Source organism: Camelus ferus, chromosome 19 (assembly GCF_009834535.1).
Source record: "Camelus ferus isolate YT-003-E chromosome 19, BCGSAC_Cfer_1.0, whole genome shotgun sequence".
In the NCBI taxonomy this organism is placed as follows: Eukaryota; Metazoa; Chordata; class Mammalia; order Artiodactyla; family Camelidae; genus Camelus; species Camelus ferus.
Window position 1 is genome coordinate 9,287,030 of NC_045714.1, and position 140,057 is coordinate 9,427,086.

Below are 140,057 nucleotides of genomic sequence, written 5' to 3' on the forward strand. Positions count from 1 at the left end.
AACGATAAATGGAGTAGCAATGTACAGTCTTCTGCATCAGCACTTCTCAAATCACTCTATTTCATCCATTCTTATTGCCCCTGGTTTATTGTAAACTCTTATCACTTCTATTGTGATCCTAGCAGGTTGCCTTGCCTGCAATCTTACCCCACAGTCATTTACTCTCCGCATGGCAGAGAGATTTCGCTAAGTCATCATGGGTCAGGTTATTCTTTTCATTAACTCTCTTTGGTTGCCTTTGGGGGAAAATGTTCAAACTCTCTGAACTAGAGAGTGCATCGTAATTCCCCACTTCTCTCCAGATGCAGATAAACCTCCTCAAGAAAGGGGCCTGCAAACTTCAGCGTGGTCAGGTTTCTGTCAACATCTCCACATGCAGGGGACACGTCACTCTTTACCCCTCACATTCTGGGCCCTGGCCTGCCTTTTGTGTTGTGTCCTTCTGCGTTCAGATTATTCCACTTCACACAGTGTCCTCCAGGTCCATCCATGTGGTCATATATGGCAGAACTTCCTTTTTTTAAGGCTGAGTAATGTTACATTGTATGTATATACCACATTTTCTTTATCCATTCATCTATCAGTGGACATTTAGGTTGTGTCCATATCTTGGAAATTGTGAACAAAGCTGCAATGAACATGGGAGTGTGTCTATTTCCTATAGATCCTTATTTCAGTGCATTTGGATATATATACCCAGAAGAACGATGGCTGGATCATATGGTAATTCTATTTTTTTTTAAGTTTTTGAGGCATCTCCATACTGTTTTCCATAGTGGCTGCACCATTTCACATTCCCACCAACAGTGTACGAGAGTTCCAATTTCTCCGCAACCTCATCAGCGTGTTTTGCTTTGTTTTGCTTCGAAAGTAGACATTTTAACAGGCATGAGGTGATACCTCATTGCGGTTTTGGTTTGTGTTTCTCTGATGATCAGTGATGTTGAGCACCGTTTCTTGTACCAGTTGGGCCATTTGTATTTCTTTTTTGACTGTACACGTCCTTTCCCCATTTTTAACAATAGTCTGTACGTTGCCTTTTTGCTCTGCGGACTGTCTTCTTTGCTGTGCAGGAGGCTTTCAGTGTGATGTAGTCCCATTTGTCTCGTTTTGACTTTGTTGCTTGTGCTTTTGTTACTAGATTGATTGGCAGCTGCTTAATGATGCTGCTAATTAAAAGCCAAATAAGAAAGCAATATGAACAGTCAGTCTCTGACATGAAAAAAAATCACACTGAGTCCAGAAATCAGAATAGAAAGCATATTATTTACCTTTGGTTTTGATTTTTATTTTTAAGTATCAGAAATTGGGCTTTTAATTGCTTGCTTACAAACGCGTAACCACGAGCTGATAAAATATATCTGGTAGCTGTGGCCTCAGGAGTCCATTTAAAGGTGTGAAATACACACAGCTTGAAATATTTGGTGTCAAGGCAGCATTTAAATCCTCAGACCAATTAAGTCAAATTATTGAGTGAATAGTAATACTTTTCTTCAACAATGTGAACGTTAAATTAAAATTTGTTTTCCAATTAGAAGTAACACCTACTACCTGTCAGTCAGTCAAATGTTTATTTGAGGATCTGGTAAGGGAAAAAAAACAGAGATTAAAAATACTAACTTAAAGTCAAGCCTTTCTTACATTCTGAGCATTATACTTAGATCTTAGGAAAATCTTGCTTTTTAAAGCAATTCTGTGGCAAACCTAAAACAGACCTTTCTGAAAGTCTAGTAAAGGTTTCTGAGCATATGCAAATTTAAGGTAGCTGATGGGCTTGGAATGCCAGAAACACACCACCAGTTGTTGTCAACTGGCAACAAATCTCATCGTTCCCTGTAGCTATATTAAAAATATTAAAAATACATAATATTTCTCCTGTTTGATGTGAGCTTTGGTGGACAGCCATAAAAGGCAAGTAGATAAGCACCTGGCTCCAGAGATTAGTGCAGGGGAAAGAACCTTACACTGGCAGTCAGCAAAGAAACCCACCTTGTTGGGTATAAAAGTCACTGAGTAAACACCCACAGGGGACAGTATGTAAAGGCTATTCCAGGCTTCATCCAGTGTGCTGCAGAAATGCATATACTGAGCTAAAATTTTGCTCACTGGGGTATGGGTAACACGAGTGATGCTATGCAGCACAGGAACAAAGAACATGAGATATGGCCAACGTTAACCACGTTTTCTGGTGATCAATAAATATGGAGTAGGCTCAGTTCTATACTCAATTATAGTTTTAATAAAGTCATGCAACAAAGTATAAAGAACAACAAGTACTTACGGACCTACCGTCTTTCTTCATTGCCCACCTGAATAAATCGGCCTGGGTTGTCCTCTCTGATCACACCTTGCTCTTCTTAAGATTCAACATAGTGTTTCCAGGGTTCATTGATGTGAATACATGCAGCTTTAATTTAAACAACCTATGACTTTAAGAAAAAGAATCATCACTGTGTCTGCACCCCCATCAATATACCCATCCCTGTGCTAAGCCCTTTTACTTTTTCTAGTGTATATAGACTTACAATAAACTTAAGAAATCGATGTTATCGTTCCTATTTTCTTTTCTTTTCTTGCATATTTGGGGAAAATGAGTCTTAGAGAATATAAGCAACTGGCGAGGATCGTACTCTGTAATGCCAAGCAAAAATTCAAGTGCAAATATTCGAGAATATACTCAATTTAAAGGATAAGTGTGTGCTGTTTTATTAGGTATAAAATGCACTATATAAATGTTTCTATTTTTCAGCTATGATTGTATTCCCATCAATATCCCCCTTTATCTCTGTTAGTAATTCTTGTATGTACTTAGGTGCTCCTATATTGGGTGCATATATATTAACGAGTGTAATATCCTCATCTTGTATCACTCCTTTAATCATTATAAAATGTCCTTCTTTATCTTTCTTTATGGCCTTTGTTTTAAAGTCTATTTTGTCTGAAATCAGTACTGCAACACCTGCTTTTTTGGCTTTTCCATTTGCATGGAATATCCTTTTCCATCCTTTCACTCTCAATCTATATGTGTCCTTCTCCCTAAAGTGGGTCTCTTGTATGCAGCATATTGAAGGTTCTTGCTTTATTATCCAGTCTGCCACTCTATGTCTTTTGACTGGAGCATTTAGTCCATTAACATTTACAGTAATTAATGATAGATGTGTGTTTATTGCCATTTTGAACTTATCTTTGCAGTTGAATTGGTATATCCTCTTTGTTCCTTTCTTCTTCCTTTTGTGGTTTGGTATAGAAGCACTATTTACAATAGCCAAAACATGGAAACAGCCTAAATGTCCATCAACAGGTGACTGGATAAAGAAGATGTGGTATATTTATACAATGGAATACTACTCAGCCATAAAAACCAACAACATAATGCCATTTGCAGCAACATGGATGCTCCTGGAGAATGTCATTCTAAGTGAAGTAAGCCAGAAAGAGAAAGAAAAATACCATATGAGATCGCTCATATGTGGAATCTAAAAAACAAAAACAAAAACAAACAAACAAAAACAAAGCGTAAATACAGGACAGAAATAGACTCACAGACAGAGAATACAGACTTGTGGTTACCGGGGGGTGGAGGGTGGGAAGGGATAGACTGGGATTTCAAAATTGTAGAATAGATAAACAAGATTACACTGTATAGCACAGGGAAATATACACAAAATGTTATGATAACTCACAGAGAAAAAAATGTGACAATGAGTGTGTATATGTCCATGAATGACTGAAAAATTGTGCTGAACACTGGAATTTGACACATTGTAAAATGATTATAAATCAATAAAAAATGTTAAAAAAAATAAATGTTTCTATTTTTCTATGAAACAGAATTGATTTAATGTGGCTGAGTAGTAGAGATTCCCATTGCACACACTGAAGTTTTTAGATTTAAAAAATCAGAAAGCCCCTGTTGTTGTAGATGGCATGTAAGAACTCCATCCCAGCAATTTTACTACACAAAGTGGGAAATGGAGAATATTACTCGACTATTTCAATCTATGAAATGTTCAAATTGGCTGTATATATGTAATTTTATGAATTCTATATTTTCAAGCCCATAATTTAGTGGAATCATTAACCATTTAAAAATTTCTTTTGTTTAACACAAATAACATACTATAGAACTCCTCCCGTCCCCAACAATAGCCCATTATTAAATTTTGATGGTAACCTCCTATGTTTATAGCAATCCCCTTTTAACAATTTCCATACATCTAAATGGTATACGATGAAATGTTTTAAAATTATTAAAACCAATTTAAGAAACTACCACTTGTGACAGCAAAGTAAACAAAACTGATTAATTTCTCAAAGGCATGTATTTGAGAGATTGTATTAAAATTTTGTTTTCGTGTGTTAATGTTTTTTTTCCTACCCTTTCCCAATCCTTTCCCCACCAAAAAAGAATTCTCAGGGTGATGTTTGGGTACAGATGTCTACCAAGCTATATGTGAAATAAATGATTCACTCCTGGCACCAAATCTGTGTTCATAAGATATATATATATATATATATATATATATATATATACACACACACATATACACACATACATACACACACACACATACAGTTAGATGGCCACTTGTATAATTTTTCACCATGTCTTCTGTAAATTATTCATTCCCTTTCTAGGTCAAACAAAATATATTTTCAAAGTATATATGAAATAATTCACTTTTCTTCATAAAAGAAAGGAATTTGAAGCATTGATTTTTTTTTTTTTTTCCAACCTGCAGGTCAATACTTGCTCCTTTTCTGAAGGAAATTTTTTTTGAGTCACAGCAATAGAAGAAAGAGGACTTAAGTTTGTTTTATTGTAATGAGACTTTACTTAGCCCACCTCAGTCCTCCAACCACAGCCCCATGTCAGGGTCACAATCTGGAGAATTAACATAAATCCAATGATGAATACTCAGATAACTGGAGTTCTCGTGAATTCCTCTGCCCACTCTCCACCCCTCATTTATTCTTTGGTGCCTGAAATTCTGTCATTTGATATTCATGTTTTCAATTCAAACGTAGGTTCTAACTGGCAGCCTCTGGACTTCAAAAGGTTGATAAAGGTAGTAATGAGAAATAGAGTTCTTAGCAAAATAACTAAAAATATTAAAGCTTCTCCACAGTAAGACTACGTTATCAGTGTATTTGTTTGACTAGAAGTGTTTTGTCTCAGAGTAGAGCCATGCTCTTCCGCCTTGGCCCTACAGACATTCGGGACCAGATAGTTTTTTATCTTGGGGGGTGGGGTATTCTCCTGTGTATTAGAGGAGGTCCCCAGCATCCCTGGCCTCTACTCACCAGACACCAGTGGCACCCCTCCTTCCCACCTCTAGCAAGTTGTGATGACAGAAAATCTCTCCAGACATTCCCTCATGGCCACTGAGGACAGATTGCCCTAGAAAGCAAATCACTCCATTAGAGAATCACTGAAGCGGGCTTGATAAGAAACATGGGCTGGAAACACATCTGCTTGGTGCCTCTGTTTAGAACATAAGCATCTTGTGGGCAAGGAGTTTGTCTCGTTCAGACCACATGCCTGACTCCTAGAGCAGTGCCTGCCATGTAGCAAGTACTCGGTCACTATTTGTGAACCTGATGAATGACTGAAATGTCCAACACAAATGATGCTCTATATGCAAAATAGAATATTATCCAGCTGTGTAAAAACAAGGAGTTTAATGTGTTTTTTAATATGGTTAGGTGCTCATGAACTAGTAAGTGAAAAAAGCCAATTACAAAAAGTATGTCTAATTTATTCCTTCTCTGTGGTAAGAAACAATATACATCTTGAAGAATATGCAAAAATTGTGGCTATACTTGGTGGCAGGATTGCAGACTTTTTATTTTCTTATATTTAATTATACTTTATTATGTGGAATATTTTTATTATGGAAAATTTGGTTGTTAGTTTACAGAAGACGTACTGAAGAGCAGAGTAGGCCAAACACACCAGAGAAAGTACTTTCATAATTCTAAATTCTGCACAACAAGGAGCTCTAAACACACTCGATTTCTGACCTGAGGGGAATTAACTGTGTTCTGAGAAAACTGCTCTAGATAATGCCCCTGTTTCTAAAAGTCACTATGTGCCCAGTATTGTCCTGGGTACCACGGAGATCTAGGAAAAAGTTCAGAATCGCACTGCTTGCAAGTTTAAAATCTAAATGGGAAAATGAGACCTATATACAGGGCACTGTCAAAACAAAATGAAACACTGTATATAATGAGATGTTAAACTGTGTGCCATGGACCATAATTTAGGAGTTCGTGGAGGAGACAGATCAAAGAATTAGTTCACTGGAGAAGATGAGACTTAAGTCATCAAGGATAAAATAAAGGCTCAGAGAAAAGGAGAATGGGAAAGGGCATCCCAAAGCGGGGAGAAAAGGCAAATACTGTGAATAAAGGCACAAAAGGAGAAGCTGAGCACAGGTCGGAGGCATCAAAGATGCTGATCACATTGGAATAGAGAGATATAAGGACCACCTCCCAACAGAGATACAGCTGGCATCCTGGGAGGGACAATTCTTCGTTAAGTAGAAATGTTCCAGACATTAACAGAACTTTTCGTACCTTTGGCCCCCAACCCCAGGTGGCAGAAGCACCCATTCTCAGCAAGGGCAGTTGTACACAGGCCATAGACCCTTTCAAGACACTGGTGCTAGTGATTTTTATCTGTTTATTCTGTTTCTCCATGACCCTGAATAACACCCAGCCATTACAACTAGGAACTGCCCATATGCTCCCAGGTGCTCCCTAGAGTGACAGCACCCCAGCTGAGAGCTGCCAAGACCCTACAATGTATTTTCTGATGTTTGGAAGCTGAATGTGTGTTGTTGTCTCCACTTCCTTCCCAATTTCATGTGACTGCAAAAAAAAACTGTGAACCCCACTGTGGAAGAGCCAACTCTTCATGCAGACAGACCGCATTCGAAGGTAGGCTGCCCCATTTGCTGGGTGTATAATTTTAGGCAAGCTACTCTAATTCTCAGCTTCCTCATCTGCGAGGTAGGGCTGTTAGTGAATGAGTGTGTTCTGGGCTGACTGTGCTCCTCTCAAAAGATACGTTGAAGTCCCAACCCTCTGAAGAGGTGACTTGTGAGCTGTGCTTAAGATCCGGAGGCCAAGTGTCCCAGGCAGGGGAACAGCCGTTGCCAGGAAGAAAAGGAGCCTGGCACCTGGGAGGACAGACAGGGGCCACTGTGACTTCAGTCCAGGAAGCAGCCGGCAGAGCAGCACGTGATCCGCTCAGCGCTAGCGAGGATTGTGAAAGGCCCAGGAGGTCGTCTGACACAGGCTTCTTCATGCAGTGAAGAGGAATTTGGATGGTTTGGGGTGAACAAAAGGAGAAAAAGAGCCTAAGGGGTGGGAAAAAAAATCAAAATTCCAAGAAGATGCCCTTCTAGGGAGACTTAAGCTTATAAATTCTTATAAATTAAGTATTTTCAAACAATTCAGTTGCCTGCATGTCTCTAACATACATTATTTGTGAAGGTGGCAAAGAGGCCAGCCCCTGGCCCCCAGGAGCAGGTGCTAACCTCGCCTCTGCCCTGACAGGGAGCACGGCCTTGGGCAAGGTGCCTACACTTCAGCTGCAGGTTCCCCGTCTCTAAGATGAGGTTTTACTCTTCAGTCTCTTACCTGTAAAATGGGAAGGAGAATGTATATTCTCCAAGTTTATTGTTAAGATTAAGTGACATAGCACTGGTAGAGTGTTTTCAGCCCAGTGCCTAGCACGTAGTAAGCGTTCATCATTCTTACTGTTGTCAGTTGGATGCGTTTTTACTTCCTTAACCACCACCAAGTGCTGTTTTATGATTTTCATTTTCTTTTGTGTGGCTTAGCTATTTCCATTGTGTGTCTTTTTGGTTTGGGGGGTTTTGTTTTTTTAAAACTTGAGATGAGATATTTATAACACCCCTTATTTGACATTCATCCTGATGATCCTCAGCTCTTGAATTTTTTATTGTATAAAAATTTAAATATTTTCTTTTATTTGATCTAGTTATCTTTTCTTTCGTATTTCTTCTGTAGTGTCAGATCTGAGAAACATATTATCATCCCTCTTCCGAAGACCTGTTTGGTTTTCTGCTAATTTTTAAATGATTTAACAGCTACTTAACGTAACTCTATTTTGGGACTTGATTTTACGCATTGATGTGTTTATTTTACACATTGTCTTGCTTCCTCTTTCCTGTCCACAGAGTTACCTAGTTATCCCAATACCATTTAAAAATAATCGTCCCTTTTTCATTAATTAATTAATTATTAATTAAAATGAGGCTTTACTAAATCATTACTTCGGAGCCCCAAACCTAACAAACACGTTAAACGTTAGTAATTTTTATAATAGCACCACGACCACCATCATCACCCTGATGGAATCTACCGCATCAGAGAGTCTGCACATAGTACTTGCAAGATCTAAGTTATTTTGAGGGTAGCAGGGACCATTTGTAACCTTTCACAACTGTCTTTCTCAATGCTGGGCCAAGATTTTTGCACATAATTGGGAATCAATACATATTTGTTAAATTAATATAAGGAAGAAAGCAGGTGCTCAGTAAGTGTTTGATGAATTACTTAGCTGAACCATTTACCTTCTGATTTCCAGTGACCTGTGGTTCGTGGATGGTATGGCCTTTCTTATGTATTCTCAGTTAGGTGACAGTCTCTTCAAGGCCCCTTCCAATTAAATCATGATTTTTTTTTTTTTTTTTGCATTTTATGAATGAGAAGCCTCAGGGCGAAAGGGAGGCTGTAGCTTGTCATGTGTAGATTTTGTATCTATCTGAGTGAGACTGTGTTTTTGATAGAATGCGTCTACTTATAAACAGGGCCACAGCTGAGTTGTATAAAATACCCACACATATTTCATGTTATGTAAGCCAAGGCTTAGAGGTGAAAAATGAAGATTGCACTGTCAACCTCAGAATTGGGGCAGACATTTTGATACAAAATCTGTCGACACAGAGAATGAATGTGCCCAGAGTGAAGGAGACACAGCAACAGCTCAAAGACACCTTCAGAAAGAAAGTCCGTAACTCAGCAGTGTCTTGCACACGGTAGGGAGCCTTTGAAGTTGGCTGAGTAATCCTGACTACGGACCTCAGCAGTCGAGAGATGCAAAGGATTTTGGCGACAAAGATAAGAAAGGGCAATATTATGTACCGTTAAAACAAGTATGCTTTAACTCAGCTTCGCACTGTGCCATTTCCAAGTAATGTTTCCTTGAGAAGATGCTTATTCTCCCTGAGTGAAGTATCAGGGTTCACATCTCCACTAAAAGTTAAGCCCTTTGTGGGGCTCTTAACATTGCATTAGAGAATGAGTGTAAGCGCATAGTAAGAATTCCATGGACGTTACTTGTTGGTTCTGCTATTGTTGTTATTATTAAATATTTACTAGTTCAATCAGAACATTATATGTCCACGCAGAACAGAAGAGTAGGTAAAGGACTTCCAGTTCAACTGTAACAGAATGATGGGTAACATATATCAGACCTCCCCCCAAAACTGAACAGAGCCATAAAACTGGGTAAAATATGTGATGCTGTCAATTCAGTTCAGCTCGTTACAGAAGAAGGGAAAGTTATATAATCATCACACTAGATGAAGAAAAGCATTTAACAAAGTCAGAGACTTCCTCAATCTGTAAGATTTCATGATAGAAATCTACGAAAAACACACAGGTACCTTAATATCTAGTTGTGAAAGATGGAACAAGTTTCCCTTAAGATTGGGAATGCTGCAGAAGTATCTGTTCTCAGCCCTTTTATTCAACGTTGTACTGGAGGCACCGGCCAAAATAAATAAATACATATGCAAATACTTAGAAAATAAGGAAATAAGATTTAAAAATAAAAGCTATAAAAATTAGAAATAGGTAAGTAAAAAGTCTTCATTTGTAGGTGAAATTGTTTATATAGGTATTTCTAAGACTGTTAAATCTAATAAGAAAATTGAATAAGATTGTAAGATCCAATGTCAGTATATGAAAAGAAATTGTATTTCTCTATACTTTGCAAAAATTGAAAGATATTTTTAAAATACTAATTACAGTAGCATCAACATACATGAAATAACTTTATGAAAGGTGTGCAGGAGCCACATGCTGAAAACTACAAAGTTTTGCTGAGAAAAAATTAAGAGGAACTAAATAAATTAAGAAATATAATTCTCTATGTATGTTTGGTAAGATTCCATATTGTTAATTGTTAAATGCATCGACAGAATCAATGCAATCCTAATTTTAATCCCAATGAGTGTTATTTGTTATTCTTGTTAACTTGACAGATTCTAAAATTTATATAGAAATGAAAAAGGTCTAGACTTTGCCCTATTTTAAAAGAATATTTTTTTAAAATATTGAGAACAGTATTCTTTCTTAAAAATAGCAAGAAACTTTCCCCTATCTGATTTTAAGACTTGCCATAATTTTACACTTATCAAGCTAGTGTGGCATTGGCACAAAATTAGGCAAATGAATCAATGGATCTGAATAGAGAATTCAAATACAGACACATATGTGTCTACGGTCAATTGATCTTTTTTGGCAAAGATACCAAAACATTTCAGTGGGGAGAGGAAAGTCTATTGAACAAATAATGCTGGGACAATTGGATGTATGTATGAGACACAAGATGAACCTCGATGTCTACTTCATTTGCAATGTGAAATTTAAATCAAGATAAACATAGACTTAAACATAGGAGCTAAAACTAAAACGTTTTTAAAATAAAGCATTAGAAAAGATCTATGTGACTTTGGGTTAGCCAAGATTTCTTAGGACACAGAAACACTAACTACAAGAGCAAAAATTTGATAAATTTGACTTCTGTTCCTTAGACATTATTAAGAAAATTAACATGCATGCCATGACTAGGAGACTATATCCAGAGGAAATGAAGAAGTCCTACAACAATGTAAAGAGGCAAACAAACCAGTAATAAATGCAACCAGGTTGCATTTGTATTTCAGAAAGGAAGATATGAAAAATGGCCAATATACACATGAAAAACATGCTCAATATCATTAACCATCAGGGAAATGCAAATAAAAGCCACAGTGAGACGTCACTGCATATAAAGGAGAATGACTAAAATAAATAAACAAACTGCCTAACCACCACTAGATGCTGGCAAGAATACAAAACAGCTGACCCTTTCACACATTACTGGCGGGAGTGTAAAATTGTGCAGCTACTTTGAAAACAGATGGCATTTTCTTCTGAAGTAAACCATACACCAATTCTGTGACCCTGCAACTTCTCTCTCAAGAATGTTCATAATAACTTTACTCATACACCCAAATTAGGAATAATCCATTTAGCTATCATCATAAGAATGACATTTTTAATGTGGTATATCCACAACATAGATATGTCTCAAAAATATCCTGTACCTTGCTTTGTGTATCTCCTCCATCTGGAAGCTCCCAGATTATATGCTTTTATAGTAAATTGGTAATCTAGTGAGTAAAATGTTACTCCGAGTTCTATGAGCCACTCAAACAAATTAATCAAACCCAAGGCAAGAGGGGGGTGTTGTTGGAATCTCCTACCTATAGCTCATCCATCAGAAGTGCCTGGACTTGTTACTGGCATCTGAAGCGGGGGTGGTAGAGGGCAGTCTTGTAGAGCTGAGCCCTGACCCGGGGTGGGGGGTGGGGGGAATCTGATGCTATCCCCTGGTAGATAGTGTTAGAACTGAGTTGAATTGTAGCTGGTGTCTGGAGAATTTTTGAAGGTAGAAGGGAAGAGCTCCCCACACCCATATGCTGGAATTGAGTTCAGAACCCCTTAGAATTATAAACTTAAGATTTGTGTGCTCTACTCTGTGTAAATGTGCACCTAAAAATAGTCGAGAAAGTGTCATACTTAAGACATTATTATTTAACCCCCAAAAGACATTTTATAGACTATCCTGAAATTCAGTAGTGTTGTCCACAGAGAGGATGGCAGTTAGATTTACGTTTTATAGTTAATCCTGGCTTTCAGATGGCTTTAGAATTCAGGTATTCTGTTAAAAGGGCAAACTTTACACCTAAGTTTAGTTATTATTCGCATTTGTTTTTGCCATGAAAATACAGGACAACCTTCTGTGGGAGTTCGTTCCATTGATCCTGTGCCACTATGTTCTCTAAGAAAAACTAAATTCAAATACTTCCAGTGTGATGGACTTCATAGAAATACTAACAGACACACCTTAACAAATATTTTAAATATTTACCCAGAAATACTATATACAGTAAGAGTTCTTTTATCTAAATTAATTTTCCATGATAACATAAAGTTTACTGTTAAATGTGCCCAAATATGCTTTTATTAACTTGTATTTATAAGCGCCAGGCAATACTCTTGGTGTTTCATTGGCTAATAGTCCTGTGAATCTGCACTATTACCTCCCCTCCTCCCATTTCGCAGATGAGGAAACAGAGGCCCTTAACCCCTAGGCTGTGTAGAGACTGAATTCATGACTTAGAGCTGGTCCTCAGTACCTGCTTTTATTTTCTGAGTGGTTCTGACTGCAGGCTAAATGAGCTGGTCCAATTTAGGAGTATTTTAAGGATACGTAGATTGTTGTTGCCCAAGGCCTGTCTGCGTGGAAGGAGAGGTGTGTTCTTGACTCTCTGAAAAGCAGAGAGTTAGAGTCATAAATTCAGAAGGGCCCGCGCTTCCACTCTCTGAGTGTTGTTAACATTGTTGACATTGTTAACAAATGTCATATCGTTGTGGCCAAAACTTCCTTACAATGCCAGGTTCCTTTGTTTCACCCTCTTGTACCTTGAATAGATGGGTACATTTAAGCACTCAACATCAATGGGAAGATGTTACATAAAAGTTCCTTAGTGCTTTTCCCCTCCCTTCTTATTAAAATGTTAACGCCTAAGTCTAACCTTGGGGAAGGTATTGTTTGCTGGATGAATAATCTTAGCCACTGAGTTGTCCTCTCCCTTATGCCTCCCTCCTTCAGAAAGAGGATTAAGCCATTGTTCCCTATGACTTCAGCATCCGAAGTGATAAAAATGATGCTTTCCTTTCTAAAGCCAAACAATTACAAAAGTTTACTAGTTTTCTGGGTTCAAATTATGACCCTAAACAGCCCTTTACAGCATTCCTGAGAGGGTAAACACCTGTTTTCTTTTTCCCAAATGATGATAGGAAAATTCTTTTGAAATAACAGAAAAAGCAGAATGAGTAAAATATTGGTAACACTGGAAATGAAGGAAGGAAGAAAGAAAAAAAAGAGAGGAAGAAAGAAGAAAGTAAAGAGAGAAAGAAAAAGGAAAGGAAAGGAAAAGAAAGAGAGGGTGGGAGGAAGGGAAGGGGAGGGAAGGGAAGAGGAAGGGGAAGGGAAGGGGAAAAAACCCACAAACAATCATTAATCATCAGGCATTTTGCAAACACTACCTGATTCATCCTTGCACTGGTACTGGGAGTGTTACCATTATCACAGATACTTGTGGCTCAGTGAGGTGATATTATCTGCACAAAATGACTCAGATGCTAAGAGGTGAAACTGGGCTTTGAACTTGGTCGTTTTGACCCTGTATCCCTTGTGTGTGCACATTCAGCTGTTTGAAGTATTTCATCAAAACTCACTTGATGGCTCGTTTGCTCATAAGCTTAAGAATGACTGGACATCAACCTGTTAGCCTTCTACTCTTCCTCATAGAATATTATTCTTAATCAGGGAAAGGAGAATGAAATGTGCCCCTGGGAGCCAACGTTGTTAGGTCTGCTTCCCCCCTACCATGTTTTACTCCCCAGCTTTGTCTACTCAGCTTCCATCCCATGAGTTGAAAAATCCTGCTGTTAAAGTAGAAGCTGTTAATAACAGACCTTGCCATCACACTTTAACTGGATCGTTGAACATCAAGATCCCCACCTAGTCCCTAGCTTCCCCCTCGATCTGCTTTTCCTGGCTGATCTCATGCATGTCCATGGGCTGAATTATTCCGTTCATGCTGCTTGCTTTCAAGTCTCACTCCCCAGCCTGAACGTCTTCATTGTGCCCCAGATCCTCAAGTCCAACTGTTTCTTCTTCATTTAGAAATTTCAGCGGCGTCTTGAATTCAACAAGTCCAAAACTGAACTCAGTCACCTCTCTGCAAAATAGACATTATAAATGAGATGAAGAAGGAATAAAAAGGAAATTGGATGGAAGGAGGGGAGGAGGGAAGGAAGCTCCACTTTCACATTCCGTGTTCCACTTTTCACTGGAGGGCCCCACCAGCCGTCCGGCGGCCACCCGGACTCCAGAGCCCCACCTCTGACTGCTGCTCAGTCCGTGCAGCTGATCAGCCGCCAGGACTCACTTGACTGTACATTCTATGTAGTTCTCAAATAGTCGTCCTTTTCCCCACTACTCTTGCTGCTAATGTTGCTCCGTCTCTGGCATCTGTTCTCAGGAAGCAACCCACTGGCTTTCTAAAGGGGGTTTCTGTTTCTTTTCTTGTCCACTCCTTCGATCCAAGCTCCGTGCTGTAATAGGAGGCGAGCATTCAAAAATGAAAATGTGAACCCCGTTCCTGATGTGGTGCTACGTGATTTAAAGCCTGCCTGGGGGGCTTGATCCTGGCTCTGTCGTTTACGACATTGGGAAATTACTTAGCTTCTCTATGCATCAATTTTCTTTTTTGTAAAATAAGGACGCTAATAGTAATAACCTTATGGGGTGATTAGGAGAGTAACTGCATGAAAAGCATGCTGTAGAATTGCTATGTAAGTGTTAGTTGGTTTAAGGTTTGTTTGTTTTTGTTTTTTTTTTTCTCATTATTGCTTAAACATTTCAGTAAAGCCGAAACCCCAGTTCAGGGCTGACCAGGTTCTTTGGTCTAATGTGCTTCACTGGTCTAATTCCTCAAAGCTTCCCAACCTCTCTGCATAAGCTCTGGCTGTAAATTTCTTTTATTTCTCCCAGTGTATCATGCTTTCTTTTATCTCTGGCTCGTCCTTATGTCTAGAATACGTTTTCATTACCATCCATCTCCCTTTCTTCTTTAAAGCCTCAGGGTAGATATTTCTTCCCCCTGGAAGTGTTGAGTGAGCCCCTAACATGGCCTGGGCGCCCCACCTCAGTGATGCTGCGACATCCCATAACTGCTCCATCTCACACGTCCCTTATTTCTACAGAACATCGCCACTGACCATGTACAAGTCTGTCTTCACCACGAAGTGTGTAAACACCATGAGCGGGCACCCTGTCTTCCTTGTATTCTTGGACACAGTACCTTGTACAAAGTACGTTCTTAGTAAATACTTGCTAAATTTGTTAAATGAATGGACTTTGTGCATTTTGTTGATGCACAAAAGTTCACAGTCTAATCTGCTCCCTTCCATGCCCAGTTTCTGGAGGAAAATATAAAGAAAATAAATAAATTCCTTAAGAGTAAAGTTGGGGGATTTGGATCTGGAGGAGAAAGGCTCTCTGCCCCCCAACAACTTGCTACTTTTTGCTACAGTTCCTAGACTCGTCAGTGACAATTAACGACAGTAATAATTTTGATTTGATTTTTCTCTTATTGTCATTGGCTCATCACTTTATTGATTTCCCCAAAATTAATAAAATTACTGTATTTCATAACCATTATGGTGTAGATCATCACAGTGTCAGACTCAAAGTTTCCTGAAGAAGTACAATATGAAGAACTATGATTTATTAGTTATGGCTGTTTTATTTAAATAAATAAGAGAAACCTGTAAGAGTCCTCTTAAATTCATTTACAATTCCAAAGAGATTTCCAGTTATGTGTGAAGAATTAAGCTTCTCATGTATTGAAACCACTTTTAATGTTTGCTTGAATCATCGTTTTCTTCTTGAATTGCCAGTGGTGATACAAACACAGCACCACATTGTATTTGAAAGTGCAGGAAGAATTCTCCAATAATCCCAAAGTTTGTGAATTAAACTACTAAAAAAGTGCGATAAGTAATAACAAAAGTACAATGAGTAATATGTTATAGCAACATTTTCTGAGTTAATTTTCAAGATAATAAGTTGCTACAAATATTTTTCAATGAAACAAAAGGAAATAAAAAGAATAGAACTGAATAGAAACTTCACAAAATATGATTTAGTCACCAATGGAAAATTTTTAAATGCAAAAAGATTGCCCCACAGTCTCCACACTGCCTGGAAAGATAAGTGGTGAGGGCAGATGATACTAACTTTTCTGGTCCCATCTCCTGGTTTTCTGTCAATTGAATGAACAAATTCTAAAATACAAACCTGAAATAACAAGCTAGCTTCTCCTTTCTTCTCTACTGTCCCTGAGACCAGTTTAATCCTTTACATGCTAAAAAGTCCCACAAATAGGTTAAGAATTTTCCAAAGAGAAATCTTATTTCAGTTTTGTTCATTCAGTGTCTACCTCCTCCCTGTCATCTGAATTCTAATTCTACAAAATTCCATTATGTATTTCCTTATGACAATACACTGGTGATTTAATAACTTTCTTCCCTCCCTCCCTCCCTTCCTCCTTCCTCCCTATCTTCCTCCCTCCCTCCCTCCTTTCCTTCCTTCTTCGAATCTTCAGCATAACCTAGTACTATGCTACCAATTTGTTCATGACCCTTAATTTCCCCCTTAACAACTCACGGTTCACACCAGGAGAGCCTAGGTGGGGTGATGTTTCTCTCCATCTGTTGTTTGTCATGTTAAATTTAGATATCTCTGGCAGTGCCCAGATTCGATAATGATAGGTGAGGGCGTGTTATATATGTGCTAACAGAAAGGTATTTTATAATTCCTGCTTGCAATGAGTAATTTTCATCCCACTGCAATCTTGCTTGCTTGCAGTAAACCTTGACTACAAAATGCTCAGTTGGAATTACTAACAAAATAACCTTTTCAAGTGGTGCCGCTTTTTTCCTGGTACCATTTGAAACATGATGCCCAGTGAGGTAGAACTTTTAATTTCTAAGTATGCATGTATATATTTAAATAAGGGAGCTTGCGCATCAAAATCGCTTACTTGCTTCTATTTCTAGAGAGAGTGCTGTCCATTTATCTTAGGGTAAAGTTTCTTTTTTTTCCCCCACCTTATAGTTTGCTGTGAAAGTGGACATATTTGCATTTGGAGTCTAGATACTTGTTGGAAATGAAAGGATAATGATCCAGACTCCTTTGGGTTGAGTTTCCATGTTTTTAAAACATGTCTGAAGGACCTGGAGCTATGACTGGGACCTGTGAATCTCTAAAGGGAGACAGCTGTAATGGAAAGAGGAATTAGACGCAACACCAGCCTACAATTCTTATGTCAGATTGTAGGACAGGTGAGTTACACTTGCTCCCTTCCTGGCCCGCTTACTCAGGCACCGTGGGTGTGGTTGGGAGAAGGTCCCCTGTACGATCTTTTTTACGTCTTAAACTGCTGGCCCTCCTGACTAGGAACGGTGACACCCAGAGGCAGTAGCAGCAGCAATGGAGAATGAAGTCTCACCTTCCTTTCTGTGATGACCTTCAGCACATCAAAGCCAGCAGATCTTGGGAGCGAGACTTGGAAAAACAAAGAGCAGACTTAGTGGGATGAGGGGTGCAAGGCATTTAATCTGAGTATAAAAGTAAACTGTGCCCCGACTGCATAACTTCAGCTAGAGAACTGACACCGTCTGGTGATACAATTTATATGGACTTTAATAGTTATTCTAATTGAGTGATCTGAGCATAGATCAGATATTTTTGAGGTTGGAGGAAACAAAACAGATTTATGTTAAAGGAAACGTATGCCTTATCTCAAGTTGATGTACATGTTTGAACTTCCTGGAAATTCTCCAGTACAAAAATTAGGCTGTGGATGCCTGTGTTGGCTTTGTATGTGCTGAGACGGCCAGGCTGGACCACGCCTCCCAGAATCCCTTTCTTTGCAGGTGTGTGGTCAGGGAGGGCCACAGACATTCTTGTGTGAGATTTGGAGGCTGACACACATTGTCACCACTCATCTGCCTGAGCCCGCAGCTGGGTCAGCTCATGATCCACTTTCCCTGGTGTCTGTTCAGCTCCTTCATGAAGGGTCCAGCTTCTGTAGGACTCCTTACTCATTATGGTCAGAGCTGAAAGCGGGTTCCTGTCCATCCTTGTAGGTTCCAGCTTGTTCTCACTTCTACCCACTTTACATGAGTTTTCCTCCCCCAAACCCAACTTCCAGTTACATACAGGCAACTTTGTAATAAATCCACATCCATCCATCTAGAGTTCTGCTTCTCTGACTGAATCCTTACCGATTCGCTCTCACCTGGCCCCTGGATTTAAGACTGTGGTGGTTACCTGGGCACCCCTGGCAATATTACCTTTCAGTGAGGCTTTTAAAGATATATTTCCCTCACTCTTCAGATTTGAAGAGACCATTTTAACAAAGGTAAAACTCATTCTTCTGACAAACGTGTTCCCAATTCTACTTCCTCACTCCCCTTTTAAGGCACTATCTCTTTCCATCTTTTCCCACCTTTGTTAGATTAAAAAAAAAATCGGGACAAAAGATTTGAATCTAAAGTTCTAGAAAGCTAAAACTTACTTGTTTCTCAAAAGATTCGACATGGAGCTCTTATATTCAGGTGGCTGCTTCCTTAATAAATCCCTAATGCAAGTTCAAGGACAACTTGAGCTGGGGAATTCTTTGTTGCTGCACAGGATTTTAAATTTCAAAGACACCAGCGCATGGAAACCATGTGCACGTTGCTTTAGTACCACCTTCATCAGGAAGTTGGCATGAAAAAAAAGAATGTGTTTAAGAAAGTAAGAGTGAAAATAGAGCTTGATTGAGGACTTAAAAATTATCAGTACACATAAGGTCTGAGCTTTTTTTGGCTTAGAACCTCCTCTCTTTCCATCTTGTAAAACTACTCTTAATCATTAAATTTCTCCAAATGAACAAAATCCATGACCATATTTCAAGCACATGTAGAAAATTAATTCATAGGAAAAAAGTAAAAATGCCCCATTAAGGTATTTAATCCCTAGTAAAGTTCTCATTAATGACATGTTGAGTCAGGGGTAGTAATAATTTATTACAAGTTGAGTAAAGCAATGTGCTACCTGATGTTGGGAAGCTGAGCACAAACAGAGGTTCCTGAGATAGCCTTTGATAGGATCATTCCAACCACAAGAAGCTTGATGACGAATCTGTGTATGTATACGTGCGACTGGAACATGGTGCTGTGCACCAGAAATGGACAAGTTGTAACCGATGGTACTTCAATTAAAAAAAAAAAAAGTAAATAAATAAATAAAGTTAAAAAAGAACCCTCAATGAAATTAAATGCCCAAAATATCATATATGCTATGATATCAAATATAAATATATATTTGGCATTTGGGGCACTTAATTTAGTATACGTATGCAAATATATACAATAGATAATTTAATATAGATGCAAAACAACTTCTTAGTTCTTTATACGTTTTAGAAATATATTTTTGAAAATAGTAACTAGCAACTGTAATGAAAATGAGACGTGCCCATAAAGTTGGACACGTAAGTGCATTTCTGATCTAAGGGGAGTCGAGACCTTCCCCTCAACCGCAAAGAGGCCTCAGGAAACAACAGAGTCTACGGATGAGGAAACCGTCAGTCAAGGCCGGAGAGGCTGCAGTGGTCACTGCAGGTCAGGGGTCCAGGGTTGCCTGGCTTCTACTCCAAAATGCCGACGGACTGGTGGTTACCAGCAGGGGTGGGGGTCATGGGAGAGGCAAGATGGGTGAGCGGATTGAGAGGCACAGTCTACTAGGTCTAAAATAAATGAGATCCAAGGATGTAATGTACAGCACAGAGAACAAAGCCAGTATTTTATCATAACTTTATATGGGGTGTCATCTATAAAAAAAATCATGATGTGGTATTCCTGGAACTCACAGAGTACTGTAAGTCAACTCTACTTCAATTAAAACAATAGAAGTATCAATGAACGCTGACTCTCCACTAGGGCCCCTCTGTAGGGAGCAGCTGGCCCTTGGGTAAAACAAAAGAGATGTGTTCCAATGCCATGATCACTGCAGCTCCAGTTGCAAATAAAGCGCCCATCCCCCACCCTTAACTTAAGAGACAAAATCCACACGCTAAGAATATGCCTGTTGTTGGTGTGAAGGGAGCGACTGCACATTTCACAGGATGACGCAGACTCACACACACGCCGCTGGTGTCGGCTCCCTGCAGGCCCGGGCGGCTCCCCAAAGTCCAAATCCAGCTGCAGTGTCTCACTTTTTAGCTCGTACAGCCATCGTCCACTAACAAAACTCACACTTATTCCTTTGACTTTTTGAAGTTATAATGTGTGTGAAAACTCAGAGATTAAAGCAGATGTGGAGAGAGCCACACAGACAGTGGACACAGCTCGTCACTGCACTCAGGCCCGGGCTGGGAGTTAAACGAGTTACTGTTTCACTTTTAGAGTTGATGTAAAATATAGCAAGCGAAAAACAGTGAGACTCTGGGCGCACGTCTCTGGATTTAATGTTTTAAAAGTCACTTAAATAACTCATATGGGGCCTTTTACCAGTCATTGGGCACCCCTAACCCAGATCCAACGCTTACCAGCTTGGCCCTATTGACTTCTCTGTGCCTCAATTTCCTAATATTTAAAATTGAAATGTAATAATATCTACCTCATGGAGTTATATTAAGGGTTAAATAAGAAAATATATTAAAATGCCAGCAGATGTCTAGTTATTACAAGCAATATTTTAGCCACTATTTCATTAATATGCGCTAATCATGCCCACATTTAAACCTCAAAACCTCTGCAGTAGTATGAATGAAAGAAGAATAAAAGCCCCCACATTTTAAATAAATTGTCTTTAGTTACAGATCTGATAAATAGCAGGGACTGTTCAACATCATGATTAAATGCTTGGACTCTGTAACCAAATAGTCTCGAATCAAATCCCAGCACTGCTATTTATTGTCTTTGCGACTTTGGGCAAGTTCTGAACCTCTCCATGCCTGGGTTCCCTCATCTGTAAAGTGGGGTTCCTAAGGTTACTATGAGAAGTAGGTGCAGTGTATGCTTGCGGAGTGCTGGGAACAGTACGTGACACACAATGAGCTCTAAGTGTTGCCTGTCATTGTTGAACCCAGGTCTGGCCCCTGAGTTCATTTTATTCCGGTTTAATCGTGTAGTCCTATGACTTGCCCAGTCCCGAGAGTCACCTGGGAGTGCCTGCTGAAAACAGGCGTCCTCAGGGCCTTGCCTCAGAAGCTGTGATCCAGGGAGTCTAGGCAGGGCGATAGGAGTGCATATCTTTAATGATTCTCATGCTTCTCTCTCCAATCAACCAGGTATTTTTATGATGCAGCAAGTGTGGAAACTCTACACCAGAGGTCCTCAAGCTTAGGTGCTTGTGTGGAATCATCCAGAGAGTTCTGGAAAGTCCACATGCCTACGCCCCACCTATGGAAGGGATAATGTAGTGAAGGGTGGGACCCAGGCACCTGCCATTTTTTTCACATTCAGTTATCCCGACTGGCTTTGCCAGTTGGAGAACATGTCATTAAAGCCACCTGGTAGCATTCAGTACGTGCAACCTTCAGTCTGACTCGCAGGACCTGGGTTCCAGAGTCATAGCTGACTGTCAGAAAATAATGCCAAGGTTAATCCAACTATATTCAGCACTTGACGAGGTAGAGATTATCTGCATCATGCAAATCAGCAAGAGGGCCATGTGGCGGCAGAACCGAACAGTCCACCTGTAGACTGATCTGCCTGTCAGAATCCTGGAAACGTCCCTTCCACGGTGGGCAAACTTGAGTGAAAACCTTGACCTTCTTTCCATCCTTTCTGTTCTGCCTCCTCTCCAAACTACTGTGAATCTTGAAAGAGAATAAGATCGAAAGGGCTATGAAGATTCGGGCAATGGTTACTTTCTCCGTGACGTTCCAGCCTCAGTGATGTGCTCGCCAAACACCAGCACGGGTGACCAAGCAGACCTCTGTGCTAGGGAGCTTAAGACCCTTTCACTCTGTAGTTGTGAACCTTAGCTTCTAGGGAAAAAAACTTGCTGAAAAATGTTAGGATATTTTATTTTTCACAGGATGACACTCCCACCCCAGGCTGTGGAAATCAGCTGAAAACCCAGGCTGTCTTATGATGGTTTCAAAATATCCATAATAGGAACCCATTTCAAACAAACTACACACACACACACACACACACACACACACACACACACACACACACAAGCTTACATAGCTGGGGAGTCCAGAAGTTGGATCCGGAAACTCAGGGCATGTTGCCGTGTCTCTTCCGTATCCCCCCCCCCCCACACCCAGAGCGCCTACGCGATGTCTTCAGTGTAGTAAGAGCTCAGTGAACAATCGCTGAGTGACAGCCTAGTCTACTCTGCATGTCTCCTGACATATTTTCTAAAGAGCATGAATATTTCAAATTCTGGATAAGACGTCAATCTAGATTTTTTTTTATACTTTACAAAATGACTTCTCTTTCTTTTGTTAAAATACATTCTGTTAAGCCCTGGGAACTTATTCTTCATTGGAGAAGTACCGAACAAAATAAAAAATACATTCTCAGCCTTTTCGATCAGATGCTTTGGACATCCTGGCCTCATTTTAAAAGTGAGAACATTGAAGTTTCTCAGAACTTTTAAGTCATGGTATTTTTGTATGCCTGAACTCTAAGGTATCTAAAAGGTGCATTTTCACTGCATTCTTTCTCCTTCAGGAGAGGGTTGTATACCACTCATGGGCAATAATTTGAGGAAAAATAAGGGGCAGCATTTGCCATAAAATTTGTCTCAAAATGTCCAACATTTTGAGTTCTTAATTGACCAAAATTATAACCACAGACAATGATTTCTTCAAGTTAAACACTGCCTCTTCATTTCAGCCCCATCTTCTTTCATTTATCTGTTTATTCATTCCTTTCTTCATTCAACAGCATATGCACTGAGCATGAGATTAGGTACTAGAGATGTAGAGTTGAATGAAACCAATGCAGAGAGGACATCAGATCCCAAGCATGCTGGTGCCAACTGGATTAATTCAACAAATATTTATTAAGCCTCTGCTAATTATCAAGTATCCTGTTATGGTCTGGAGATAGTGCTGCAAAAAAGAAAGACAGAAATGCTGTCCTTACAGAACTTAAAGGATAGTGAGTCAGCCACCGAACACCTGAATAGACAAGTAAATAAATACAATAGATCAATAATTTCTATGAGGGCCATGCATGGAGTAATGTGATAGAAAGCAGTTGGTGGTGATTTTTAGCAGACAGGATAGTTAGAGAAGACCTCTGAAAAGGTAACATGTCACCTGAGAACAGAAGGAACTGGAAGATGGGGACAAGATGTATGAAAAGACAGGGAAAAGAATATTGCAGGCTAAGGAACAGTATGTGCAAAGGTCCTGTTACATGAAGAATGGTTTGGAAAGGAGACAAGGGTGGGTGAAGGGTAATGAAGCAAAATGGGAAGTAAGGAAAGGGGGCGAGATGACGTGTGCCTTAAGACATGGTAGCAGATTTGATAAATTCCCTTTGATTAAAACTAGTATTAATGGCTGATTATAATATATCCAATAACTATGTGTTGTATAATGGATTAGAAGAACAGGAGATAATAGAAATCTTATAGGAAACCATATGGGATACAGAAGCAATTTCAAATTTACAGAAAAGTTGAAAGAATAGTGCATTGAACTCCCCTATATCCTTTGCCTAGAGGCGTCTTTCATGTTTCTCTAATTTTCCCGCTGATGTCCTTTGAAGTAAAAGGATGCCGTCCAGGATTGCATGGCACCAGCTGTCAGCACTCTGGTCTCCTCTAGTCTGGGACAGGATCCTAATCGTCCCCTGACATTCATTTTCAAAGCTTACAAACCAGTTATTTCATGGAATGGGGTTTCTCTAGTATTTCTTCATAATTTGACGAAGGTATGCTTTGCTGCTTTTTTGACCAGATTATCACATACGTGACTTTTGTTCCTCTACCCGCACGCATCCCACAGCTTGTGTTTCACTGCTGGTGGTGCTGACCCTGACCACTTGATTAAAGTGGTGTCTGCTGGTACTAGCTCCCCTGCAAATAGCTCTCCTCCCCTTGGTAATTAGTAATATTTTATAGAGAGATAATTTGACAGTACTTAAAATTTCATTCTTCCCCCCTTTCCACTGATTTTTGGCACCACTGGTATGCCTTGCCTGAATTAATTATTAGTATCATTATTACAGTGAAGTGGAGATCTTCTAAGTACATCATTTCTAGTATGTTATCAGTTTGCATTTTGTATGGAAAAACATCCTCCCTTTTATTAATACTTCTGTTTGTTTATATTAGTATGAACTTGTAGATTCAGTTTAATTTAGTGAGTTGTAATCTCTTACTATCTTTTAATTTTTAGGCTCAAATTTTCCCTGATTTTAACCAGTGGGAGCCCCTGCAAGCTGTCTGTGCATCCTTTTGACACGTCCTCATCATTTTTTTTTTTTTTTGAGAATTTTCTTTCTTTCTGGTAAAACAAAGTGCTCCAGGCTATCTTGTTGTCTTCCAGACCCAGACCTGGGAATCTGCCATTTCTCTGATGAGCCCTGCTTCCTTGCAATAGAGAAATGGTATTTAGAAACCAAGATCTGGACACTAGTTGTGTTGATGGCCACTAGGGTGTCAGTGATCTTAGGATCTCAGGGTGGAGAAGTCACATCAGTATCTCCAAGTCTGACCCAACAATAAAAAACTCATTCCAGCTTTTCTCCTTTCCATCTTTGCCTCCCTTCTCTAAAAGTGAGAAACCTCACTGGACTATCATCTTATTCCACTTCAGCACCCTCCTCAGATGGACCACAACAGCCACCAGACTGAGTGAAAAAAAAAAAAAAAAAAAAAAAAAAAGAAAGGAAGAAAAGGAGGAATGTAGGCATTAAGGTTGGTTGGTTGGTTGGTTTTTAATTAATGGATTTAGTGATCCCACAGTGAAATCGTTCTGCTGAATGTATTTTATTTCAGGATCATTTCATTTACAACCACATCCAGCCTCTTTTAATTGAAAATCGTTGGTCAGCCCAGTGTCCCTCTTCGGGCCTTTTGGAGACCAGCGTCACTCTTGTGCCATTCTCACCTAGCCCGTGACTACAGGGACCTTCTGTTTAGGGGCTTCTGTGCTAAGCATGTTGTCTGGGAAAAGGCGCAAGAAAGTGAAGGGGTTGTAAAAATATATGTTACAGTTATTTAACCAAAAACATGAAGGACTGTACTCAAGCAAAAAAGCTAATAAGTCAATGACTGTATCTCAGGAAAGACTATGATAAATGTCATCAGAAGAAAAAACTGCATCAAAGGTGTGAAGGGGGAAAATTGATGTCTAGAAACAGAAACTGTTCTTACCAGGGCTTAGTTTGTATTCTACCTCAGTCTGACTTGGAGAACAAATAAATACCTAAGAAAAGATAAAACTGCTAGATTTAATAGAATTTGCAGAAGACCTTAAACTAAACACATCTAACAACAAAAATCGATGATGGAAATGTCAATTTCCTTAACAGCCTACTCTATTTTATTTTCTGATGCCAGATACAAATTCCCTCTAAATTCTGTCATGGGGATTTAGATGCACGTAGCTGAGACATGTCAAGTTGCTCAGTAGTGGATTTTAAAAGACTGTCGGTTTGCGGGAATGCCTGATGGAGGAAATGCATGATTCATGGGGAAGAAGTGTGCCTCTCTGACTCATCTCCTAGGCTTTGTTTATCAACAAAGGCAAACATTTGACCCTGAAGTCCCCACCATAAATGTGTCCTATCCAGTGCTAAGTCCTGCTGCGTTATTTTTATCTTTGCACAAAGAAGTCAGTCATTCATCCATTCATTCATTCAGTCGACAAACACCAATAATTCTTTTCTATCCCATCAGCAAGAGTAAAAAGATGATAATTCAGAGATTCATATATTTATTCACAGTTCTTTACTGAGTAGTTACTATGTGATAGGAATTATTCTTGGTGCTGGGGAATGACACTGAACCAGGAAAACAAAGTTTCTGTTCTCATGGCGTTTGTGGGAAATTGACATATAAATTGATGAGTACTTTCCAGAAGGTAATAAATACAATGAAGGCAAAGAAGCAGGCTACATGATGGAGAGCCGAGGAGTGCTGCTCTCCAAGTGACAGTCAGGAAGGCATCCCCGAGGAAGTCTTGCTGGATCTGAATGATGAGAAGGAGCCCAAGTCTAAAAAGAGTTTGAGGAGAGGATTTGAGATGGTGATAGTCCATTCCTTTTTTGAAAAAACAATATAATAGAAACTGAACAGTCATTGTAATGATAAGTGCTTCACTGGAGTTTAGAAGTAGTTCATTAGGAAGACTGGGAGCAGAGACATATAGTGGAGATTCGGGAAGCCTTGATGATATTTCAGAGCTTCTTAAGCAGATAAGAAAGAAAGACATGAAGTCGAATTATCATGGGCGAAGGCTAAAATCACCTCGTAAAGTCAGGCAATAGACTGGTAGATACACTTAGAGCTTATAAGGAAAATGAGATTGAATGGAAATGAGTGGAAACGTAGGAACAGGGAAATATATATTTTTAAGTTCTGCATTGAGGACTTAACACTCAATTGAGCTAGAATTTAATAGCTGTGATTTAAAAAAAAAAAAGGTAAATGATCCTCACATACCACCTAGATCTCTGATACTGCAAGTGTTCCCCGCCATGTTTAAAGTTCTTAAGCGGGGCCCCAGAGGCTTATGCCGAGGAGTGGGAGAGCGCTGAATGGGAAAACCTGGAGTGCTCCCACCCCAGTTGAACTGAAGCTCCTGATTTATTTTTTTAATGACTCTAGCATATTGGGATTCTGTTTTACAGAGTTTTATTATTAAATAATGAATTGTAATCTTAAAAAAATTAAAAGCAAACAAAATCACACAGGTCTGAGAGTCTTACTTCTGGCTATGGCAGAATGTTTCTGGGAGACCCTTCTCCCCCTCCCCCAGCGCCACCTCCTCCCCGTAGAGCACAACTACAAAGCTAGAAAAAATAATACCCTTTGAAAACCCTGGGGAGTGACCAAGACAGCTGGAACTTTATCATGGATGATTAGTGACTGGTGCTACTAAATATTCTGTGAGAGAAGCGTGTTTCCCTTTTTCCCATGTTCCCAGTTTTGCCCTAAGTAGGAACGTCTCCCCTTTTAGAAGTAGTGGGAATTTCAGTACCTGGTCTGTTATCCAATTCCACACTCACTGGATTGGTGCCACTTGGATCTGAGCATGGGTGTTTTTTTCTCCCTCGGACACGCCTGTACGTTTGATTGTTCGTGCTTCCGTGTTGTAAGCACCCTTGGGAAAAGGATCAGGCCTGTGTGTGCCCGCTGCCAGCACCCGAGAGCATAAGGAACTGACTCTGGGCATCCAGGTCGTGTCCGCTCTGCTCTTGAAACTCAAGATCTTCTTGGGATGGACCACGGATTCAGCTCGTGAAGCTCTGCAGAGCCTGGCAACGGCTGCAGATAGAGACGAGACTTGCCATCCCCCGAATCTCAACGCACAACACAAATCGATAAAAGAGTGGTACTGTAGCACTAAGAGGAGAAAGTCCCAGGCCTAAAGCAGTCCTCGTTCCCTGCCTTGCCCCCCACCCTCTGGTCCACTGAGAAAGTGGCTCATCTCAGGATTCGTCTCAGCAGCAGCTACCGAGTCACTTCCATGGGCCAAGTCTTACTCTGGGTGCTTTCGGGATCTGAAAATCTTACAGTTCAGTAGGGGAGCTCCAATCTATGTGAGTGACCCAGAATCCATTTCAGCTTTGCAGCAGGACCATTCTTTTTTTTTCAATTGAAATATAATTGATTTACAATCTTGTGTTAGTTTCAGGTGTACAGCAAAGTGACTCAGCTTTATATATGTATATTCTTTTTTAGATTCTTCTCCATTATAGGTTATTCTAAGGTGTTGAACATAGTTCCTTGTGCTGTACAGTAGGACCTTGTTGTTTATCTATTTTATATTTAAGAATGTGTATCTGTTAATCCCAAACTTCTAATGTATCCCTTCCCCCTCTTTCCCCTTTGGTAACCGTAAGTTTGTTTTCTATGTCTGTGAGTCTGTCTTTGTTTTGGAAATAAGTCCATTTGTATCCTTTTTTTAGAGTCCACATATAAGTGATATATGATATTTTTCTTTCTCTGTCTGACTTAGTATGATCATCTCTAGGTCCTTCCATGTTGCTGCAAATGGCATTATTTTATTCTTTTTATGCAGTAGTATTCCATTGTATAAATATATACCACATCTTCTTTATCCAGTCATCTGTTGATGGACGTTTCGGTTGTTTCCATGTCCTTGGCTGTTGTAAATAGCGCTGCTACGAACATTGGGGTGCATGTAGCAGGGCCATTCTTGACTCTCCTTTGATAAGTCAGCTCAACCCTGACCCCGTTCTCCACCCACCCATTTACTATCACATTATTCTATTTACTTGGCTGCACTTGTCACAATGAGCTACCCAAGTTACCTTGTTTCTTTCATTGTTAAATTGTGTTTTGGTGGCCTAAATTGCTAGCTCCGTGAGGCTTACGACATGGCCTTTTTTAGTCACCACTGTCTCCTTCCAAACTAGAATACGGTAGTTGCTCAGTAAATATGTTTAATGTTGAGAGAATTAATTAATTATCAATTAATAATAGAATATTACTTTATAAAAAAAGTCAGCGATAAGGTGTGACATTTTATACTTCTTCCTTGGAAAATGAGGAAAGGCTAGGAAACGGAGGTGTCATTGCCTCTGGACTTGAATGGAGGCTGGATTTGAGATGCACAGAGAGGAGGGGCGTCCTGGGTTGTGAGAAAAGCCTAAGGGCAACCGGCATCGAAACTGCAAGATATGTTTTGAGTCGGTGCGAACTAGAATAGTGACCAACCACCATGCCTCACCAACTTGCACATGTTTTCAGTGGTACGAATCTGACTAGTTCTTTCCAGTTGCACAAAATAATTTTGTTTTAAGAAATACGGTCAAATTCTCTCCTTGGGTTCATACAGCAAACACTCACCCTGCCAAAGGTTTATTTTTTCCTCTTCTTGTGTAAGACGCTCCCTATCTGACACTGAAGTGCATCTATCCCAGCTGCAAGCTTGTGGGTCAAGTTTGAGCAACAGTTCACGGAACAATGATTTTCTTCAACTGCATCTTGCTCTTGCGGGGGACACTCTCTCTGCCCTTGACAGTCCTGAGACCTCCGGACGAAGCAATACCTATCTTGTGCTTTCCGAGTCAAGTCTACTGTCACCGCCAAAAATCATTCATTAAGTACTAAATCATCTAGATTTGGCCCTAGCTTTATCTTCGAACAAAACCAAATAAATGGACACCCCTTCTTCATTATAACACCTATGAACAACTTTTACCCTTAGCGTCTTTGACACTTTATCATCTGTTACTCACTTTTATGCTTGACTTCCCTGTGGGGGGTGTGCCTTTGGTGGGTGTGGGCTTGTCTTATTCTCCTTAATATTCCTGGTGCCTGGCACCCAGCAGAACCTCAAATATTAGCTGAACGAATGGGTTTTGTAAATGATAATATGAATAAGCATCAGACTATGCAAATCACCATAAATATTGAACATATAAAGTATATTGTGTACATATTTGCATGGTTTCTCAAGACTAAATAAGACATTTTTAATGTCCATCATAAAGATATCTATTTGAACTCTTGTTCAGGTTTACCTTTTAAAACAAGAGACTACATGTGGGAAGTATATGCACCTAGGATTAGAGCCAGAAATGTTACTGGTTGAGGAGCAGGGAAGAAGTGTGACCACAGATTTCATTGTAGAGGGGCTATGTTTTTGTCTTCATTGGATTTTCATTGCCTGGTACCAAATACAAACTCAGCAGCTATAAAATGAATACTTTAACTTATTTTTATATATTGGTTTAGTTTCTTAGAATTCTCATGCAAGTGATATTATCCTTTGCTAACGTACTTTAGGGCAAATGTCTTGATTCAACAGTCATACAACACACAAAAAATATTTAAACTGTTAAGCACCAAGGAATGACATGCTATTCTTTTTTTTTTTTTTTTACAAAAGTTTATTCTAGGAAGAGCAACTCATTGAGAGATAAAACTGTTTTAAAATTTACATGTATGTCCTGTTCATTGTTTCTAAGAACGGTTTAGAGCTTTAGCTTTTTAAACTTAGATAGTTATCAAAGGAATAAAGCCAAACACAAAATAAGAATCAACAGAACATAGTAACCCAAACATAAAGGACAGTCAAATGTGCTTACATATATTCAAGGTATCAATCATCTGAGTTATAAATAATAAATAATTTGTGTCCTTTTTTAAAGATTCCACATGTAAGTGGTATCGTATGGTATTTTTCTTTCTCTTTCTGGCTTACTTCACTTAGAAAGACAATCTCCAGGTCTATTCCTGTTGCTGCAAATGGAATTATTTTATTCTTTTTGTGGCTGAGTAGTATTCCATTGTGTATGCACGCACGCGCGCGCACGCACGTGTGTGTGTATGTACCACTTCTTCTTTATCCAGTCATCTGTTGATGGACATCTGGGTTGTTTCCATGAATGACATACTACTCTAACAGCTGGTGATACCTCAGGAATAAGGTAGATATGTGATTGGCATTAAGTGGCCTTATCAAGTTATATCTAAAGACACTGAATAAGTAATGCCTAGCATGGTATTCACACAAAGAAACAAGTAGTTAGGACATCTTGGAAATAAAACATCAGACTTGAATTTCTCTTCCAAATTGGGTCACTGTAAACATAAATTCTCCTCATGATTTTCAAAAACTGTATAGCACTTGTATAAATGTCATTCTGTTTATCCAGCCCAAATAGAATCTTGAGGAATTATTGTGGCCAGCCCCTTCCTGACAGGATCTGAGGCCCACACAGTCATCGTGGTGGCTGCCCGAGCGCGCAGACTTTTCCCCAGGGATGAAGACCAGAGCTGTGCTGGCAGGTCGCTCCCAGGGCTAGGTCAGGATCTCCACAGCTTCCCTTCCGCCCCTCCCAGGAACAAGCCAGCCACTGTGCTCTGCGGTCAGAGGGCAGCACTGGTTTTCTTTAGCATCTGAAAGGGAATAACGGACGTCTCTCAGATCATAAAGCCTGTCTTGCAGATTTCCGATTGCAAGCAACAAAACCCCCTTCAGCTAGCTGCCGCTGAAAAGGAGGATTTTCTTTGTGGCCACAGGGATATCTCAAGGAACCAGGGCAGGAAGACGCCTGGGGTCAAGTCGATGATAGAATCAGGAAGCAGCCGCAGAGACGGCCTTCTCTTTCTTCATCTCGGATCCTTTTCTCACAGTGACTTAATTCACGTGTGTTTCCCTTCCCTGCTCCACGTGCTGAGTACAGACTGACACCCTACGCTCTCTTTGAGGCGGTCTCTCTCTCTGACTCTGTCTTTCTCTCTCTCTGTCTCTCTCTGGTTCTCTGTCTCTGTCTCCCTCTCTCTGCTGCTGCACCTAAAATAATCTGTTCTCCCCTTTTCCGCCAGTAATAGATCCCCCCAAATGTTACCAAGCTGCATGCCCAGTGCAGGCGTCTACACACCCCGGCCTCTGCCGCAGCTGCCTGTGGCATGACGGTCAAGTGAGGTAGAAGAAGAAAGGACAAGTGCCATTTGCAAGAAGTCCTCTTAAAGGGAACCGCATGGACGAGAGCCATTACCCTTTTTAGTCCATCTTGCTGCAGGATTGATAACTGGAACTGAAGCCACCACGGGGTAAAAAGGACCGTGGGAAAGATGGTAAAAACTAACACACACCATGGAGTAAGCCAGTAAATGAACAAGAGAGTAGGAGCCTGGAGCCCGGCCCCAGGCAGCGCTGTAACAGTCCTGCAGTGCCAGTGCCTGGAAATTGATGTGAGGCTTAAGTCCCCTCTTTTGTCAACTACTCTTGATTTTTTTCTGTATTAACTTCTTAACTTAATCCTAACTGACACACACTTTCTCTTCCCCTGTCTTCCTACTGTTCTTTCTCTTCTGTTTTTCCCGCCTTCTCACTGTTTCCAGTTCCTTGGGAAAGACCCTTGCCCCTTGACCCCTGACCCTACTGATGGGCCGGGGGGGCTCTTTCACGCGAAATGCAATGGCTGCCCCTCCGGCCCCCACTTTGTGAGGGAACCCGTTAGGGGGTCTTTGTGAGAGAGACGGGCTCCCTAGGGAGGCTGAGCGTTGAGAGGGGAGTCTTGGAATTGTTCACTGCGTCCCAGGGACTATCCCTTGAAGCCTGAAAGGGCTGTTCTGCTGAGACATAAGCCCAAGAACCTTGTTAAACAAAAGTACTACACTTCCAGAGCTCATCACTTCAAAAAGTAAAGTTACTTCCAAGTGTCAACAGGCTGAGAAACAGTTTAGTGACTATCTCAGACCTTGATCAATAAGACAATTCTAAGGGCTATCTGGGGCGCAACCTTAATCTTACAGTTGAGGCTGAGGAATGGCCACGATGTCTTCCATGGCGCCCCTTTTATAGCTGCCACAGAGGAAAGATCACTGGGATCAAAGGAGCAAGACTTTAGCCAATAAAGATTCTTAAATTCTTATCACAATTTCTAAGGGGAAAGAAAGGGTAAAAAGTGCTTGTTTTATAGGGCTTATTCTCAAAGATTCAGAAGCATGACACTGTGAACTGAGTACACCCAAAGGCAGGCCAGGTTAGACTGAGAGCCTGGCCGTTTGTAGATGCCCCGTTATATTGAATTTGGCCAGAAGAGGGCAAAACCACTGGGGTGTTTATCCTGTTGTTCAACCACTGCTCCCACCCTTTCGCTCCACCAGCCACTTTCATTATATCTTTTTTATTGGAGATGGTTTCTTTGGTTCACTGGTAATTGGAATACTGGCCCTCTTTGCTGGTCTATAAATTTGGCAGTTTCTGCGTTTATGGCGGTGCCAGTCTGACACAGTATCAGCCCTGAGCAGGGCAGCAGGAGTTGACCTGTTGAGGGAAGGCAAACATTTAGAATCTCATGTGTGGTTTTGGGTAGGGGCAAGCCTGTAATTGACGTTGCCCGTTTCTGCACTGTTGCTCCAACAGATCAGTTAAGGGGGGGCAACTTGATATGCGTGGGAGAAATAAGTATCTCAGGGCCATTCTTGTATGAAGCCTGTATTGGGAAAAGAAGTATGTAGACTTCAAGAAATAGTGGACTTGGATTTAATCCTGTTTTTGTTACCTCATATGCGATTCGCTAGGTACTAACTAGGTTATTTATATGTAAAGAATATTTAATATCTTCTATATGTCTGATGTAATCTTGGGCTTTTATTTTCTCATATTTTTAGTTGCTAGTTTATTGGTCAACATTCAGAAAGGCATGGTGCCTTTGGCTATTGGTTATAACCACACAGAACCATATTGGTTAACGTAGTGGCTAAGATTGTGGGCTTCAGAATCAAACTGGCTTCATTTAAGCCCAACTCCACCTCTTCAAGCTGATGACCATGGGAAAGATCTTTAAATTCTTGGCATCACAATGTCTTCTCTACAATATAGTGATATTGGCTATGGTACCTGCCTCATAGGTCTGTTGGGAGAATTAACTGAGATCATGTCAGTAAGCAGTCTTTGAATGCAAACTATCCTTGTTACCCATTACAGTCTCTAACTGTAACATTTGTGGCCACCCGACAGTGTTCTGGGAAATCCTCCGAGATTCACCTGCTCACTTAAAATAGAACCCAATTTGGCCTAATGGAAGCCTGGGATAGTGTGAGTCACACAATCCTCTCAGTGGTTTGCTTTATCAGGCCATGACCTCTAAAAATCAGATTGAACTAGATAGTGTACCATATACACCACATAAGCCATATACAAAAATCAACTCAAGATGGATAAAAGACCTAAATTTAAGACCAGAAACTCCTCAAGGAAAACATAGGCAGAACACTCTGACATAAATCACAGCAAAATTTTTTGGCTCTGTCTCCTAAAGCAAAGGAAATAAAAACAAAAATAAACAAGTGGGACCTACTTAAATTTGAAAGCTTTTGCAGAGCAAAGGAAACTGTAGACAAAAGAAAAAGACAACCTACAGAATGGGAGAAAATATTCGCAAATGATATGACTGATAAAGGGTTAATATCCAAACTATATAAACAGCTCGTGCAACTCAACATCAAAAAAAACAAATATCTTGATTGAAAAATTTAGGGCAGAAGACCTAAACAGACATTTTCCAAAGAGGACGTGCAGATGACCAACAGGCACATGAAAAGATGCTCAACATCGCTCATCATCAAGGAAATGCAAATCACGCCACAAAGAGATACCACATCACACCTGCCAGCGTGGCGGTCAGCAAGAAGAGCACAAGGCACAGGTGTTAGCAGGATGTGGAGAAAAGGGAGCCCTTCTGCACTGTTGGTGGGAATGTAAATTGGTGCAGCCACTGTGGAAAACAGTATGTGGAAAACAAAAAACTGAAAATGGAACTACCATATGACCCAGCAATTCCACCCCTGGGTATATATCCAAATAAAACAGAGGCACTCTTTCAAAAAGATACATGCACCTCAGTGATCACAGCAGAATTATTTACAATTGTCAAGATACAGAAGCAACCTAAGTGTCCATCAACAGATGAAGGGATAAAGAAGATGTTTTATACACACACACACACACACACACACACACACACACACACACACACACACACTGAAATAGTACTCAGCCATAAAAAAGAATGGAATTTTGCTATTTGCAACAACACGGATGGACTTGGAGGGTATTACACTAAGGGAAATAAGTCAGACAGAGAAAGACAAACACTGTATGATATCACTTATACATGGAACCTAAAAGATACAACAAACTAGTGACTGTAACAAAAAAAGAAACAGACTCTCAGACATAGAGAACAGATTAGTGGTTACCAGTTGAGGGGGGGCACAATATAGGGGTAGGGGGTTAAGGGATACAAACTATTACGTATAAAATAAACTACAAGGATATATTGTGCAACACAGGAAATATAGCCAATATTCCATAACTATAAGTGGAGTACAACCTTTAAAAATTGTGAATCACTATATTGCATGCCTGTGACTTGTATAATACTGCACATCAACTATACTTCAATTAAAAAATTGTAATGGGAACATCATATTCTAAATGGGCAAAACCATCTCAGTGCTTCATCTTCCTGTCAAGTGCGTACACATGGCCCAGCCATCCTGCCTTTGCTAAGGCACTGTGGGCTCGTCATGGATCTGATGGAAGCTGAAGACTGACAGGCCACCAGGCACATAAACACGCTGTTGCCCACGGAAGGTGAATTTGTATGCTTTCTCCTAAGTCTGTATTTCCACTAAATTTCTATTCTCATAGAAAATAAGTGACCACTAAAGAGATCCAAAACACTCACTTGTAATCAAGGGCTTCTTTTTTAACTTTTGCAACTTGCTGTGTTTATCCATCCCTGCATTCCCTTGTCTATCCATCCATGCAATAAACATTGCTTAAGGCTCTCCTTCATCACAGGCACTGCTTTGGCTGCTGGGGATCCAGAAATGGGTAGCGCACCTGGTCTTCATTCTCCGGAACCTCAGATGAGTTCATCAGCCTAACGTACTGCGGCGTGTAACAGTGGCAGGTAAGGGATTCTCCAAGAACACAGAAGAGGGTCTTCCCCGTCTGCCTTCGGGGACTAGAGAGGAGCAATACAGAATGTGAAGACTGAGTCATGGTGCAAAGGATGGCGTAGAGACAGAGGGCGATCCAGTGATGGGTCCCAGGAGAGAGAGCTGGATCTGAGCTTCATCTTCCCCTCTGCCTGTCCCTGTGACTTAAACCCAAACTTTCTTTCCCTTCGCACCTTATTTTTCTCATCTGTACAATGGAAACACGGTATATAGAACATCTCAGCTCAGAATCTCCATGCAGAGCTGGCAAAAAAAACCCCACAAAAACCTGTCTCAGGTGTGTTATGTGTCCACTGATGAATTCAGCGTATTTCTCGAGCACATGCTGAGTAAGCACCTCATTGTGCTGAACACTGTGCTAGGACTTGGGGAGCAAAAATTAAATGTCCTCACGAGGATATTAGGGGAGACAAACATGACAAGTAGTCACCATAAGAAAACTAAATATGTCAAAGGAGGGCTTATAATAGTGGCAACCAACTGATGAAAAGGGCCGATTCCTGGAGGAAGTGAAAGGTGGACTGAGAGGTCAGGGAGGAGGCAAAGGAGGTGCAAATCAATGAGGCAGGGAAGGGGGAGACCATGCCTGGAAAAGAAATGCGGAGTCCTGTGGAATCAAACCCTCGGTAGGTGGGGCCAAGGAAGAAGTTTAAACCCTGCAGGTGACTTGGATGTTCGTTCAGGGTTGAGACGCTCTTGCAAAGCCCCGAATCTCATGTTTACAGGGCTGTTGTGGTGAGCAAATAAAACGAGGCTTGTAAAAAGCCTTTGAAAAGTAAAAAATGCTTTACACAGTCAGAGTGTTGTGTGTATACAACAGCCCTCAATGATCATCAAATAAGAATTGTACTCAGGGTATTAAAACAGATGAGCCCTTGATATGACCATAAATTTAGGAGATTACTCATATTTCTCACCAAGATCGACGTTCGTGTCCCTTTAGCCATAGTGATATGCCTCTTACACTGTTTATCGACAGCTTTTCCGTTTTCCATTTAAGAGGGTTGGTACCTCAATGTGAACCCTAATGGTGTGTAAGGATTGATGTTTATGAGAGTTGGAGGGAATGCCAGGTGAGGAGGACAAACCAGGGAATGAAGGGGAAAGGTCTGGCTACTTGCCAAAAGAAATAGGTACTGGCAGTCATGAATCGGACAGTGGGTGCAAACAAATACATCACATCACGCTGTATGCTCCGTCGCAGACCTGGGGGGTCAGATGATGAATATTTCTTGCCAATGAAAACACAGAAGTTTGAAAAAGTAAGTGTCCGGCAGCTTCACAGAGCTATGGTTTTCACTGTCACAGTTAGACCTCTAACTTTCAACGTGCAAGAACCAAACTGACTAGTCATTTAGGTAACATTGATCCTACCCTTGGTTCATCATAACATCAGACTGTGTAACTAGATCTTTACGAGGTTGGGCTAATACCATAAAGGAATATGCAACGTCCGGAGGGGCTCAGATGAAATAAACAGGGGAAATGCCAGCCTTAGATTAAGTAACCACAGCCCTGCCATTTCCAGGGGTGGGACATTGTTCAGCTGAGAGAAATCAGACAAGTTAACGGAGGTAACGAACCAAACCAGATGCTCCGTGGGATAATTCACTCAGGCACAGAGATGTGACAGAATGGAAATTGGTGCCCCAGACTACACTGGGAATCCTGCTTGCTTTGTGACTGTGGATGAGTAACCGAACCCCTCAGAGCCTGCACTCTCTCGTATGTTAAACGGGGATAGTAGTTGCGGTGAGGAGGACATGAGACACTGAAGTTGTAATGTGTGGCACGCGCACCGAAGACTTGCAAATAATGTGTGCGGATCCGCTGTCCCCCCACCCCCCACCAAGGAGGCGGAACACAACTCCCACCCTCTGACTGGACCGCCCACAATGACCTCTCTGCGAGGGGGGCAGCGCAGAAAGCCGGGGCTTAAAAGGGACTTTACACTGGCAGACAGGACGTCGGCCAGATGGCCAAGGTCAGTGCCAGCAGTGACGAGTCACACGGATAATATGTGCCCTTGGTAGGAGGGGATAAGCATGACGCTTTACATCTTTGGTGTTCCCTCCCCCAAAGTCTGTAAACCCAGTCTAATTGTAAGAACAACAGACAGACCCAGATTGAGGGTATTCTGCAAAATACCTCATGAGTATTTCTCAAAACTCCCATGGGCATCAACAACAAGGAAAGTCTGAGTGACTGTCACAGCCAAGAGAAGCTTAAGGAGACGTGACAACAGTAATAAATGTCATATGGTGTCTGCATGGGATCCTGATACAAAACGAAGGAAGGGAGAAAAAGAAGGACCTACATTAGATACTAACAAAATCCCCAATAAAGTATAGAATTTACTTAATAATAATGTAACAATGTTGGTTCATTCGTTGTGACAAGTGTACCAGAACCATGTAAGATGTGAGCAACAGAGGAAAATAGATGTGGGAGGTAGGAAGCTCTCAGTGCCATCTCTGCAAATTTTCTAGAAATCTACAACTAATCTAAAATTTTAAAAATGCATTTTAAAAAATGTTGGCACAACACGAGGGACGTAGTAGGATGAACATAGTGCAGTCTCTTTCTCCACTTTCTCTTCCTTCTTCTCCTCCCTCCTCCAGTTCATACAACTTGAAAACTTGACTCAACCAGCTTTTAGAGACCATGTCGCTGATATGGGTCTATCTCACATACATACACATGATACTCAAACTTAATGCATATACAAATATACAAGGCCTGGTGAGTCTGCTTGCAAGTAAAATGGCTTATAAAATTAAAATGTTATCTACTTTACAAGAAGTCTAGAAGAAACAGGTATGGGAATGTCCTAGAAGTCAACACGGCCACTAAATAGCCAGGGTCTCTCCCATCATTTGACTTTTCCACCTTCAGAACCGAGACGGTGTCTTTCCGCTGGTTCCCTGGGATGTCTGCTCTAATCACGCTGATTCAACACAGTGCTGGTCAAAGAGACAAGAAAAGGAACTAAAAAGCATCCATCTAAAAAAGAAAGAAAGAATTAGCAGTCAAAATCTGTGGATAACATGACTGCCTATGTGAAACATCACAAAGTATCTAAAAAAAAAAAAGAAAAAAAAAAGCCTTCTTGAACATATAAGCAAGTTCGGCAAGGGCACAGAAGGCAAGATAAATCTATCCCCACAAAATCACTGCATTTCTTTATTCCAGCAATGAGCATGTGTATCCTGAAATTTAAAATATGATGCCATTATAATTGTTCCAAAATCAAACACGTGGGTATAAATCTAACAAAACATGTGTAGGACTTGTACACTGAGAAATACAAATGCTAGTGAAAGAATTGAATACGAAAATGGAGATTCATACCACGTGCGCGTACGGGAAGGTTCAGCTTAGTAAAGAAGCTAATGCGCTCTAGATTCATATGCAGGCTTGATCAAATTCCTACCCAAATCCCAGCAAGATTTTCTGTAGAGAGAGACAAAATTATTCTAAAATGTGTATGGAAAGGCACAGGAATTAGAATAGCTAAAACAATCTTGAAAGAGAAAAGGAAGGGGAGATGAACCAGCCTACATGATTTCAGGAATTATAATATAGCAACAGTGATCAAGACTGTATGGGATTGGCAAACAGACAGACACAGATCAATGGAAGAGAACAGATTTCAGCAACAGGCTCACATACGTGTTCCCTAATGATTGTGAACAAAAGAACAAAATCAATTCAATGAAGGAAAAATAGCCTTTTCAATACACGGTGCCAAAGTAACTAAATAGCCACACACACACACAAAAATCAACCTTCAACCTTATACAAACATTAACTCAAAATAGATTACAGTTGTAAATGTAAAACTTGAAACCATAAAACACTCAAAAAAAAAAAAAAAAAAGAAAATATTCAGGATCTAGAGCCAGGCAAAAACTTGTTAGACTTCACAGTCCATAAAAGGGAGAACCAATACATTAGACCTCACCTAAAGTAAAAACTTCTGTTCTTGAAAGGTCTCTTTTGAGAGAGTGAAAAGCCAAGCATCAGACTGGGAGAAGATATCTGCAAGCTCCATACCTAACGAGTGCTGAAGAAACAGATAATGAATGTTCAAAACTCAACATTAAAAACTCATTTATAAAACAGACAAAAGACATAAAGAGACATTTTACCAAAGAGGATATCCAAGTAGCAAAGAAGCACATAAAATGCTGTTTGACATTATTAACCATGAAAAAAAAAGTTAAAACCACAATCTGCTATCACTACACACATATTAGAATGGCTAAGGTAAAAAAAATGACAAAACCAAATGCTGGCAAGGATACAGAGAAATTGAATCACTCATATATTGCTGGTGGGGTGTTTCTTAAATAACTAAGCATGGGACTGTCATACAACCCAACAATTACACCTCTGAGCATTTATCCCAGAGAAAAGAAAATCTATGTTCACACAGGAACCTGCACGTGAATGTTTATAACTGCTTTATTCATGACGGCCTCAAACCAAATCTAACCCAGATGTCCTTCAATGGGGAAACAGTTAAACTGTGGGACATCCATGAAACACTACTCAGCAATGCAAAGGAATGAGCTATTGATACACGCACCGCCTAGATGAATTCCAGAGAAAAGTGCTGAGTGAAAAATGCCAGTCCTAACAGGGTACAGAGTGTATGATTTCAGTTATATAATATTCTTGAAATGAGTGACAGGTTGTAGAAATAGACAGCAGGTTAGTGGTTCCCAGGAGTTTACAGAGGGTTGTGGTTTGGGAGAGAAGTGGGTGTGGCTATAAAAGGGCAATAGGAGTGGTCCTTGTGGTGATGGAGGGACGTGGGATGTTCTGTATCTTAACTGTATCTGTGTCAGCATCCTGGTTGTGATGCTGTACAGATCTTCCTCAACTTACTATGGAGTTAACGTCCTGATAAGCCCATCATAAGTTGAAAGTATGTGAGTGGAAAATCCATTTTAGTACACCTAACCTACTGAACAGCATAGCTTAGCCTCGCCTACCTTAAATGTGCTCAGAATATTTACATTAGCCTATAGTTGGGCAGAATTATCTAACACAAAGCCTATTTTATAATACAGTGTTGAATGTCACATGTAATCCATTGAACACTGTACTGAAAGTGAAGGACAGAATGGTTACCTGGGTACAGACTGGCTGTAGGTTTACAGGTGGGTGATTCACCTTGTGATCGCACGGCTGGCTGGAAGCTGCAGCTCCCTGCCCTGCTCAGCATCATGGAGAAGTATCTCCAACATATCATGAGCCCAGGAAAATATATAAATTTAAATTTCGAAGTACGGTTTCTAATGAATGCACATCACTTCCACACCATCATAAAGTCGTAAAGTCAAACAAATCATTGAGACCATCTGTACTACAGTTCTGCAAGGTGTAACCACAGGAGAAACTGGGTTATGAGTACAGGAAATATCTTTGTATTATTTCTTACACATCTACAATAATCTCCAAAGAAAGTTAAAATTTAAAAACAATTATACTAGCTTGAATCTTAATACATCATTTGTGCAATTAAATTAATTTAAATCCGCTGGCATTCATTGACACTATTTTTAAGTACAGTTAGGTACTGCAGGGGACCCGATATGTGTATGTGTGTGATTTGTCTGCTACAAAGTTATCAGAGAGAAGACCCATGGAACTGACTCGGTGGTGAAGGCAGGGAGAACGCTCGTCTTTTCCTCAGCCCCAGTTGGAGAATCAACCTCACTGACAGAGGGACTTCCATAGAGATTTTCTTTAGATTTCTGGGTGCTTGCAGATAACTCTGGATCACATCCTTGAAATAGAAATGACGTTTTACAGCTCTCCCCAAGACAGACGTAGGTATAGATACAGAATTATAACTTCCAGTTAATTTATTAAGGGTGTGTGAACTTTAGCTCCTTTTTGCTGAGAAATAGCCAGAAGTGATTAACAACAGAGACCCGTCTGGGCCCAGAGGGACTGCTTCAGATCCCAGCGGAGCTCATCACTAGCTGTGTGATGCTGAACAGGATACCGACACTCTCTGTCCTTTTCTTTCCTCATTTGTAACATAGAATAGAAATAATTCTTACTTCGGAGAGTCGACATTGAATGACTTAATATCTGTAAAGCACGCAGAACAATGCTCTCCACAGTGTCTGTAAAATAAATGCACTCCGAATTTCTTGTGTAGTTTCTTCTGACTCTAGTTTATGAAGTGAAAAGAAATTCACTCTCACTTTTTTGTGACTTCTCGGCGGATACGCTTACAGATGTATACACCTAGTTGTAAATGATCACAAAGACTTTGAATACTCTTATAAGAAAAAAATGAAGGTAAAATAATACATCCCTTAAAACGTGATTTGAATGCTTCAATTTGTCCAAATGTTGTTGTTTTAAACATTTAGCAATTTTGTTTTGTTTTTCTAGTTTCAAGATGAAACCCTGCAGGCTATATTTTATTGTAATTATTTTGTCAGTGTCAAGAATGCAGATGCTTAGATTTGATTTATCTGTTGAGCATCATCCCTTATGTGCCTGGACCCTCATCCTTGCACCGTTTTTTGGACCAGTAAACTCCCTGGGGCATATCAATCGAAGTATCAAATGTGTTGCATTTAACCATGGAAATGGGATAAAGATACAGAAAATAATAATACACACAGTTACTCACGGCTCTCAATATGACATTTGTGCTGGCGATTTGCTGAACAGCACAGTTGATAACCAGAAAATTTGGACCCTTTACTCCTTAGAACAATGTCATTTCTCAGAGTGACAGCAAAATGGATGCTTAAAGATAATGAATTCATTAATCTTCCCCTCATAAAATTTCAAAGGAATAATAAGATGTGAATAGTGACTCAAAAAGATAACAAGAACTCACCAGCAGATGTCCCCACTTTGTAAGGCAATTAACAAAACAAAACAACAAAACAAAAGGAGACTCAAAAGGAGGGTTGATTTAGGGCAGAGGTTCTCGTCTGGGGGTGATTTGCATCTCGAGGTGACATCTGGCAATGTTGGGGACATGTTTGATTATCACGAATAGAAGGAGAAATATGACTGTTATCCTGTGAGCAGAAGCCAGGGATGCTGCTAAACGTCCTACAAGGCACAGAACAGAGACTCGGCTGTCCCAACACGTCAGTGGCACCAAGGTTGAGAAACCCTTTTAGGGACGTTTGATTTGCTTGTTTGGCATCATAACTTACCAAGCCTCCACCAGTCTCCTTTCCTTTTTCCATGTGGAATAGTAAAAGCTGGTAAGAAAAATGGATTTGAGACTCAACACTGTCTCTTTCGAGCCTTCAGCAGGTACCTCTGCGGCAGGCTGTCTGTAATATCCTTGACGTTGTAATTTCCTTTTCACTTGACAGTCCTCCTTCGTGAGGTGGTATCTCACTGAGAGCCTGGCCGAGATCATGTCCGTCTCTATGTGCCCGGCGGTGAGTGTGTGGTGTGTAGTACACACTCGATAAAAGTTTCTCAAATGAATGATTTCATGAGATCTTCATAATAGGGTATTGCCTCTAAAAGGAGCACCGAGGAAACTCTACATTTAAAGAAGGTGTGCTTCAGAATGAGTTAGTCCCGGGCTTAAGGGAAGATTGTGGCATTAGCAGGCAGGCGAGGTATAGTGGAACAGGTGGTTTAGACTGTCGGGAAGAAAACTGAGACGTGAACAAAGTTTTGAAAGAACGTGTCAAGCAAGAACCAGAATACACATGTATTCTTAATACAATTAAGAAGTTATCCAAGTATAAAGAAAATGGCCAACCTTCTCAATCTGAAATGCCTATGAATTCCTCCTTAAAGAAAAAAAAAACTTGTCAATATCATCCAATCATTTAAGAGTTTAAAGCAAATAACAGACTTCATACAGAGGACTGGCAAAAGGACTGACTGGTGACAAGCACTGAATATATGTGTATGTATGTGAATATATATTCAACATACACATAGATTATGTGTGTGTAAATGTATATGTATATTGTGTGTTTACTCAAATATAAATACCAAACTGATGATCAACTACGGAAATTGTTTAGAGTGTGTATATAGTAAACTTGAAAAGGTAAAAATACTATAATGAGTGAGGAACAAATTAGAAGGTGGCAGAGGGTTTTGAAAGAAGTGTTAGATCCTTATTCATACAAGTGAGCAGATCACAGCTAAAACTGTAGGTTAAAAAAAAGACTCGATTTTTAATGTTATTTATATTTTTTCTAAATTTTAGGAATATTGGGAGGTTCCCTTTTTGGGGGAGAATGATTTACTTGCCTTTTAATGATTTATATATTTTTTTCAGTTTATTTCTTCTGTTAAATTTAACAAAAGATTTAATATTTTTAATTTTAAAACCCTCTACAACATTTCCCTAGAGTGTTTCTGTTTTCTTCTCCCATCCACCTCCCTGTCTGTCCATTCATCCATCTACTCATGCAGGTTTGTAGGAAGATGCCTGGAATGGTGTTTAGAAAGTGTTACTTATACAATGTCTGTATGGTTGTCTTGGGAGCCTGTTTAAAATTTCATATTTTTATTTTTCTTCATCAAGTATTTTTATTTATTTTTTTCTTTTCATATTCTTTTTTCACTGTAGATTACTACAAGTTATTGAATATATTTGCCTGTGTTATATATATATATACACTTGTTTATCTATTTTATGTACAGTAGTTAGTACCTGCAAATCTCAAACTCCCATTTTATTTTTTATAATAATCAGTATTATTTTAGCAAAAACAGTGGACCAACACTCCTTTTTTTCTAAAAATTAACTCCCCCCCAGTTTTATTGAGATATAATTGGCATGCATTATATCATTGGGCTGTACACTTTAAATTTGTAGAGTGCTGTGTGTCAGAACTTTGCTCGTTACATACAGGAAGAGTTGTTTTTTTCTTTGGTGCATAATTCTATGAATGTCAGCATATATGTAGATGTGTGTGACCACCATCACAATCAAGGTATACAACGCCACAACTCCCAGAAACTTCCTCACGTTATCCCTCTGCAGTGACACCCTCCCCCAGTCCCTAAGCCCTCTCAACTGCAGACCCATTCTTTATCACTACAGTCTTGTCTTTTTGCAGCTGTCTTATACATGGAATTACATAGTCTTTAATCAGGGCTCTCCAGGGAACAGAACCAGTAGGATGTGTATGTGTCGTCAGGAATTGGTTCCCATGATTCTGGAGGCTGAGAGCCAGCGAACCCATGAGCTGCAGCTGGCCAGCTGGAGATCTCGGACCTGGTGGTGTAGCTCCAGCCAGAAGGCAGAGGAGGGCTAGTGTCCCAGCTCAAGGCACTCAGGAGGGGTAGTCCCCGCTTCCCTATAGAAGGCTCACCCTCTTTCTTCTTCAGCTGATTGATGAGGACCACCCACTTTAGGGAGGGCGACCTGCTTTCCAGTGTTGAGACCCTCTTCCCATCCTCAAGCCAGATCTCGGGGCTACACATGAAGCCCTTTTCTGGAGACTGAAGCCAGAACTCAGTCCTGGGCTTTGGGCTACTGTCTTATGAGTCCTAGACATACCTGAAGGAAAATATATGTATTTACATATAATTTAAATTCCAATGCTTCCAGTCCCTAAACAGCCGCGCCGCGGGTTCTGTCTGGGTTTCCTGCCTGCGTTCAGCGGGGGAGGCACAGTGGTGTGAGTTTACGCCATCTTACCCACAACTGGAGCCCTATCACGTCTTAAGGAGATTTTGAACATCAGATAGGAGAAAACATTAACAGTGGTTAGTTATGGGTAGTAGGGGTTTGAATGATCTATTTCCCCCTCATACTCTATTTTACCTTAAAAAGTTAAACTTTTCAAGAGGAGAAAAATTCTTCAGTAGATCATTCTACAATTTATATGTGGAAAGGCAGGAGAGACTTCTGTGATGCATCCAAAAGGTGAACTGAAGAATAGAAAACACTGAGGAATCACAGAACACGGACCTCCAGCCCCTCTCACCTCCTCTCTGGCTGAATCCACCACAGTTCGCTCTCGGTTGGCACCTTGGGCAACCGGCTGTTCTCTGTGACTCTGCTCCCTCCTTGACTTTGGGCTTCAGTGAGAGTCTCGTGGAGTCTAAGAAAAAATACAGAGTTGGAGGAAAGTGACTTGAAACCAAAGTCAGAGAAATCCGTTAAAGTAAATACACTTTATTGAACTTCATCTGTCACAGAGGAATAAAACAAAGCTTGCAAACTCTGAGGTGACTGAGAGACATCAGACTTTATGCTGAGCTCAGTCATTTCTCTTGGCTATTAAATATTGTCATGTATCTCTGTGTTCTTTTCCCTGCCTCTAAATGAACTTCCTTCGCTCCCTTTAGATTCACTTATTATGCAGTGAGATGCTATTTAAAAAAAACAAATCCTTTGGAAGAAGTGACGAATATGATTGCACAGACCAGCTTTTGTGCTAACTGGGTTTATTTGTCTGCATCAATGCAAACTCACCAAGGGTTTCTCGTGAAAAAGGCAGAATCTACAGATAAGATATCTCCACACAAAATTCCTGCATATTACAAACTTGAGCTCCGTACGCTGTCCAAAGCAGAGGTTCTAGCAACCAAGTTTGGGGCAGAACCACTGAGAGCCTTCTTTCTTAAGGACAGCAATTTATAACGAGTATAAAATAAGTGAAGGAGGTGTCCATTTTAACTGGGAATTTAAGAGAGAATTGGGTCACCTCTTTTGGTTAATAACTGTGAAGTATCTGAGTTAACTGGATACTCATGGAATCTTCTTCACTGATATGACCCTGTGACTCCCAAGTTTAAAATTCTTTGCCGGATGCCGATGACCCCTGGTTTTAAATACCCTCCTGTAGACCTGGGTGGGTTCCTTCCAAATGGGGCCACTGATGATCCAGAGTGAGGTGGGGAGACTACGAACCGTGGAACGAGGTTCTCATGAAGCTAGGGTTTTGTTTTTTTTTTTTCAATTTAATGTGTCTGGTCTCCAGAATAATGCCCCCTCCCTTAAATGCCCACTTCTTAATCCTAGAACCTGTGACTCAGTTCCTTTACATGGCAGAGAGGGCTTTGCAAGCACGAATAAGACACTGAGACTAGGAGTTCATCCTGAGTTATCCTGAGTCACCTGAATTCTTAAAAGTGAACAGCCTCTCTCAGTTTTAGTCAGAGAAAGGGACGTGTTGATGGAAGGAGCATCAGAGAGATGTGATGTGGAAAAGACTCAATCCGTCATTGCTGGCTTGAAGATGGAGAAAGGGACCAGGAGCCAATGATTGCGAGCAGCCTCTAGAAGCTGGAAAAGGCCAGGAAGCAGACTTGCCTGTGGAGCTTTCAGAAAGGAGAGCAGCCCTGCCGACACCTCCTCTTTAGCCCAGCGAGACGAGACCCACATCTGATCTCTGAACTACAGAACCGTACGATGATAAAGCTGTGTTAGGTAAAGCCACCAGGTTTGTGGAAATGTGTTACAGCAATAACCAAAAACCAATCCCGTATTTTTATTATTTTTTGTGAGATCATGACTTTTGGCATTTTTAAATTTAAAATGTTCTTTTTTTCCTATGAAACAATAGAAAATGGCACTGTGCGTGTCTCTGTGTGAAAGGGTTTATTTTCTTACTTGCCAAAATAAAATATAACCACCTTTTGTTAGTCCTCTAATCTCCCTCTGCTGTCCTTTCTGCCCTCCACCTCTTCCTCCCCTCTTCTTCCTTCCTTTCTCAAAATGTCATGAAACCTAACTGCTGGCATCCAAAGTCCACGTGTAATGTTCATACATCCATTTCCTGGAGGGCCTTTCCTGTCCTGTCCATCTCTCCAGATGCACATTTCCACCCCTGACTCTTTTTTTTTTCCTTTTCATATTCTTTTTCATTATAGGTTACTACAAGATATTGAGTACACTTCCCTGTGTTATACAGTAGAGACTTGCTGTTTATCTATTTTATATATAGTAGTTAGTGTCTACAAATCTCGAACTCCCAATTTATCCCTTCCCAGCCCCTATCCCCCGGTTACAAAACAAAAACAAAAACAAAAACAAAAACAAAAACAAAAACAAAAAACTCAATCCAAAAATGGGCAGAAGACCTAAACAAGCAGTTCTTCAATGAAGACATACAAATGGTGAATAGGCACATGAAAAAAATGCTCCATATCACTAATTATCAGAGAAATGCAAACCTACCCCCAATAGTGAATCCTAAACTTCCTAAAAGTCACAATTCCTCGGGGTCCTTAAGAAGATTCACAAACCCCCTTCCCACTATACACATACTGAGTCAGCATCCCTCAGGGAGGGGTCTGAAAGTCTGCACATTTAGCACAGAATACAGTCAGCAGGGAATTGTGAGAAATGTCACTCCAGCAGCACCAAACTGTTGCCATGTCTCGTGCTCGCTAATTCCCCTCATCTCACCATCTGTGCTTCCAAGCAGGCCCCCTCTGCCTAGAATTCCCTCTCCCCACTCTCATGCCCTCCCTGACTTTTCCTGGCAAGCACCTCCTCATGCTTCAGTTGACATCATTTGATTCTGCCTCTCACCTCCTGTGATAGGGCCCCTGGGCCAACCTTCATTGTTCAACACCTGTGGCTCACTCAGCATAAACCACGAGGAAGGCACTGGCCACACTGTCCTGTAGTCGTGTTTGTCTTCGTCAGCAAGATTCCACCCTTGAACACAGAAATTGTGCCTTATTCCTTTTTCTCTCCCAGGATCCAGCCCAGTGCTGGAGAGGTATTAGATGTTAAATAAATGCTTATAAAGTGAACGGGTGGAGGAAGGAATGCATGGCTGCATGAAATAGAGGCATGACATCATGAGGCAATTCTGCTTTCTGTCCTTTAAGCATCAAAGTCATTTTCTGTTTATCACCGAGGGGGTGCAATTTAGAGAGTCTGTCTGCATGAGAGGAGAAATCTGGTGTCTGGGTTTTCTGTGTTAGAATGTCTCACCGTGACAGCGCTACCTTCAAAATACATTTTACGTAGCATGAAACACTTGTCACCATTTCCATGAACGGCACTCTGGTCCAAGCTTCTGGATCGTGGCCTCCCAGGAGTTCCTCCAGTATGACAAGCACAGGGGCTTCTGTACTCACTATATCCTCTGCCTGAGAAAATCCTTGTGTATCACGGTACACGGATCATGGCTCAGTCCCTCCCTGAGACGTTGTGCCCGGCCACCGTGTCTAAAATATCGCTCGCATCCAAGCTCCTAATTTATCCTGCTTTGTTCTTTTTTATTGAAGTACTCGTATAAAATGTCTATTCTATATTTAAGTGTTTGTTTTTAAGCTGTCTTGACAATGGAAATGTTAAGTTCCATGAAGGCAGGAACTTTGCTTTGTTCATCGCTCTATCCTAGTGCTAGCACCTAGGATAGTGCAACATATATACAGTACGTGTTCAATGCTTGCAGTAGGAAATGCATACAGTAGGTACTCAATACGGCAAATGGTGTGTCTGGGTGTGGAAGAATGTTCCACGATAACCAGGCACAACACACCAGGCATACATGAACTCCTCTAGGACACATCAGATAGATATCTTAAAGCAGCATTGTAAATGCTCAGGTTATGCCTGCGCTGGCTGAGATACAAGGATTGGATGCATATCCTGTTTCTCAGGCGTGTATGGCTGTTTCCTAGGAAAGCCCTGTCGTTCTTCCCTGATGGAAGTGGTTTCTGACTTCCTACCCGCTGCAGCCTGGGGGCGCACGGCTGGGTTTGTTGTGGGCAGCGGTGTTCCTGGACGCAGGGCCAGTTTAGCTTTTCCTGTTCTGCTGCTGAGATCCAATTAAAACTCAACTAAGCAAAGAGTAAGAGGTGAGCCCAGAGACAGTGCCAGCCGTGGAAACCTTGTTTGCTTGTGCAAGACCGCGGCGTGCTCTGTTTCCAGCTCCCTCCCGAACGTCCTCTTTGTTCTGAATTCCTGGAGTGGGGGGAGCAGCCTGTCTGCAGGATCTGATCCCGGGGTTTTCTTCCTTTTTTTTTTTTTTTTTCACCTGCTTAATAACTCCTTGATAGCAGGCCAGAACTCTTCTTTGTTGGCTCCCGGCCACTGCGGTCAGTACTACCGTCCTGCCTGAGGATCTCTTACTTCCTTTTCCTGATGCCCTGGAGGGCCTTCTAACTCTGATCGGTTTCCTATCCGTGCCTTGAAGCTTTTTCCTCTTTTTGTCTTCTACCTTCTGGACGATTCGTTCAGCGACTCCAGCCCTTACCTCTTAGACCCCGACCTCCATTCTTTGCTTTTCTCAGTTTTTCTTTCTCTTTCGTGGATCAAATGTTTCCTAATTGCAAGACTAAAAAATATACTCCAGAGACTAGTGTCCAGGGCTGCGTGTTTTTTTCTCTATTTTGAGTTTCATTGTGTCGCTTCCCTGCGCGACCCTTTACATCTCCAGGCCCAGGGTGACACAGTCGGCAGACGATGGTGGAGCCTCGGCATCTCGTTCATTTGCTGGGCATGAACTGCTCTGGGACAGTGCATGTGATGGCTTTTCAGAGAAGCAACTCTGCCTTTGAAATTGTATTTTAAAAGCTCTTAGATGTCTGGGTCCACATCGCTCTGCCGGAAAGGGAATAAAAGGAAAGAAAGAATATGTCGGGTATATCAAAGGACAACATTCCTTTCTTCCCTCGCCATCAGCCATCCATCCTGGCTCCAAGTGCACTGTCCCCAGGGACACAGGACGGGTGTGTGCTTTGAACCTGACAATAGGAAGGAGAGGAGTGGAGGGGGCATGCGCCTAGACGAGGCGTCGGTTACCACAGGGGCTTGTGGGGGAGTCTGGGCTATCAGGTCACTCCAAAAGCAGTGCGTGCTAACCTAAGGTGACCAGCTTGTCCCAGTTTTAACACTGGAAATCACTTATCCCAGGCAAACTGGGATGGTTGGCCCCCCTGCAACATCATTCAGACACAGTTTTGAGTACCTACTATGTGCCAGCATGCCCCTTAAGGACACTCGGGGTTTGGCCAGCCAGTCCTTGAGCCTGTCCTCATCTGCATTTTTCTTCCTTCTGTTTACAGAAACCTTTAAAGGTTGCCCATTCATTAATGATTTCACATGTACGCCTGGCCTCGGCTGTCCTGAACGTCTGACCCTCTGTTAATTTGGTTTATTTTTTATTCTTTGACACGACCTTGGTCTCCCATAGACCCACAATGAACATGCTGTTTGAAGTGACAAAAAAACTGACTGTGGGTAAGTCCCAGGGAAGACAATAACTCACAGAGGAAAGGGGAGGAGCAGAATGCGGGGGTAGCAAGGCAGGGCTGAGCCCCACCACGGCACACGGCGAGGATGCCCGCGGATTTGCACAAATGCTGTTAAAATGTCAAAAGCAGGTGTTTCTTTTTTCTGCAGTCTGAGCTTCAAGCTAACGTGGGCATTCAGCTAAATCCCTCCCAGGTGCTGAAACAGTATGTGGTTTAGGATTTCAGAGGTAATTATTGCTGAACGCACTGTATGGCCAGTGCATCTGCCAGGTAGGTGTTATGAAAGAGTGTGTGGGGTTTGGGGGGATTAAGCGGGAACCAAAAGAATTCGGGGGCAATTTTTCCATCACAAGACCTCTTAGAAAGCCCCTTAAGACCAGCAGAAGCCAGTCATGGAGCTAAATGGACTCACAATGTGGTTAACAGCACAGATGATGCAGGAGAAACCAAGGATCCCAGAAAGGTCAGCCAGTGGTTCCAGGGCAGGGGAAATGTCAGCTTTGCCCCGAGACGCTCGGGGTGTCCAGTGCCGTTCCTGTCCTGCAGGCGGCCCACAGCGAGTTATCTTGTACTAAAGCTGGATAGTTAGATATTTAGACTTAGATATTTAGATCTTGGCTTGGGTACACAAGGGAAATACTTGTACTGATTGTCTAAGCTGAAAGAGAGACAGAGGTTGCTCAATACAGTCATTTGTTCATTAAAAATCAGAGCGTTTCCCAGGCACTGGGCAATGCCCTCAGAAGACAGTGCAGAAAAGCAACAACAGAAATCCAGTGTTCCTGCCCTGATGGAGCTCACAGTCCAGTGGTAGAGTCAGAAACAAATCAAACATCACCAATGCAATGATGCCATGAAGGAGAGGGACCAGGATTTCCAAAAGCAAATAATGGGAAGATCTGAACCAGTTGGGTGACTCCCCTGAGAAATGGAAAACTGGCCTCAGGTGAATACTATTCATGCTTGTTTAGGGCTTAATCTGTGCTGGGCGCTGCCAACAGCTTTACTTGCATCTTCTTGATTAACTCTCACGTACCAAATTTTGGAGGTAGGCGTTATCCTTTACAACCCTCTTTACTGTGGGAAGAGTCTCCCATCATTACTTACAATCTCAGGGGGTGGGGAGGGGATGTTCCATCATCATCAATAACCTAAGGAAGACTATTCCATTAAGATCCCCTCAAATGGAGGTGAAGGGGAGCAGAATTTGTCACCCCAAAGATGCCTCTTGGACATAAAGATTCTTTCAGGCTGATTATTTTTGAGAAACAGCAAACACAGGGAAAACTCTGAAAACTGAACAGAAATTACTCTTTTGCAAGAGGCACTTACACCTATAGAAAAAAAAAATCTCCATCTGTGAGGGTGTCTCCTTCCCTGTACCAGGATGACTAAATCTCTAGAAACATACCAATAGAGAAGGCGAGGACTTAAATGACTTAAATCTGCGTTCACAACCATACCCTTGTTTACTGGGCTTTGCCTGATAACCTCCCATAGCTGCCCCTCCCCACCCCAAGCTGGAGGTGGTATTTAATAATGGGCGGGGCCATTTGGAGGAGTTAATTAAGTTTTCCTGGGTCTCTCCCGTGTATACAGGAGGCATACGTGTTATTCAACTTCTGCTTGTTTTTCTCCTGTTAATCTTTCATTACCAAGCGGTCTCAGCTGAAAACCTAGAAGGGCAGAGATAAAACTTTCCCTCTATTCCTTTCCCACAGAGGTTCCCTGAGCCCCTCTTTGGTTCCTCGCCAGCCAGTGCCTAGAGATTCTGCAAAAACAGAAGTCCTGCAAAGACCAGCAACTCAGATGTCACCTGAACACACCTGTCTATTACCAATAAACAGACACGAGGTTAGGTCGTCTCCTCCGAGCCACGGAGCTAGTCAGAGGCGCAGCCGCCGTGAGAACCCAGCTCTCTGTCTCTAGGATGCCTTGCCCTCCAATCGGAACGCACGCAGGCGCACGCCGCGCGGTCCGCAGGCCCCTGATGGGCAACACCTGCCGCGCGGCTGTCGGCTCATGCGCGTTCCCCCATAAGCCGCGGCTCGGCGTTTCCGCGCCGTCCTAGGGAGGAGAGCCCCGCGTCCCGGCTGGTCGCAAGGGGGTGCCGGGCTTTGAAACAGGGCCCCTCAAAATCGCCTGTCCTGCTGGTAAAACTGCAGGTGCGCGGGGCCGGCCTCCTGGCTCCAGGCCTGAGACCCCTGGCTCTGGGGAGCTGGCTGCCCACAGTTCCTCCTGCAAGAGCTCGTAAGCACCTTCTGGAAGCCACGCGGCTCTGAGAAGCTTCCATTCCTTTTCAAGCACCAGCACAAAAGCTTGAAACCTTGAGGCTTCGCCCACGCGGATTAAGTAAGTGACTCTGCGGCTACTTAGATGAAACAATTTACGTAAATTGATGTGTTGTCGGAGGAGGGTAGAGAGAGTGGTTTTAATTTTTTTTTTTTTTTAACTTTCTCTTCCTTTCAGTTTTAATAGCTGCAGAGGCCTCGAAGAGGCAACTCCTTTTAATAAAACCCACTTGGAAAGGTATTGAGACAGACTCCCATTGACCCGATTTCAGGCAGCTCTCTGGGGCCTCCCACGTCCACCGTGTGGGCGCCGGCAGGCCCAGGGCTTGGCGTCGCCCAGGAGCCCGTTCTCTGTGACTCATGCTTCCTGGGCCCCGAGACGCGGCAGGTCACTCCAGGATGTTTGATTATTCAAAGCATTCAAGGTCCTACTGAAGAACTGGGCAGTGCTTAGAGGTTTTACCTTGCTTCACCTTGATGAAAATGGACGCTGGAGGCCTGAGATGCCACCATGCAACAATCACACATACACACAGAGACAAATGTTAGGCTCGCTGCTGTGGCTCAGATAGGAGAGAGGTTGGAATATAGAAAACTGGTGCTTAGTGATTGTATGTATTTATTTATTTTATCTAGCTTGGTTTTTTTTTTTTTTTTAAGAGATGGTAAGTGTCTATGGGTGAATATTCCCAACAGATTAAATTACTTTTTCTAATTAGGAATAATTCTCTCTCCTTCTCTCCCATGACCCTCAGTGGTCCATTTACCCTCCAAGGAGATAACAACATGGTGAATTGCTTCAAACTTCTTCCAGAAATCTGTGCTGTGCATGTAACCTGCATTTACCATCTTCTGGTGTATGTTTTTATACACAGGCAGTAGTGTGTGCACATAATTAAGCGTCTTGAGTTTTTATTTAATAATATTATCTTTGAAATATTCCACTTCAGTAATGTGTGTGCTGTTAATGATGTCTTAGGGTTTGTTTTTTTTTTTTTCTGCTATTGCAAGCAGTGTTTTGATCTTTCAGTATTTCACTACATACCTTTGAACTTGTGCTTTGTGTACATACTTGTAATATCAATTAATCAAGTTATAACAGCTGTTTTTGGAACACCAAACACTGATTTTCGTACCGAGAAATGGAGAGGGCTATGGAAGCAGGTATTTCGTGTGTCTCTATGCTTGTAGCCAATTCCAAGTGCCCCGTGGAAGTCCGAGGGCTCACTAACTGTGCTAAATGAAAGAATTAAACAGATGAAGGCTGTCTTGTTTTGAATTAGACACAATTTACAAAATATTCCGATTCACCTGCTCTCATTAAATTTATAGAAACAAATCAACCATTATCCTCATTTGAAAGATCAGGAAGGGAGACATAAAGTCTCAAAGACAAGAAGGAGCAGTGTGATCTCTGAACTTTTCAGCTCTTTGGAACCCAAATCTAGACATTGTTTCCTCCAGGTCCCACCTCAGCAGCATTTGATTCAGGGAAAGCTCCGATTTGTTTCCAGGTGTATGGGCTGAGTGCCAACGTGCAGTAGGCAGTATTAGATACAATATTCAGGAAACCTGATGCCTAACATGCCATCAATGCTTGTTACTGTGGGCCACAGTGAGACAGAGAGTGAGCGTGGCGTTATCTCCCCTGCTGTGGGCAGTCACCCTAGGACTCAGTCTATTGCTGTTGCCATTTTGCAGATTAGAAAAAGAAAATGAAGCTAAACAAAGTTTAGTAACTTGCCTAATATCACAGGGACTAGTAAGTGATAAAGACCCACCTCCAGATGGGACTGTCTCCAGAGCCCAAAAGCCTTAAACGCTACTTCTGTACTAGAAGTTAAAATAAATAGGACATAGATACCTTTTAAGACCTTAGAGATAATATGAATGGGTTGTGCTGAATCCCAAATGTGTCTTTTCCCATCCTTTATTTTCAAGAGTCTTCACTGTACCCCTTGAGAAATCTGTCTCCGCTTCTATTTTAATGAAATTTCTTCCATAATGAATATTCAGTTGTTTAATAAATAACTACACATTTTTTAAAAAATGACAAACTCACCAGAATTGGCCATTACTTAATAATCACAAACACAGAGCTTATGAATATTTCATGCTCACTCATTTCTGCTGAGACTGTAAGCATCCTGCATTTCTATAGCTACAGATTATGCAGGGAACAATGGAAAACATATGTTTTGTGTGTTTTCTTTAACAATTTGATGATGGAAGAACACCTGGCAGTGCTGGAGATAATGTAAGAAACGGTCGCCTTTTGTTATTTGAGTGCTTGAAATAAAAACCTCAAATGGCAAGTTGTAATCCAAACCACAGTAATTATAGAAGACTGTAGAAAAAAGGTATACATTTTAAATTCATAAATCTAAATGAGTCTATCTGCAAGTAAGTAAACTTTATTCAATTTTCCACAGTAACTCCCCACCAAGGCCATCACCCAGAATACGGCACTGCACTGCTCAGATGTTAAAAAGTTTGTCTGGGATTCAGTTGTTTCTTTGTTCTTCCCTGTTTTCTTGCAATCAGTCGGTATTAGAGTTGTCATAAGGGATCTGAGGGCGGAGCACACGGTTCGATGAGAGCCTTGAAGAAGGATGGCTTCCTCCAAGATGGAGTGCTTGAACCTGATGAAGGGGACCCAGAGGAGGTTACCTGGCAGAAAGGGGGGACCCCATGGAGGAAGCAGGGCACTTTCTAGAAGCTGGAGAGAGCCAGGGTGGTGACAGCAGAGTGACTGAGAGGGAGAGCAACCTGAGATGGGCAGAAGCCAGCTCCTGCAGGGACTAGTAAACCATGATAACAAAAAACTTGAAAATTTGCCCAGGAATGGTCACGAGCCACTGGAGGGCGTGAAGCTGGGGAGAGACATGATCTGAGCCATGTTTATAAAGATCATGATCATTCCGGCTGCTGAGTGAGAAATGGGGAGAGAGAGGAGGAGAGGGAGGGTTTAGGACATACATGCAACTGTCCAAATAAAGATGATGTTGGCCCAGAGGCCTGGCTCAGGAGAGTGAAGGCGAGCTGGAGAGAAATGGGTGGACTTGGGAGCCGCTGTGGAACTGAGACACGCAGACGAGAGTGACTGATGAGATGTTGCCGTAAATAGAGGAGACTGTCGGGTGAATAACTTGGCAAACTGGGGAGACCGTGAGTTCTGTTTTGGATTTTATAACGTGATTTCAAAATTCCCTGTTTTGTTTCCTGGGAATTTGTAACAATAAGAGAAAAGCATGTATGTACAAGGACCACTTCCAAGTTGCGCTTCCCAGTTGCCAGAGTTTTCAGCACATCTTCACGGCAAGGGCTGCTCTTTCTGCGAGGCCCACCACTCCACTCCCAGCGTCTGCCGTGTGGGCTTACAGTAGGTGCCCAATAACAAGTCTGTTAGAGCAGATGGGCCGTGCTCTGAGCTGGGAGGTGAGAGTCCCGGGGAGGAGGCTGTCCTTTCCTAGTCCTTCCTTCCTCATCTTTATTTCCTTCTAACGGTGCGCCTAAGTTCCTCACTGACGGGCTATTTTATGGATTAGGGAAACTGATACTAAAGTTCATATGGAAAAACAAACAGGTAAGAAGGGCCAGGAAAAAATAAACTTGGAAAAGAAAAGCTCTGAGGAGGTCTAGTCCTAGCAAGCATGAAAACATTCTATAAAGCCTCTATAATTAAAGCAGTGTGGGCCACGTCTAGACTCACAGACCAGTGAGGATAGCAGGGAAAGCCTAGGACAGTCAGAGGCACTTACAGGAAATGTGGTGCGTAGTGAAGGCAGCATCTCGACACACCGAGGTACAGGGCTTTTTAATCAGTGGTGTTGGGACAGCTGGGCAGCCATCTGGAAAATGATTAAACGGGATCCATGTTTACAGCATGTAGAAGAGTGCACTCCAAATGGATGAGGGAGCTATATGGAAAGGTATGAAGTTATACAAGTACTTGAAGAAAACATGAGTGAACTCTAACCATAGTGCAGAGAAAGCCTTCCGACCACCAACAGCAATGCAAAAAAAGATTGACAAATTTACTACACTAGAAAGTTCCATGGCGGGGGGGGGGGACCAATAACATAAATGAAGTCAAAAGATGGCTGAAAACTGGGAGAAAGTATGTATAAAACATACCACAATAATCATGTCTCCAATAGATAAAAATTTCCTAAAGATTGAAAAGGACCAAAAAGCTGATATTTAAATATGGCAAAAGACAATTCACACACACACACAAAATATGTAAATACATATTTATGTATAATATAAAATATGTAATTTAATGTTTATATTCAATATAATATATAGTATAAAAATACAAAAATTGTCCCTAAATATATGAAGAACCAATCACTCATAATTAGAGATATGAAAATTAAAACACAGAATTCACTACCCATCACACTGATCTGGAGTGATTTCCAGAATGTGCTGTTAAGTGAAAATGGCCAAGTATAGAAAAATATCTACAGCACGTTACCCTTCATGTAAGAAAAAGAAGCTATAAAAATAGGCACGTATCTGCTCATTTGTGTAAAAGAAATGCAGGCTGGAGAAACAAGAGACTAAATAGATCCATTACCTTCATCGGATGGGTGAGAAAAGGGTGGAGAGAAGTTGAAAATGGGAACAGGGTGGCAGGAGAGCAAGGAGAGATGCTTGCCTGAGTATGCCTTTGGTAGTGCTTTGACTTTGAGAACCAGGGTAATGAAAAGATACACAAAAAACAAAATATATATACATATATACACACACATATATGAGCTAAACCAACCAGGATGTGAGGGAAACCCAATGTGGAATAGAAATGGTAATAAACAAATGTGATTGTATCACAAATGAAGGGGTAGAATAAGAAAAAAGTAACCTAAAGAACTTTGGGAAACAGAATTTTGACTGGATGCTCTAAGGCCAAAGGCAAATAAGAACTATTTTAAATGCTGCGTTTTACGTTGTAAATCTGGTTCTCATAGAAGAATGGGTGAGCAATTGTGAAGTAATTTTTGGGGTATATGAGGATAAAAAAATAAGTAAATAGATTGTAGGGTGATGTAGTCAGGTTTCTCACTGTCAAAGAAAAAATGTATAAATTAGTAAGATAAATAAGCCCTGGGGATGTCATGTACAGCGGAATGACTATAATTAACAACTGTCTTCTATATTTGAAAGTTGCTGAGAGAGTAGATCTTAAAAGGCCTTACCACCAGAAGAAAAATTGTAACTGTGGAGTGATAGATGTTAACCAAATTTATTGTGGTGACTGTTTCACAATGTACACATATATCAAATTATTTTCTAGTACACCTTAAACTAGTGCAATGTTATGTGTCAGTTCTATCCAGAGGGATGCATCTATATGCGGTTCTGGAAATTGGAGTGACAGGACTGAGAGAAAAACAGAGATAGAAGTAGGAATATCAACTTCAGAATTTCAGTGTCATCGAAAATCTGAGAGGCTTTTTTTTTTTCCACTTTGTACTATTTCCTAATAATATCACATGTAGGCATTTAATGAGCGTTATTATTATAAGATAAAAAGGGACCAGATATCATTAAGAAAAAAAAAAACAAACTTGGGATGATTTTTTAAGCAAAGTGTATTCCTACAGTAATTGGCATGATACAAACCAGGGGTTATCAAATGTTTTCTGTAAGAATGGTAAGTAAATATGGCTTCTGGGGCCAAGAGGTAAAATCAAGGCTAATATTAATCAATTTTATCAAAAGAGAGAAAACAGATTTTGACCAAAGTCTTTGGTAAATTTCAAAATATAAAAAAATGGTTTTATTCTTATTAAATGACAAAAGTTACTATAAAATATAGATGTGTAATTTTTGTAACGCAACTAATAATTATAAGAATGAAATTCCTGTTTATAGGAGGAATAGCATTTTGCTTAATTTTTATTCAAAGTTAGTGTCTCCTGTCATCATAGTGACTGCGAAGGTACACCTGTTAAAAAACAGTATGAGTTCATTTACAACAGGTAGCTACAGGGATTTTGCCCCTGGGCCATAGCTTGCCAACCCCTGACCTGGCCCGTGCCTCCCCCTCCAACTTCGCCCCAGCCATCCACTCCCCGTTCACTCTGCTCAAGACACAGTGGCTCTCTCTCCATCCCTGGAGCACCCTGAGTCTCCCGGGCTGCCGGTCTTTATGTTTGCTGTTGCCTCTGTCAGGTACACAGCCCCCAGCTCTTCACCTGGCCAGTCACAGCACTTAACCTGGGCTCAAATGTCAGTTTCTTAGGGAGGCTCACTTAGATCATCCTGGGTGCCCAGCCCCCAGCTCAGCCATCTCCGATAGGTCTTCCCACTCTCTGCAGTATCGCAAAATGTATTTGCTTCAGTGATTTCCTGTCTGCACCTCTGGGTGAAGGTCCCCGAGACAGAGGGTTAACGACTGGTTCAAGCTAATGAATAAACCATTGCTTGGCACTGTTGACCTCTTAATAAACACTTGAATCAATAATGATTGAAGAGAGAAAAAAGGGATTACTGTCACCCACATATGGCACATGCAATACAACAGAAGCCAGGCGGGAAAGACACAGTCTTCACAGCGGGGGTTTGACACTGACGCGTTTCCCTCCTGTTCTGGTGGGATCCTGAGAGGACGCCTTGGGATCTCTTGGTAAGAACATCCGTTTCAGGCCTGACAGTAACTTGTTCTAGGTCTGGAGTCACGGCTGCTGCCTCACCTGGGTTATACTTTGACCATCAGAAGTAAATAAATACCAGATGAGGTACAGACATTCACACAAACTTGACCGTATTCCATACATATGACAAAAATAGCAGAATGAAATATTCATATTTAAAATGCCATGACCCGACAACTCCCCAAATAGGGTGTCGTGAGTCGCAAGGTAGGAAGATTTGTAAGATCGCACAGTGGTGACCACCGACTCTGAGAATAAAAGATTCCCTGTTCCAAGTAGAAAGCCTATTGTATTCTGCATGGTAAATGGAGATGGTAAAATGCTAATGACTTGGTATCAAAATTTAGTACAAAAGCTGCCGGGTGCACAGAGAAATGAAAAGGAAAAGGGAGACTGGAATTAGAAAAGATTCTAATATTATAATTGTCACAAGCTTAGGGGAGAAAATTAGCCATCTTACCAGACACTGCAGTGAGGAGAAAACTTGTAAATTAGATTTATAGGGAAGTAACCTCAACCTAGACAAAAAAAATTAGCAAGAAAGAACAAAGTCAAGCACCACTTGTAACTAACCTTGGAGAGATCAACTCTTTGATAGATTAAGTAGCCTACCTAGAGGATGTGCCTGTCTAGTGATGATTAACTACTGAATTGAAAACAAATTTATGGATAGTTCAGGACACCCATTTGCAAGAGCAACATATATTAAAACTTTTACAGAATAACACTTTATATGAAAGTCAAATGATGAAAACTTTTGCTTCCCCTCAATGCAGTCAGCAGGGATTCAAATCCTTAGATTGCTTGCTTTGTCTTAGAATCAGGTGAAGAGTTTAAAAATTATTTCATAAATAACAAAAATAAGAAAATGCTGTCAAAAAAGAAAATATGGTCTACAGTCCAGTTTCCCTACTAAACTGAATTTGTCGTCTGGGCAATGTTCATCTCTTTGTTTTATGCATGTAAACTATTATATAGTTATAAAATACATAGTTTATGCATGTAAAATAGTATATAGTTATGATAGCTATCAAGTAATTTTGTATGTGTATTTTTTATTGTGTCACAAACATTCTCAGGTTGCTATTTTCCTTTATTCTCATTTTTTGTGATAACTAAGTAGGCCATATCAACATTGCACGATTGTTCATTTTTGTATTTTTCCTAATTTTTTATTAAAAAATTGCAGAAGCCTTTACATTGGTTTTTGAAGGGAAAACATTTTAAATGTATTGTTTTATTACCTACCAGTTTGAAGACAGTATCAACAAAAGAAGGGAGTTACCCACGAATGTCATTCTGAAAGCATCCATGTTTTATTTATGTGCAGCTTCAATGTCGTGTCATAAAAAAGTGTAGCTAGAACGTTGGATTCTATACTTTCCATTGACATTTGTGTCCAGGGTTCTCTTTCTATTCAGTGACTTGTTTTTAGCCTCTCTGCAGTTACTGGGGCTCATGTCGCTCTGTACTGTTCCCTTTAGGTAGTTCATCATTCTCTGAAACCAGTGCTCCAGTGAGCTTGTGGCCTGGTGCGTTACCTGCCTCCTCCCACTGAAATGTAAGTACCGCGAGGGCAAGGGCCTGGCGTGCCCTGTCCAGCGCTGTCTCTGGAAGGCCTGGGGGGTGCTCGGTCAACAACTAGGCGAGGGAGAGGGAGAGTCAGAGCTTGTGCTGAGCTGCACTTTGAATCCCAGAGCCCCGACTCCAGAATTGCCCTCTGATATGGAATGGAAGAACAACCCATGTGCCGCTTTCCTTTCTGCCATTCCCTCAATGCGGTGGCCATAGCCAGCCTTTGATTCTTAAATGGTCTGTGACTTCCAGTGGTTGAAATGGAATTTATAGGAAATCTTCCCAGCCCCTCCAGAGAAAGGGAAAATGTGATTTCCAAGATCTAGTGGTAAACTAAGAGCAGTCTAAGGATGGTTAGTGGTTCTCAGCTGAAAACGTAATATACTATTTTATGATACTATTTTATATTTTAGTGTTGTAGAAAAGGATGTGAGCTTTGAAGTCATTTGGCAGATGATGTAGTATGTATTCTACTAATTACCAGCTGCATAACATTGTATAAGTCACTTCCTCCTTTCTGCCTCAGTGTCGTCTTCTGCAAAATGGATGGAAATAATAATGCCCTTTCAGATGATTGTGGTGAAGACTAAGGATTAAGTAAATTGATATAAAAACAACTGTACCTCTATATTTACATAGTTTGGAGTGCTGCTTTGTATATAGAAAACAGCCCATAGATGTTAACCATCATCGTCATCATCGTGTAATGATCAGTTATTTTGCAAATCCAGTTAACTTTTCACTTATGGAATTAAAATGCCAGTTTTACAAAATATTTCTTTAAACAAATAGGACACATTCAAGGCTATCCCTTGAATGTGTCTCTTACTGAATTGCATGATGATATGTCTCTTTGACTGGAAGAAAAAAGAAGGATGACCAACTTTTTCCTGGAAAGGGTGCATAACCATGGGTTTGAACATGCAAGTGTATCTTTCGTGTGAACGTCATTCATCGTGTATGCTCAGGAGGGGTGGGGGATGTTACGTGCCACTTCTTTTGAATGTAAAAATCCGAGGGGCCAAATTACGTAAATTTTTAGGGAGCTCAGGAGAGTGTCCTGCCAACCAGTAGGCATAATAAATGTGGTTGATGCTGTCATGAAGACACTTAAGTTTCCAATACCATGGCTGCTTTCTTCAGGCGATCACTTTAGGACCAAAGGCTTTCCTTGAAAGTGAAGGGAAGTTATGTTTTTACCCAGACACATGAATTAAGTGAAAAAAAATCCTATCTGAGGCAAAGAAAGACTCCCCTGTCAGACTTGGGGCGTTCTTAGGCCTAGCACACTCTTTGTCATAGGCAGCCCCTGCTAGAAATCTTTTAGTAAGAAACACAACTCATTCTGCAATGACCAAATTAGATCCTGGCAATCCGATATTCTGTAGGAGAATACAAAAGGGCAGGGGCATCCAGTTAACCAGAACACCATTGCCAATATGGCCCTTTAAATTCCCCACTTGGAAATTCTCAGTGTCAGCTCTAAGAAACCGTTCTACAAATAGGCATGATTATCTTTGTTTAATGCAGTTTTTTTTTTTTTGCAAGCTCTATTGACTGTAGAATAATTCCTTTTCACGACACCCATGAACCTCATGTCCCACTGAACTCATGTCAGACGAATACTGCGTTAGGCAAATGGAAATACTAAAATGAAACGCCTAATGGGCACTTAATACGTATTTATTGACAGAACATTCAATGAATGAATGAGGAGTCACTTTTGAGAGTTAGGGACGCCCATTAAATCAAATTTTGGGGAACCAGAGTTCTACAAGACACCTGCATTAAAGTTGAAAAATAAAAATCCTAGGTCAGGCAACTAGATTTTGCTTGTAAGATGCTACGTACCAATTTTGATGGGTTTTGTTGTTCTTGTTTTTTCCCCTATGCTGACTTGAGAGTGTGTGTGTGTGTGTGTGTGTGTGTGTGTGTGTGTGTGTGTGTGTGTGTGAGAGATCGTGATCGGCCACAGCTCATCTGCCCAAGATTTCACGGTGGGATCACTAGGGTGTTATGCTCAGCATGTTCAATTCATCCCACACTTCCATCCACACAGGAGTTTGGGAATGGACAACAGATACCCCATAGTGATGGAGAGAATCGAAACCATGTTGTATGAGCCATGCTCTAGGAGGTGTTCCCTGCTGAAAACCTCACAGACTCACTGTAGGGAGACACAGCAGCAGACGCAGTGCTGGTGCACCTGCCACGTCGTCCAACCCGGTGAGCTTTCGAGCAGTGATCAGGCACTGAAACAGTAGCTCTCGGTTTGCCTTGGGCCCATAGAGTGGCTGATTGTTGGCAGCAGACCACAGAAACTGGGAGGAGAAAACAATATGGAAGCAGTATGATTTGCCATGTAATTTTCTGTGATCCAGGAGGGTGGTTATGCTGAATGATAACACACAGAGGAAAGATAAAATATAATAACGTAATGTTCACACTCTGCCTCGGAAGTTACTACTTTCGGCGCCGTAGAGGCGGGTGGCTGGCACTGGCCACAGCCAGGAGGTGTTGAGTGGGTGAGTGGTGCCGAGGAGCACAGTCGTCTGTGGGGAAAATGACAGTAATGAACTGCTAGTGATGCTGCGAAAACTCAATGAATTTGATTAAACACAGATTGCAGAACTGTTTCCTGGACGACCACTGGACACAGTCATTTATACTGAGATGCTCGCTCTCCCGGTGACAAGTCTGACAGGAAAACTGCTGTTTCTGTTGCCAGTGTGTTGAGCGTCTTAGCAAAAAAAGTGACCAAGGAGATGAGAAAAAAGCCCTACCCTCCTGGCCGCCTTCAGTCTGCAGGTTCAAACGCACACAGTTGCTAATGCTGTTGGAGCGTTTTCTAGAAGGGGCAAGGTGAGCATAATGACAAGTCATCTTCACCCTGGGAGACAAATTTATATAAAGTTTTTAGCTCTTTATGCTGTATTCTCGGTGGCCACACGACCTGTAATAGGTTAAGGCACATACTGTATGCTGTATTTAGTGTGGATGAGACAGGTGATACGGAGGTAACAGAGTAGTTATGTACATGAAGTTTGCAGGCTCATGTCAAGAGTCCATGTAGGTTATAAATCAACTACACTTCAATAAAAAAATTAAATTTAAAAGCCATTACACATAGAGAAGAGAACAGGGAGGCATAGAGCTTAGGGTGGCCCTGCACCAAGTGTGGTTCTTGGACCCATGGTAATATGCCAGCACTTCCTTACTGTTCATGATAAGATAAATGCAGAAATTGAGAGGAAGCATTTGGAGATGTTTAACCATTTGACAGATTTGTTGAGCCTAATACCAAACAAATGGACTTTGTGTTACTTGTGCTTTTTAAAATTTGCATTTTCCTGGTCACTCATTTTTACTTTGCTTTATGAAAGTTCTGAGATGGGTTGGGAATCTCATCACGGACAGTTTGCAGATCAATGAATTGGACTTGCAGAGGCAGCCTTAGTAGCATTTCTTATAAGGTTTATCGTTTTAAGCAAATTGCTAGCCTATCTTCATTTTGGTTTTCTCAACATTTGATGGATTATGTCATTATTAAATAACTGGGTACACCAGGAACCATTCACATGAACTATTGAAAAATAACGAAAATATTTAGATAATCCACGCCTACTCACTGGAACTATTGCACAGGGTGAATGATCGATAAAGTTCAATATTGTGGAAGAGTGAACAGATGAGGTAATACCCAGACTTGTGCCATTCCTCTGCTCTGTTCATGCAGCTGCAAATATTTGTTCCGCATTAGCTTTATTCTGCACGTGGTTGCGTATCCTGTTGAGGACATGCAAGTGAATGAAAATTACAAAGATCCCCACCTACCGGGGGTTTGTATACCATCAGGGGCTATAGTTGAGACCGAACAGATGTAATTAATCAGTAAATGGTATGCTCTATTTGATATTGAAAGGTGCTATAGAAAAATAAAGAGACATATAGCAAGGCGTAGAAGGAGGGCAAGTTTCAAATATGGTGTTCAGACTGAGCTTCTAGATAAGAAAAAGACATTTCAACCAAGACACGAAGGAGGGCAAGTTAGCCATGTGGATATCTGGAGAGGGAATGGGCCAAGGGGAGGTAACTGGCCAAGTAGCCAGTGCAGAGGTCCTGTGTTGGCATCTATCTGGAGCATTTGAGAAGCAGCGTGGAGGCCAATGTGGCAGAAAGAGAGGAAACAAGAGAAAAGTGAATAGGTGAAGACAAAGAAGCCATTTCTGTCCAAGCAGGCCACTGTGAGGATTTAGTTTTTCACTCTGAGTGAGATAGGAGCCCTCAAAAGTTTGAAAAGAGGACTGGCATGGCTTTACTTATATTTTAAAGGATTATAAGGCTATTGCAGCAACCAGGTGAAAGATGATGGTGGATCCAACCAGGATGGTAGGAATGGAAAAGGTGGGAAGTGGTCAGGCTCTAGGTGTATTTGTAAGGCAGAATCAATAGGATTTCCTGACATGTTGGGTGTAAGGTGTACCTTGTACTCCGCAGACCTGCAGGCTATGGGTGGAGCAGATTACGTGGTCATGAGATGTTTGGGACATGTGAAGTCATACTTGTCCGGTAGGCATCCAAGTGTCTCAAGATGTTGAATATGCAGTTGCAGGGTTTGTCGGAGACATAAATACGAGAATGGTTGAAAATAAATACATGTAAGGCCAGAAAACTGGATGAGATTACCAAAGGAAAGGGTACAGAGACAAGAACTATAGACTGAGATCTAAGATACTTGACATGAAGAAGGTATGGGAGAAGAGGAGAAATTGGCAAAGGAGATTGAGAGGGAAGAACCAATGGGACGAGATGATAGTCATTAGGGTGCGGGGTTTTGGAACCAAGTGAAGGAAGTGTGTCAGGGAGAAAGAACTCCTCAAATGTGTGAGATGCTGCTGATGGTCATGTACAAGGAGGACTGAGACCTTTGGATTTAGAAATGGAGAGCTCACTGACAAGCAGCAAATGACGTAATGTTGTGTGGAACGGCAGAGGCCAAGTCCTATGGAAGTGAGTGTAAAAGAGCCTGGCCGGAGGTGAATTGGAGACAGGGAACAAGAACAAGTCTCTTAAGGAGTTTATATCACAGGACAGCAAATATATGGGGCAATTGCTGGTGGCAGAAGTGGGGCAAAGGGAACTATTTTATGTAAATTGTAAGAGTTTCTTTTGAGGAAAACATCAAGTAAGTCATAGTACAGGTCATAAAGAGGGAAGACGCACTCCCAGCTGGTCCTTATTTCAAGTGAGAAAATTTGGGCGACTAAGTCATGGAGCTGTTAGAGGCGAACACAGTTACAACAGAGAATACCCTGGAAAGGGAACAGGACATGCTGTGTGGCTTGCTTGTCTGATTTCGGGGACTACATTTTTAAAATTCTTTAAGTGGTGCTTACCAGGCAAATTGCACAGGCATGTGTTTGCAAATGCAGACTCCTTTGTAATCATCATTGAGCAATTTGTGCAATCACACATTTCTTCGCACGAGTAATTAATACTGATACTTAAATACTAAACTGATAGGCTTTCTTGCTCCCGTGCTTACAAGCTCTTCACATTCTGGCTGTAATTAAGAATCAGTAGAGAGAGCTCTTTAAGGGAATGGGTGCGAGACAATTTCCTGTAGCCTCGACTGTCCTCGGTTTTAGATTGATGTGTATTAACTGAAAGTAGAAGTAAAAACAACAGAGCTTTTTTTCTTTTCATTTGTCTTTCAGAACTTTTTTCTTAATGAAGGGAAATAAAAATACATCATATATGTATATATATGTATGTGTGTATATATATTATATAAATATATATACAATTATATTAGCAAAATACAAATAAAATATTACAAAATACTACATACTTTATATATACATTTGCCAAAGGTGTGTATATATGTGTGTTATATATATACATTGTATATATTATAATAGAGTATATATTTATATATACACATATTTTTATATATACATGTTTACATTTATATATTATAATATAAAACATATTTACGTACACAGACACCATTTGGCAAATATATATCAATATATAATATTTTGCATTTTGTAATTTTTTTGTATCTGTGTCTTGTGTTTTGTAAATTTGTATGTTATCAATTGTATATGACATATTGTATGTTTCAGTGTCATAGTACTCGCTTCTATTAAATATTATCATCTCAGAGGCATCATACAAAAGGAAAATTTGCTCAGTCGTGTGACTGTTGCAAATGTCAGAAGATGGTTTAACCCGATTGTTCAGGATCCCAGGCTTCTTCCCTCTCAAGACTTTGCCTTCTTTTAGGGTCTTGGAGAAGTCCTGTCTTCTTAACAACCTTGGCCTGGAAGTGACACATCCCTTCTGCTTGGTCTGTAGGCGAGGACTAGTTGTGTGGCATCTCTTTGACGCCAGAAAGCCTGGGGACGGCAGCCACGTGTTCTCACCCCAGCCCCTTGCAGCACAACTCTTTACTGTGTGAGGAAACCAGCCAGCTACCTGCTGCAGGGAACGAGTGTTTCAAGGTCAAAGGCAATCATATCGCTATGTGGTACTTCTTTGCCTACCTGATAATTGAAAGAATTTAGAGTTCTTCTAAATAGAGAAAAGCAAAGGGAAGACATAAGAATCTTCTAATAGGACTTAATCTTTGATAAATTAGAGCCCTCTGAATATCAATGAAGTGAGAAGGTTGGGCAGTTTTCTGTCTCAGGGCATGTATCAGCCTGGAAATCTGAAAACAAACCGTGAATCTTGTCATAACCTATACCTCACATCTAACACCAATTATATATTTGGACCACGAGGCATTTATTGCTTTCCTTTTTTTTTTTTTTTTTTTTATAAGATCACATTAGTGACTAGCGGCAATGATTAGGAATTGTCGACATCAGTGCCATTCAAAAGAGTAATAGCGGGAAGAAAAATGTCCTGGGACAGCCACTGAAATCAAATGTGGGTGAAGACTAGGGAGATGATCATTCCTCATCATAATTGTAATATATAAATACTAAGTGTTTTCTTCATTTTGACATTTTAATCACATCACACGCTCTTCATATAGAGATATTTCTTTGAATTATCTTGTGAATTCTTCAGTCTATATCAACGCATATATAAATGCATATGGTGTATAATATGTGTATATTAAACAGCATTAAGCTTGTGTTTTTCATTTTTGGGTGTTAGTGAATTCTTTATTTAAAAACATAGTATCTGAACTAAGAACAATGCAAATGAGTCAGAATATTGGACTCAGTGAATCTACTCAGCGTGAAGAACTGAATCCCTTGTGCTTTCGGCGTCACGTTGCTCTTTCTCTGACTTAGTGCATATCGAGGTCAACAAAAATAGCCAGGGTGAGGGTTCAAGGTGAGTAGCAAGTTCAAACGGAAAAGAAATCTTGATCTTTTAAAATAATCTTTGGTAGGAAGCATGTGAAATTAGGGACCAGGTAGAGCATTTTCCCCTGGACTTCTTCCCCTCCCCCACAGAAAACTGTCATTTTTAAAATCCACACTTGAGAGACACTCCCTATGTCAGTATCAGTTTATTGAAAAGTCGTCTCATTCTCAAGAGATATCATAAAAGTACACACTTTGGGGAAGGAAAAAGGCTTTTCCTTTATCACAAGATGAGCAGAGTGCAAAAAGCATGCTTAGAGATAAACAGTAAAGGAAAGTCAGTCCTCAACACAAGGGTTAAACAAAAAACAAAAGAATTTAAAAAAAAAAGTAGAGGAAATCAGCTAGACCTTACAACCTTTAGAATACCTCAACCTCCAAATGTCGTGGAGTTGTATTTGCAACTTAAAGGAGTGCTTCATAAGTATTTATTAAATGTTTCATTAAATTAAATTAATTTATTAAGTGTCAAATTGTAGTGATGGTGTCAGAACCCCACTCCACCTTTCTCCACCCAATTTGCAGCCACAGGAGACGTGGAGTCAGTAGACTCCTTTATCCTTTGGCCCTGAATTATCTTTGGCCAGTCAGAGCACCAACAGGAGGTTGTGGAAGAGGAGGAGGGTGGGAGTGTGGCATTTACTGCATCTAGCCCCCCTTCCCGGAAGATTGTCTCAGGCCGGGGGAACTCCATTAAAGAGCGCCCCGCCTCTCAGAGCTGCCGTAACTTCACAGATCAGTCCTTCCCAAAACCACTCCTTTCCTCAAAGCTTGGAGGTAGTAAGAGCTCTGTGTTAGCAGCCAGGGATACGCCAGCCTCCCTGTGGCTTCTGTGTACCTTGCCCGCGCTTTTCCGAGATCTCTTAATTTGTGAATGCCATCTGTGCCCCCAGCCCAGGGTCCCCGCTGAATTGGCAGTAACGGTTTACCAAATATGATACTTACTCCTATAGAGTCGCATACGGTCATGTATAAAAGTAAGACACACACAGATAGATACAGTGCAATTTAAAAGCAGCAAGGGCCATATGAAAACCACTAACAAAGTGTTTACTTCTTGGGCAATCAGGGAAGATGTCATGTAAGACATTTAAATGGGACCTTGAAAGGCAGTCACTATTTCAGTAGGGAAAATTACATTTTCAGGTGAAAGAAATAGTGTGAAACTGAGCATGTTTCTGGCTTGGCTTATTTGGGGAACTGTAATTAAGTTTTATTGGTGTATAGAATATACAGAGAGAATTAAAAGGAGATTAAAAATAAGTGGGCCAGGATGAGTTGAACTCAAATGTTGGAGTGGTTAGAAATTTGGTAGATACGTTAAAATCAGTGGTGCCAACAGGTGCATGAAAAAGGTGCTCTGCCTCACTCACTCATCATTAGGGAAATTCAAATAAAAACCACAAAGGGATACCACCTCACACTTTTTAGAATGGCTATCATCAAAAAAAAAACAAGATAACAAATATGGGTGAGGATGTAGAGAAAAGAGTTCCCTTCTGTACTCTTGCTGGGAATATAAGTTGGCACAACCACTATGGGAAACTATATAGAGATTCCTTAAAAAATTAAAAATGGAATTATCATATGATTCAGGAATTCCATTTCTGAGTTTATAGCTGAAGAAAATGGAATCACTATCCTGGAGAAATACCTGCACACCCCCCACCCCACGTTCATTTCAGCATTATTTATAACAGCCAAGGCATGGAAACAGCCTATGTCTCCATCCAAGGGGGAATAAAGAAATTGTGCTTATTTGTAATAGAATACTATTCAGCCATGAAAAAGAAGAAAATCCTGCTATTTGTGACAACCTGGAGGAATCTTGAGCGCGTCGTGCTGAATGAAATAAGTCAGGTGGAGAGAGACACTGTATGATCTCATTATATGTGGAACCTAAAAAACACCAAACTCATAGAAACAGATTAGGTTTCAGGTTGCCAGAGGTGGGCTTGGGGATGGGAGAACTGGTGACGGTAGTCAAAAAGCGCACACTTCTCGTTATAAGAGGAATGACTCCTGGGAGGTAATGTGCAGCATAAGGGTTACAGTTAACAATACTGTTTTATATACTTGGAAGTTGCTGAAAGAGTAGATCCTAAAAGTTCTCATCACGAGGAGAAAAATCTTTCTTAACTGTGAGGTGATGAATGTTAGCTCTAAACTTGTGCTAATCATCTTGCAGTATATACATATATGAAATCATTATGCCATACACCTTAGTGTTACAGATCAGTTATGTCTCAGTAAAACAGGAGGGAAAACAGAAATAGGCACATATCAGAAAAATAAGTAAAAATAAAAACCAATAGTGAGTTCATAACTTTCTTAGTGTGCATGAAACTGTCATCAGTATATAAGCCCTTGAGGAAAAAAGCCTTGAACTTTAGGAACATTAATTTGGCAGTATGATTAAAAGGTTGAAAAGGAAAGCTGTTGGTGGGATCGTTAAGAGTCTGCACAAATGTGTAACACAGCACGTGCAACGAGAAAGCAATGGAGAGAGTTATGATTCTGTGGGACCTGAGAGGCTGTCTGGAGAGGCAGGACTTGGAGGAATGTGTCCAAGGCGATTCCAGATGGCAGAAGGGAAGGATGGAGGTGGCACTGATGGTCATTTGGAAGTCATTGGAAGGAACAGTTTGGAGAAGAAAACAACTTATAACTTCTGCCAGCCTGACATTAAGATGAACTTGAGGAGCAGATGGTCACACATGGGAAGCTGGATCCCAGTGCAGGGGGTGGAGCCAGGAGGTAAATTCGGGAAAGATCTAGGAGAGAGATCATTGAATCTCACGCAGAAAATGAAACTTGGATGAACACACACATAGGAAGAGGAGGAGTAGGAAGATTAAGAAGCATGAACGTAGAGTCAGACATGTTAATGTGTGGAAAGGATTCAGTGCGGTGCATTTTCGGAGTAAATGTGTTTAATAAAATGTTGGTTATTATTGGAGTCACTGTTAGTGCTGAGTTAAAGGAAGTCCGGACAGTGAAGTATTATGGAAGTTAAGAGGTTGCAGATAACGATTGATTTTGCTATAGTTTCAAATGCTCTAATGAGATATGTGTTTGGAATATATATCTACAAAGACATAGAGACATGGAGAAAGAAATAAAGAGACAGTGTGCTCTCTGTTTGTCCTCAAATGCTCCTACCTTCTGGGCTCAGTAATTTTCTTTCATATCCCGTCCGATGGACTGAGGGAGGCTTACTGGCTCCTCTTCAGCATCATCCTGTTTGTGTCGGTTTCTGTTGGTTAAGAGCACAGGCCGTCGGGTCAGGCTGCCTGGGTGGAACCCTGGCTTCATTTCTTACCGGGTCGGTGAGGCTGGACAAATTGCTTAGCCTTTCTGTTCTACATTTTTTCCATCGGTAAAATGGAGTCATGATATTACCTACTTCTGTTATGGAAATGAGTTAAGGTACTTTAAAAGCAACTTTCCGAGTGTAACTAATACAGGGTAGCTAATGCAGTATGTGCTGTTTCCTGCTCGTCTCCCTCAAGCCCTGTCCCACTACTGAAAGAAGCTTCTCAGATCTGTGTTCCTCTGTCTGTCTGGGCTAAGAGACAGAGCAGATTAGGTAGAGGGTGCTGCGTCCAGCGCAGCTTGGGACCGTTTCTGAGAATGGGTGATGCAAGACTTAAGAAACAGAGACAAAGTGAAGAGCAAAGATGGGACCAGGGGACTCAAGATCTTGTGGATTGAGAGCGCCGAAAGCCTGGTCGACATATTTATTAGGAGTACACCGCTCAGAAGATAAAAGATCAAAGAGGTGGGGCTTTAGATACTCCATGCCACAAGCACTAAGTTCTGCTTGCTGGTTAACTGATCAATTTCAGGCCTATCCCTTCCAGGAACAATCACCCTCCTCGGGGTATGCAAAATTTCTGAGTCTATCCTGTCATTGCCTCCAGGACATCTCGAGATACCAGATATTCCCCCTGGGTTAAACCACATGCTTTCATGCCAGAACAAAGTGCTGTTAATGGGTGATCTGGCTTTCCAGGACCGTCCGCTGTTTTACCCTAAGGAAATATCTGCCCTCCTTTGTGCCCTTATGGTCAATCTCAGGATTGCCCCTCACAAATTTTCTTTAGCATATGTGTTATAGGTCATCTACTGCGTAAAACGTTAAAACCAAGCATGTGCATTTTAAGCAAGTAAGTGTGAATGTAATATTTTAAGCTCATGGAAATTTAGGCGCGGCTTGTTTTCCAGCAGCATATTTCCCAGCAAGAGGGAGGTTAAATAAACTGTCCACGTTAAAATAGATAGATAAATCAGTGAAAAAGAAATTGACAACTAGCAGAAGAACCAAGATCAGTTCTGGAATATAAAAACATAGAATCCTCGATGCCTACAAAAGCGTGCTGTAAAAACAGCAGTGACTCCGCCATCCTGAAAATAGTTTGCCACACTTTGGAAGATCCATAAACAACTTAAAAATCTCTTCCCCGTCCTTCCAACCAAGTGAAACTAAAGTTGTTCTCTTACAGTGAAAGCTTTGTGTATAATATAAAGCAGAGGGAGCACACGATTGCTCTAGTCTTCACTCCTCAGCCATGTTTTGTTTGTATGTGTGATTTCATACAAATACGGAATTCTGATGCCTTTAACAGGTCAGTGTTAGTCACAGTTAGCCACAGACCCCACCATCCCCTGTTGCTTAAAACCAATCTAATTCACATAGATTTGGGGAGTTTTTTTAAATACCTGCCGGGATCTGTGGCCACTTGAGTTAGGCACCAAAGATAATACACATCTTGATTATCTTTACTGGTTTTTTTTTTTTTTATCAAAGTGCAGTCCATTACAATGTGTCAGTTTCTGGTGTACAGCACAATGTCCCAGTCATGCATATACATACATACGTTTGTTTTCATAGGATTTTATATATCCACATGATTCCAGAGGAACTGACTGTCCCAAATGCTAGACAATTAGTTTATTCAAAAGAGAGCAAACATTTATATTAAAACTTTTATTGGTAGTGTGAAATAACTGGCGTCTTATTTCCCTGTAACTCCAGTGTCATAAATACGGTCATTTTTCATTTACAAGAACAAAACCCACCTGACACGCCCCAGGGAAAGGAACGTGGAAGCCTTCTGTTTTGTGGCCCACACCCAAGGTATATACAATTTCGTACTTGTCAATCATTCCTCAATAAAGCTGGGGAAAAATAATCTGAGCTTTCACAAAACCCAATTGCTCATTTACCCTCTTTCTTGTCACAGGCTTATTTTCATAAACATTCAGACGCTCTAAATCTTGGAGAAGCAGAATATTAACTAGTCTTATTTTTTTCTAATCACTGGCTCATTTAACATGAAAAAGTAAGCGACATCCTAGCTTATTTCGTTTATTTTTTATATTTTGCTTTTTTACTAAAACTGTAGAAGAAAAAGGCCTTAGGTATCATAATGTGCAAGCATGAATGATTAGATGGCTGCAAATACACAATTAATCACCAAAGAACACCACGTTGGGGTCCGCATGGCCTCTTTATAGTGGCAGTAAAGACTGGGGGATATTTTGGCATTAATTATTCACATAAAATATTAATGAGATGCACAATGGATGACTGTTCTTTCACTTCTGGGTTTTAAAAGATAGTCTTGTGCTGTGGTTCTGTTTATCCTAAAGAGGATTTTTTTTTTTAAGTAGTAGAATCCTGAACACTTCTTCACAACTGATTTCATGTTTCTGATAGATTTTTGTTGGCTAGGTGGTTAAGAAGACAACATAAAACAGCTCACTAGCTGAAATGTGGTAATTTATAGGTGCGAGTGCTCGATAGTGGTCTCAGGGTGGGCCCCCTGGCAGGCAGATTCTGAGAAACAGCACGGCGCGCCCTTGGGAAGGAAGACCATAACTGGACTGAGAAGGGGGAGCGGTGGCTGTGATGCAGCCACGATGAAGGTCTGGGCCACCCCTGTGCGGAACTCTGAAGCTGGGAGGCCCTTTTCAGGTGCCCGGAGTTAGGGCGAGGTGGCTGGGCTTTTATATGTCTCTGTTGACAAATCATTGCATGTGCGCTGCCCCAGGAAGAGGGGTGACCTCGGGAGAAGTAAGTCATTTCAGCTGAGGCATGCCCAACAGCCATTAAATATTGGGGTATCGCCCTCTCCCCTCCCCGGCGTCTGTGTACCCAAGCACCGGGCCACAGGTCCTTGGGAGGATGACTGGAGGAGCCGTGACCACGGGTGGTTGGTGTAGGGTTCTTCCTCCCAGGCACCTGGCCTCTTCTTCAGTCAAATGACTCCTGATCTGAGCATTGGTTTTCTTGCAGAACCTGGGAAAAAGATTGTAACATTGTACTGAGGCAACTTCCCTCAGCCTCCTGATCCCCCATGCTGGATTTCTTTTGATTGAACACAGCAGCCATACACTTACCCACTCTCCATCAATTTGGCTGCAGGGACAAGTTCTATTCTCTCCCGAACTCTCTGGACCTGGCCCTTTGGCTGCCACGTTGGCCTTGCCACTTATCACGGTGCTCGTGTTTACCTGGCCTCTGATGGTTAAGTTCTACCACCTGGCTTCTGTGGTTTGGGGTTTCCATTTTTCCTATCATCATTAACCCAGCTGAGTAACGGCCTCTCCTATACCATTAGCCTTGGTCTCCCGAGAAGAGACGCTACTGAGCGTGGTGGTGCGGGTGTCTCTCCCACAACACACCCGCTATAGCTTCGGTAAAGAGCTTGTCTGTCTGGGCCTCCCGTGGAGCATAGGCATCGGGTGGGTTTTCCAGACCCACCACAGCTGCCCACTGCCCTGGGCCTTTTATTCCCCTCCTGCTCCGTCTGCCTTGGCACGTGGCATTTCCACCTCATTGCTCCAGACCTCTTTGCCATTTCTAGGAACAAATCCTAGCTGTGGTGCTAGGTATGTTTGTGCCATCTCTATTAGCTTTCTGTGCATAGCAAATTGAGCAGCTTGACACAGGACCCATTTGTTATTGGTTCTATCCATCAGAAGTCCAGGTGGGCCCCACTGGGCCCTCTAAGTGTGGGGCTCCCCAGGCCGATGTCAAGGTGTTGGCTGGGAGGAGCTCTCATCTGGAGGCTCTGGGGCAGAATCCACCTACAAGCTCATTTAGAAACTGGAAATGTTAGAAATATGTTAGAAAAATTCTGGATTCAAATGTTTTTGCCTCTGAAGGTTGTAGTTGTTCCTTCTTTCCTTCCTTCCTTCCTTTTTCTCTACCATAAAATAACTTGCGTAGGTGAATCTATTAGTTCTCTTTATGTGTGGCTGCTGATGCCTTTGCTCACTTTTAAAAACTCCTAATTTTGCTTTTTTTTAGAAATAGAAAAGTTATTATTATGCAAATAGCTATGCAAATTGGGGTCCTGGCAAGCTGCCAAAGGATTTTCCCAAATAAGTTGTGTATCCCTGAACTACAGGTACCAAATCAGTAGCACTGACCTGGGGTGCCCCCGTGTCTGCACGGACTTGTGTCAGCCAGCGGTTGCACGGAGGTTACGCTCGCGTCAGCTGGAGTCGGCAAGACTGCCGTCGCTACCAGTGCAGTTGTTTGTAGGAGCACATTCCAGGTTCAGAAGGTTTGGACTCTTCCCTAGGCCTCACCTTCCCCTGGGCCCTTTCACGTCTCCTATGCAAATGTTGCAGCCTCAGGGCTACCCGGGAGCGGGTGGCCGGTGTGGGCCCTCTCTGTGTTTGCGACCCCAGCCTGCGCTGTGCTGCGCTGACCGTGAAAGCTCAGGCCCCTGTACCCATTGGCCTGCCCCTCTTGACCAGCTGCTGCAGTCACTGTGAATAGCAAGGCTGCTGGGTGTGGTCGCCGCCCACTGCTCCAAACCACGGGAGCGCCTTCCAACAGGGAGGGAAGCTGCCAGTCCCTGTGGCCTGTCTCATCTGGCAAAACCAGCATGGCTGCCCAGCCGGGGTAGGCTGGCACAGGCCCATTCCTGAATGCCATAGATCCCCCGTCTTCCTACCCAGAATCGAGCAGATTTTACAGGAGTAACTGCTTCTCAGATTGCTGTATGGCGTTGACCTCCAGAGTGCTCACGTGGTTGTGTTTCTCTGTCCATCTCTTAGTTGCTCTTTGGGAAGAGAATTTGCCCATCTCCTCGCTTGGCTGTGGTTCAGCTTTTGGAGACTTCTTTTAGAATCTGTGAGTTCTTATTTTCTCCCCAAAATTAGGTTAGAGCCAGTCTGGGTTGCTTAAAAGCAGAGAACCTTAATGAATAAACCTAGATTGGGGGGCTTATTGTATGAGTCAGCATTTCAGAAATGCACCCGGCTCATTTCATACTGTAACGGAGTACTTTCAATGAAGGAGTGTTGCCTTCTCTAAAACATATGTTTTCTTTTTCCTGTGAAAGGGAGCTCTTGACTAAAGAAATTAGGGAGATCCTAGAGGAAACTCCGCAGTGAAATTAAGCGTCTGCTTCCTTTAGTTCACACGCACTGATGACCGAGAGCTGTTTCTGTCTGAGAACCCCTGTGATCTGAGTATGCTGAACTTGGTTCAAGACTCCAAGTGTGAGAATGCAAACCAGACACCAATTCCAGCCCAAATGTAATTTTTGAAGACCTATCCGAAAGGCTAACTTAGGGGAATGCTTCATGCCAGGAGCAAGAGAGTGGTTGGAAAATTCTCTGTAACTCCTTTACTTTCAATGAGAAGGAAGTAGAAGTCGTTCTGGAATGCAGTCCAGAAGGACAACATGTCCGTTTCCTTGGGACATCGGAAGCGGGGCTTGGGGGTTGATTTGAGACTTCTCAAAGGCTCCAGCTGTGATGTGGGCAGCTGCCTGCCAGCAGAAGGACGCAGGCCACCTGGTATCGCATCCACGCTCCCGCTGTCAGGGGTGTTGCTAACAGCCGGGAGGCAGCGCGGGCTTGGTGTGGACTGAAACAGCAATGACCTTCCGGCAGAATTACATCTCCATTTCCCGGGGCATTCAAAAGGCAAATGGGAGGGTCTAAAATCATTTCGCTTGAGTGTCTTCTCTTCTTTTACCAAATTGAGCACAGTTGTGTGTATAGACAAGGTGAAAAACATGCTCTCTTTCTTGGACTGTATCTGAGCTATGCTGTCCTTTAAAGTCAACCAGAAGTTCCTTTTCTTTGCCAGGAGGTCAACATGTGTAGAAGAATTTTTCTTTTTTTTAATGATTATACTGAAAGAAGTGAGTGGTTCTGCTCTGAAGCTAAATAAGATTCTCTGAATAACAATCATATAAGAGTCAGAGTATTTCCCAGCTGCCCTGTGATGACCCATCAGGGAGGGCTCTTCAGAGGATGCTCCCCCTGCAGCAGGGGGTTCAGTTGGCTTCCTAGTCTTGAGCAGAGTGAATAGATGTGGTCCTCGTGCCCCGGCATGCTTCCAGTTTGGGAAGGAAAACTAACTTTTGTTGGTACATTCATAGTCTGGAATTTAACAAATGCTTGGGTTTGAGGATGGGGAAAGATGTAAAAAACAAATGTCTTCTTTTTATTCTTGTCTTTCTTATGTTTCCCCCAGATGTCAACCCCTTTCTATATATTCCTAGTATCTATAGATTAAAATTTAGCTCCCCGCCTCCCTACTTGGGCTGACAAACACGCACTATTTCCCGTGAATCTTGTTGGAGAAAACGAAAGTAGCTTCATCTTGAAAGCTAGTGCTGAAGAGCACAGTTTATTTTGATTTTTACAGGTGTGTGTGTGTGTTAAGTGGTTAAGTTCTAGTCCGTAGATACGAAAAACATCTTGTACAATCAAAATTACCCCTGAAAATTTATCTTAGAATATCCACCATAGCCAGCTTTTCCTCCAGCATTGGAACAGTTGCTATTTCTTTGGTTGAACACCAGGCAAAGGAGGTAACTTGTGTTTAGGGACCAAAAGAATGAACAAACAACTCACTTCAACATTAGAATCATTAGGATTAGAATGCGAGCGGTGCAAGGTTGAGAGCAGAGGAGGGAAAACAAGATGCATGCCTCTCACTTCTAGTCTGCCAGGAGCACAGTAGCTGGACTTATGTCATCTGAATTATTTTCAAATTAGCAGCTAAGCACACGTAGCTGAATTGTATTGGCTTAAATTTGTTACGTTGTCCCTACATGATATATTTATACTAAACACACACACAGTTTGGAACAGTGGAGATACATGCATGTTGTTTTCCACATCGTCCTAAAATTCTTTCCCCATGCACTGTCGCAAAACAGCTGAGACATCTCCAAAATCTTCTCGTGTTAAACGTGACTTTCAAGTTCTTTATTAGAACAAGTTCAGTAAGGAGAGGTTGTCAAGAGTTCTTGAATCAGTTACATACACTACCCTGTCCCTAGAGTTATCCTGATGTTTTGGATGGTTTGATTTCTACAAGATTTGGAATTGCGAATGAAAAAAGGAAGAGTTGGGGGAAACGCTGGGAGAAAGTCCGAGATGCTTTCAGATGCACAATGAACAGCAGTGGTAGAGTCCCTCTTGTAGTCAGTCAGCCACTCAGCTTGGTCTGGAGCACAGCTGATCTTGTCAGGGCTAAAAACCCATCTCCTGCTGCTGCTGCTGATAGCCCCAACAAGGAGGAATAATCAGAAAATTCCTTAATTAGTGTTCCATTTAATCTTTCATTGCCAAGGTAAACACTTTGATGAAAGTCAGACTCAGGAGTAACTACAAACCTATTTGAATTTCCATAAACTTATTTAATTTTCCTACTTTTCACCATCTCAGCCAGTGTTGCCCTTCCTGAGATGTGCAGTGTCAGGGAAGGATTCTAAGCAAAGCAAATGAAGCGTTGGTTTTCACCAAGATCTGAACCCACAGGAGCACATTATCACCCTTTCTGTTCTACTGAAGATACAGACGAACTCCTGAGCCATCGTCAAGCTATGCATGTTACCAGGGCCAGCCTGCAGCGACCGAGATGCTTTCTCTAGAGTCACACAAGGGTCCCTGCGGAGTGTAATGGAATGCATGTTCCTGGGCCCCATGGTTAGATTTTAATTCCATAATTAGATGGTGGTAGGGTTCAGGCATTTGAATTTTTATTAGTCTCCCCAGGGATTCTAAAGCAGAAACACTCCTTTTTCATTCCACTGCTGACTCCTGTGGGCCTTAGTAGTAGTAATAGCTGTTGGTGGAACCTGAGCAAGCTGCAGGGACTAACAAGAGATACGTCCTTCCAATGTTACCTTGTGTCTGCTTTCCTGATGGTTTTTAGCCTCTGATTCATTCGGTCATTTGTTAAGCAAGTATCTCTTGATCACTTACCATGTGCAAGGCAGTTGTAGGTGCTGGAGATTTACTGGTAAAAAAACAACAACAAAAATAATGGTACCATCAAGGGAGCAAAGGGGACAAAGAAGAAAGAACTGCCTTGGGAGTTAGGATGCAAGGAACGATGAGCACCGCGGAGAAGACTGAAGCAGGGGCCAGGGATAAAGTGTGGGAGAGAAGCTCTTATTTTAAACTGGGTTGACTTGATAGCTGGCAAGTTGGAGCTTTGGATGGGCCCCCTCTGGTTAGTTGGGAAGTCTCTGTTCACTTAAGCTTCACATTCTGCCAAAAAGTAAAGCCAACGCAGAAGAAAGCAGAGGGGGAGAAATTGGTTCAGGTAACCTTCTTGCAGACCCTGAACCCAACCATGCCTCTATTTTTTTTAATAAGACATTAGAAAGACATTTAGTAAGGAAGCTGTTGAATCCACTCCTCCGTTTTTTGGTAAGGCAAAACATTACATTCTCTTTTTGATTAAATAAAGAATATATTGTATTTGCCCTTTGCAACCCCAAGTTCTGACATGTCCTCTTAATAACATTTGTTTTAAAAAAATAAAATCTATTTTGCTTTCTCACTACATAAGATTATAGAAAATTTGGAAAACACAGAGGCAAAGAGGAAAAAAGTAAATCTTAGGACATCATTTTAATAATTTTTCTGAGTATTCGGTAATATGGCTTACTTATCGAACCAAACTCTGCTGTTGTGCATTTTAAAAATTTGTCATTGTTGTTGGTAATGGCTGCGAACAAAATTGAAAGAAACATCTTTGAGGCAAATTTTCCCCACCGTGATTATTTCCTTTAGGCATGTTACTGAAGGCGGAACAGCAGACTCAAACGGTATACGTATTTGTGGCTTTTGCAGTGACAGAGCCAAATTGCCCTCAATCAGTTTTGACCACCATTAAAAGTAGATTAAAGTACTTATTTCTTTATGCAGTAACCACCACCAAGAAACAGGGGTAAAAGTTTTAATATCTCTTTTCTTATCAAATCAGAGGTGTCACTGTTTTATGTATATATTTTTTTCATTCCAAGTAAGACTCTTTTTTTCACCTTAGAAATAATTTAACACACTTCTTTTCTTATGAATTGCTGGTTCCTTGATTCTAATGCCTTTAAAATATTTGGGGGCCTATCATTTTCTTATTGACTCATAATAATCCTTTATGTATCAAATGTGTTCCTTTGTTGATGACAGAAACTCAGATTATAGACATTGTTATTTATTACGCCCAGAACAATGGTAAGTTCTTCACATACCATTTAATTTTCCCACTTTAATAATACATCTGTTGTCATGCTTTTTTTTCTTGCCATACACTAGGCAAGGTATGCGCTTAGCCAAGGATGAAATTGCAATGTAGAGAAATGAACCTGTTTGAAACCACACAGCAAGTACACAATGGAACTGGAATTTTAAGCCAGGTCTGCTCGAGTCCAGACCTGTGTTTAACATGATGCTAAGTTGCTGTTGATTCTTATTTCCTCTCTATCCCATAGTTCAGGGGTCAGCAAACCACATTTCTCAGGCCAACTCTGGCCTGCCACCTGATCTCGTAAATAAAGTTTTATTGTAACACAGCCACACGATCACTTATTGTTACTTTCATGCTACAAGGGCAGACTTGAGTGGTTGTGACCATGACCACATGGTCTGCAGAGCCCTAAAATATTTACTGTCTGACCCTTTACAGAAAAAGTTTGCTGACCCTTGCAGTCGCCTCTCGTCCCCTGGAAACGATGTAGACGTTGGGCGTTCTCAGTCTGTCCTTTATCTCTCCGTAGCTTAGTGCTCTCTCAACACTTCTGTCTAGAACAAAACAGACGAGCTCGGATCATGCTTTTATCTTAGCTACACACTGTGCAAGAATGTGGTTCATTGCCTCTACTGATCCTTTCATTCAAAAACCATTTTTTTCATTTCCAAAATACCTAATTCTTAGCCCCTCTTACTTCTTAGCATCCTGCCTTGTCTTAATGACACAGCATCTTCTTGCACCTTCTTGAATGTCATTAAGAATAATATTCACCTTTGTAGAGCTGTTATTTTAAAGAAAAGCTGTTTCATTTGTTGGGATTGCTTCTGACTTTTAATCCAGCGTTCATACGATTATCCGGATTTGTCATTTCTGGAAACCCTTGTGGCACTCCCTCGACAAAGGGGGTGGGTCCCACTTAAAACCCCAGGCAGACTTTCCTTCTAAAGGCCTCTGGGTTCCCTCCTGCAGCAGGTGAACTCAGTGCACTGCCCACGCCCCCTGCCAGCTCTGCCCTGGATGCTGTCGTAGGAAAATGGGCCCTGTGTGTGTGCGCATGTGTGTGTCTATGTGTGTGCATGTGTGTGTGCGCATGCATGTGTGGCTGAGGGGGTTGTGATGTATGCACTCAGAACACTCCTGACCCTCACCCTCTCTGCTAATGGTTGAAATTCCTCTGAGTCTTCACTGCCATGAAAATTGCATGCTTCTGTGATATTGCAATTTATAAGAAATATATATTTGGTCATTCGGATGGCCAAAATATATTTCTCATATATATTTGCTCTTCATCCACAGCTCCTGGCTCTCACCATTCCCAAAACCCTAGGGATTTTCTAAGTGTTGGGAGTGATGAAGCTGTCTTTGTGATGCTAATGAGGTGGCTTTTGGAGAGCACCTAGGAATGGAGGCTGGTTGCCTGGAGAACCACACGATTATAGGGTTGAAACTTTCAGTCCAGACCCTGATTTCCAGGGGAGGGAGAAGGGCTTCAGTTTGAATCAATGGCCACTGGCAATGATTTAGTCAATCCTGATTATGTAATGAAGCCTCCATCTAATCCCCAAATGGATAGCTTTTTGACCCTCCGTGTGCTACCCTGCTTGGCCCCAGGCTCCGGAGGACAGAAGCTCCTTCGTTCAGGACCCCGCCTCCCGACTCTCTTCATCTGCCTATTGATTCATACTCATTAATATCCTTTGATAATAAGTTGATAATCTAGCTGTTTTAACAAATTAATCAAACCCAAAGAGGGGTCTTACGCACCTCTGATTTCTAGCCAATCAGAACCGCAGGTAACAACTTGGACTTGGTACTGGCATCCTGAGTTGGAAGGGGTTGTTGGAACCTCCAGTTTGTAGATGGTCGGTCGGAAGCATGGGTGACAGCCCCTGGGCTTGTGACTGGCGTCTGAAACGGAGCCTTGGTTATGTGGGGCTGAGCCTTTTACCTCTGGAAACTGATCCTATCTTCAGTAGATGGTGTAGGATTGAGTTGAATTCTCAGACAACCTGCTCGTGTCTGGCAATTGCTTGTTGCGGACAGTGGGGCGGGTCAGCATCCACCCAAATGTGTGGGAATTGGGTCCAGGAACCCTTGTTAGCTTCTAGGAAGAACTCCTTATCGGCTGGGTGGATGCGTTTCCTTTCATGTGATCGTAACGGCATTTATTCTGGCAAATGGCCTTTGGTGTTTGGAGTAAGAGGCCCTTTGTAGGCATCAAGGTGGGTGGACATTTGTTCTCTGTCCCTTCTTCATGTTTAATAGGGATGAATCTAGGGGAACATTTAGGCTAGAACTGAATACATTACACAGGAGCTGGTCGTTCTTCATCATCTGTGATATTTTAGATGATGCTTAGTAGAATCTGGTAGGTAAGGCTCCTTTGCTAAATAAGTTAAGGCAACAAACAGGCTACAGAAATGGAACACAGTGTACAAACCAGCAAGAATGAAGGGCCCGTGACCCAGTGCAGGACACAGATCATCCTGGGAAGAACCACTCCCAGCCGGGGACCACAGTCTGGAAGGGCTGTTGATAAGTTCCTCTACACCAAAAAGATGGCAGCCAGGATGGAGAATTGTCTAGAAATAAAGTCATATTGTTGAAGACTGTTTTCACATTTTGTTGTGGCTTCCAGATGCAAAAGGGAACAATATTATAAGTGACTTTAATCAGCAGAAAAATATGTGAATGATAGGGAGGCATTTTTTTTTGGTTTATATCAAGTAATATAATTTATATTTCATACTAGTTTAGAAAGAGATGTCCTTCTAACAATTAGAGGTGTCCCCAAACTGAATAGTCTACCTTCTGAAAAATAGTAGATCATTTTACTTAAGAGCTTAATTTTGAGGTTAAAATAGCTTTCTTTTGAATCACTAACTGTGAACCTGGGGCACATTACTAAACTTCTCTGAGCCACTAATTCTAAATTTTCAATGTGAGGATAACAATAACCCTCATAAATGTTGTTACAGAGATAAAAATATAATGAGCTGTTCTTAGAACAGCGCTCACACTCAGCAAATACGTTCATGTTGCCTTTGATGAGTGGTGAGCTTCACAGGTGTGTTCAAGTGGAGTCTGGATGTTCTGCCTGAAACACTGCAGAGGGGATTCCAGTGTCGAGTTGGAGGTGGCCTTAGATTGTTTGGTCAAGTAAATTTTGAACACATATGAACTGACTTTAATTTGCTTATCCTTTGGTTTATTCATTTGTCCCCCAGAATATTTACTGACTGCAGTTACATGCAAGGACCAGGCTGGAGGGGCTAGAATTCCTGCTGGTAAAGGAGATAAAATAAATCCTTAGTCTCTTAGAGCTTGTATTTCAAGGAAGGAGAAGAGATAAGAAATAAACCTTAAAAAGCAAGAAAACATTAGCTAGTGGTAACTGCTCTACTTAAAATTAAAGAATAAAGTGACAAGAGTGTGACTGGGAAGGCCTCTCTGTGGAGGTGGCATTTGACCAAGAGTGAGAAGCAGGGACCAGCTTTGTGAGGAACGTAGGTAAGAGTGTTTTTCTGTGATGGGGGTGGTTGCTCTGACCATTCTCAGTACATGGAATGCTCTATTGATTTGCACCACAGAAGAGCTGGTGCAAAGATCCCTAAGATAGAAATAAGTATGGAGTGTTCCAGAAATAAAAAAGGTCCATGGAATCAGAGCTCAGAGAAAGAGCAGACGTGATACCAACCAATATCCATCTCTCCTTTTCCTCTGGGCACACAGACACTACATCATTTGGTTTCCTTGAGAGACATCTGAGTTTTCTGTCCAACAATGCAAACAACAATGATGTGTGTTCTTCTTCGGTGGAGCAGTGAAAAGCCACTTGTGATTCTCAAGTCTCTTTTCCTGTAAAAGTGAATATGAAAGGTCTTGTGTCGAGATGGCTCATTCATTGAAAGGACGATAGATGTCAGGGAGTCAATCATCTCAGAAAGAAACTAAATGAAAAAGAAAGAAATTCTAGTTAAGCCACTGAGATAGTGGAGTGGTTCATTAAAGCAGCACAGCCTAACTGACCCTGACTAATTCAGGGAATGACTAGTAGTAGAGGCTACGGTTAGAGATGCAGGCCAGGACCTGATAATACTGGGCTTTGTAGGCCAGGGTCAAGTGAGGATTTGTGAACAAAAGTAGTGAACAGCCCCTGGACAGCAGGAAAATTATGTGATCTCTCAGTTACTGATGATCCACAACATTGCCATAATTCTTCAACTCTCAAACCGAAATCTCTAAAAATTTGCATGATCTGCTAAGGTCCTACCCCCTCACCCTGCATCAACTATAAGATGACATGAGAAAACCAACTAAACATATTTTGTGGATTTGAGGGTGAAAAAAATAAAAAAGAAAACAGCAGATGTCGTAAGTCCTCTGAGGATGTCTTTCTGTATACTCTCTACCTCCTTGGTTGCTTTTTCTCTGCTATAATCATTTTTTTCCTATTTTTTCTTTGTTTTGTTTTCATTTTCTGACTTTTGCAAAGGATTTTGCCAGAATGTATTTATAGAGTACAGAATTAATATATAAATATTTGTTGTAATGTTCTTTTTCTATCTTTGTATTTCCTTTTAAAGAAGGAAGGATTGCCAAGCTCCAGACTTCATTAAACGCACACCTAAGAGCTTAATCCGAGTCATAATTAACAGGAAATAGGCCGAATAACCATATGCATTTTTTGTCAATGATCAAATCAAACTGATATCACGTATAGAAGTCAGTGAGCGCGTGACCACAGGTTTAATTATAGTTTTAAAGTGTCTTTGTTATGATATTACTGCCAGGCAGAGTTCTAAGCGCTGTATGTATACTGTCTTGTTTAGTCTTTACTGTGATTCTGTAAAGAAGATTTTACAGCTATGCCATTTTATATAGAAGGAAACTGAAGCTCAGGAAAAGTGTAACATGTTGGCTTAAGTCACACAGCTGAAGAGTGGTTGAACTGAAACTGAATTGAGGCAGTCTGACCAAGGATCCTATGCTCTTTATTATTCTAAGAACTGTGATAACATAAGAAAGCTAACGAGGAAAACATTTACTTGAAGTCAAGAAGGTGATCTGCTTAGAGTGACCAAAACTCTGACTTGAGGCAGACATTTCCTCTGTCCTGCGATGGAAAGTTAGCTGTGGGTGTTGGAGAAAGACGTGATATGTGGAATAGGTTATTTAATCTCTTCGAATCTCAACTTTCCTGTCTGTAAAATGGGAATTAGGACACCTACCGTACAGATTCATGATGAAGACCGAATGAGATGATGCAGACTGAATAGGGCAGAGCAGGCATTCTGTAAATATCAGTTATCTGATCAAGTTCTTTATTTCCTTCCCATCTCTCATTGAAATCTTGGACATCAGTGGTACCTACCTGTAAATCGTCTTGCAATCCAGGGATGAAAGCTGTTGCAGGGGGAGGGTCTAGCTCAGTGGTAGAGCACATGCTCAGCATACATGAGGTCCTGGGTTCAATCCCCAGCACCTCCATTAAAAACTAAATAGTTAAATAAACTTCATTCCCTTCCCCCAAAATAAATAAATAAAAATAAATTGTATTTAAAAAATTTTTTTAAAGCTATTACAAACATACAATGTTATAGCTCCTTCTGAAATCAGAAAAGATTAAAAAAAAACTCCTTTGATTTATTTTGGAAAAAAATGTCATGCGCACTACAGGTAAATTAAGGATGCAGTTGTTTCTATCTACATGGTAACTGCGGTCCCTTGAGGTTAAGTATCCTACCCAAGGTCATGGTGCTAGAAAGAAAAAGAGGCAGGACTTAGAAGCCACACAGTTACTTTTCTAGTAGCTTTCTTACTACATCCCTCTGAAAAGATACTAATTTATTAGTTTGGTTTCTCTCTACAAATCACCTTATTTTCCCCTTTTCCCCTAAATCATTCTAGTGGACAGCAAGCTACAGAGAAAGTCTGTGTATAACACTGTCGAATTGTCTTTTGGACACTATCACCCCGCCATGTTTCTGTCGAAATGAATCTGCAGCATTGACGGGGGAAACGTATATAAAGTAAAAGTCCCCGTTGTTCATTCAGGGATGGTGTTGGCTGGACAAAGCCTTGGGAGGTGGCATCACCAGGGCAGACGGGTTGCAATTAGGAGATGCTAGATGCCTCTCCGTGTTCCCTGGCACTTCTGTCCTCACTTAAAAGGACAACTTGGCTTTGTCTCTGTCCTGACTTTCATTCCACTCCTGTGGTTCACAGCCGCGGCCAGCCCTGAACACACTCTTATGTTGTATGCATGGACAGTGTCTGTGACATATTGACACTGCTTACGATGTGGGAACTGGAGACTCTTTTCTTCTAAGCATGGGGCCACCAGTCGTGCTGGTGTGTGTACTGGCATGGAATGAAAGGACTTCAGAAGCTGCTTTCAGGATTTCCTGAAACTCAGGGGAATGGAGCTGGAGTTGAGATGTTTGAAACTATATTTATACCAGATTTGAATTTGCTCTGTGAAATATTGATCCAAGAAAAGTCTGTATCATAACATCAACTCACACAGCCCTTTGGTGAGGAGGGAGGGAGCACCTCCTCTCTTCCATAGCTCGGATTTCCAAGGCGTACCAGGAGTACCAGGGAAGGGTGTGGACTGTAGTGTGTGCTGGTTGCCGGGACTGTCATCCATCCGTCTGTCAAGGGATGCTGAAATAGTACCCGGTAGGAAGGCTGGCACTCTCAGGGCTGTGTGTCTGCTTTTATTTCGGATACACTGAGTCTCAGAAAGTCCAGATGTTCACGTGACTCTGCCTGACAAAATTTCATCAGGGTCCCAACAATTAGACAGTGCGTTTCCTGAAGATGTTTTGAGAGTCACCATTTGGGATCCAGGCACAGGCAATATCCTCTAGGCAGAAGTCTTGAGGGATAAAGAGGGAATTTATCACAAATACAGAGGGCAGAAAAGTGAAGATTTATGCTCTACAGAAAAAAAAGGAGAATCCATAGATAGAGTGGGTTTGGGTTGATTTGCAAAATCTTTGGCCTAGAACTGTTATATGACCATCAGCTTAGATACTGGCTGTTCCCCCCAAAACTCACCTCAACCTCCACTGGCCCCATATAGATAAGGCCTTAAAAGATATTTAACAAAGATCTTGGAACTGGGAGGCAGGGATCTGAAGTCATGTGTCATCCTGGTGGTGTACTGTTTAGACTCTGTGACAGCGTTGTTGTTGGTTGATTACACACAAACACAGTAAGAGTCATTCTGCGGCATAGAGTTCTATGGGTTTTGACGAACGCATAGAATCACATATCCCGCCCCACAGCCATGGCACAGAAAATTTTTTTATTCCTAAAATGTATTTCTGTTTCTCCGTTGTCCACCATCAACCCATGGCATTCCTTTCTTCCACCATCAAGCCATGGCAGCCAGTAATCTGTTTCCCACCCTATAGTTTTTCCCTTATAAATGTGTTGTGTAAATGGCATCGACATGTGCAGCCTTTGGCGTCTGGCTTCTTTCACAGGGCATTTGATACTCATCCATGCTGTTGCCTGGATCAATAGTTGGCTCTAATTTTTTTTTTTAAATCCCTGAGTGTTACTCCATTGTATAAAGGTACCATAGCTTTCTCTCCATTCTCCAGTTGAGGGACGTTCTCCACTTTTTAGAGATTACGAAAAAAACCACCATAAAAATTTCGGCATAGGTTTTGGTGTGAGCATAAATGTTTGTATCACTTTGATAAATCCCTAGGATCGGAATTGCTGGGTCGAGTGGCAAGTGTATGTTTAACACTATAAGAAACTGTCAGAAGTTTTCCAAAGTGGTGGTGTCTCTGCTGTTCTGTAGTCACACCAGCAATGAGTACGTGTTCCAATTGCTCTGCGTCTTGGAAGTGTCAGATTTCAGATTGGGCTTTTTTCTTTTTTCCCATTGTGTTAGGTGTGGAGTAGTGCCATATTGTGGATTTAATTTGCATCTCTCTAATCGCTGATGACACTGAGCAGTTTTCATGCATGTTTTGCCATCCTTAAATCTTCCTTAGTGAAATGTCTATTATTTTGCCCACTTTCTAACTGAATTGTTTTCTTACTGTTGGACTTTGAAAGTTTGTTGTATATTCTACACAAAAGTTCTTTATCAGATATAATTTTTGCAAATATTTCCCTATAGCCTATGACTTGTCTTTTCATTTTCTTAACTTTGCCTTTTGAAGAGCAAACATACTCAGTGTTGGTGAAGTCCAGCTTATCAATTTTTTTAAATTTTTATGGATCACGCTTTTGGTGTTATATCTAAGAAATCTTTGCCTAACTCAGGGTCGCATAGATTTCTTCTGTGGTTTTTTTTTTTTTTTTCGAGAAGTGCTATAGTTCTAGGTTTTTAAGTCTATGCTCCAGTGTGAGTTAATTTTTATATAGGGTGCATGATAGGAATCAGGCTCAAATATTTTGTTTTCCGTGTTCTAGCATAATTTGTCAAAAAGACCATCTTGTCTCTATTTAGCTGCCTTTGCACCTTTTTAAACATCTATCCACCACGATGTGTGAGTCTATTTCTGGACTTTCTAATCTGTTCTGTTGATCTGACTGTCTGCTTTCTCTAATACCATACCCATTACCCTTGTCATTTGGCGCCTTTCTACATGTAAATTACATTTTATTGGAAAGTCAAATGTTACTTTTTCCTTAAAAATTCATTTATTTCACCATTTTTTGCTTCATATATTTTTAAGAGTACTCAGCTCTCCGTTTTCCTTGTTTTCTTAATTTCTATTTTCAAAATTCCCGAGCCAACTAGTCTTTAAAAGCTGCATACTGTATGATTCCATTTATATGACATTCTGGAACAGGTAAAACTGTAGAGGGGTGGTAAGCAGATCAGTGACGGCCAGAGGTTGGACTGGCAGGAGGCTGATGAAATAGATGAAGCACAGGTTTTTGTTTCAGTTCAGTTTGGTTTCAGGGACGTGAAACTCTTCTGTATGATGCTTTTCTGGTAGACACAGGATATCATGTGTTTGTCAAAAACCCATAGGACTTTAGAGCACAAGAAGTGAACCTTAATGTATCCAAGTTGAAAAGAAAGCATTTAAGAGATCGAGGGATCCCAGGATGGAATACAGACCATAACAGCAGAATCCAACTGTGTTACAAATATAGGAAACAAACTCGATGAAGGAGGTAGGGGGAAAAGGTGCTGATCGAAGTAACTCTGGAAATGAGTAGGGTCTGTAAGACTAAAGGCAAAATAAATTTCACATCAGCACTGTGATTGACAAAGGTGTTTCCCGTAGGGGTGGCAGTTAATATTTCTGAAACCACTAGGCATGTATACTGGAACTGAACACTTAAGTAAATGGGTGGCAGATGGGGGAAACCAGGTTTCTCGTTGGAGTAGGAAGTTACAGACAAGCAAGGGAGAAGGCTCAGGTGATCCGTGTGGTAATGAATTAGAGTTGGAGTCATTGAGCGTGGACTTTCGTTTAGCTTAAGATAGATACAGATAAATATACATAGAAGTTTTTATAGATGCATGTATATTTATAATTTGTGTATATACATGTGTTGGAATCAACAATGTACTTGCCACAAAGAACACACCAAGGGCCCAGATTTTGGTTTCTAATTCCACTCTCAATAAAAGGAACCATGGCTTCTCAGAAAAAAAGCTAATTCTAGGACTGGGGCAGGAAATCAAAATGAGCCTGAAGAGACTTGAATTTCCAGAAAGTACAGAAACCCCCTCCCCAGCCCCCACACCATAAAATCATTGATGGGAGTATGTCAAAGGGACATAGACGCCAACCGATGGCATATCCAGTCAGGCTGCAGAACCATGAGGGGTAACGATAAATGGTATTTTAAAGCACTGAGATTTGGGGCGGTTTATTTTACAGCCATAAAGATAAGTACAACAGTCAGTTAAATGTCGCAGTTTCAAACTCAGTTTTCTAGGACCGTTTCATGTACAAACAAACAACCGCACAAAAGCACACACACACTGTGTGCTTTGCAAGGCACAGTCCAGCCCCTGCAGCTTCACGCCCTCGCGATAGCCCTCGGCAGAAAGAGAGCATTTCTCAATGAGCCATTGCAACCTGTCTTGAAGGAGCCACCAAGCCAAAAGATTTATATCTTATAAAGGATTACTTACTACTTAAAGAGTCCCTGCTGCTGCTTCTCAGTTGCTTCAGAGATACAGCTAGTGGGAGTATATGAGAGGAAGTGAACTTACAAAACCATCATGCCTGAGCCAGTGTGAACCGAAAAACCATCCACCTGGTCCTCGCCAACTATGAACGCTTTAATACTTCGATTAGTATATTTAATAGATTACTGATACTCGACTTCAGAAGCAAGATGGCATTTCTAAAATTTCTTTTCTATAGAAGATTTGTTGTAAATATGCCAAGACTCCCATCATGTCTTAAAATCTTGAGTAGCAGTTACAGTCTCAACAAGTTATTTTGTCTGCCTCCATGAGTTTGTTATTATTAGGTTATTATGAAACACAGTCTAAATGGGAAAGTGTTGCTTAGTGAGAATGAATTTATCGATGTCTTCTCTTTAAGTTTCTTTTGAGTAGGGGAGAATTACAGTCATGTGTGATTTGCACCCGGAACCCAAGGGAAGAGGTGAGGTGATGCATAACATAAGCTTGGGAACAAGTCGTAAGCCCGCAGGGTGACGAATGTCTGAACCCCCTCCCAGGGAACCCCAGAGCTCAGCATGGAGGTGACGAATGCTTGAACCCCCTCCCCGGGAACCCCAGAGCTCAGCGTGGGGGGAGGTAGGACAGTGCAGCAGTTAAAAATTCTTGTCATCAAAGCAGAAGCCCAGCTCCTCTGCTCACCAGATTTGTGACCTAAGGGTTTTAAGCTGTTAGAGAATCATTTAAAAAAATATATGTATAACACTTGCCTTAGAGACTTGAGGGGTTCAAATGTGATTAAGCTTTGAAAGTGCTTAGCAGAGTCTGGCGCGTACTAAGCAGCGATCAGCATTGGCTTCTTGTTTTAATGAGTTGGGAACAACGTGATCTTGACTGTCTCCGTCAGATTTCCTGCCCAGGCTTCTCCTGTCACTCCCTGCTCTGAGGGAAGGCCCCAGTGCTCATAGGTACGATCTCAGCTCATTGAGAGTGAAAATACTTCCTCTGACCTCTCTTCATCTAGAAACCATAGTTCTAGTCGGAGCGGTGATGTGGAGAAACATTTGGAGGGCTTTGTGATCTTGGGCAAATTGTTTAACCCATCTCGGCCTCAGTTATTTCTCTGTAAAAGGGGGATGATACGGTACCTACCATATAAGGCAAATATGGGGGTCGAAGAAGATAATGTATGTAAAGTGTCTAAAACAATGACTGGTGCATAGAAAACACTGACTTTATTATTATGTCTTAAGTTATTATCAGTGTAAAAAATTATCGTGTGTCGTATACTCAGCTCCCTGGTATTCTGGTAGCCTCGTCATTAACCATCAGTCTTTTTTCTCTACCTTTCCTTCAGAAAATGTCCCCGTATACCTGGCTGTCATAAGATGAAAACAATACCAATATGGCAACAGGGGGCACTGGATGTATCTTAGAAAGGATGTTGCTTTCGTTGTAAAGTTTTTTTTAAAGCCCCATGGATTGTTGGGTGAAAGATTAAGACCTTGACTAACAGACCTCAAGCAACAAGCCTTGTTTAAGAGATTATGGAGAATGTCCCTGGAAGGGCCAAGGTGGGAGAGAAGAATGAAGAACCGGTTGTCAGATAGTGTGTGGGAGCGCAGGGTGGGGACCGACGCAGGGTCGGGTGAACACGTTCTGAGAGTAAGCATGTTCACATAGTGTGTGTTTGCTTTACTGGAGCTCCTCCTCCTTTCCCGCAATCCCCAGCCCCACCCTTAGCAGGTGGAAGTCTATCTCACTCATGGCTACGCTGGGCCTGTGGGGCCTTTCACTTTCGTAACGGAAAGTGAAAATCCTGCCTGGGTGATGGGTTGTGGGGGAAAAAGGCACATGCCCAGGAAAAGGAAATCGGAAGCACCCCCTTCCTACCCATCTTGCCGCATTTCTTACCCAACACAAAGTTGTAGGGAAAAAAACGTTGGCTGTTTCAGATGTCCACAAGTCATGGGATAGAAGACGCATACCCACCTTTATGAGATCTTACCACCATGTCTCTGTGCCCAGTCCGGGACCTTGCATAGGAAAAATGAATGAACGAATGAATGAATGAGATCGCAGCTGACATCTGGGTTACACACGTCTCAGGCATTGTGTGTGTAAGTAGTATTTACCGCAGAGTGTTCAGGCATTCATAGTTCTTTAGCTGGTTTCTGTAGCTGAATGAGAATTTATGTGTTGAAGCAGGCTACCTGAAATGTATTCATTTTACCCAAACACTATTTATTCAGTGTATTTTTTCTTCAATACTTAGATTTGCATGCTCTGTTCCAGGTAGACAATGCCGGCCTCATGGGTCTTTCATGTTAGGCAGGGAACACAGAATATACACATGTGACAAACGTAATAATTCCATAGAGTGCTATGAAGAGTATTAAAGAGGGTGTTTGGTTAGGGAGGGTCTTGATGGGTGTTAGATAAGGAAGCCACTTAACAGAGGACTTGGGGCTGAGGCATGAAGGATGAGAATTAGCCACTGGATAATTTGGCAGTCAAGTCACATAGACAGAGGAGCACTGTGATAAGGATGAGGCTGAAGAGATGTAAAGGTGAGGGCAGTGCATCGAATGGGGTCCAGGAAACAGAGACACATGCAGGGTGAGTCAGAGAAGCGGGAGGTATTGGTGAAGAGTTGAATTTTATTCTGAGAGCGATGGGAAGCCTTTGAAGGATATGAAATGTGAGAATGACATGATCTCATTATAAGAGTGTTTGTTTTCTAATAAACAGTGTCCAGCTTATCTATATCTCACTTGTCCATCCTCACCAAACCTGGACTCTGAGCTTTTAGCACTGCATCTTACAAGAATGCAACGGATGCTCAGAGCGGATATCTGCTTTTTCCAAGGTTATTTGGGTAAAAGGAAAAACTGAGGATTTTACCGCATGGCAAGTGAGAATTGGCTGCCTCTCAACCAGAATTCTCTGTGTTTAATAGTTGATGGAGGGGAAAGGGGACCTTTTTAAAATTGGTGCTGTGATTTTTTTTTCAATGCGCTTTGCAAAGTAAGCGAAAACTCTTCTTTCAAAAAGGCACAAGTGTAATGCTTTTCCTTATTTTTCTTCCAAGTGTATCTTTTACCCATGTCTTTGCTGAGTCGGCGTATGTTCCATCCATGCCGACTGCTAAGGCATTAGCTGATGACCTGCAAGCTGGGGAAAAGGGTCAGGAGAGAGATTAGAGCCGAGGGGACGTGGGGCTTAGAGGGAACAGGTGAGCCACGCAGTGGGTTTCAGCCAGCGGACTCAGCAGCGCCAGAGGTGTGTAAAAAGGATTTCATGATACTTAGATTTTTGTGAAATGAAGTTATGTACCTTGATGCAACAGTCACTGCTTTCCAGAACAGTGCAAGTCAGTATTTTAAAGCTGGCTTCAATATGTCTGATTAATGTTTTTGGTTTATGTAAATTTCATTTCGGTGATAACATTGTAGTATATGTGTCTAACATATTGCGTTAAATTTTGTGCTGTTTTATGGAATTCTTAATGCGGTGCTCTGAATCCTATATGAACTCTGAAAACAAACCTTTACTTCTATCAAGCATTGTTAGTCCTCCTTATAATTCAGGGTTTGGTACTTTATGCCAAAACTTATATTGAAAGCAAACATCAGGAAAAACACTCTTTCAAACGCAGTGGCGTTGCAACACTAAAGATATTTTGATTAAAAAAATCAATTAACTAAATAGAGTAGATTGTGACTAGGTAAGGAAAAGACTGCTCCCTCTTGTTCGTTCTTCTCACCCGTCATCTCATCAACTTTCAGTGACCATGTATTTGCCAAGCTTCTTCCAGACACCAAACAATAGGGTAGGTGGCACAGAGACACTGGCGAGAAAAGCAGATGTTGACCCTATAGAAACAGAGGGCAATGTATGGGCAATAAACAAAGAGACTGGTAATTATATATTCATTCATTCATTTATAAGTTGTACTGAGTGCTGAAGCGCAGGAATGAGAAACAGTGGTACCACAACGAGAGGATGGCGTGCTGTGTGTCACCGCCCGCATGTCCAGTTTCCCCTTTTGTCCTTAGCAATGAAACAATAGTTTTTGCTGATGGTGGTGGTGGTATTTTTGGGGGGAGCGGACCTGGTGACAGTATGCCCTGCTTAAAAGAACTACTTTTCCCCGAATCCTGTTCACCTGGAGTGACCCTGTAACAGAGACCCAGCCAATCAGATAAAAGGAGGTTTACTTCTGAAGGCACCTGTACCCTCAGGAGCATTCTTCTCTCCATCAGGAACGTGGACAAAATCCCGGAGGAGCGTGCTCACGTGGGCACTGGGAGGCCCGAAGCATGAGTGCAGAGACAACAGGAATCTGGGTTCCCATCCATGGGCTTCCCATTGCATGACAAGAAATGTACAAAATTTATTTTAAAATGTGTATTAGTCAGGTTTTCAGGCTGATTAAGGGTAGGACGTGAGTGCTGAGAACTTGCTTGGGAACAGAGGTGGAAGGATTGGAATAGAATTAAGCACAGAAGTACCAAGTTATCTGAAGTTGGTTGGTTTTGTCAATAGGAACAAATGCTTAAGAAAAACAAACTGAAGTCTAAAAATACAAGCACACACAATCCTTGCACTTTTAAAATTTTTAGTAAAAAGATAGTATATTTGGCACAACACCCATATTCACACAATTTTAGTCATCTACTTCTCTTTTTTATAAGATTTTAAAATACATTTATTTATTTATTTATTCTATTTTTAGGAGTAATTAGGTTTTTTTAATTTTTTTTTTAATGAGGTGCTGAGGATTGAACCCAGGACATTCTGCATGCTAGGCACACACTCTCCCACTGAGCTATACCCTCCCTGCCCCCATCTTCTCTTTATGTGTGCTGGCCTATATATTTAATGAGTAAAAGGGAAATATCCTTTCCTTAGGTTAAGGTTTCATTTCTACTTTTGACTGAAATAATAGTTCCCAACTTTGGTTTGCAGTATCAGAGTATACGGGAAAATTTTGAAGTAGCACCCACCTCCAGCCTCAATACAGACCAGATGAGGCTTAGAGACTCTGATTGAGTAGGTCTGGGTGCCATGTTGAGGGGTTTAAAAATCCCCCCAGGTGACTCTCATTTGCAGCCAGCCTTGAGGACCCCTGACCTGGAGGAGTGATCAGTGCTTGGGCTGTCCACAGGCCTGAATCCCCTGAGAAAGGGACAGCCAGGAAGAGAAACCTAGTGGCCGAGGACTTCCTCCATCCCTCCAGAAAGTCTCATTCAAGTTCTAGCTTCCCTCGTAAATAACTGTGTAATTTTGAGAAAACCACTGAATCTTTCCAGCCCTCCATTTCCTCACTGAAGATGAAATAGCAGACGTCAGGCGCTTCCCAACCAAAGATTAAGAGCGTGCAGTGCAGCTAAGGTGCCCGTCAGTGCAACCAAGGTTCTGCATCCAGCGTCATCACAGGAAAATGACTGACTATTTGTGATTTAGAGGATGCTTTGGGGATGGTATCACTTAAAATGCAGACAATGAGAGATGCAAAAATGCATTATATGAGCCCCACAGAGACACTCCAAGAGTCAACACCCAGCTCACCTGAAACTGGGTAATTAAGAAACCTTTGTGAATGCATTGGAGCAGGCACATCATATTTATTAAGATGCTATTAAAAAGTAAAAAATAAATTTCAAAGACAGCAGTATCAAATATGAGCCTCCACTGAAAGAATCCCAGAGCCGGCTCACTCAGTTGCAGGCTCTGATCTGCAAGCTGGCTGCTCCTTGCAGGACAAGCCTGTGTAGCTGCTCCACGGTGGGTCTCAGTGGGAATGTAACTTACTTAACCATGGATAATGGTTTTTCAGAGCAACCCCCGGGAAGCCGGAAAGCAAAAGTTTCTTCATTATGATAATACTATCATAGTCTTAGGGTTTAAAGACTTAAGGCCGTCTACCCTGACCTGTTTATTTTAAAGATTTAAAATCCACAGCACGCAGGTTCAGTGCCTTGGTTACGTGACTCTAGACAGTTGATGGAAGGCAGTCCCAAGCCCGTAGGCTTGCTGGTGTCAATTCCCGTCCCCTTTGTATTTCTCTTAGAACTGTGCTTCCCGAACCAGCAGCCCCAAGCCACCTGTGGTTTTTGTAGTCTTTAAATGTGGCTAGTTTGAGTTGAGATGTGCTATCTTAGCCCATTTGGGCTGCCATAAAAAGTACCATAGACAAGGTAGCTTATAAACAACAGTAGTTTATTTCTCATGGCTCTGGAGGCTGGGAAGTCTGAGGTCAGGGTGTCAGCATGTCGGCTACTGGGAGCCCTCTTCTGGGTCGCAAAGTGCTGCCTTCTCATTGTATTCCTCATGTGGCAAAAATAGAGTGAGAGAGCTCTTTGGTGTCCTTTTATAAGGGCACTAATCCCATTCATGAGGGTGCCCCCCTCATGATGTAATCTCCTTCCAAAGGTCCCATCTCTTCCTATCATCACATTGGGAGATAGGATTTTGACACATGAACTTCAGGGGGGACATAACATTCAGTCCACTGCGCGTGCTGTAAGTGTAACATACACATCAATTTTAAAGACTTAATATGAAAAAATAAAGCACAATATTGTTATGCCGATTACCTGTTGAAATGATAACATTGGGGATATACTGGATTAAATAAAATATATTATTAAATTGATTTCTTTTTATTTTTTAAACTGTAGCTATGAGAAAATCTAAAATTATGTATGTGACTTACATTTTATTTCCGATGGGCAGCTCCGTCTCAGATCCCCTGCACCAAGGCAAGTTAAAGGAACCAATTTAAAAGATTCACAGTCAAAAAAAAAAGTTAAATAAATAATAAATAAATAAGTAAATAAATAAATAAATAAATAAAAAGATTCACAGTCGTTTAAAAGTCGCAAGGACATGGTCAGAAATAAAGGGAGAAAAGCTTCATAGAATAAAGAGGGTTCAGATCAGATCTGTGCAGTCAGGTTCAGAATTCTGGATGTGTTTTTCAAATGGCTCATCTTCTAGAAAGATGGAAAAGTCACTCAGTGAAAGAAAATGGGAGTGTCTTACTCATTTTGTGGTGGGGGGAGCAAAACATAACATTTATCGGCTACCAGCTGTTCTCCCTTCAATGTGTCTTTATTGTTCTACGGGGGAAAAGATGTGTTGCGTGTAGATTATAACCCCTGAACTGTGTGCTACTTACGATCATCAACATACAGGTACCAGGGTGACTCCTGGAGAAAGTTGTAGTGGGAGTATGTTATTTTTATCTGAGAAATGCCTGGCAAAAGTATATTTTCCTTTTTTATCTATTTTCTTAAATTGTCCTGCAATGAGTGTACTTTTTATATATGTTTGGAATACACAATTTTGTAGCCAACAGTAGATGCAGTCAATATGCTACTAGAAATTAGACCATTGTTCAACAGAGAGGTTAAGGTAGGGTATCTGTTTGTCTAGCTGGTTTTCTTTTATCTTTTTTTCTTTTTTGATGGAGATTTCTTTCTTCCGGGTTCAAGATGGTAATGGGAACTTGTATCATTATTCATTTTCATCACACTAAATAAGCTTCATCACCAACGGGAGTTTTAATTTCTTTGTGGAAATACGTCTCTTGCTGATTCACCCCATCTTTCCTTCATCTTCAAACTGCAGAAGATTTGCTTCAAAGCCCAAAGATCAGGTATACTTCATTCTTTATTGAGCAAATAACAAAAGAAAATTCATTTATATTATTCAGGAAGTAATCATGGAGATACTTTATAGCTCATTTATATCAATATCAAACTAATCCAGTGACAAGTCAAACATGGCGCCCTTTAATCATGGAAAGCTGCGAGGTGTTTCAGCTGAATAAATTAAGGGCAATTAACCAAAAAATGAGCTACACACATGAAGCTCATTATTTTTAGGTTGAGGGATCCTTTTAGTTTACTAGAATTGTTTTTCTTTGATATGCCAGATGCCTGTTTTGCCCAACAAAAATCAAAACCCCTCAAAGCCTAAAAGCATGCCCCCCATGTGTTATGTAAACCTGACTTGATCACTAACTCCAGCCAGGTCATTTGCATCCATTATCCAGGCGAAAAATACATATTCCTGGTCTAAAGGAAAGGTGCACACTTTAGGACTCCAGAAATAACCCAGATAATAAAATCAACACAAATTGGATTCTATTGTATCATTCATGCTGGAAAATCAGTTAAGATTAGACAGAAAGAGGTTGGGCATTGGCCACAAATTCCTGTAAAAGGAAGGCATAGACAAAGCTGTGCTGGTTGGCTTTGATGAGACAAAGGGATGTGTTTTGCACGAATGCTTGTTCTGGGCACAGAGGTTTGTGAATATGTGTAATTTTTTTTTCAGAAACTTTCAGTAAATCCACATATATGTTTAGTTAGTAACACTGCGTTCATCTCCTAATGGTTTTGCCAATGATACTAAATGTTGGCATTTAATGTGCCCATGTTAAAGGAAATACAGTCAATTACGATTGATTTTTTGCCAGTAGATGGATTGAATGGCCTAGATAATCCAAAACAGTGGATGAAATTAAAAATAACTTTGGGTTCTGTAAGGCTCCACGCCCTCTGCCATGTTTGTTGGCTCAACCATGTCTGCGTGTATACTCAATAGACTTTTTGTTCACATCAAAAATTCGCATTTTCTGAGAATCTGGAAACTATTGTAGGGACAAAAATATCAAAAAATATGATGGGTGACAGGAATTTGGCACAAATTAAGATTTTCAAAAAATATTCACTGTGCGTCTTTTAGCATTCTAGATGTTCAGGGTACAGAGGTTATTAAAGACCCTGCATGTGTTCTATCCAGAAGGATGGCAGATAAAGTTATAAACAAATGTACCAACGATACTGTGTTAAGGTTCTATAAGTAAATAATAGCATAGATGGTATGGGGCAGGGGCGACTTCAGTCACAGTGGGACAGTCTCTCTAAGAAGCTAATTTTGTTTTTCTGTAACTGTTTATCTTGAAAACACATCAGATCTACAAAATGTTGCAAAAATAGTATAATTAACTCTATTTCCTTCAGTCTTCCTAACCAGTAGCTGACACTTTGCCGTATTTGCTATGCATTTATCTCGATGTTATTCTGACCCAATTAAGGGTTTCAGGCATCTTGACCCTTCACTCATAAGTACCTCAGCGTGTATCTCCTAAGAACAGTACCGTTCTAGAAATGACCGTGGAACAATATCATATTGAAGACATTTAACATTTATATAAAACTAGAGTGTAAAATACTGCCCAAATTTTAAATTTGCCAGCTGGCCCAGAAGTATTTTTTCTAACATAAGACTTTTCTAACAAAAAAAAAAGACTTTGACCAACAACTAAATGGTGAGGCCGACGGCCACATTAAAGAGGCTTCCAGGAATAAAACCAGAAGGAGCAGACAATCCAAAGACATTTATATAACATCTGTGTATAAACCTTATTTTAAAAATGGTAGTTCTAGCCAGTATGCTAGGAATTATAATATTAGTAAATAAAATCTGGCTTTAAATATGCTAGTTAAATTGTTAAATTTTAGGTAAAATTCTGTGTAATAAGAAATCTTGCCAAAATTGATAGTCATATTGTTTCTATTTGGTTTTCCTCTATTTTTTCTGTGTACTCTTTACCCAATCCTCAATATTCGTCAATTGAAGAAATCTGCCATATAGCTCCACAAGTGAGATTTAGCAAAATCGTTGCCTGCAGAATTTCAAATGTGGATATGAGGCATTTGGAAGCAGTTTCTGATAAGAAAGTACTGTAAATTGCTACCCCCAAGGTACATCTTGCACATTACCCAACCAAATGTTTTTCTTTAAACAAGATTCAGAGGGAGGAGGGATGTGTTAGCCATGAAACTTAATGGGCTAAGGTGCCATCACTTATTAAATTGGACTATTTGTATGAAAAATGAACATTTAATGTACACATGTAGATATTGTAATCCATTTTATCTTATCTACATACACAGAAGATCCTGGTTATAATGGACCTGGTGGTCCCTTTTTGCTCATTCCATTTGCTTGAGTACCGTGTCTGGATTAATAAAAGAGAATATTTTCCCAAATGAACATAGAAAGGCAAACTGGCCCTCTCCCAAGGACAGAGATATCCCTCTAGGACTTTCAGAGGGACCAAAGTTCAGTTGGCCCTCACCGGGACCATGGGAAGTTTGTAACGTCTTTCATGTCCAGCAGAGAAGCCGCCTGGAATGTCGGGTTCTTTCTAACCTTTGAAAATCATAAAATAAATCCAAAGCATCATAGACCATCTGCTCCTTTCAGCACAGTGTCTACAGATAAGTCTGAGCAAAGGGCAGGCTGTTACCCACACTGGGAGAGAGTTTCGGTTAAATTTCATTCTAGTTCACTTGCCTGATCGCCACCAAAGATACTATTAAAAACAAAAACAACACTCTTTTTGTACAGCTCCCTTTCTTCACCCTTGAATTAACTACCCTTCTTAACATCTACATTTTATATTTTTTTAAGTACCAAAATACAAGCAAGAGTGATGGGAACTTTAAGAAAATGTCTTGTATACTTTTTTTAATCTTATTATTGACATTATGGCAGCCTTGGAAAAAACCTAAAAATGGCCCGAAAGACCAGCAAGAATAGATTATTAAAAAATTCACCTAATAAATATCAGCCATAGGAACCATGTTAAAAAGGAGTGTGGACCATGTATACTTCTGCTACAGGGGGGCCATGATTTATGGGAGGGAAAGAACATGACAAAACCAAACAAAAACCAGAAAGCCAGTTGCAGAATTATACTTAGAGGAACCTCCTTCTTTTTTTTTTTTTTCCAAAAGCAAGCACTGTGTATGCTTCTGTGCCACTGGATGTGTGTGTGTGTGTGTGTGTGTGGATTAAAGAGGACCACAGGTGAAAGAACTAAGCTGTTTCCAGTAGTTCCCTTTGAGAAGTGGTATCGAGGCCTCACCGTGATGGGGAGAGGAGTGCCTTTTGCTTATACTCATTTTTATACCTAAGTTACGCCTGTCTATTGTCATTAAAATAGTAGAGAGGGTGGAGTGGATGGTGGAGCTCAGTGGCAGAGTGTGTGCTTAGCATGCACAAGGTCCTGGGTTCCATCCCCAGTCCTTCCTCTAAAAATAAATTAATTAATTAAATAAATAAACTTAATTACTTCCTCCCAGCAAAAAAAAAAAAAAAAAAAAAAAAAAAGCAAGGATACAACCATAAGGCAGTAGAGATAAATGGCAGCTTAGCAAATATCCAGTCTAATTCCATATTCTTTGAATATATCCCATGTTAAACAGGCAGTGAAAATGGAATTTAGCCCAAACTCCCCAAATCTTAAAGGAGGTAATTTGGTCAATTATTTGTTTGGTTTAAATAAAACAAAACAGTGCCACCCCCAGCCTACTTTCCCTTTAAACATTTGGATATTTTAGCACAGAGAATTTTAGATGATTTAAATGATTAATTTGCACGCTATGGACTATTTAAAATAAACCTATAATCATTGAGATACTAAGATTAACATTCAGAGCCATGTTTCCGCACGTTTTCACTTATTGATGATAATTCAAGGAAATTTTCAAAACATGCTCATAAAGTAGATTTACATGGAACTAATTTTAAGTTGAAAGCTGGAGTTTGACCTCATCATTGGAGCACAGAGGAAAGAGAGAAGAGAGATTGGCTGTTTACAATTATAACATTCATTTTTGTGTCGTCTTTTTTCTGCGTAAACTTGCGGAATTAAACATGACTTTTTTCTGCCTCCTTGTGTTGTTTCCCAAAGCTCAGAAAAGGACAAGAGGAATCAAATTTTCTCCCACCTCAAGTCAGGGTTCAACCAGCTGCACAGGATTAGCCAAGAGATTAGGACCGGGAGGACCTGTCAGTGTTTGGTGCTGTTTGGGGCAGGGCAGTAGCTGTGAGGTGTATTCTATAATTGTGCTTCACAATGTAAAATAAATAAGGTGTTTCTGACCTGTAGCCAAGTGCGAGGGAGAATTTTTAAAAGAACCACACTGAAAACTAGACTTATGTTCTCCTGGAAAGCTAAGGTTGTCTTAAAGAGACCCACCCAAAAAGACCCACAGATCTTGTGCAGTCACAGAGAGGTGGACATCTAGACATCCAGTTGCTGAGAGAGAACGTATTGCTCTTTTTAAGGGAACATGTTGGAGACTCCTGCTGGGACTCTCTTAGGAACCCAAGAATGTTCCCCATGTGAGAGACAGAGCCAGAAGGGTCCTCTGCTCCACTGAGAAGCTCCAAAGCCAGCTATCAACTGGTCCACCCAGGTAAGACTTTTTCTCTTCTTACTGCTCTCTCATCCACATACCGAACCCTATAGCAGTTGTGTGCAGCTGCTGGCTGAGGAGGAAGTGATGGCAAAAAAGAGGGGAGATGGAGCCAGTAGAGAGAGAGAGACAGCATTAGAGTGGTTGAAAGAATGGTGGTTCGTGTAGCTTGGCTGGATTTTCTAATTACCAAAATGACTGTTCCTCTGAATGAAAGACCATGAAAAAGCATGTGTGTTGCTAAAGGCTTCATCCAGGGTAGGAAAGGGAGCTGCACAGAGAAGGAGTTTAAAGGAGCAGAGGGGGAAGGAGTAAAATGCTCTGTCCACACTCTGCCAAGACCAGCGTGTTGGATCCACAGTCATACATTGCTGCTTTAGGTAAGTTCCTAAACGCTGATTTAAAATTTTTTACTCTACTTCATACATTTATGAAAACCACTCTGATGAAAATCTTCCTTCCTTTCACGTGTTGTGGAATCTTTCAGAAAGATGTCTTCCTGGTCCTTTGGTGAACAATAGCTCGATGTCATTGAGAGAGTCCCTTCTACAGGGAAAGTCGTATTAGGGAAGCGACTTTGTCAGCAGAGACTCAGGGCACTATTAAACCCGTGATTTCTGCCACTAGGAATGGAATTATGTGTGAGCATCAAAAGGAAATGAGTTCTGCCTCACATGCCATCACTCGCTGTTAAGAGATTCTGGACTTTAATCAAAACTTTTGCAGCAGAGGCCATCAAACCCTTCAGAAAGAGTTGGTTTGGGGCCATTCAAGGAAGAGTTGGAAATGGTATTTGATTTATTTGAAGGTAGCCAACAAGAGAGCCCCCATTTAGCAAGCATCTCATTCTGTATTTTAGTACAGGTGTTTGTGGCTACGCGCCTTTCCTTGAAAGTAAGCCATACACATAGGCCAGAGTGCGCCGACTCAGAGCCTGGGTGTCCGTGTGTGTTGCTAGCCTGGTGTTTACCTTTTAAAATCCATGTTATTGTTTTGTTGTTTTCTAAGAGCTTTAGTGAGGTATAATTCGCATTTAATTCTATACACATTTAAAAAGTACACTTTGATAGAATTTTGTGTACATATACACCCACCAAATGATCACCACACTCAAGAGAGTGAATGTATCCATTATCCCTAAATATATCCTCAGATCCTTCTGTATTCCCTCCTTCCTGCAACCCTCTGCCCTATCCCATTCCTGTGCCACCCCCCAGTCTGCTTTCTGTCGCTGTGAATCATGCAGAAGACTGAATGTTTATGTTCCCTCAAAATTCATAGGTTGACACCTAGCTCCCAACATGATGGTGTTAGGAGATGGGGCCTTCTGGAGGTGATTATGTCATGAGGGTGCAGCCCTTGTGAATGGGATTAGTGCCCTTCTAAAAGAGGCCCCAGAGAGCTCCCTCACCCTTTCTACCGTGTGAGAACACAGTGTCTGTGAACCAGGAAGTGGGTTCTCACCAGGCTCCAAATCTGAAATCTTGGACTTCTCAGCCTCCAGAATGGGGAGAAAGAAACTTCTACTGTTTCTAAGCTACCCAGTTGGTGGTATTTTTCTCTTACAGCAGCCCAGATGGACTGAAACAGATGAGTTTACATTTTCTGGAGATAAAAGATTTGTACCGAATATTCCCTTTTTGTTCTCCTTCACCGAGCACAATTATTTTGAGATCCATCATGTAGCAGATATTTAATAATTCGCTCCTTTTCCTCTGTGGAGCGGTATCCATTGCATGGATATACCACAATTTGCTTCTCCATACACCTGTTGATGGATATTTGGGTTATTTTCAGTTTGGGGCTACTGCAAATAAAGTTTCTAGGAATACTGAAGTGTAAGTTTTTGTATGGGCAAAGCATTTTTCTCTCTTGGGTACATATCTAGCAGTGGCTAGCTCATAAGATAAGTGTATATTTAGGTTTTTAAGAAATTACCAAACTATGGCTCTAAAGTGGTCGTAATCTTTTAATTTACAACCATCAGTTTATGAGCATTCTAATTCCTTCACATACCTACCATCATTTGGTATTGACCATCTTTTGAATTTAAGCCATTTTGGAGAGTTGTAATGCTATCTCACTGGAGTTTTAATTTGCATTTTCCTAGTGACTAATAATGTTGAGCTTCTTTTGATGGGGTGGTTTGTCATCTGTGTATCTTCTTTGCTGAAGTCTGTTCAAATCTTTTCTTCTGTTTTTTATTGAGTTGCTTTCTTACTATTGAGTTTCGAGAGTTCTTTACATATTCTGAACACAAGTACTTTACCAGATATGTGCTCTGCAAATATTTTCTTATAGTCTTTTCATTCTCTTAACATTGTCTTTTGAAGAGCAGAAGTTTTAAAGTGTGATGAAGTCAAACTTACCAATTCTTTCTTGTATGGATTTTCTCCTATGTTTCCCATCTCTTGAGTTCATTATCCTCCATTACCTGTGTCCATTGCTCTTAAAAACAGTATTTTAAGTATTATGGCTTTTTTTTGTTTGTTTGTTTCAAGGGGGATAGTAAATCTAGTTCCTATTATTTCATTTTAAAAGAAGCAGATGCCTGGTGTTACCTCAAATTTATTTTATGGCCAATATTTGACAATCTGGAGACTTCACATTATAAACTACATATTGGGATTCCCTTGAAAATCACCTGGCCACACAGTGACCATATTCCTGCGTAAAGGAACAGGCTGGAGCAGTGTGGCCCTGCATTTGGTTATTAATCACTAACCCAGCGCAACTTCCTGATTCAGTTGGTAGAAAACAATATTAATTACAAGTTCACTCAGTTTCCATATGCACCTAAATCTAACCATTTCTCTAGGTCATAAACTGGATGAGCAAGGAGTTTTAGTTATTCAGTGAACAAAATTATCCTTTATTATTGAAATGGTACAGTACTATTATCTTTATTTGCAAAGGAAGGAAGAAATGGACATTTTTAGCACCTATATTCCGGGCATTTTAACACATAACATTTGGTTAAATCAGTGAATTCAAGTCCTAAGGCAGGGCTGTGATTAATTCACTCAGTGCGGACAGGACACTGTCCTGGCCGAGGGGGCGGCAGAGAGGGTTAGGCATCGTTCCCGTCTCACCGGTGCAGCCCGCTGGCCGTCCTGGAAGACTCGCAGCCTTCCTGTGAGCGCTGTTCCTCCAGGACTCGGGGTTGGCAGGTTTCCAAGAAGGAATAACTTATCAATGAAAATTACCTGAGGGTGGCCCAGATTTGACATGTCAGACTTCATTCTAATTTGGCAATGTCACAAGTGTCACCTAGTTGCTTCAGAGCCAGGTCGAGCTGTCCCCTCTGGATATATGCATTGAAATGCTTTCTCCAGTTTGCTTCCTACGAGGTGGTTTTGGAACTTCCCTCAGAATCATTGCTCAGTCTCGTTCCTGAGAAAGCACTGCTGAGAGGTGTAAATGGAGGACCAAGCGACCCACAACGGTCAAGCCCATTTGGACTTCCAGCCACGCACGGAGGAAGAACAAGGGATCCTGTTGCAGGAAATAAGCCAGGGAGGGGCTCAGCTTCCCAGATGCAGCTCCTGGTGTTTCATGGGCAATGTCCTCTTCCCCAACCTACCAGATGGCTTTAGGGTCAATCTGGATAAGGAATGCAGAAGTATAGTATAAAATTAAAAGCAATATAAAATGCAGTGGTCTGTCATGCTGTGAAATGATAATATTAAGAAGAATAAGGATACAGAACCCTTTCTGAATGTATTTGATACGCAGAACATTGCTCTAAGCACTTCACAATTAGGAGATCATTTCACCCTCATAGTAACTTTATGGTGACAGCTACTATGATTATCTCATTTTACAGATGGAAAAACTGGGGCACAGAATGTCTAACTTGTCCAAAGTCACAGCTAGAGGTGGCAGAAATGGAATTGAAGCCAGACAGGAGTCTCTGAGTCCATGCGCTTAACTACGACACTGCGTTCCTCTCCATCTGAGAGCTGAATTGGCCAAAAAGAGTATTAGAAAAAAATTTATTTTCAAGGAAAAATATCAAGTTGGGGTTAAAGGGTTTTAGGATTCCATCTTAACAAAGTGTGTTGTTGTTGTTGCTTTTAAATTGGTTTTTTCTTTACAGAGATTTTCTTTATAGAAAAAAAAAATCCAGAACAAAAGTAATCATAGCAGATTTTAATTATCTGCTTAAATTTTTCTCCCAATATACCATGGTCACCTTTAGAGCAAAATTTTTGTTTTAATTTTTTTTCTACTCAAAAAACAGAAAAATGAGCAAAAATGTGACTTATAATAGGTCCTCAACACATACTTGTGAATAAATTTAAGGGTATATTTTGAATTTGGTTTGGTTCAAAACAAACATTTTGCTACAGTATCTCCACTGAAGGTAGATATAGATTTATATATAGAATTATAGTTAACATTTATATATTACCTGGAGGGTCTTTTCAGCCTTTGCTCTATTAAATGAGACTATAACTCAAGAATTAAAGGATAAAGAGTTACATTTATACAATAAAGCCTTTTAAAAACCTATCTCTAACTAAAAGAGAGTATAGAAGTAATCACACCCTCAAAAAATCAGTTTTAAGGACACTGTAGGCACTATAAAAAACTCAGAATCACAGGTCCTGAAACTAACTGTCATGTTTCATGTCAACTTCCCTAACATCACTGATGTGATAGAGACCCATGAAACATTACTGTCCAACACTGTAACTGGACATTAGAGTAAATGAATTGAAATATATCTCATGGGAGAAATTTTGTGTCTAGTTCCAGGCACATGCTACTTCTCTAGTTGAGCTTAATAAGTCACACTCAGTATTGGTAAGAACAAAAAATACGCCCAACTTAATTTTTTTTCCTCATCTAGATGAAATTTGTCCATTTTTATTCTGAAAGCATGGTGTTCTGTTTTGATTTTTGTAGCGTGGAGCCCCACCACTCATTAAGCAAGCAAGTGCTTCAGAAGCTAACCTGGCTACGATGTTTTGGGATCAGGATTTCTAGGGATTCTTGGCAGGAAAGCAAATCTTAATTTCTGGGCTCCTTTATATGCGGCATTGACACTGCTTAGAGTGAAATCTGGCCAAGGCTGTGGAACAACATCTGGCAGCTGTTCAAGAGCACTGTTGCTAAACTAGAGATGAAAATGAGAAAATCTGAGCTAAAGATGAAAACATGAAAAAATGCAGTAAGTCATAGTACGCTAGAAGTAAGCTTTGCAGGCATTTAGAGCTAAACAGGGTCTTTTAACAGGCGCAGAATTAAGTCGGTCAAGGAGACAATTTTTTTTTGCATTTTATAAAAGTTTATTTAGGTTGAGTTTTTTTTTGATATCTTTTTTTTTAAACTGAAGTACAGTCAATTACAATATGTCAATTTCTGGTGTACAGCACAATGTCCCAGTCATGCATATACATAAATATATTCATTTTCATATCTTTTTCATTAAAGGTTATTATAAGATATTGAATATAGTTTCCTGTGCTATACAGAAACTTTTTAAAATATATTTTTATATATAGTGGCTAACATTTGTAAATCTCAAACTCCCAAATTTATCCCTTCCCAACCTCTTTCTCTGGTAACCATGATTGTTTACTATGTCTGCAAGTCTGTTTCTGTTTTATAGATGAGTCCGTGGTGTCCTTTTTTTTTTCTCTTAAGATTCCACCTATGAGTGATATCATATGGTATTTTTCTTTCTCTTTCTGGTTTACTTTACTTGGAATGATGATCTCTAGGTCCAACCATGTTGCTGCAAATGGCATTGTTTTATTCTTTTTTATGGCTGAGTAGTAGTCCATTGCATAAATATACCACAACTTCTTTATCCAGTCATCTATCAATGGACATTTAGATTGCTTCAAGGAGACAGTTTAACATAGGTGTTTGATTTCAGTCTTGGCCTCAGGTGTGATGGCCAAATGTCTCTTCCTTATCCTATCCGTCCCTTTTCAACACAAGGGCGGCTCATTCTGGGCTTTGTAAATGACTAGGGGTTGAGTTTTACCCTAAAGCAATGGGAAGCTGTGGATGGTGGTGTCCAGATATGACTTGATCAGTCTTGTGTCTTTAAAACATCCCTCTGACTGGGTAACTCAGGTTTTGCATGTGTACAAAGGTACAGAAAGGGCAATTGTGAGAGTGAATAAGACGATTTGTGTAAAAAGCCTAGCGCATTTCCTATTCATTGATCTTGACCCAGAACTTATCACAGTTTCAAGTATGGAAGCTTGTATGTCTCTGCTTCTGTAATTATTCACTCCTCCACGTGACTGCAATTCCATGAGAACAGTGAGCACGTATAACCGAGCTGACACTGACATCTAAGTGCCTGGCATGGAGAAGGAAGGGAGGGCACAGCACCTAAATAAACAAATGAAAGGGTAAATGGCGTACGAGAACTCCAGAAGGTACTCATGCTGGGAGAGCCTCTTTCGTGGCACTCATCTTTGATTGTGGTTTTATGTGCATGTGAACATTTGATTAATGTCTAGAATCCTGCCTTTGACCGTATCTCCAAAAAGGCAGCCCCTGTTTTGGTCCTGCGCACTCAGGGCTGTTTTCTCACCATCCAGCAGTCTGGGGCACAGCCCTTAAATACAAGCACCTGTAAGACAAATTAATGTAGCGAGTCCCACTGCTGTAGCAGAGGGTGTATGTGGAGCCTTTTAAATGGTTATTCAGCAGTCTCCTCTAGCATGTACGCTCCCTGCGGGTAGGACGTGTGTGTCTCCCCGCCAGCCACCCCCAGCTGCCCAGGAGAGCGCCTGTGGCATAGCAGAGGTGCAGTGTTACTGACTGGACGGCATCGTTCCCAAACTAAACGTGCGAAAATGTGTTCCGTTAATTTCATCTTCAGGAAGAGTCTTGAAAAGGACGAAAGTTCCATCGTCTATTTAATTTTTGTTGTATTTTCTTTGTTTTTGGAGAAAATGTCAGAAGAATCTAGAGGGTTTTTATTTATGTTACTCCTTTTAAATTTATGCTTTGGGAAATCTCAAGAGGCCCTTCGGTCCCCTTGGTATTAAACAAGGCCGATGATATTACCAAGCCGAAGCTAAACTGGCATGAATTATTCAGAGCAGCAGGAAAAGCAGCTGCTCATCTTCTCCGTCCCTCATTCTGAAGGGTGGAGAATTGGAGGGCAGCGGTGACAACACCAGGGGGGAAGGAAAGATAAATTGTTGCCCTAAACCTCACGAGCTGTAACATCTGCAGCATTGCGTTTAATTTGGTGGTGGAGTCCACTGTGCCTGCTGGAGGTAACAAGGGCAAAAAATGGGAGGGAGCGTGTGAGTGCCTGCTTGGATGGAGGGGCAGAGGAGGAGGGGAGGAGGAGGAGGGGGGAGGGAGACGGAAAGACAGGTGTGTCCACCGTAGAAGGCAGGAGTACAAGTTCTAGTTAAGGAATAGTGTGGGGCTGGGAAACGAGTCTTCCTGTCCAGAAAAAAAAAAAACAAAAAAAACTTAAGGGAAGTTTAAAGTGGGAGACGGGTGTAAAGAAAAGCATGTACAAACGAGAGCGTGTTCTAATATTGTTGAAATAAAAAGACCCCACCACTCAGCCAAAGAGAGCCCCGGCCTCCCGGATAATTTCCCTTTGATCCAGAGGCTATTTTGGAATATTTTGAGTTTCCTGGGGTCCCAGTGGGTGGCATGTAGGAAAGCACTGTGAGAGGAAGACAGGAGTGGGGGTCTGTGGCTATGAATATAGGTGCTGGAATCACGAAGTCCCAGGACTGCAGGACTGGATAGTGCTTTAGAGTTCCTGTTGTAGGGTCTTGGGCTGCAGAATTCGAGCCGCTTCCAGCTCGCTTCTGGATTGAAGTGTCTGCGTCTGTTAGTATGTGCTTTATGTGTTTAGGTGCCCCTGTGTCGGTGCATGTATGTTGATAAGTGTAATACCTTGTACCGCCCCTTGGGTCACTTCATAGTGACCTTCTTTAGCTTTCTTTGTGGTCTTTGTTTTAGAGTCTGTTTTGTCTGATACGAGTGTTGCTTCCCCTGCTTTCTTGTCATTTCCACCGAAATGACTTTTGCCGGATGGATGTATCGATGGGTGGGGAACAGTCTTGAATCTATAAAGTTTTATTGAAAATCATCCTGAAGACATTCTCACCACGTCAGCTGCTTCCTAATGTTGCAAATCAAGAGCAGATGAATTGAGTCAGAAATGGGAAGAGCCCAACTTGCAATACAGTGCTTTCTAAAGGTGAAGGACAGGCAGACAATCGGTGTCGCTGCCTGAGGTTAAGAAACTAGGTGAGGCCCACCTAACCTTTCGTAAAAGAAAATACAGAATAAAAACAGGGCCTGCAAAGCATGCGTCCTCGTACATTTATTGAAGTGAACTTAAAAAAAGATACAACTAAGATCACTCCCTCTGACAGCCTGTACACACACACACACACACGCACGCACACGCACACACACATACACACCCACAGAGACATGTTAGGTCTCTCTCCCGAGAGCAGAGGTCCTCAGTGGGGAAGGACTCCCTCCCCCCCGCCCCCAGGACATTTGACATTGTAACATGGACATGAAGAGGTTTTTGTTTGTCACAACTGAGCGGGGGGAGGTGTCGTTGGCATCAGGTGGGTAGAGGGTAGGAGTACTGGTCACCACCCTACGATGCCCAGGACAGCAGCCACCACAGTTATCTCACCCTTGGTGTCAATAGGGGAGAAGTTGAGAGACAATCAAAAAGGAGGAATAATAAAGAAATTCTCTCCCTAAAAATAGCAAAAGCTGTCATTGCACCCAGCATTGTAATTGATTATTCATGACCTTTATGATTAATTCCCCAAGAGGTCATTATTAGTATCTGCTTAAGGAGAAAGGGAATCTTGAAGAGGTTAAGCGAATTATCCAGTGTCACTTGACTCTTCAGAAGGAAAGAGAGGACAGAAAATCAGCGTGGTTGTACTCATAACGCTGGCCCCCAAATTCCTCTTAAGGAAGGCACTCTCTTTGCAAAGAAAATTACCTTGATAGAACAGATGAATATTCAAAGATAGACCCCGGGTCAAGTTATGGAAGAGGGGAGTCAATAAGAAAGAAAAAAAAAAAAAAGAACTTGATTTGCATAGCACAAAAAAAACCCCCCACTTTTTCTATGAAAATATATTGGAATAGGATTCTTCCTATGTCTAGTTTGGCTGAAGCAATGAAATAGTGTGGAAGCTACCCTTATATTCTAAAGCCATGATATGCCAAAGCTGAACTTACAAAGGAGGTAGACGGGGACCACTTTTGTGACCTGCCATTGTGCCCCCTCTTCCAGCCGTAATGAAAGGTTGAGTGACTGAGAGAAGAGCGGGAGAGGAGGGGAAGGTTTTTGGAGACAGTCATAGGACTGCTGTGAGCAAGGCACTGGAGTTCTTTTCCTCGTTGCAATCCCAGCGAAGGTTGGAAGAGGGAAAGCTGCATATTTTCCTGAGTTTCTGGGACAAAGGGGACAGGTGTCATAGCTGTATCTAAAAGCCCCATGTCTATACGTAGCTAACCACTTGGCCAGATGGAGCGGGCGTGGTGACCTTCAGTCCCTCGGGCTGTCACTGTAGAGGGTGTGTGAATGTTCATGGCCAACATGGGCACCACCATAGACAAAGAGAAGGATCTTGAGTTGTCTTATATCCTGACCAGAAGGGTTTCCTGGATGGATGAGGCAGCCTGCTCAGAAAGCTGAGGCTGCCAGAGGCATCCTGAGCTGACCACGAGTATGGGTGTGATGACCTTGCGCTGCCCCTTTGGAGGGAGAGGCAGCCTCCACCCTGACAAGAAGTGCAGTGAGGAGAATGCAACACTGGGTCTCCTCGGCGGGACCTCAGGGAAGACCTTTCCTGACTCCTCCTGTGTCCCCCGACCCCCGCTGCGGGGTGCTGGGTGAGGTCAGAGGAGAAGCAGCTCGAGACAGAGACACAGAGGAGAAACAGTCCATGCAGGGATGCAGCCAGAATACTCAGCCACGAGCTAAACCCTTCATCATGGTTAATCCCCTGTAGCAGTCAGAAAAGGACCCCCGCCCTAAAGCAGTGGTGAGGCTGCCCTGGGGGACAGTCGCTGGACACTCCCCCGCTTTCTCCCTAGAGAGTCCAAAGCTGATCTGCGCCGTGGAAGTAGATGCCTTAACTCTGAAAAGAGTTTGCAGGGTTTTTTGTAATTATTATCATTGTTATTACTTTGTATGGAATGAATTCATTGCTGAACCAAAACTGTTGGTTCGTATAAAAGTATTGTGATTAGTCATTGAAAGGAAGTAATTATGAATAATCACAATATTAGATTATTAAATCTGCTAATTGTTAGATCACTGGTTCCTGAACTTTATGTGCGTCAGAGTCACCTGGATAGAATGTGAATTTCTGGGTCTCACCCCCAGAGCTACTGATTCACTCGGTCCGGGGTAGGGCCTGATAATTTGAGTTCCCAGCAACTCCCAGTTGACGCGACGGTGCTGGATGAGGGACCGCCCCTCGAGCACCACTCGTTACATGATGCTCTTGCCTGGCTCCTCCTGAGGTCGTATGGTTTCAAGAGGTGAAGTGTTGCTGCAACGTTCCATGCAATGTGTTTTCTTCTTGCCTTAAAAACGTAGAAACCAACCATGGCTATTAAAAAAAAAACCCTATTTTTATTTTTAAATGCTTTGTTTGAAATAAGTAGGTAGGACTTATGATTAGTTGCTGGATAGAATATCACTCTTTTTTTTTCTTCACAGGGTAGGCTGTATTCACTAGAATTCCTGGCAAAAAAAAAAAAATTATACCTTAATCTCAATATGTGAACTCACACAAAAACTTGCTAAAATTCTCAATGCTCTACCTGTGAAGACCAAGAAAGCAAAAATTCAGTCTCCCTTGGATGGGGGTTTTTCAGCTAATCCTTCTTAACAGTCACTATATGAACTTATCTTAGAGCAGAGCTGTAAACATTTTCCTTTAAGGGCCAGATAGTAAATATTTCAGGCCTGGTGCCCATGCCATTGTAGCATGAAGGCAGATGTAGGCAATATATAAACAAATGAGCGTGGCTGTGTCCCAATAAAGCTTTATTTACAAACATAGGCATGGGGCTGGATTTAGCCTGTTGACTATAGTTGCAGGATCACTACCTTGGATTGACAGACACACATGTGACACACCTGACACCCAATCACTGTACCCAAACCTGAGTAACCATGTGAGGAGCTCTGAAAAATACCCATGTCCAACACCCACACCCAGAGACTCTGGTCTCACTTGTGTGCAGTGGGGCCTGAGCATCTGTTTACTGCCGGCTTCCCAGGCCTGGGAACCTGGGTGCTGGTTGTCTCAGGGTCAGAGGACAGGTTCAGAGACTCACTCAGCACTCACCAAAGGCTAATCTCTGTGATTTGCTCTATTTCATACAAATTGGCTTCCTCTTGATTGCTCAAGAGTCTCATTTACCTTTGGTCCTGCCTCTCTCCCTGGAACACGCTGCATAAAGAAGCAGGTCAATAGCAAATGATCAACTCTAACCAAATAACCAACTTGGGGCTGATTTTTCAAACCACTGTTAAAGTGCCTGGAGCATCTTAATGGATTTAGCGAATCTCCACTGATGGGCATCACACGGGCTCTCAGTGCAGGGCTTCTCAAAATGTAATGTCAACACAGATCAGCAAGGGATTGTGCTCATTTCTGCGGGTCCTGATTCAGTAATTTTGAGCAGAGCCCACAGTTTTGCATTTCAAACAAACTTCAAAATTTTGCCGATGCAGCTGCAGTGCAGACCATCTGGGTAGTCTTAGTGGACCACCCTTGGATTTGCTCTGCAGGGTGACTGCTATGGCCTTGACATGCCCACCGTGTCCCACCAAATATGTTTGGGGGTGCCACAACCCTATATTGCAAATATACCTACCAAATACAGTGAAAATGCACACTGGACTGTTTCTTGTTTATTTCTTTGTTTCTCAGTGAGATAATGAGCTAAGACAGGCAAGACAATTTTATTTCTGTAGACAGAGTGTTTTACACTGATTTGTAAACAGTCAACAATGATTAATGAAGTTGTATTGGATAAAATGGCTCCCCCCCATCTTATTTTATTGCTTTAGCCTGTGTGTGCCTCTGTTTTTGCTGAACATCCAGAATCAGCAGACATTTTTTGCCAGCTCTACAAGATGAGGTGGCTCTTCCTTGTTTCCTGTGCAGAAGGGTTGAGTCCTTAACAAGGCTGTACATGTTTCTGTGAAAGTCTGCAAGGGTACTGTGGAAGGAAAACTGATTTCATAGCTGTATACGTTTTCTATGCTGTGTAACAAATTACTGCAAAATTAGTGGCTTAAGATAACACTCATTTATCATCTCACGGTTTCTTTGCCTCCATAGTTCCTGTACAGCTTAGCTGGGTCCTCTGTTCCAGGATCTCACCGCTCTGCAACCCAGGTGTCAGCCAGGGCTGCGGCCTCATCAGAGGCTTGACCGAGGAACGATCTGCTTCCAAGCTCCCTCAGGTTGTTGGCAGAAGTGTTGGCATCGTGGCTGTAGGAAAAAGGTCCCCATTTTCTTGCGCACCCTCAGATCTGTAGCTCTTAGGGGCCACCCGTGGTTTCTCGCTACGCGGGCTTCCCCCATTTGATTACTCACTTGATCAAGCTAGCAAAGAGAATCTTGCTCCAGTCTGGCAAGTTAGTCTTATGTAATGTATTCTAATCAAGGTAGTAATTTCCATTACCTTTGTCACGGAAGGAAATCTAATCAGAGAAGTGATAGTTCATCGCCTTTGCCATAGGTGTTGATTAGAAACAAGTCACCAGTCTCACCTACATTCCAGGGGAGGGAATCACACAGAGGCACGGGATCTAGGGGGAGAGGATTATCAGGGGTCACCTGGGAGTCTGTACATCACAGTTGTCGAAGGGTTTGGCTTTCTTGTGTCTTGAACAAGCCAGAAGCTCCCCCACCTTGGGGTCCTTTGGTGCTCATGGATTAAACGGGCACGACAGAAAGCCTAACTCAGGCAGCTGTTGGGGAAAAAAATGAGATAACTGATCATATGTAGCATCGCAGTAAAGTTTTACATAAAGGTTCGACTTTGGGTTTTGGGGTTTTTTTTTTCTGCTATATCCTATGAGAAGCTGAGAAGACAGTAAAAATGATGGGCCTATAGAGTAAACAAAAGTGAATCCATTCCACCCGCTAATTAGAGATCACAGGAAGATTACCACAGTGGTTTGGGAAACGTCATTTTCAGCACAGCTGGTTGGGTTAATCCTTACGAGTATCAACTGCATGTGACAGAGGAGAAGCGATGAGCAGCCTGAGTGGTAGGACCTGCTGGTGTGTCCACGACGCTCCTTCCAGTCCAGCTACTCCTCAGACAGCAACTCTGCATTGTGGAAAAGAGAGAAAGACTGCCAACCAAAGACGCTAGAGGGTCGGTCACAGCGGGCTGAGACTAGAGCGAAGGAAACACACAAGAAAGAAGCGGCGCTGGGTGAGCTTCTCTTTTTTAGTGGCTTTTACCCTTAGGGCGTGCCCTGTCTGCACGAGGCGGGGCAGTTACAACTACGGTCTGAAACCCACAGCCTGGCCGGCTGGGACAACGGGAGTACGCGAGGCCGTCACAGCTGCGGGGAAGTGAAGTGGGGGAAATACCAGAAAAGACATAGAGGGAGGAAGCACCAAATGCTATCAACCCTGCCCAGACCGCTGGCTGGCTCCCAAACCAGTCTAAGCCTAGGCGGACTGGACGACGTGTGAGCTGCCTCCTGAAGCAGGAGAGACGGGATTCTGTGATTTGAGTTCAACCAAGTTAACTAACTGCTTAAAAAAAAAAAAAACTCTCCAGAGGGGTATAACGGAATCTAAAATTTCTCTAGCACACTAGTCACAATGTTGAGGATATAGTCAAAATTATTCATTATTCCAAAAAACAGGGAAATATGACTTACGCACCAGAGAAATGATAATCAATGAAGACCAGTCCTGAGTTGACCCAGATATTGGAAACAAAGGTTTTAAACAGTTCTTATAACTAAGCTGAAAACATAAAGAAAAAAAATATGCTTGAAATAAATTAAATGATTGGAACTCTTAGCAGATAAAGGGAAATTACTTCAAAAATAAAATTCTAAAATTTAAGAATATAACATTGGAAATTAAAAAAAAATTCACTGCATGGGCTTCATGACATAAAAGGGGCAACAAAGAAAAGAGCCAGTGGACCTGAAGACATAGAAATTATCCAATCTGAACAACAGAGAAAAAAGGTTAAAGAAAAATTCTCAGAGACCTGTGGGACAGTATCCAGAGGTCTGACGTGTATGTAATTGAAGTCTCAGAAGAAGAGAAACAATGGAATGTAGACAACAACAAAATAATGGTCAGGTATTTCCCAAATTTGATGAGAGACATTAATTTATAAATTCAAGAAACTCAGCAAACATAAGACAGGACTAGTACAAATAAAACCACATCGAGACATATCACAGTTTAGTTAAATTGATGAAAACCAAAAATAAAAAGAGAATCTTGAAAGCAGCCGGAAAAAATGATTAGGTAAGAGGAACAAAGATCTGTCAATCCGCACCCTTCTTGAATCAACGGAGGCCAGAACACGGTAGACAGCAGCGTTAGTATCTGGCAGTGTGGTTGTAGCTTCAGACAACATGATTCAAAATCTTATCTCCACCACTCAGTGTCTGTAGCCTTGGACAAGCTATTTGATAGTTCCGTCTCTCAATACATTACCCTTTTAACTGGCAATGTGAAAATGAATCCATGTCATTGGGTTGTTGGGAAGATTAAATGAGTTACTAATAAATGTGAAATACTTAGCACTTACTATGCAGTACAAACAAGATTAAGCTTTGCCATTATTATCAAATTTTATTAATTATGGTGAATTTAAGTACTTCTACTTAACGTTAAATGTTCATATATAAGCCCACATGTATAAAAACAAAGAAATGCATTTTTTTAAATCAAAAAACAAGAGTACCAAGTTACTCAGCTTACCAACAGCATAAAGAGTTTGCTAAAGAAAGAATAATTTCCAAAGGGGCAGGAGTTGGACAGTTTCACAGCAAGGGAGACCCAGTTCTCGCGGCAGCTGATGGTTGACTCTGACAAAATTTCTCACTTTCTTACCTCAGGCTTCTGCCTGTGCTTTTTCCCCAGTGCAGGTAATTAGCAATCAAATTCTTAATTACTCAATTAGTCCAACCCACAAGGCTATCTGAATAAATCAGTTAATGCCCCTCGCACAGAAGAGCTCCCTGTTCACAGTGTAACCCTTAGAATGTCATCCCGGCAAGGCGGCACCGAGCACTCTGACTCAGAGTTCGGCCAGGATGGCCCGGGTCCACCATGGAACCTGTGCTGAGCTTGACTCTAAACCTAAGTTCTCTCTCCTTATTTTTGTCTCCCATTAAAGGCATTCAAGGAAGTGAGAGTCAAAAGAATGAGGGGCCTCAAGTCACCCAAACTTAGAAATGGCTTTATTGTGCTTCCCTTTATTAAATTTTTTTACACATTGAAGGTTCGTGGCAGCCCTGCATTGAGCAAGTCTATCGGCACCGTTCTTCCAACAGCATTTGCTTACATTGTGTCCCATTTTGGTAATCCTTGCACTATTTCAAACTTTTTCATTATTATTATGGTGATCAGTGATCAGTGGACTTTGATGTTACTACTAAGACTCGCTGAAGGTTCAGATGATGGTTAGCCTTTTTAGCAATAAAGTATTTTTAATTAAGGTATGTACATTTTTTTAGACATAATTCAATTTCACACTTTACATAGACTACAGTATAGTATGAATGTAACGTTTGTGTGTACTGGGAAACCAAAAACTTTCTGTGACTAGCTTTATTGAGAAATTTGTTTTGTTGTGGTGGTCCAGAACCAAACCTGCAGTCTCTCTGAGATCTACTTGAACTGATATTTCAAATTAGTCTTAAGTTAGATAAGCTTTTAGGTTTAGATAATCAGACACATGACGTTTGGTGTGTGTGTTGGGAGGGTGGGGAGTTGCTGTGTAAGGAAAGAAAGAACATTTGAAACACAAGAAGGTGCATGAATCAGAGCAAAGGTTAGACTTAGTAATGCGTTAGGCAGCCTTCCCCAGAGAGAAGAGGGGCTGTTGCTCTGTGATGGAGAGAGAGCTTGAACGGTCAGACCAAGGTCAGAAAAAAACGCTTACACCGTAACAGGTCCATAATGGATGTTGTCACTGTTGACCCCTTTTAGGATTCTCTTGAAAACTCTGGACATTCTGCCAAGAAAAATACTTGACAGAACACATACACAAGCACACTCTTAAAATATTTTGCCCACAATACCAGCGTGTGTATTTATCTCTAAGGCCAATCAGTGAAAGAATCTAGAGATTAGATCAAATGTTCAATTGTGGCAGCTTTTGGAAAAATACAACTTAAAAGATTTGAAATTCTGTCCAATGTCTCAGCATCACATGGCCCCATATGATTCTCAGAGCTCCTTTATGATGAGTGACAAAAAAACCAACACAAATGGCTGAAGCAAAAGAAAACATGAAACAAATATGCAAGAGTAGATTTAATTTCAGATGAAGCTCCAAATACTGTCCTGAGAATGAGTCTCTCTCTTAGCTATGCTGTTCCCCCTGGTTGACCTCAGATTCAAGTTATCTTGAGGCAATCATCCTGAATTTTATGGTCTACCCAGCCTACGCTGGGTTCATGTTGTTTCTGTGCAGCTGACTCTACTCCCAGTCTCAAATGTGTCACATTCTTAACTAACCTGAGACTACTTCCTCTGGCCGTAGAGATTGGTTTAGAGTTGAATATGTGACCTATCAAGAGTCATTAAGATGCTATGAGAATTTGCTGAGTTTTCCAAAAGAGAGCACTCTTTCTTCCAGATGGGAACAGGAGAGGATGTAAGGGTTGGAGCTGCTGCAGCCTCCATGCAACCCTGAGGAAAACATCTGAGTTTGGAACCAATATGTGGGAGTGTAAGTGAGAAAAAGGAGACAAAGAATGTGTGTGTGTGAGAGAGAATATACTAGTGACATAATTTAAACCCTTGATCAAGCTGTACCTGAAGCTTAATAGCTCTGATCATTTTAGTTTTACAATCTACTTAATCTCCCTTCAGTTTATGGCAGTTTGGATTAGGCTTGTAAATGAAAGATGAGTAACGAAACACACTGCCTGTCATGGATCTGTCAAAAATATTCTCATGTTTATAAGTGTAACAGAGAGATGATTTAGAAGGCTCCTTCATCACTGAACTTTTTTGTAACACATGTGGGAAAATGTCTGTATGAAGTTTGTGGGTGCCCCAAGGATTAGTCCCCTATTTCACAGCTGATACCATGGTCCTGAAGGTCTATGTAATTAAATTTATCAGAAAGTGACCGAGAACTTTAGGATCTTTATCTGTGATTTGTTCAGACACCCTAATTGCTGACTCAGTTTTAATTTGGAGGCTAAAAATATTTCAGAGCTTTTTTTTTTTTTTTTTGCAGTGTAGGATGGTAATTTGAGAGCAATGTCTATCGTTTTGGGGTTTTAGAGGGTTCATGTTTAAAAATTATTTATTGAGCATACACATTTAATTCACAGTGCTTTTATATTGATTTGGAGTAAGCTAAAAAGCACACAAATTTGTAGACACTGAGGCCATAAAATGAAATACAAATCAATTAGTGAGTTAGGCAGTGCATTCGCTCAGGAAGAGTTAGACAGGTGAGTCATAGGGAGCTAAGAATGAATTTCGGGTCTGGAATCCACAGGCAGTTTCTTAGGCAGTTAGGTTCGTGGTGGGATTTAGCCTAATTTCTTTGACAAATGAGTAACTGACAGGTGGATAGAGCAAGGTGAAAAGTACCAGTGGTGACAGCACCTACTTGCCACCCTATCCTCCACTCACTTCAACGGTTTTCCAGTAAATAATTACTTCTTTTACTCTGATCAGTGGCATTTAATTTTCTCCATCAATTTTAAGCGTTGATATAATCTGATTATTTTTCTGTAGGAAAAAAAAAACTTTTTTCTTTATTTTTGTGTTGCCTGACTTTAGTTGTTGAAAGACTTCTGTGTCTGAGAACGCATTCCTTATTTCTTTCAGCTGACCCTGTGTTCTTAGGCATGATATGTTTCAGAAATGATGAATCTTCCGTTTACTTCAGTCTGGCCTGAGATCACTGTGATGCGGTCGCAGTGGTGGAGGGGAGGCGTATTCAGAGGGGGCAGCAGGTTATCAGCCAACCAGGGAGCCTGGGAGTCGGCCCCTGACTTCTCTGTGAGCTGTTGGTGTAACTTCTACCCCTCAGTGCCTTAGCTTCCTCTTCCGTATTTGAGAAACTATTGGGATCAAGTGTACCTACCTCACAGAACTGTGGGATCAAAACTGAATATGCTTTCATGCATAGCAGGCCTGTAAAACTCTGGATGCGAGTATAAACTGCCACTGTTCACACACCTGGAGAAAAATGGGAGCCGTAGGAGTCGGAGCTCTCAGTCAGCCCCCGTCTGCTTTCTTTGGGCCATTTCTAATCAAACTCAGGATGGGAAACAAAACCATCCAGCCTAGGGATCTTGTATCATTCTTTTGTAAATTTTTAATGGTTTTTGTATCTAATCTCAGAGGCCTTCTCCTCATTAAATTCCATGCATAAGTTCCCATGTGATTTTATACAAACCCCAGAAGGCTCCAATCCGATCAAACGCTGGTCACAGTTGAAATCCTGTGGATGTGGAGGCATCTGGAGAAGCACACTCTCTGCCAGCTTGCCTTCTCTGCCTCTTCCTATGTTTTTTTTTCTTTTTAATTGAAGTATAGTTGATTTACAATATGTGTTAAATTCTGGTGTACAGCACAGTGATTCAGTTATACATACATACATACATATATATACTCTTTTTCATAATCTTTTTCATTACATGTATTACAAGAAACTAAATATATTTCCCTGTGCTCCACAGTAGGACCTTGCTGTTTATCTGTTTTATATATAGCAGTGTGTATCTGCAAATCCCAAACTCCTACCTTACCCCTCCCCACCCCCTTCCCCTTCGGTAACCACAAGTTTGTTTTCGGTCTGTGAGTCTGTTTTGTAAATAAGTTCATTGGTATCACTTTTTAGATTCCACATGTAAGTGGTATCCTGTGATATTTGTCTTTCTCCTCCTGACTTTCTTCTCTTAGTATGATCATCTCTAGGTCCATCCATGTTGCTGCAAATGGCAATATTTCATTCTTTTTATGGCTGAGTAGTATTCCATTGTGTGTGTGTGTGTGTGTGTGTATTGCATCACATCTTCTTTATCCAGTCACTGTCGATGGACATTCTCTGCCTCTTCTCAATCACGTTGCCTCCCCAGGAGAGACATCAGGGGAGATGGCTTCTGCTATAACGCGTGGTGTCTTTTATCAGTACCAGTCAGTATCACTTTCTCCGGGAAGTTCCCTGGTTCACTTTCTTCACAGAGGTGAGCATCTCCATTTAATTTGGACCTGGGGATGCAGGGTGTGGACGGAGATGATTTACGAGGAAGAAAGAATGTTGAGGGCTATGCGTAGATTTATTGGTGTGAAAAATAAAGCAAGTCCAAGCGTGACTCACTTTTGAGGCACGCCATAAATATGCCTGATTTGTTTCACTTATAACGAAGGGAGATGGCTGGGCTTACAGCAGAGTTCTTTTTCTTAAGTGTGTTCGTCAACTTTTCTCTCCTCTTTCAGGGGAGAGCTAAAACTGGAATTTAGGGAGTGACTGATGGGAGTTTGAATATTGTAGCTCCTTCAGTGCCCTGGTTGGTTTTCTAAATTACTGCCTCTTCACAAGCTAATCATTTATCACTCTCGCCTCCTACAAAGTTTTACATGTTGGTAACTATTTCCTGCCTTTGCCATTTTTAAGGCCAATATTTAACATGAGTGGTTGATGATGTTTTTCAATCCATTTAGTGTTATTACTTTACACATTGGAAGCAACATATCAAAACAAACCAAAAAATCCTGCTTCTTCAGGTTAACTGCTGCATTAAAAAAGGATGTTATCAACTGCCTGGGTTGTCCATGGCCTTTTAAGAAGCATCTTTACCTGTGTGTTAATACACACATGGGAGATATATCTTAGCTCCTGGCTATTCAGAGTGTGGTCTGTGGGCCAGTAGGGTGGGATGCCCCTGGGAACTTGTTACAAACACAGCATCTCCCGCCCTACTCCAAAGCACAGAATCTGCATTTTAACAAGATCTTCAGGTGATTTGTGTTCATATTAGAGTTTGAGCTGTACTCCCCTAGAAGCTTTATGACAATTACGTTAGCAATAAAATTGGAGCCTTAAGGATGGAGAAGAGCCCCCATTTCCCATAATGAAATGGACCAAATGTGTGTTCAAATCTGTCTTTGGTGCCCATTGTGATGGCATCAGAGGAAGATGTGCTAATTGGAACATAATGTAACTTGTCACTCTTTTTCTTTATGCCATCATTCTTTTTAAGTCGTCAGTGGGAACATATCTTAAAAAGCATGACGTAACTGTCACCAATTAGCTGATGAAAAATGACACGTGTGCCAGTGCGGTCTGGACCGTACCTGACAGCCGCGCGTGCTGGCCCCACTGCTTAGCTTTTCTGCATCAGCAAAGCCCAGTCTTGTAAACGGGGGGTGAGGACGCTCTTCCAATGAGCAAACATCATTTCCCCATCCACCTACCATCATTGGTTTTCCTCTCCTGAGTGTAGGAAAACCGCTTAATTCCAAAGCATCCCATTTCTGAAAATCAGGAAACAGAAAAGATATAAAATGTGAAATAGTGTGTCTGCCCCCAAACAGATGTTTCTTTTTTTTTAAATCAAGTTATCTTTGTTGGTTCAGTTAGGTGCAGTGCATCGAAGGTAAGCCTCACAAAGAAAAAATAAACTCTGTATCTCTTTAAAAGCGGAAGCCAGTGTGAAACTCTCATGTTCTGCGTTTTTGGAAAGAAACAAAAATGGAAGTTACTGTATTTCAGTTGGCATCAAATTTATCCCAGCCAACATCATTCCATTGAAATATCTATGAAGAGACAGAAAAAACCAGAAAATTGAAACAACTGAAAATGATAATTAGCACCCAAAGAACCTAGTGCCAGGCTTTGAGAAAAAGCTCAACCACGGGGTACCGCAGTATATGCAGCGTACGTAACAGGACTGGGGAGGAGGGGGGCCTAGCTAATCTTTTCCTTGCATTTATGTTTTAAGACTAGGTCTTAGTTGCAAAAAAGCAGAAGGTGAGGCAGTTCTCTGACCCTGCCCCTTTCTCTATTTATAGACACCAACTCCCAGGAAACAACAGAGCAGAAAGCGGGGGAGGGGGTAGGTTAGGGGCGCAGGTGTCCCAAGAAGGGAGCCATGTCCCAAAAGGACCGTGCTACTAACAGGAAACGGCAGTCGCAGCTTGCTGGACATGGTAGGTTTTTTTTTTCTCTTTTAAGAGTTTCACTCATTCAGATAATCAGAGGTCTAAGCACTGTGGGTAGAGGAAGATTTTACCTTCGAGGATAATCATTTTTCCCCTTTTCTCAAAACATTCCTGGCCTCTTCCCCGTAGAGGGGAGGCCAACTGATGGAAGGCAGTGGAGGAGGGGGTGTCTCTGGTCCTTGACTGGGTGGAGCTAGTCTAACAAGATCTTGAATCAAGTGATGCCGTCATACCCTGTGTCCCTCTCCAGCCTGAGAACTAGAGGAGGAGAGAAGGGACGTCACTGTGCTCTGCGGGTTCAGGTCCGTTTCCGCCCTCGCACAGCTCTGTCCCCCAGCCTAGATGTTTGCAGTAGTAAAAGTCATGTTTGGTTCTCCAGCTGGTGACTGTTTTATTTCAGTCTCACACTGATTTTAAAACTTGAACAGAAAAGAAGGCTGATGCATCAAAGAGCACAACAAGATACGGGAGAGGAATGAACATTGAAAGTGGATAATTAGGTTAAAATGAATATATTTGGTTACCATGCTTGGTCCATGACTCACCTCCAGCTGTATTCCTGGAAAAGGGACTTGACCAGGAAGCTGCCGAGGAAGGACATGCAGATGGACATTTAGATAAAATTCACAAAAAACCCAGTATTTAGGTATTTTTCTAAATGCAGTCACTTTTCTGTGTGGACATATTAAAAAAGTAAGTAGTTTTTAGTCTGAGTATTTTAAATATACCACAACGTTTTTAATATTGTAAAAGGATTTGTTTTTTCACTTTAAATATACTGGAAGCCTGAAAAATGGAAGTGGTCTGGGTCTCTCCTGACCCGTAAAAGAGCCTGTTGGGCCCCTTTTGAAGTGGCTGCAGAACTTGGTCAAAGACCATCCCCATCCACTCTGAAGAGGTCTCCGCTCAAATAGAAGCAAAGAGGAAAACAAAGTGTTTTCTAGAAGAAGAGAATCTAGAAGGGGAACATGACCCCCAAGCATCACAGAGACACCTCTGGAAATTGCTTGTGCGGCCACCAGCAGGAGTTGGTGCAAGTGTGTTTATCGGCCTCAACAAAGTGCGAAACGGACATTCTCTGAAACAGAAGCAGAGAGTCGCAGGGAAGAGGGCACCGAGCACTTCGTTTACATTGGAGGAGACGGAGGAGATTAGGGATGCTTCAGGGAAATTAAAAAGGGAGGCGTGGAACCGTCACCCAGACTCGAGACGCCGAGGAGCCGAACCCCCTCAGCCCTGCAGTAGAGGATCCAGGCAGAAAGCTTTCGGAGCACACAGAGAAAGGAGCGACGTGAACTCGATTTAGAGACATGGACTGAAGATTTAGGAGACCTGTGCTCAGGGTTCCAAAAGGAAAAACCGAAACCGAACTAACAAGAAGTATGGAATCTGCTCATGATGACAACAGCAACAGGAATCTCTCTGATTTTAGCAACACACGAAAAGGAAATCTGAGAAAGTGTGCTGTGTCCTCAGCAAAATCAGGGAGACGGGGACTACGACTAGGTACCCATGGTCATAATTTTTAGATTAGGTGAGGGAAGTAAAACAGCCTCAAGAATCCTAGTGACAAAAAGAGAAATCCCCCTAATAAAGCAACAGAGAGCAGGCCGGCTTCAGAATTATTACCCACACCGGGAGTTCTACAACCAGAGGGCAGCTGCGGAGCTTTGAAAGGGAAGGGATTTGTGGTCGGCCCAAGAATGAATGCCTTGCCGTGTAGCTGCTCGTGGGTAAAGGCAGTGTTTGGGTCATCAAGGGCTCAGGAAATGGAGCTTTCTTGGAGAAGAAATAATGATGGGTGAATATACACCTTACTTATAAGGGATGAAACAAAATTAAGAGCTTGAGAACAAGGAAATCTTAATATAAAAGTATCTGAGGCAAACTTTTAAGGCAGCCAAGCACAGTATTGAGACTACATAATTTTATAAATCTAGACACAAGATTAGAGACATATGTCAGAAATTACTCTTGAATGAAAAGTATATAGTAGCAAAAAAAACCCAGACAATAATTATCTGAGTGAAAGGAGATATGCAATAAAAGGGGGGAAAAAAAGCATGCAATTAACCCCATGGATGAAAGGGTTGGTCTAAATTTCAAGTATCACAATATTGTCGTTACCAGTGACAGAAATAAAGGTTGAAGAACGCACATACATATATATACTTATGATGCTATGAATAGAATTTAAGAAATATGTTGTAAATAATCTTCATGAACAACTCAAACTCATTTGAGTTGGAGACAAAGTGATAGAAAGTACAAAATTAGATGATAGATAAGTGTTATAATAAAGAGTTAAAATGGACTTTATTTACTAAGATATTTACAAGAGGTAAATTAAATGATCCCAAAGTTTCTAAATAAAATAAAGGGCAAAGAAATGCCAGTTTATTGTAGAAGCAAAGAAAGCAGAGGTTTCAATACTAATTGGGATGGATGAAGTAGAATTCAAGAAGAAAAACCAGTAAATGATAAAACAGGATACCTTGTTTATTGGTGATGGATAATATCCCCAATAAAAGAAGAGCAAACATAAAACTTTAAAGATCAGTGTGAACCTTCAATGTTTTGGAAAGACCAAGGAAAATGAGATGTCCCTCAGCCTCAGAAATACACAGTTGAGGGGGCAAGAAAGTAGTGAAACAAATAATTAAAATTATAAAAGCTTAATGCACCCATCCCTCCATGCATGCATTCAATGAATATTGTGTGAGGTACTTTCTGTGCAACATAATATAGGCATTGGAGGTAACAGTAGTGAATAAGCAGACATGGTGCCTGACTCCAGCAGGTTGACAGTCTATTTTGCACAAAACACAGGGAGAATACAAGAGAGAGAATGGTAACATGATGTTGGAGAGGAAGTCAGGAAGGTTTCAGGGATGAAAACCTGAAAATGCATCATTTATTTCACATCAGATTTGTGGAAACTGCTTTTATAGAGTGTGTCCCTGCTGCGTTGGATACAAGGAAAAGAACAATATTTAAAAGCGGACACAAAATCAGTAACAATTACCATGGGGGAAAAAAAAAAACCTCATGAGAAAATGATTATTTACAGTTTTGCTTTATTTTGTTTGCCTTGAGAATGTGACCCAAGAGTTGCTCCCTTCCAGACCATGGGCCCAGAAATTTGTGCAAGTTGCCCTGATCCGCCTTCTGCCCCACGGCTCCCCGTCCATGTTCACAGAAACAGTAAAGCTGCCGAGAGACAGTGTTCAAAGCTCCGCCAAGTCTGCCGGCGTCTTTTGCCTCTGGTGACACTCACTAGCGGGATGGCTGGCGCGTTCCCCACGCTCATCAAATGTGGGCTTCGTGGGTCCCTGCCTTTGGTCCTGGCACCCTGTCCCCACCCGCGGAACATATTTAACACAAGAAAAACTTCAGCCTTTAACTAAAAGAACTGATTTCCGAGTAACTGAGTAGTCACTTGGATTGTGACTATCTGGGCGGATTAACCCAATGAGATGCGAAATGACCCATTTCCTGGTGTGGCATTTTGTCTCCCAGCACAAGATGCCTAAGACGAAGACGGCTCTGCGCTCAGCTTGGCATCTTGCTCTTACTCCTGCTTTTCTCCCCAGAGACTCTTGGGAGTTGCACACGCCGCCTTTGGATTTCCTTTGGATCTCATCAGATATTCATTCAATTTTCAAGCAATGATATAGCCGATGACAGCCGCTTGGAAGTGGGAGCGGCCCTTCTCAGTGAGACGTGGGGAGGAAGGGCTCTCCGGGCTCCCGTACACTCTGCACTAAGCACCCAGGCGTCGTGTGTGACGTCCCTGGTGGCCCAGAGCCTGAGGATGGCCCGTCGCTCTCTTCTTCCAAGCAGTGAGATGCTCTTGGTCTGGATCTCACTTTATTTTATTTTAAGGAAGGAAGTTTTGAAAAGGGTTGTCTTTGTTCCAGTACAGTGATTTTTGGTCCTCTTTTCAGCACTGATTAAGTCATCCTGTGCCATCTCTCAGGGCACAGTGTGACTGAAGCATCAATTAGGCTTCAGAGATTCTCACACAGGCCTCTCCCGGCAAAGATCTGACATTTGGGGGCTATCAGTCACTTGGAGTTACACAGAATAAAAAATTCACACTAAACATTCTATCAAAGAGTTTATGAACACGAGAGGAGGCGGAGTGGGGACTGGCAGGGTGGGCGGGAGGCGGTGTAACTTATTTCATATGTTAGACAGCACGGGGTGAATGACATTTTGAATTAACGAAGCATATAATTGTAATTACATGGCTGGTTCATCGTCCTACCTCCCAAATTGTGCCTGAAATCAGCGAATAGCATCACACATGCGCGATTCTTAGCTCCGTGCTTGTCCAGCTTGGAGCGAGTGTTCAGTAGCTGAACCATCATGGTCAATAACCAGCTGGTCCTCTAGCAAAAAATAAACCAGGCCCTGACCAAGGAAAATAGCGCGTACCTTCCGCTCCTGGCGTCACAGTCTGGGGAGGGTGGGGTGACATGTGGGAAAGCTGAGGTCACGGAGCACTAGCGTTCTCCCCGTGGGCTTCCCCTGGCTCCAAGCATTGGTAAGAAGCAAATGAAAGAATGAAGGAAATGTGTGTTTATTAAGCAGCTGCCACGTACCAGGGACCATGCCTGCCTTGTTTGTACCAGGCGGTCTTCCGTCCTCGTCTCGTTCAAGGTGAACTCTTCTTAAGTCCAAAGCAAAGAACCTCTTTAAAAAGCCACCAGATTTCCTTCCTGAAATGCTCTCTTCTGTGGTTTCTGACATCTCCCCACTCTGGTTTTTTACCTCCAGTTCTCTCCTCAGTCACTTACATAAAATCCTCTTTCTCTGTTTCTCTCTTTTCTTTGCTTTTATGGGTCAGTTTCTTCTGTGATGATATGACAGCACGAACAGCCCTAGAAATGCTTGCAATCGCATTTTTCTGAAAATGTGACTTCACATCCCCAGCGCATCTCTCGTGGTAGCTTTCCCTGGGGTCGTGTTTTATTTGTATTTTTGTGTGTTACTTCGTTTCATACATATTCTTTATGTTTTAGTTTGCTGGGAGCCTTTCTTAAAGTCTTTCTTTGAAAAAAAAAATTATAAAGCTGCTCCTGGAAAGGCTTTTTTCCAGCAATCATAAGGGACTCGGGGCTGGACGAGCCTCCTCTCTCATGGTCCCAGAGAGCCCAGTAGCCTTTTCTATCTTTATCATCAGTTTTAATTGTCAGAAACTTTTAATCTTTAACGTTGGCTTTTATCATATGAAAACTGATTTCCATCATATCTCAGGTGGGCCTGCAAAAGGACCAGAATTGCTGGTGTCTAGAAACAATACATAGCATACAGAAGTCACTTTACAGTTAGTCCCCGTCCCTGTCCAAGACCCCCAGTGGATGCCAGAAACCACAGATGGTGCTGAACCCTGTATATACCGTGTATTTCCCTACACGTACATACGTACCGGTGATGAAGTTTAACTTATGAATTAGGCACAGTGAGAGAGTAGTAGCAACAACTAATAGTGAAATAAGACAACTATAACAATATGCTGTAATAAAAGCTGTGTGACTGAGGTTGGTCCTTCTCTCTCTCGAAATGCCTGATGCTGCTGCACTGGCCCTTATGATGATGATGGGACGTGATGAAAGGTCTGCATGACGAGGCAAAGGGACGTGAATGACGCAGGCCCTGTGATGGAGCATTGGGCCACTGCTGACCTCCTGGATGCATCAGGACACACTGCATCTGCTGGGCGATCTTGGATCATGGAGCCTTGGTGATGTCGATGGCTGGATGTCAGGGGCGGACCATGTTGATGGTTGAGGATGGCCCGAGATTTCATCCCTCCATTTAAAACTTATGGATAGTTTACTTCTAGAATTTTCCATGTAATATTTTCAAAACAGGGTTGACTGTGGGTAACTGAAATCTCAGAAAACCGAAACGATGGGTAAGGGAAGACTGCGATAACATGCTCTTAGTGAGGCATATTGAAATAGAGAACTAATTCTTATCCGCATCGTGGGTATCCAAGAGGAAGTGGGAGCTACTCTGTGCTGTGATGATGAGTATGTGTGGGACCCACCTTCATGGAAAACTAGAGTTGCCCGTGTTTTAGAGGCAAAAGGAAAGTTTAGTGGGTCTTCAGCTGTAGAGCAGGAACTTCCTACCTTAGGTAATACCAAAAGCTCTAGTGGAGAAGAAAATACAGGGAAGCATAAGGAAAACCGAGGCCCTAGGACCAAGGAAAGCACGTAAAACCCCCAGATCAGCTGGGAGCCAGGAAAGGGGGTTAAGGCAGAAATTACAAAGCCAAGAACTGAGAACTCAGGGGAAAGAAGAGTAGAAAGATGAACAAGGGTCATATCTTCTAGACATGCCCTTACATACCAGGGCATCTCAGAGAGGAATGAAGATCTGGGTAATTCCCATCTTTGGAATAGTGCAGTGTTTTAAACGCCATCATAAATTTCCCATCAGAAGTATAAAGGTTGTGGTGTCGTTTGATGTTCCCTTTCAACAAAGTAATGCTTTTAACAAAAGCTTTATGATGAAATATGCATGCTACACAGAAGACAATTATAAAATTTCTGAATAAAAAATACACTCACGCTAATTTCTGGAGCACGAGCTGGTTTGAGGAACCAGGTTTAAAGTTTAATGCTGCCTTCTTTCAGTCCTGTCAGTGTTCCTTTGTAACTGAGTGCATAATCTCATTTATACCTGACGATAGAAACCTAAACTTGGGGTTTTTTTGTGTGTTTTTAATGTGTCTGAAGCCTGGCCCAAGCCTCCTTGCCTTGTCACTGCTGCCCATCCCAGGATAGATTTTGTAAATCACACCTGGTAACTCATCTTTATTAGCCTGATGAGTTGGGCTGACCTCAAAAGTTAGAAATAAAGCTATGAATTTATAGAGCCCTCAAAAACTGACGTAACATTTCTGGTACATTTCTGGTGGGTAAAATGCCTGGGACACGTGCTGTTTTTATGTTTTTGTTGGTTGGCTTCTCTCATTCTTTTGCATACAAATTCTTCTTTGCATATTAATTTTGCCAGGACCTGTGGTTTTCATGACCACAGAAAGTCTAAAAGGGAGACTTTGGCAAGTACCTCTTTAATTTGATGGCTATAGATAGATAATATGAATAAACTGTGTTAAAATGTGTTAATTATCCAATGTGGCAGTCTGATCAATTTCACCAGGAAGTTGCCAGTGTTCTCCATTGTTTTCTGTTTGGAAGTCACAGGCAGAATCATGTTTAGGAACTACAAAACAGAGAACGTTAGGGACATACCAATATTAGCAAAATGAATAATAAAACACTGTTTGCAGAACTTCTCCATTTAAACAGTTGCTTTTATACTAATAATCCACTTTTTTGTGCAAGGACAACTTAAGTAACTGGACACTGAAGAAAAGAAATTTTACTGCAGTAGACTAGAGGAAAAATAATTCTCCATCCTGGAATCCATCACTTGGAAATATTGTAATATATAATCTAGCACCTTTCATTACTTTAAAAATCTATTCCTTTTAAGTGTTGCTTTTAATTGAGTTTCAACCAATTCCTTTGACAATTTTTGAAGTCAACTTTTAAATTCCTAGAATAGCTACATATTAATTCATTTATATGGGTTCAAGAAGGTGTTCTTAATCATCACAGCTGATAAGAATCCTCATCACACATCTAACATACCTGTATCATTTTGAGGTACTTATCCCTTTTATCATGAATTATTTTTGTTTACTTTGCATCTTGTCTACCATAAGGACATGAATTTGAAGGGACTCTTACAGCTGCAAGTGACAGAAACCCAGTTCCACTGACTGAAATAGGGAATCTATTGGCTCATATAACTGGAATGCCAGGAGTAAACCTGCTTCAGGTAGGGCTAGATCCAGAAGTTCAGATCAGAACAATATTAACCTGTTCCTCTCTGTCTCAGATCAGCTTTCATCACATTTGACTTAATTCCTAAGTAGCTTTTCTCCATCTGTAGTAAGAAGGCTACATATTACCCCAGGCTTATATTCCACCAGCTTATCAACCAAACAGATGGTACCTTTCTCTTAATAGTTTCAATGAGCACCTCAGGTCTCCACTAGGACTCCCATTGGCTCAGCTTGGGTCACAGACTCATCCATGAACCAGTAATTGTGGCTGAAGAATGTGATGCTCTGAATGGTTCTACTGGAAACACAGAGAATGAGAATTAAACTAAAAATGTCTTCAGAAAGGAAAAGATGGTTTTTTTTGGAAGAAAGAGGAATGAATCAGGGGCAGATGAAGTCAACACATACCTTACAGAGCAGGACTATGCCCAGCTGTCATCCTGCCTCATACTGCACCCCTCACCCCTTCCCTACAGCATCTACTCGTTACAGTCCACGTCTTAAACTAGAGCAAATGTCAAATAAATGAACACATGAGTGAAATGTCAGAGTATAGTGGGAAATGAACTGGCTCCGAAGTCAGACCGAACTGGTTACAAAATTTTGGCTCTGCCATGTACCAGCTGAGAGAGCTTGGGCAATATTACTGCATGGGCCCCTGTTTTCTCTTCTCTAAATGGGATGGTAATATAGGGATTTTTCAAAGAAACAGATGAGGAAATGTAAATCACAGAGTCTGGATCTTTTTGTTTTATTCTTTAAAAGGTTAGGAGCATACTCTCCACTAAAATGTTAGTCTATTAGTACTAGAATTATCATTTAAATTTAAATTATTTGAGTTTAATATTTTACTATTAAAATTTAGTTGATTATTCATACAATTAAATAATACAATTTAGTGTCTATTGATTTGGGTTCAATTATATTAAATCATTTTTAATTCAACAGCTGTGTTTTTTCATAAAATGAAATTGAAAAATACCACTGAAGGGAATTCCATTCTTGGTCTATTTTCGTTTTAAAACTGTGTACACCTTTAATGCTAGGAATGGGCTGGTAATTTTGTCACTTGATATAAGTAGATAAAGGAAGGAGAAAACAATGATTCTTTATGCTTTGATGCAAATAGCATTTTACTCTTCTCCTTTCTGTTTACACTTAACACAAGAGGTAACACTATGGTAGAGTTACCATTTGTATAGATAATATCAAAGAAGAATAAATATTCAATCTGTTGCTTTCCTTCCCTTCACCCTACGTCTCCATATTTCCCCAGAGGTGTCCGCTCTGATGTGTTTTGCCATTGCAATAACCTCACAAAGATAAATGGATTGGCATGCCGACCTGAGGAAGCTACCTGTTGACAATATTCAGTTGTTATTTGAGGAGATAGAAGAGATCTAAAAGCAAATATAAATTCTTCAATAGTTGATATTAAATTTCCCCACGGATAGCATTTGTTTTCAACATGCTGACAAAAATGAGATTACAGAATGCCATTCAGCTTTGGGGCTGCTAAAAAAAATAAGTCTTGTAACAATTCTTTGCTGTGTTTCCTCATCAAAACTGGTTCACGTAGGTATTAAAGACTATTGCAAGACATATGTGTGGACAGCACCAAATCCTGTCCCTATGCAGGTTTTGATAGAACCAAGGATAGAAGGAAAAAACTCACTTAGTTTAGCAAAGGCTACAATGTACACTTCCTGAAAGAACAAAACCTGCCAGATGAGATATTCAAATAGGAGGCAGTTAGCCAAGATCACCCTTTTGCTGTCATTACATGTATGAGTGGTCCAGGACAGTTTCACAAAGAAAGGCCTCCAGAAGGTGTCATTGATCCGGTCATAAGTCATCTTCCTCCCAAACATCATCTGGCCTTGTCTATTTCAGTCCTTTTCAAACATTTCCACTAACAAGCTTGTAAGGACGGAGAAGAGCAAACTCATGTCCCCAAGCTTGTGCAGCTCAGCCCAACGTGATGATGTGTTCTTTAAACTTTATATTTTATCCTAAAAAATAACCTACACGTACACCTTAAATATATGCATTTTCATTTGTCAACTGCACCTCAATAAAGCTGGAAAAAGTAATTTATATATTATTGTTATACAGTAGAAAAAAAATGCCTTCCTTAATGTAGAATAAACTTTAAAAATATTTGAGTCGATTCCAGTTAACTGACTTTTCCACCACGTCTTTGAGGACAAACCCATGCTGCAGCCGGCTCTGTGAGACGATTGCTTTAGTATCTGTTTCGCAACGTTATTCCATAGGCACCCAGAGAACTGGCCTTGTGACTTGTGTCTTCATTGCTGATTCTCCAGGGCTGAGGCAGTACCTGGCATAGAAGTAAACACTTGACAAATGTTTGCTGAGTGAATGAAAGAATTACATAATTAATACGCCATGTTTTTCCTTTGGCTTCCCATTTTCTCAGCACACAGTCCCGAAAGGCTGTGCACTTGCTTTGGAAAAGTGCAGCTCAGTAGGATGCAAACTGAAGCCAAGACTGGGAATCCACAGAGACAAATTAACGGAACTATTTTCTCTTCACTCCTGTGATTTTATTAGCTGAATGATGGGTGCGGCTGATTTCATGGCTCAGATGACCACATGTTGCAGGTCCTCAGACTCAGTAGTCAGCAATTATCCAGTTAATATGATTAATGGAGACAGTAAAAATGAGCATCAGCATGATCACGGGGGTCTCGTGTTTCGGAGCCTCGGAAACCAGATCAAGTCTGGGGAAGAAATGTTCTTTTGAAAGAATTAAGCTCTGGAGGATACCTCGTTCCTCTCCATCGCCTCCATCTGCCTTCTGCCCTCGCATTCCTCCTCCTGCTCCTGGAGCCGATTAGTATTTCTGCAGATCTTCATTTCTGGTCGTACGGCATGTATGTTGTCAGTCTGAATTACCTCTAATTTCTTGAGCATTAGAAAGACGAGGCTAGTCTGCTGTTAAAACGTGATGACAAAGAACTGACTAAATGGGGAGCGTGATACCCATGGTCACAGTGGCAGGAAAAGAACTGCTGATTTAAAGTATCCTTTCACCCCAGAAATGCTCACTTTTCAATGAAAAATTGCCTTAAAGAAATTCAACACCAAAAATCTTTTTTTAGTTTAATTTTAAAAACAGCTGATGGAGTTTTGGCTTCCTTCTTTTCGTTGAGCACATCTTAGGTGCTAAGTGATGGATAAGATTAACTTATGTACCCCTCCCACCAACCTGGTGGCGCTGCAGTGAGGGGAGTCCTGAACGGGACAGGAATGCTTGGGACAGTTAAGCCTCTTGCCCAGCATCACAGGCAAACCCTTGGCAGAACAAAAATCCAGATGCAGATCTGCCTGGGTCTAAAGTCTGAATTCTCAGTTACAGGGCTGTACTCATTGTGGCTCTGGGTAGCAGGTCAAAGAAGGCAAGATGCGGAAGACTCAGACTTAGGACCATCACGTAAACTGGTGAATTTAAGTCTGGAACAAAGAGAAGAGGCCGCTTCTGGTAAATGTGGCAGGTGAAGATGGCAGGGAATCACGCCAGAGGACAGACCCAGTAGTCTGAATAGAACAAAGTGAGGTCCTGCCACCTTATGCCTCTTGGCTGCATTTAGTGTCTCCTAACACCACCGCTAGTCTCTCTGTTGTGCTGAAACAGCTTGTGTTACTGAAACAACGATTTGAAGGTTTCAGTTAGAAGCCTCCCAGTACCGCCTGCAATATGACTGTTAACGTGGGTGAAATTTCACCAGTGAGTTGATGCATTTTTATTTTCAGTCTCTCTTACAATGCGAACATTTCCACACATAATTCTTTAATTGCCATGATCCCCTTTTAAACCAGTCCTTTGCGGGTGATGCCTATATGCCAAGAGTCCAGATTGATTTATACAACAACTTCAAGTGGGTTTCCATCATCTCCACTTGCAGAAGGTAAAGAGGTTTCCCCCGAGGACACACAGAATATGATAGAGCTTGGATGTTAACCCAGGTCCTCAGCTTTTTCATTATGAACTGCCAAGCCATATACGGGAACTTAGAAGTGAATGCCCCAGTAGAGACTTGGAAAATGGGATGCTGAATAGTGAGTTTTGATAAGACTGAGCAGTAGAAAGCCAGAACCTGACAAGGGTACGTGTTAAGGCAGTAATCACAGGGACCACATGAAGATACCGAAGCTTAAAGTCAAATGAGGAGCCAACTCTAATATTAATCTCAGATTCACCAAAGAAAGTCCAGCCGTAAGGTTTGATGATGCTATATTGATGAACGTGTTTCACAGGCAAACAGAGCTCCCATTTTGAGCAATTTAATTTCAAGGATTTATGTTCCATTCAGAAGAGGTGCTTGGAAGACGTCCTCTAAGACAAATGAGAGTGGGGAGGATTACGTAAAATAATTATATTAAAAAACATGTGCAAACGTGCTGTAAAGAGCTATGTAGTTGCAAGGTAGCTGCAGGTGAAGTTCAGGGTCATCTGCGTCACAGCAGCAGCTGCAAACACAGAAAACCCAAATGTCTTCTGTGCAGCACAGGGAGCTATGTTCAGTATCTTCTAATAGCCTTTAATGAGAAAGAATATCAAAGTGAATGTATGTGTGTATACGCATGACTGGGACATTGTGCTCTGCACCAGAGATTAACACATTGTAACCAACTATATGTCCATTAAAAAAAAGCTGCAAACAGAATGGTTGAGAGCCGTGGGGGACCTGGAGAGATGGTGGTACCTCAGATACAGACGTTGGGGAAGAAAGATGAGGAGGAGCCACAGGAGGCAGAGCTCGAAAGTCCGGGCACTTCAGGATAAGGACAAGGATGGAGTGGGATCCTCCAAACAAAGGTGGAAATGTTTCAACAGAGAGTTTGGAGGGACTGAAGCCAGGAAGTTGGCCAGACATCCAGAGAGAGGACGAATCACAATTAGAAGTCATTTTAATTTAAAAAAATAATAAAAATTATCTGTCAAGTTCCATAGAGGCGAGAATTCTATGTCAGCAACTTTCTACTTTGAACCTGGAAATGCTATGACTTCAAATGAAAATGGATGATCTCCTCATCATGGAACCATGCCAAAGCCACCTCCAGAGTGCGGAGCAGTCGCGTTCCCCCCGACGTGGTGAAGAGGCATTTTCCCAGCCCCGCTGGAGGCTCGCTGACCTTTGTGTCTTCCCTTTGTGTTCACTGCTGCCTTCTGCCTTCTCCAGGCTTTTTACAAACACAGACTTGAATGTCTTCCAGCCCCTTCATCTCTCCAAGGTCCAGTTGTATCTCCCAGCAGCTGCTCTGCTTCTAAGGAGGTGAAGTTCCCTCTCAAAGCTGAACGTCATGCTACACTTGAACCAGTGTTATTGCAACTCCCAGCTCCAGCTCAGCATCGAAGGCAGCCTTGAAGCCCAGAGAACCACTTCCTCAGTTGCACTTTGGGAGGGACGAGCAGGCTGCAGCGGAAGGAGTTTGCTGAGTCACTGCTCGCAGGAAGCCGCCTGGTTCTTTTCCTTTTCGTGGGATCAGTGTCCACAGTTCTCTCGGACACTGGCTCTTACAAGGTCAAACTGCAGAGAGAGGCAATGGGATAAATAGAGGCGACAAGAAAGGATGGAACTGCATGGTCTTTGTTTTGTTCTCTTCTTCCTCTAGATTTCTTTCCCCCTTCTGTTCATTCCTCTTCCAAAATTTCCCCTGACGTGGAGCTGGGTGGACAGTGGAGAGTTAGTGATGCATTATTCTCTGGCAAAAGAACATTTTTCCTTTCAGATGTGTGCCTTTAGAAGTCCTATTTTAATGTCCACAGGCACCCCACAGATAGATTGAGAAGGAGGATATCTGCCAGAGCCAAGTTAGACAATTCTGTGAGTGCGATCAAAAGGAGTTCAAAGGCAAATCGGGGTCCGTAAGGAAGGAACAGGGGACGGACATGAAACAGACCAAAGCCTGATCCATTCAACCGCGTGGAGGACACAGGCTTTGAGGACGAGGGACCGGGAGGAAGAGACCAAGACATAAAGAGATCAGCTCGTGCTTGAGCTGGAAAAGCTAACATCTTGAGAAGAAGTTAATAGGTGGCAATTGAGGGATTTCTGACTAAGTCTGAAACCAGAAACAAGTACAGAGATTGCCTCCCCCGTCTCTCCACTGAAACACGGAAGGCGTGTTGAAACATGGGGAAACCACCTGAGAGCCTGGGACTTCGGAAGGGGAGGGCCTCGGCAGGCAAGGGATTTTGTATTTTTCTCAGGAAAATTACAGGATACAGATTAAGAGAAGGAGACACGGCAGGCAAACGCCAGCTGCACTAATCTACCAACTCTATGAAATAGCTTCCGGCGGAAGCACAGCGGACCGCGGCAAACCCTGTTCCCATCACCTAACTTGGAAAATAACTGGGCCGTCGCACAAATTGCTGGCCTTACTCTACACTAATGAGCTGAAAACTCTTAGTTAAGCGTTTAATTCTTATAAAATATAAATTTCTGAAATTTATTCAAGGAAAAAAATATATAGTGAAAAACAAAAAGGAGAGCAGTGGGTGGTAAAAACGGTTGTTAAATGAATACATCTCTAGAGGAGCTCGTGACTGATTTGTTCAAATCCCCAGTGCTCTGCGGTCTGCTCTAGAGCAGAGCAAAAGAATAAAATATTTCTAGTTAATTTTATGAAGCATAACTTTGAAATCAAAGCTTAACAAAGCTTTATGTGAGAAGCTACAAGATATCAATCTCATGTGTTACTATTGACACAAAAATAAAATATCAGCCAATTCAGCCCATTACTGTATAAGGGCAATTTTATACCATGAAGTAAGGTTGATTTCAAGAACATTAAGATCCTCGGTGTTATAATATCTCTTAAACCAATTAATTGATTGACACGCCTAAAAAGACACATTAAGTTGAGGGGGAACCGCATTTATAGCTGGAGACTTCAAAGGTGCGATCAACAAGTGAGAAATTGTGAAGAGTTTCTGCCAGAAAAAAAAATATATAGAAAAGTAACTAGAATTAAAGAAAAGGTGCCCACCAGCGAGGGCAAGCTAGAGGTGCTCTTTTTATAAGAACGCATCCTTAGGAAGAAAGTGTG

General features: G+C 41.4%; 2 long non-coding RNA genes across 2 annotated transcripts; one reads left to right on the top strand and one right to left on the bottom strand.

Annotated features, from left to right (window-relative positions):
- Positions 1-55,531: 55,531 nt before the first annotated feature.
- Positions 55,532-59,439, bottom strand: LOC116657852. The gene is made up of 3 exons (XR_004313001.1): positions 59,261-59,439; positions 56,889-56,978; positions 55,532-55,769 (listed from the first exon to the last, which is right to left on the bottom strand). It is a non-coding gene; the product is annotated as an uncharacterized LOC116657852 (long non-coding RNA).
- Positions 59,440-59,681: 242 nt separating this feature from the next.
- LOC116657854 lies at positions 59,682-103,682 on the top strand. Its single transcript, XR_004313003.1, has 3 exons — positions 59,682-59,764; positions 61,277-61,353; positions 103,558-103,682. It is a non-coding gene; the product is annotated as an uncharacterized LOC116657854 (long non-coding RNA).
- The last annotated feature ends 36,375 nt before the right edge of the window (positions 103,683-140,057 follow it).